The following is a 142,712-nucleotide window of genomic DNA, read 5'->3' as shown; positions in this document are numbered from 1 at the left end:
CAGTAACGTTTCATTTCCCGCCATTGTGATTTCACCGTAATTTTAACAATATTTGGCAACTTTGCTCGGTTTTGGCGTCATTTTTGGCGATAATTGGCGATGTCCCGTATTTTCCCGTATTTGGAATCTCAATGTCCCGTATTTCTCTCGAGAAAATATGGTCAGCCTAATTACAACTATAAATGAGATTAATCTCCCACATTTGTCTTGGTGAACGTTTTTTTCGTGAAATTCATTTTAATTCGCTGCAGTAACGCTTCATTTCCCGAAATTGTGATTTTTCTGTAATTTTAACAATATTTGGCAACTTTGCTCGGTTTTGGCGTCGTTTTTGGCAATGTCCCGTATTTGAAATCTCAATATCCCGTATTTCTCTCGAGGAAATATGGTCAGCCTACTTATAGCTCAGTGTTTCTAGCTCAGTGCATGGTGCCAGTCAAACAATTGAGCTATAAGGAAAGCTTTAGCTCAGTGAGTCAAAGCAAGACGGCAAATTCTCTGTCCATATTTTCATTGAAGCTGAAACGGGACATGACGCTAACCACTTTGCTAATCATATAATCACATGAATCAGGTGAAAAAAAGATCTATTGTCCATTATTAAGCTCTCTCACCAAGAACCTTTCATCGCGGAGCTGATCAGAGGCATACGCAAAAAATAGCTACAGGAGACATGACTAGGGCCGTCTTGAGAGCATCATGGGCCCACGGGCCAAGTGATTTTTCTGAGGATCAATCAGGAAAATTCTTGAAAATTTCAACGTGATCTCATTTTTGTGAGGCCCATGCCTTAAGACGCAACTGGACATAACCACATTTCATCGAAAAAAAACACAGGAAAGTGTCAGATATTGCCAACTCTCAACGCCAAACGTAAAAGTCGAAAACTGTTAGCTCCTTCGGTTTAAAAAAATATTCTCTAAAGCCGAGTTTTCATAGGAGCAGGTTTTTTGTGCCGCGTGCAACGTGAATCGCCCAGTGCGACATGCCGTCCACTCACCAATAAGAAAAGGGGTATGACTGTTTTCCTACAGAGCGCAATCAGCACCTCCTAGAGATGGGCCTCCGCATGTGTTGTCATAAACGTTATTGAATACCTAGCAAGTTTGCCACATTTTGAAACACAGCATCCCATTTCGTTTCTTATTTTGGCGTAGAATCTTCCTGACTGGCTCACAAATACCTCATAGTGATAGGATGTGGGGCATAGAAATCACATATTCTGAGCCTAATCATTTCTTTTTCATTTCATTTTCCCCCTTGAATTTTTTTGGGGGAAAATGGACAGACGTTACAAGCAACGTGCGCAGGCCTTCTATCTCCAGGAGGTGCTGTGCTGATACGGCTCACGACATCACTTTACGTCGAGCGTGAATGGTCAACTGTTTCTGGAGGAGTCAAGTGCGCCGAGCGTTTTGTCGATCTTCTTTTCACTTTTGTTGTGTTTTCTTTCCCTTCTCTTCAAACTGAAACAGGCAGAAGACAGAATAGCCGCCCTAGCTGATGCGCCAACCACAAACGCGATGCGTGGTTATGTAACACGTTTTTGCGACGCGAAGTGGTTCAATTCGGTTCAAGCGGTGCAAAAAAACCTTCGCCTAAAAGGGAATGTGCGTTAGGTGGGTAGTGAAATCATTGGACAAATATTAAGAAAAATATAATAATCTATTTCTCCTCTAAGGTAAACACAGAAAATGGCCACAGGAGGGAAAAGATCGTTTATAAATTACGTGACGTTGATAGTCCGCACCGGAAAAATAGGGTCCACCTCGTCTACTCTATTTCTCCTCTAAGAGTAAAATACGCAAATTGAAGTTTGTTGACATAATTTAAAAAGAAAAAAAAGTGTCCGCTAACTGGGAGTATCCATGAGGCTTTTTGGATCACGTGATATTTCCTTTTTTTTTTTGAGGGGCATACAAGCGTGGGCAGAGATACGGGGGGGGGGGCATCCCCCCCAGCGTCAAAGGTGGAATCGACTGATCTAATGTATATACATATATATGAATTGACATCATCATCATCAACGTGCCCCCCCCCCCCAGACTTCCAAGTCTATCTCCGCCTATGTATGCAAGGTAACCAATATGGCGATTTCCTGTGCGATTCATGAAAGAAACAAATCTAAATTGAAGAAAGAAATGAATCGTTTTTTCTTTTTAATGGAAGCTAGAAATTTCGATTTTTTTTTAACTTCAAGTTATCGATCTGAATGATTTTCATTCAAAAAATGCTTGATTAAAGCTGTGTAATTTCTTCAATGTAATTTATATGGGCCGTGATTAATTTAAAAACATTCTAAACCATATAGATTGATGCAATTGGATAATATAAGACAATACAGAGACATTCTAATTTTCCTGCTTGAGAAGATATAATTAAAAATTTGAAATCAATGTCTATTGCATGAATAACCACCTCAAAAGAGGGTCTGGCTCATTATTTTATATTTAATTTTCTAGGCTTCGTATCTCTAAGTGAGCTGAATATCTCGAAAACCAAAAATTAGATTCAATTTTTAAAATTATTGATGTGGCGGAAAACCCTACTAAATTTCTGCATTTCTATGCTGAAATAATCGGCAATTTTAACATTGATCTCCATGGGAATCATCCAGTGTATGTCCCTCAGGAGCAAAGCTGCATTAAGATCTTTCAAGCGGCTTTGCTCAGGAGCGATGCTGATAATTATAAGTACATTATAGTACAGTCGCCTTACATTTTATAAGTTCAAACTGAATTTTTCATTGCTTCAAATTTTCGGCCATCAAGGTTTTTCGCAATTTCATCAATAATTGGCAACTCTTCGTATATTCGACAGGGGCGTAGCCAAAAATTTCGTTCGGGGGGGGGGGCAGTGATAGAACTATAGATTTGGCCATCTTTTCCCGATCATTTTCTCACATTTCTGTGGGGACCCAGACCCTCCAAGTCCCCCTTCTTCGCTACGTCCTTGCTTCGGCTTGTTTGGGCACAACTTAGCACTATCCCGTATTTTTTTCCCCCTCCAATCCCAATTTCTTATTTTCTTGCTAGAGAAAATATGGTCAGCTCATAAAAGCAGAGGTTAAAAATCCATGTGCATTGTAGCTACCTAAAGTTTCGTGTAACAATAATAAAAACAATGTTTTGTAGTTTTTTTCTATGAGTCAGAGAGAAATAACTGCATGCTTCTGAAAGAGTGGAAAAAATAATCTAAGATATCATGAGTCTTCCTGTTGAAGTTAAAAATTTAGTAGCAAAGAAAAAAGAAAAGATCGTCAGTGAGTTGATAAGTTTACCGTGCATTCTCTCACTCGTAATTAGTAAAGAAATGAGATTTACATGAGTAAACAAACCTTTTCTTGATGAAGTTAGCCTATAAATGTTTACCTGTTAGTTTGACATTATCGAGTCAATCTGCTTATACTTTTAAATTGCTTATCTTATCTATAGGTGGAGCTTTTCTAGTTGGTGTCACAGCGATTTCCACGTTAGGTGGATTTGGTATGGCTTTGGCAATGGCCAAGAAAAGGGATCCTTCATTTTTTACCAAGGTATCTCGCACAGAGTTTTTTTTCTAAAACTGTATTCACCTATTTCTACCTGTTTCATTGTTTTGAGGGGTTGGATTTGTACTCTTCAATTAATTATTGAAATGACAGCTGTGGATGGGCTAAGGTATGTATTATAAGGTAGGTTGCCACCAAATCGGCGATTTCCGATTGCGCCAATGCACATTCACATCACATACAATACTATTAATTAATATGATCAATCAAGAGTAATGGGCCCAAAGTCAATTTGGATAAAAAGATCTCTGGTTAATAATAGAGGCAATTCCCAAAAATGTGAAAAATAAAAATCTGCCAATCACAGAAATTTATTTATAAGTAAACAAAAATCAAAATCTGATGGTAAATGAAGAATTATGTATTTTCAAATCACAAGTGTGATTAATTCACATGGGCGCGGTAGCCCAGGTCAATCAGATACTCGCCTAAAGTACTGAAGGATGTTTAGAGGTGCCAGTGCCACGAGTCAATACTCAGTTCATCCTTGTCAGAAAACTTTCCTGACACAGGGTACAACAGAAACAGCGACATGACTGCAGAAAAAATTGTTACTGCAAGGAGTCCCCCATTGAGGGGTTAGCGCACTAACCTCTCGATGAGTATAAAAAACAAGTCTGCCATTCAGAATCAGCTTTAAATTGTAGGTCCCAGTCTAATTGACCATTGTAGTAGGCACCTGATCTTGAATGTTCAGAGGTATTTAAGATAGGAGCTGTTCCTTTATTTTTAAAGAGGTTTGGACTCAAATTGCATCAGGCTTTTGTCAAGCTGTGAAGTAATCACAGAACATGGATAGGAGGAAAACTAAAAAACAGACTTGGTTAATGTAGAGGGGATCCTCTTTTTCATTAAAATTGTTTTAACAATTCATTTCCTACATAAATTCTTTAGTTTGTCATTTTATAACAGTCTTGTAATTTTTGTCTCATAATTATCATTTTAGTTGTATAGCGAGTAGGCATAAAAGAATGGTGAAATTTACTTACTTTAGTAAACTTGAATATATATTTTTTTCATTGATCAGGGAATGCTTAGCTCAAAGGAGATTCCAGAAAGTGGCACCGATCTTGCAATGAGAGCTCTAGGTTGGGGCACTTTTTATGCAGTATCTGGTTTCAGTGCATTTTGTTTTGGAATATGGAGCATGCTTGGTGTTAATAATGTAAGTATAATATTTTTTTTAAATTTCATCTTTCTGAAATACAATCATGATAGTGTAACCATAGTTCTGTGAGTAGCGGAATATATATTTTGAAAATATAATTATATCCAGTTGTATAGAAACTTTTTTCAAGCATAATTGCACTGGAGAACAATGCAATTACGTCTGACATGAAAATGTGAAATTCTGAATGGTTTTGACTTGCTGAATACAAATATGACCATGAAAAAGTTTTACTGGCTGTCATTTGGGATATTTTACCATGTTAAAAGTTAGAAAGTGCTGTATGGGCGGTATTCACCGACATGGTTTAAACTATTGTCACAATTTTTGGATAAGAGATCAATATAGATTGGTTAAAAACCTGAATTTAACCAATCCGTTTCAATCTCTTATCCAAAAATTGTAACTACAGTTTAAACCATGTCTGTGAATACGGCCCTAAGAGTGTTATTGTATGGTGAAAAAGGGGTAAGGACCATAGGACAACGTTACCAGGGAAAACGGTGAACTTCAATGCTGGCTGAATACTGTTAAACAGTTGTATGAGATGTTCCTTATGTCCAACAAGTGTAATGCGAAATGAAGTGTCAGATGCCGGTAAATGAACTATTATGGTGTAATAAATTTTTATCTCTATGCATTTGTGTTGTATTTCCATGCGTATTAATGTTGTGATTCTGTACACTTGTGTAGTTTTTCTTTTTGTGTATAATTTATTTTTTCTATATATTTATATTGTATATTAAATGTGTGATTTCAGAAAAAACTAGTCAATCATACTCTTTTATGGTCAGATTCGTGTTCAGCATGCCAAATTAAATAAGAAATGACTTTGTTTTGGACACAGAAAATTTGTCAAAATTTATTGTGAATTGCTATTTATGATGTACTCAAAAAATTAAAAAAAAAAATCAACTGATTAAAATCCTATGAGACTGAGGGTGCACACCCTTTTCAGTCTCATACCGAATTAGCTTTCACAGAAATGAAGAGAGAAAAAAAATGGCTATACATTATAATCTTAATGTTCACCATGCATGCATGAGGACAGACAGATCCAAGAGACTGATGAGAATCATTAATCATTAAAAAAAAAATTAACACTAATTTCATAATAGCTTCAACTTTAGGAGCCATAAACTGATATGTAAAAAAAATATTGTATTGGGTTTTTTTTAAGATATCACTTTTGCAGGGTAGAATTTAGACTGCAGACTGGAAGTTGTACATCCATCATGGTAAGATTTTAGTTAATGTGACTGCATTTAAAATTTTTTTTTTTTTTCATAGCTACAAGAATTTCGTATGAAAGTTGGAAGTATGCTGCCAAAAATTCCAAAAAGTGAGAATCCAGGACGATCAGACTTCAAGTCCTTAAGAGATCTCCTAAACTATATCATTGAAGAAAGTGATAAAAATAAAAAATCTTAATATTTTTTTCAGTTGTAGTAATTGGAAAAGAACTCTCTGCAATTCATTCGTTTTTATTTTTCAACACTCCATTTTATTTACTTGCAGCTAAAAAATTTCAAGAATGCACAGTTTAATTCCTTGGTTTTTTGTCCACATAAGCATACAGTAATTACATAATGACTAGTTTAAACTTTTTTAGGCCTACTACAAGAAATTTTCAAATAACTTGTTTTATTTTAAATACGATGAACTTGTATCACAAACTGAAATATGTTTAATATTTTGCACTAATATAGTGTATTTCTCGTGGTATGTGAAATTCAGTTGATTTTTGGTTTCCTAACAATTTCTTGATCCACTCATAAAGTCACAGTATAATAATGTCACACTTATGTTATGACATTCCGGTAAATTTTTACACTTTAAGAACAATCATGAAGAAAGCAAAAAAAAGTAAACTAAAATATGTAAATGATCCATTTGAAATATGGCTACCAAAGAGAAGTGAAAAATAAAAGATGCATGAACTTCTATGTTTTAACTTAATGTCTATTCTAATCAAATGACATCAGCTGCTACTCAAATTTATTTTTGGTCACACTTTTTACAGAACCCCTTAAAAAAAAACCCCTCACTTAGTAGAACAATGAAAAAAAAAAAGAATACTGTATGTTTAGGTGAAGTCAAAGTAATATACTACACATTCTAAACTGTAAGCATAATTAGAAGCAATTGTGAAAAAAAAGGCTAGTAAAAAATATCAAAATGCAATGCATATACACATGTGAACAAAAGTAAAGGACGGAGTACTTTTTTATACATGTTGAGAAAATCATACACCAATAATAATAAACCTGCAAGCATGTTTGCAACTATTTATTTCCTCAACATATGTAAAAAAAATTGCTCTGTGTTTAAATTTTGGACATGTATTATTTCTCCCATTCATTATACCTCCTCTAAAGCTTAAATAAATATGCATGCAAATATAGTTTTCATTACAAACCTTTTTAAATCTCATAAGATTCATCAAAAAACTACATAAATATAAATGATAGTTTGTGTTTAAATGATGAAAATAGGGATTTACACAATGCATCTTCTGGACAGAATTTTTAAAACAATTCAACAATTTTTAAATCTTTTTTCAAAGTTCATACATAAAATTTGACACTAAATCAATCCAACCCATACACACAAACATTGATTGTGTGACTACTAGTCAGCTCTGGAAAAAGGAAAAAGTTTTTATTTGCAGAAAACAATCAGGGCCTGAATATTGCCTTACCTCCTGTCAAAAGTTTTTCATTTTTATACAAATATATTGTGTACATACTGTATTTTTAACTATAGGACAATGTTTTATATCAAAATTTGAGTGGGGTGTCTTAATATGAGAGAAAAAAATGTCGACATTATTCTGATGCCCATCATACGTGAGACTGATGATGATCAATCATTATAAAAAATGGACACTAATTTCATAGAAGCTCCAAATTTAGTTGCTGCTTCCTATTTTCCAAATTGGAAATCAAAGTGGCAGATGCTTGAATGTTTGTGTTGTGTAAGTACCATATTATAGGTCTACCTGTTCTCAGTGGAAACACCAAAATGCATGCTTGCCTGGCTGGCAAAGTATCTAATTGCAGCCCTGAATGTGGAAATGAAACCCGGGCCCTTATGATGGTGAGGCGATTGCAATACCAACACTACTGCACAGCAGCCATAAAAGTATATCATGGGATGCATGAACTAGATCTTTGTCTTTTTCTGAAATTTTGGGTATTTCACAAACTGTAATGCAGCAGTAATTCCACTGATTATCATAAATACAAAGTCATCTAGTCAGATAAATATAGCAGGGTATGTCTGGTGGTCAAAGTCAGATAAATATGGCTTCTTTGTCATGGGCAATGTCTGCAGTCAGACTAGTTCCTGAAATTGCCAGCCACTTTATGTATTGACCGAGTTCAAAGTATACAAAAAGCTTTACTACAGTGTTTCCCCCAAAAATAAGACCCAGTCTTATATTAATTTTTTGCTCCAAAATATGCATTAGGGCTTATTTTTTATGCAAAAAAGAAATCTACATTTATTCAGCGATTCATTTATTTGCAGAGATAGGCTTGATAAACTTTCCAGACTGTGATTTCACTCCATCTAATTGTTATTGATTTCCATGTTCAAATTTTCTAAAAATTATAATATTAACATGATAACATGAATGCAACTGCTCTTAATAAGACAAGAGACAGAATTTAAAGAATAATACACAGATAGTAGTCAAATAATAAAATCCCTACATCAATTAATATTACTTCATCATTCAATTGATTAAATTTGCGTGTCCATCTGGCTAATGATTTCGACTAGGTCTTATCTTTCGGGTAGGGCTTATATCACAAGCATCCCAAAAAGTCTATCTAGTGCTTATTTTTCAGTCAGGTCTTATTTTTAAGGAAACCACAGTACTTGGAGGCTTGAAATTACTTTTATGAATTCGACCTAACAAGAAATTTACTGATAATATAAGTATTGTATAAATTTGGCCAGTAGGCTATGGGGCCATTCAAGTATTACGTAAGCAGATGTTCAGCCATTTTTGAGCCCCCCCCCCCCCCCCCGTCAGCAAAATTTCGTCAGCAGCTTAGAATATTTCTTATATTCAAAAAGGGGTGGTTGATGACGTAAGCAACCTTCAAACCCCCTTCGTCATCAAATCCGAAACCCCTTCTCCCCCCCCCTCGATGCTGACGTAATACTTGAATGACCCTTATATATAATAAAAATAAATGAAATTCAGAATAATAGTCACTCAGAATCGAGTAATATTACAAACCATATAAATTTGTGAAATATACCCTTTACATGCTACAGAAATTTACAAAATTTGATACATCATCCAATAAAGGAGAATTTTAAACATATTTAAAACTCAAGCTAAACAGTCGAAATCTGATAACACAACTCTTAATTCAGTATTAATCACCAGCAGACTGTGCCATGCTCAGCACATGTATATGACACAAAAAAGACACTGAATGAAATTGATGATTTAATATGGCCAAGTTTTTAAAACATAAAACATTGCAGTTCAACAATTACAATTGACTACACCTTTAAAGAGCAAAATTACCTCGCACATATTCACTATGAAGCAGCAGCACGACATGCAAGTGGAGAAGGCACATTTCTAGAATACTAGACCCTGAGAAACACAGGATGGAGATGACATCTCATAAAACGGTGCACGCTTTGGAAGACTGAAATAAAATTATGCTATAAAGCATCTCTAAACAAATTAACATGGTTTTTTTTACAAATTTTAGGTTTCGTTAAGAGGATTAAAAATAAGATTAATGATTAGTTTTCCCATTTATTTTATGTAAATTTTATTATTTTTTCTTTAAAAAAAAGAGACAAATATTTTTATAAAATGGATTGTGATAGTTTTGAATCCCATCACTTATACTAAAAACATTTCATTCATTCAAAAAAAAAAATTACCATAAAATTATTACCGGCTCACCTTACTCAGAGTAGATGATGATGACTTTTCAGAGGGAATATCTTTCTCTTCCTCATCATCATAAAAACGGCTTTTGTTTCCACCTCGCTAGCAATTTTAAAGTATATGAGCAATAATAAATTACAATGATCTAAAATCTAAAACAATGGTACATATTTTTTGCGTACCACAACTTTTCATAAAAGAGATGAAGCTTCTATTTCATACTACATGCTTTGGAAGATTAAAATAGTTCATCAACCAAATTCACATCATTCATCAAAGAAGTTACAAAACAATTAAGTACCAAGAATGTCAAATGAAAATTATTTTTAGTACATACATTTTCTGCACCGGGGTTATCTTTTGAGCTTTTCTTATAACTTCTGGGCAAATCTAAAAAATATATGTATAAATGAATGACAGATAATCTGTATTCTTATAACTGAAAAAAAAATATTGAGAATTTTCTTAAATGAACAAGCATATTAAACCAATAAAAAAGAGCTAACAAGTTATAGTTACTTAATTTTATCCATTATCTTTAGTCTACTCTAGTTTGTCTTTTCATTCTTTTTTTTCCAAACAGGAATTAATATATTTTTTGAAAAGAAAAAAAAACTTTTGAAATAATAATATGCAGTCACATGCAGCAGAAAGAATTACAATTGTCAGACCAAATTAGAATAACTGCAGTTTTGTGGACACAGATTTTTTTCTCAAAATTTCTATTATTAAGCTGTTTGATAATTCACCAAGAGTTTGAGAAATTATTAACATTTCATTGATATGATATCACAACTTGTAATACAGTGGAACCTCTCGGTAATGGTCACCATGGGGTTGAAGTTTTGTCCGCTAAAAGAGGGCATTAGTAAATTAAATTGAGACCCTTTTTTACACACTTCAACAGGGTCTGTTAACGGGGAGTGTCCATTATAGAGGTTCCACTGTACTGGAAGAAAGACGTATTTTTAAAGCTAAAAGTTTGTAAAATAGACATACTATGAGCTTCCAAGGCTCTTTGATTATTCACTTTTGACAAGGTATCATCTTCAGTCTTCACATTGTTATTGTGCTGGAGGAAACATGGAGAAACACTAAGCTTTTGTAAGAGTTATTTGCATTTACTTAGCATCATAATTAGGCATCACAAATATACAGTTATGAAATAAGATATTTTTTTTCCATATTGTACAATTGATTTTCAATAATATACTATGAAAACAGACATCAATATCAAATGAAAATCCGAACCCTATCATTGTTTTCTTTGTCTTCACATCACTGTATTAATATGATACACAACATAGCATGTTATACTCATATTTTCAATTTTTCAAAAATTTGTAGTGCATCTAAAGTTGAGTAAAAACTATGCATTGCCCTTGAGTGATTTGCTGAGCTCCTACATAATTCAGACAGAATACCATGTCATGAGACAAGCAACAAATCAGCTGCCAAAATCTTACATGCCTGGCAATGCAGCCGCAATTGGTATGTGTGTGTTTGGAAAGGGGGCAAATCCCAGTATATACCCTAGGGAACCCAAACATGTGTAGTGTAGACTCGCCTTTAAAAGTCATAAACGTCTTTATCTTACTTGTAAATCCTGTTGAGCAGAAACACCAGCCAAACAACCATCCTCTTTGTTGGGTATTGAAGGCTCATTGTCAGAAGGAATGACAGGTCTGATGATGGCAATTGTATTATCGATGCTTATCAATGTATGAGTCTTGGGCATAAAAAATAATAAAAATTCAGTACATTTAATTGCTATTTCAAAGGTGGTCCAAATATTGCCATTGAATTTTTGAATAATAATAAAATAATTCATCATTAGTATACCTACACATACAAATAAAAAATTAGAAACCACAACAGGCAAATTGCCTATACAAGGTGACTGGAAGCCCATAAAGTTATGGTTGTCATAGTCTAAATACCAAAAAATAACAAGCCAGAAAAAGTAAACAACTAAAATATCTGCACATAGAAATATGGCTGTCATTCTTTAAACATGGATAGCTTCTCGATTAATCCCATCCATCTTACCATATTTTTCTCTGGAAGGTGTCTATCATGGGTCTACCTGACATCAGAAGGTAAGCTATTCCATGCATTCACAACCCTTAGGAGAAAAACTCCCTGTGAAACAACAACCTAGAATTATCCATACATAATCAAAACTGGTGTCCTAAAGTCAAAGCACTTGAAAGACAGTGTAACAATATTTCATGATCCAATATACTGATTCCCTTGAGAATCTTATATATTTCAATCATATCTTCATGACACCAGTGCTATCTTAACGCATGGGCTTACCCTGGCATGGCCTGGGAGCATCAAGAGAAGAAAAACCTCACAAAAATAAGATCTGGTTGAGAAATTACCAGGTAGGAACTTAGAAAAATAACTTGGCCTAGGGGCTCACAATGGTCTTGAGCATAGGCAGAGATAGACTTGGAAGTCTGGGGAGGGGGGGCACGGTCATTATTGCTGGGGGGTGCGATGATGATGAAGTCAATTCATATATACATTAGATCAATCGACTCCAACCTCCCTCCCGTATTTTTGCCCAGGCTCTTGAGACGGTCCTGCACAACAATGCCTACGTTGTCCTACAGAAAACATGTTCAACAGATCATCTTTCTTCATACCCACCAGTACTCTAGAGAATCACATCAATAAGAAAAGCATTCAAAATAGATAAGTCGAAATTCTAGCAAAAAAACACAATGCAAGGATGCTAAGAAAAATTTTAACTTTCACTAATAGTTAAATTTTTGAAAAATATTTGGTGATATTCATCACATTTGCCAAACTTCCTCCACAAGATATATATACATTTTAAAATATATTTATCATATCACATTTTAAAACCAATCATAGTTTCTCTTTATTACACAAAAGGCAACATGGGAACCTCATCTTTAAAATTAGTTATTTGATTTGTTTTTTTGACAAGAACCAATAAGGTTAAGCTGCACCAAAATAAATTACAAAAATTAGTTTTTTTTAACGTTATTATATCACACTTCATTTATTTCATCTTATTTTTGATTGACAAATCATGCAAATGAAATACAGAAAAAGCGCTCTTTGGTTTTATTTTTTTTACCCCACAAGGAATTTTCTCACACATTTTTGAGATTTCTTGCAATTTTTGAGGGGGGTGGGGGAAAGAGTAGACATTCATTGAACAGATTTTTTTAAATTATGCACTGAAAAAGTGGTTAATGCACATATTTTTCCCATAAATATGAAATACATAATTTTTTTTTTCAACATTGGCATCAAATCTACACACACAAGTTATATCAACACTTGAGATATTCAGAAACACAAAAATCCATTCACTGTAGTCGCACGTATTCCAACATTGGCATGAAGTCTCTCAGTAGTGATGAATGCTGAGCTTTGCCATGGACCTCCCCCCTCCCCCACCATGACCACAGTCACAGTAGAATTGAAAATTAATAAGTCAAAAATTTGGTTTTTTAAATTTTAATTGAAATTTAATTCGAATACAGCACCCAATAAGCACTGGAACCTACGGGTTCAGGCCCCATGAGATCCTTCCCTTCCCCAAAAAACTTTCAGAGGTCGCCAAGGTCTTTAGTAATTCATAATTATTCAATGCGTATACGCAGACGGCTGGCAACCCTAGACCCCCCTTCTCTTTGTATCAGAGCTCCTACAGTACCTACCACAAATGTTTTTTTGGAACTTGTTTCGGAAAGAAACAGGTTCCATGGGCTGGACCGCATACTATCAATATGAATGAAGCCAAGTCCAGAATAGCAGTATTGCTCAAAAACCTAACTTTCGTCCACCACGCGGATGATTTTGATGGAGTAAAAGGTTTTTGCACATTTGAGCATGGAGTGGAGAGGCAGGTATGGACCTGGCTTAACAGATTGCCATCCGCACAGCGATAAAACACACCAGAGAAGATAAAATACACTGAAACCTATCATAGTGGACACCTCCCATTAACAGACACTCTTCCGAATTCCACAACAGGCTGCAATGTATTACACCAAGGTACAATCTATAAACACTCCCTGTAGCAAACAAAAGTTTCGGTCCCACAGGTGTCCACTACAAAAAAAAAAAAGATCTGTGTGAGAATCCTACGCGGTAGAAGTAAAATTAGTGTGTTCAAGTCTGATTTGGCATGATTAGATTCACCTCGCCTCACATCTATCTTTTACTGGTTACCGCAATGAGTGCAATCAACCATTCGAGGCTGCAGGGTATTGTAATATGGTAAGCCTTCTTATGGTGCTACTGGGTAAAGCAAATTCTACAAAAAGTCATTATACTGTTTGATCATTATTTGGCGCAGGATAACCTTGATACTCCTTGCACCAATAAAAAACAAACTCCAATCCAATCTGAAGGAACATATGCACCCTCAAATGGTTGATAGCATATATCGCAGCAGATCTGTCCTAAAAATATATTTTTTTCTGGTGAAGTGCTGTTGAGCACTCTCTAAAAACACCTTCCACTATCTTTGCTATTGCATTTTGACTGCACAATTTATGATCAAAAATGCTTGTTTAGGTGTCATATTCACCTCTCAAAGTTTGTCCCACGAAATTTAGAATTGCCCTGTATAACTCAGTCATATCGATTTGAGATATTAAAGATTGAATGCATATAAAGTACAAATTAGTTTGAATTTAGTTCATTTTTGAAATGCCCCCTCCCAACACATAAAAAAATTCAACAAAATATCATTTTCACTTAACAAATGATTTTCTTAATTATTTATCAAACTTTGTTAACAAGATTTTAATTTTGAAATAGATTATTATAATAAACAACATGTGCGCATGAATTACAAACATGCATATACCTTATTGAGATCAAACGTTTCTAATGTATCAGACTCCACATCGCTATCTACATGTCTGATGCTCTTATCTGTTTCTAATTCTTGGAGTAAAGAACATCTCTGCTCTAATTTACTCAGTACTTCATCTTCATCTGAATTTGCATCTCCACTTTCAACATCAACTTTTTCAAGAGGTACATACCAAACTGGACCTGTATTTAAAAAGTCCTCAAAAAGTTATTCATGTATGATGCTGCTGTCAAAGCATTGCATGAAATAAAAATAAATGAAAAAAAAAATAGCTTGTGTGTAAAAGCTACAACATGAGTATCGTAATTTATCTGTTCAAGATTTATTAAGACTTTTGATGATTACAATTAAAAAATTAAAAATATGTTAATTAGAAGCTGAGAAATGTAATGATGGTTTACAGTATGGCACAGAAAAAACATAGCAGGTTCAAAAATTCAATATTAAATAGTTGAATGAAATTCATTATGAATTTATGTATGACATCTTTTTGAATTCCTATGGTGAATAAAGATTATTTTAACAGAGGCAGAAAAGCCAGGATAAAAGAAGACAGATGCAGGATGATGGAACCAAACATGTATTCTAGTTTGCTCATGTATAAAGCAGAAGATATAATTAAAAACAAGGTTTGACCGAGCATGTTTTACCAAAATTTAAGTTAGTTGAGGTTTAATAAAAACCAGTTCACGTTAATTAGTTCTAGTGAATTGTTTGGAAGTTCAAAGAAAATTAATAACAAAAAAAACCAATTAAATTTAAAGAAAAGAAGCAAGGAATGTTAATGTTTTTAGCTATATGCAAAGCACTACAACACATAGGTAGAAATATGAACATCAATCAATTAAGTTTGAGAGAAGAGATTTCCAATTATGTATTACCTTATGAAGAAAAAAGCGGGAATGCAGATGCACAGACACAAATAGAATAGAACAAGCAATCAATAAGCATTTGCTGCAGGAAAAAGAGAGAGAGATTGTTATTATCAACAATACATTCAATAAAGATTGAATAGTTATTCTATTGAAAAAAAAAAAACCAATTTTTTTCTGTAATTTATACGAGGGTTGCCTGGAAAGTAAAAATATATTGTCTATAAGCAAGAAGGTAACGATTCATTGTGCACCTCAACAATGCTGCCTTCGATCATCAAAATTTTGTTTTCCTCCTTGTGGCTTTTGGTCATTGTTATGCTGAATTAGATTTGAGTAGCAGGTGTTAAAAGTGGCTGAAATCTAGCATCCCGCCAGTAATAAAATGTGCTCTGTCACGCATTTAGTCAGGGATATTTAAAAAAAAATTTCCATTCCACTAATTTTTTTCATTTTAAAAAGCCAAGAAATTTAAAGTCTCAGTTTAATTAAAGAAAAATATTGATTATAAAAATCATAGCTACTGTTTTCCAAGTAGAAAATCATTCTTCTGATTCACTCCATACCTCCTGGTATCACAATAATGTGTGATACCTCGCAATGCATTCAACGGGTCATTCGAAACAGAGGGAAATTTTTGACAAGCAGTTCCCCCCACTTTATGACAATGCTCATGCAGTGATTGTCATCAATGTTCTTTTGCAAAGTTGAAGGAGAAAGTTTATTACCATCCGCCATTAATAACACAAAAAAATTGAAATTAACCTTTTACCGGCCGAATTCAGATTCCAACTGATTTTCATTATTTTTTTTGTTAATTTCTCCTTCTGATTTTTTAGTTAAGAGATATCAATCGAGAAATTGAAGAAAAAAAATGTCCCTATGCGTTTTCTTGAATGTTCCCAATTGGGAACATTCTAACAACATTTTTAAAATAAGTTTATTAAATGATGACGAATTTTGCATCATCCTGTAAGATGGCTTCACTGCGAAAATTATGTTTAGTCAGATCCGGCCAGGATGATGCAAAATTCGTCATCATTTAATAAACTTATTTTAAAAATTAAAGAATATACATATAGAATTTTAAAAATGATGGAAATAAATTTCTCTCGAATACACTCAAAAGGCATGTATATCTGGATTATAATAAAGAGCTTATGATGAGCTGAAATGCTGGTCTAAAATTCACAAAAGAATACATACATATGGATTTATGTTTTTGTATGGATCCCTTGGTAAGTTAAAAGATATTATTTAAAAATATAAAGAGAGAGAAAATATTATTTACAACTCTGGTACCTAAAAGCACAGGCTCCGATGACTGCTCACAAGCATATACTTCCATTTTATATGGGAAACCACACTGTTTGAGCAAATCATCCAAATTTTAAATCCAAAGCGAATCGGTTTTCCCCATATAAACATCTTACTTGAATGATGAGCGTAATACGGTACTATTGATTCATCGACGCTTAGTTTATCATGGAACAACCCAAACCGAATGTGTGTAAATTTTTCATTTAATTCATCATAGATAGCCAACTTATCACCGGGTTGTAAGAAAGAGTTATCCATCAAATGGAAGTTATTTTTTATGTCTCTAAAGTTATTTCTCGGCATAACAGTGGGGACAATCGGTACTGCTGTGTCTACTGAAAGTACCCCAGTAATCATTTTCACTTGGTATTCTGTGATACCCACTTAGCAAAACCAATCCAAAAAACTTTGCGATTTTTTTCCACTCAATTTTTATATTCGATCCATGTTGTGCGACATAAATATTTGTCATCTCAGCCAAGTAACTGAGGTACTCTTGCGGTAAAAATTTGAAAAAAATATCAATCGAGTCGGCTTGCACTTAGCTCAGGAAACTTATGACTGATTGCTTCAGTAGGTTCACTTATATTTTTGTCGAATTTCCACTTCGGTTGCATGAATTTTAGTCTTCTGGCACTTGACACATGATGTTTTCTTATTTTTTGACTGGGTAATTATCTGATCTTTGAAAGGCAATTTTGATGTAGAAGGCATGTTGATAGGATTTACAAATTCACCCACAAATGAACTACGTGGTGATCTTAAAACACAGATATACACAAACATCTGCAGGAACGACCGGGCCAAGCATGTTGTCATCGATATCTTCCTCATCTGTAGCCCGCTCATTTTCATCAGGCAGTAGCTGGCACATTTCGAATTCTTCATCAGAGAGATGTGATATATCAGAATCTCTCAAACTCAGTCTAATAAGCTACTAGTATAACAAAAAAGATGGGAAAAAGAAGTGTAGAAAGTCACAAGACCAGATATCAACTGAGAACTGAAAGACCAGCGTACCAACAAAATTACTCAAAACGTAGAGGGAAGGTTGAAGGGGCGGGCGGGCGGGGGAGGGCAAAGTCAGTCACAGAAAAAAGGGGGTGCTGCATGTAAACATCGGAATGTGAAATTTGATACTTTTCCTTCCTTTTGAGACACACCAGAGAGAAGGAAAAAGCAATAAATTGTTTTTTCGGAATGCCACTCCTCTGCATTGCACTTTAGAATAGTCAGTAGTGGCCAATGTTCCCAATTGGGAACAATCGTAGGAAAAGTTCCCTGGAATTCAAACAAATTTTTTTTCTCTCTCATTGAGCATTTCTTATCATTCTTGGCAATATTCTACAATTGAAAAAAAATTGAGATACATGTATGTTTACAAAAATTATTTTAATAATTAAAACATAAACTTACAGATAATTTCCCTTGAAAATGGGTGATTTTAGAATAATAAATTGATATGATAAAAGCTGAATCGAATAACTTTTGTCTTTTCTAAATTAAGTTCAGAACCTTATATGTTCAGGGAAAAAAAATCAGCTATTTTCGTTAAAGAGAAATATTTTTTTTGAATTAATCAAAAGTATGTTCCCAATTGGGAACATTGGCCGTTAAAAGGTTAAAGAAAAGGAGCAAGGAGTGTTAACGCTTTGGCCCCAGACCTACACTTAACTACTTTACCTTGCTTCTCTTCTAGAAGAAACATCTTGGGACTTTTTTACGATGATAACAAGATGAAAACGAAATTACAGTAACCAAGCAGGATGATAAATGCTCCTATGAGCAGGAGCTAAGATTCCAGGATGAACCAGCTGCAACCCAGACTTAACAAGTACTTGGACGATGGCAGCAATTATATTAAAAATTATTACACGAATCAGTAAACAATTTGTAGCAAAATTTTTTTTTTTAATGTGTGAACACTAGTCCTTAAGATCTTTATTTTTCAGACATGCCATTAACATGGTACACTTGATGTCAAAGTATACTTCATGTGGACAAAGCATAATACCTTTATTAACATTAAAATTGCATTGCATTGAACATTACTTTAGATGATAAACCTGAATCATCACAAAGAAAATATGAATTTTGATGGAAGGATTTTGGGATTTCATGAATGAGCAGTAAATCACAGCCAAACAGCCTGGAATCCTTCCATCCTATGTAAAAAATGGCTTTGAAAGCTTTTACAGTCTGAATATATAAAAAATTCTTTTCATTTTAGAGGGAGACGTCTAATGAAATTTCATGCACAAGAGAAAACCAAATGATCCCAGAATTCTTAAAACCTTCATTATCAAATTTATTGACCCAAACAGCCACATGAACGAATAAAGCAATAATCAATTGAATACTGAGAAATATTCATTTCAAACTGACTTTTGGTTATACTCGGTAGCCTTGGCCGATGTGAATGCTTCAAGGATGTTACTGACCCAGTGTTCTTTTTAGTTTGAATACTGGAACTGCTATGTGATGTAAATATCGGTGGAAGTTTTGTCTGTGAAACAAAAAAAAAATTAATGTTGTATTAAAAAAATACTTAACAAAATAATGTTACAATGAAAATTATTTTAAATATTATTAAATTATCATTATTTTTCATACTGATATACTTCTACTGATTATAAGAAGGGTATTCCCACATTTGCTCTATGCAAAAAAAAAATTTCAGTTAATGTACACAACCTTTATGCTTATTTTATGTGGGTATTTCAAGGGAGCCAAATTCAATGTCATGATCTGATATTGATGCAAGGCTATGCTTTTGATATTCACTGGTATCCAAACATAAGGACAAAAGAAACTTTGTAGTATGTTGCAGCCATTGAACCTACCAAATAACTTGTAACAACCTGACTAAATTTTCTCAATTAAGAACAATAACTTTACCTTTTTTGGATAGCTTTTATTAGTTATTTGGTAACATTCACCCATGTATGATATTTATTTAAAGCCTAATATATTTTAGCTATTGTTCAGCAAAAAATTCATTGAATAAAATTTAAATTCTTACACTTCTGTTTCGTCTGTCTGGACAAACATCAGGTGATGATGGAATGACTTTCTTCTTTGTAGCCAATACCAACATATGACAACCCCCACAAGCAACCTGAAAAAAAAATCCTATGTTTCCGCATTCTGTTTAATTAAATTTCATAAAGTATAGCAGATTCCTAAGGAAGTCAAATTTTACCTTGTAGGAACATAAGGTTATTTTTTTATTCAATTCAGAAATCTCGTACAGTAAAGTTCTAAAGGACTTCCAACTTCAAAAGTAAAAGCATATTTAAAAAATTACAATAATAATTTTCCCAACAACATTTAGCCTAAACTTTTGAGTATAACGATCTCACAAATTTGCTATGCACCTTTTCTTTCTTTTGCAAATAACAACCTTATTACTCCATATTTAAAAAATTCGATATTATTCCCCCTCTCAAATATAAAAAATTAGTTTTACTAATGATTGTTAACAAATTAAGTATAACATGCTAGTAAATAAATATGTATGCAATATTTAGTAATAGGTATGGCATTATAAAAGTGTATATAAGAAGTGTTACCCCTCCCACTCCCGTCATTGAAAAAAAAGACAAAAAAAAATCTATTACTCCACTTAAGCATACACATGAACATATCAATTTAGTACAGTTATTGCTTGCTATAACAACACCCCATGCTATAGCAACCATTCCATTACAATGACCAGTGGGACAAGTCCCAAATGTTTTCATATAACGACTATCCTATATATTTTCTTTTGTATATAACAATCTCCCAATATTACATTTGCTTTCTGTGGAACGATGGGGTCATTATAACAAGCATCGACTGTAGTATGTAAAATTGTTGGGAAATGTTTAGCTTTGATAGATTTCCTATTTCACATCTAGCAACCATTTAAATTTTAAATTTCAGCACCTTGAGCGGAATCCGTGGACTTCAGAGAGAAAAAATCTTACATTTATACAACAATATATAGTATAAGTTGATTTGTTAGTGAAATAAACAAATTGTTCAAAAATAAAAACAGTTTGTATAGACATTTTTTTGATAAATTAAAATCCCAAATGATAAAATAAAACCTGATTCTTACTATAGTTTCGGAAGACTATGGGTTTCAAAATGATCGTAAGGATCAGGTTTTATCTTATCATTTGGATTTTGTTTGCCAAAAAAATGTTCATACAAACAGTTTTAATTCATCTTGTGACAAAGTATTTGCTGATTTTGGGTAGTTTGCTCAGAAACATTTTGTTCAATTAATAAGAACCAACCTGTTGTACTTGAAAATGCTGAAAGCGAGTCACTGGAGTAGGAAGAAATTGGCTACTGTGAATGATATTTTGATCTTCTATCAAGCCAAGCTTCCCATGTCTTCTATCGCCACATGTGTATAAATGACCAGCATCTGTTTAGTGCAAAGAAACTTAAATGACTATAAAAACGAGCAACAATTAATAGGCCTGTATCTTTCATAGGAATCCTAGATAGAAATTTTGTGCACATTATTTTTTTCTCTTTCATGCAAAACAACCAAAACTTTTGTTTTTTGCATATTATTATATTTCAAATTCATAAAATGGTTCAAATTTATATAAATATATGCAAACAAAATTCTCTTTCAAAAAAAAAAATTTTTTTTTGTTCTATATTTTACATTAAAAAAAGGAAAAAACAAAACAAAAAAATCTGGAAATAAGAAACATTAATGTGTCACAATAATTTCATACGAAAATTCCATTATGGAAAATATATGATAGATGCTAACTAAATCCATTGAATTTGTGAAATATCAGAGAATTGAACACATCATCAATTAATAATTTAATAGTGTGAAGATGTAGAATCAAATTTTTCAAGACATTCAATAAAGCAAATTACCACTTAGAAACCCAGTATGACACTCTCCACAACTGACCCGAGCTATTTTTTCACTGCTGAAAAATGTCACAAGATTGGGTTTGTAAGCCTCTACAATTCGATCACCAAGGCCCAGTTGACCACTGAATCCATTGCCAAAACTGTATGTCTTACCATCAGCTTCAAGAAGAAAAAAAAAACCCATTGTAAATTACTCTGAAAAATTAAGTATAAAATCAAGTATAATACATACACACAGATGTATTAAAAATAAATTTTGTTTAGGCAGCTAGGTTCCTTTAATTAGATAACAGAATCATCAGGCAAGATCATAGTCCCGTATTTCCTTTTTAGTACTTGTTTTTTATGGAGAGGTTTTCATTTCTAATTTTCTTTTCTGCCAAAAGTAAATGAGAGCTGAAAAGTGTGCAGTTGGCAGAAAACTTTGATGGGAAAGACTTAATGAATGTGTATAAATGTTTTGAAACTACATTGAATATTTTGATAAACTAGCATTTAAACTGCTTTGTAAATTTTAAATACAAACTATAATATTAACTAATGTGTAAGTAACATTTCTTAAATTTGTCTTTACAAAATAATAAATATTCCTATTATTTTTATGTCATCTCTCTTATTTTCACGCTCAAAAGTTTGTGATTTTCATCACTATTTTTATCCTAACACTGATGATATATAAGCTTCAAATAATAACAAAGTTGAGTTCAATACATAAGTAAATAGACACAGCTATCAAAAAATATGACAGGCAATTACCTGTGAGAGCAACTGTATGATTTCCACCACACGAAGCATATACAACTCTCCCAGGAATTCCAGTTACATGTCGTGGCACTGAAGATTTTCTCATATTTTTATCTGATACTCCTAGCTTCCCACATTCATTTTCACCACACGTGTATAATTTTCCATCAACTGGAAGTAAAATTTTATAGTTATTTTTATAAATCTATACGATCATCTCAAAGAATCACATAAAATAAGATAAAAAATAACTTGAACATAGGCATACATACACATCATATTTATCATCAGAATACTACGAAAAATGTTGCTAGTGATGAAGTGGAGTAGCTTTGTTATTAATGTTGTTTCCTTGCATGAAGGTAAGGGGGACAAAAATCCAGGTGTATTGGAATCAAATCAATCAAAATTCTTGATTCCCAATGGTAAATGGTCCAACATGATTTTTAATTAAGTCTGTATAAAAGTTATCATTTTCAGTTGCTTCTGCAAATTTTAATTTTAGCATTTCAAAAATTAGCTTAAATACAAATACAACGCCACAACAGGCAAAATGCCCAACAAGGTGGCTGATAAAAAGATGCCCATAAAAATATGGATGTCATATATTTAAAAAAAAAACAGCAACCCAATTAAAAATGCAATTAACACAAATTATAAACAATATATACACATGATAAAATATTATACAATGCCGATAAAGAATACTTATGGTTGTCTTATTCTAAGAATGGATAGCTTCTCGATTTACCCCAACATGTTTATCGTATTTCTTTTTAAACCTGGCTATACACATGGTGCTCTAATTAGGTAGACTTTTTGATAGTTTCAGGTAGTTTTTTTACTTCATTATCACACTATAATTAAAGCAACATTTTTATCTCTGAGTTAATTTCATACTGATTAAGAATTTTGCTTCAATTCGTGAACTAGAAATTTTTTACGAAATCTGTGCAACTTTGGAGTTATTGTGAAAATGGGGAAAAAACAAAACATCATTATATTAAAAAAAACACCATAAAGAAGCTTGCCTTTTCTTTTTAAAAAATCATTTCTTACCAGTTACGAAAGCTGAGTGGTAGTAGCCAGCAGAAATACACATGACATCATATTCAAATCTGACTTCGGTGGGAACAAGACATTGTTGTTTTTCAAGACCAAGTTGCCCTTCTGATCCACCTCCCCATATGTACACAATGCCCTTCTCTTAAAAAAAATTAATTGACAAATTTTCACATAGAGTTTCATAGCTCATTTAAAAACTTATTCACTAGAATAAGCATCATAGGAATAAGCAAGGGTGAATTGAAAATGAAAAATAACATAATTCTTACTATCTTTGAAAGCAATATGAAAAGAAAGATTTTTCACCTTAACACAGGGTTTTTTAATCGATGTGCTGTGAGAGGATCGTAGATGTACCGCAAAAATTTTCAGAGACAACTAAACAATTTTTTTTCTAAAGAAACTTCAAGTTCAATAGCCAAACAAAAATTTAAACACTTTATAATGGTGGTTCATTTACATTTTATAACATAATAATAAAAATGAGAAAAATCTGAAGAATTTTTCTATACACACTTTCCTACAAAAAGAAGTGTCAAAAGTACATGAATTGAAAAATAAATCCTAGATGATCTTATTAAATTTGCTGGAGGGAAATGGTAAAAATATTAAATACAATAGAAACATAAAGGTGTAAAGGCGATGAGGAAAATTTTTTTGAAAATTTTTATTTATTGCATAAAGTTTTGGAAAGGGTATTTTTATGCATCTACACTCTACAAATATCAGTATTTTCTCCTCCAGACTGGGTAAAAAATTCCATTGTTTGAGGCACCTGTGCTTCATTGAGCTCCATGATCACTCCAGTAAAATGAAATTAATCAGTAGATTTAGTGACCAAATGAAAAAAGATGGATAAGGGGCTCCTGCATAGAATTTCATTCTTAAAAAGAGCTCATCAAGTCAAAAAGTTTGGGAACCACCGGTTTAGTGTGAGAAGGGGTCCATGAATTAAAATATCACAGAAAAGGAGAAGTGGCTATAGTAAAATTAAATTGTGGGAGAAATGACAAAGGATCGCAATTAAGCCATTAAAATACAGTTACTAAATTTTGATTTAATTTGGTAAATAATAAATTTAAATTTTGAAATTGATTAATGGAACATTTTGAAATGTTGCAAAAAATAAAATACTTGTCTTAACAGTGTTTTTTTGTGAAACCAGTTTTTCAGTAATGAACAATATTAAAAATAAAAACCAATCATAGGTAAAATCTTTGGAGGAAGCTTTAAGATTGTTCCTGTCCCAAAAAAAAAAAAAATTTCACAAATTTACCACTGTTTTGTTTCAGGAATTTTAATTATTTTCATAATAAAAAAAATTATTTATTAATAATAATTGGCTTGATCGATAATCTTATTGTGTATAATTAAATCATTAAAACTCTATTTTTAAAACAAAATTTAATTTAAGTGTCTTGTGGAAGTTCAAGTGTGCAGCAGGATAAGAAAAGGTTGAAAAACACTGCCTTAACTCAAGGGCTAAAAAAAAGCAATCGAAACCCAGTGAAACAGCAAGCTTTCATAAAATACCTGTAAGTGCCACAGAATGGTCTGCTCCAGCTGCCAGCATTTTAATTGCAACATCTTCAAGACCTTGCACTCTAACAGGTGATGTATGGATAGTGTATTCATTAGGAGAACCAAGCTGACCCTCACTGTTTGTCCCAAAGCCATATACGTGACCTGTGTCTGAAAAGGGGGAACAGAATTTTTGTGTTTAGATACATAAAATTTTATGAAATTATAATCTGTATTAAGTGAGACATGTAAAAATACACAAGTTCAAGTGGTGTAGTTTTGAGATGATGTAATATATACCTAAGCTCAAAGTATTATTCAAAATAGATTTAAGAAAGCACATGTTCAATGATGGAACTGACTGATAAAAGTTAGGCCTATACATTTTAATATTAAGCTGCAAAAACAATAAGTTACATAAAAAACAATACATGCAAACACAGTAAAATACTAACCTGTCGCAACAAGGGTATGTGAACGACCACAAGCTATCAAAGTTGCTCTTTCATGTTTAAGACCTAAGAAAATTGAGAAGTTTTGAATGGAAAATTTTAATATCATTTGCAAAACATCCTCTGATTACAAAATAAAGCTGATTACAAGATTATAATGCTGCTATTAATAGTTTAAATCCACGGTTTTTTTTAATTGTTCATTCATACAAAAGAAGGGGGGAAAATTACATTTGACACATGATGGTCTTGTCAGGGTATTTGTATGACCATGTCCTAATTGGCCCCATTCATTACTTCCAAAGGTGAAAACTCTGCCAGATGCTAAAGAACAAGATATACACGTGTGTATAATTGAAAAAATTTACAAACAGTAATTTATGTATATTTCATATAAGGAATGTCCTCAGTTTATTGACATGACACCACATTAAATTAATCAAAGATTTTAAGAAATGAATGTATACCAGTTAAAAGTGCAGTATGTTCATCCCCACAAGCAACTTGTAAGATAGGGTCATTTCGAATCCAGAACTTTCCAGGCTCATCATTTGAAAATCGACTTTTCCCAAAAGTAAAAGCTGCACCAGTATCTATAAAAAAAAAAGTAAAACTGATCAGCTATACAATTCCAGTTATTTTCACATTATAATATCAGATTAATTTCAACAGACACACACTCTCCTTGTTTTAAACAAAATACTCAGAACAAAGCCAAATTCAAGAAAAAAAGAAAACTTGTATTAACATTTCAGAGACATACATAGTGAGAAGGCATAGGGTGCTCATGCACCTACAAGTGTTTTCCTGCTTACAACGGTTTTTTTTTTAAAGTTTTTGAAAAATGTTATAAGCAGGATCCACTGTAATTAAAAGTTAAAGTTAACATTTATATGTTTACTAATGAATCAATCTATAAATTCCCTTCTGATTGATTTTTCATTTCTTTAAAAAAATATTAGCTCTTTCAATAATATGTGCAAATTCATGTGCCATGTTTACATTTATTATTTGGAGGAATTTGGAAGATCAAAGCTGTTATTATCACAGTCAGAGACATTAAAATAAACTACATTTATCTTGGAGGGTTATGGATTCTTCCCAAAATACACTCCCACACACACATCTGTGTGCATGACCTATATTTACATTACACATATTACCATCAAGAGGGATTTTAAAGGGAGAGAGGTTGCATCAGGGAACATTTATAATTAAAGTACAAGCTCTTCCGATTGATTTTTCACATCTTCAAAAAATATTAGCTCTTTCAATAATATGTGCAAATTCATGTGCCATGTTTACATTTATTATTTGGAGGAATTCAGAAGATCAAAGCTGTTATTATCACAGTCAGAGACATGAAAATAAACTATGTTTATCTTGGAGGGTTATGGGTTCTTCCCAAATACACTCCCACACACACACATCTGTGCGCATGACCTATATTTACATTACACAAATTACCATCAAGAGGGATTTTAAAAGGGAGAGAGGTTGCATCAGGGAACATTTATAATTGAAATACAAGCTCAGGCATTGAATTTATCTATTGTTCACCCTCGACCAATAAAAATATGAAGAAATAATTCAGAGTCGCACTACTGATGTGCCGTTTGGCTGAAATGGCAAGTCACCAGTGACTCTGTCATGTAGTATATCTAGTCACAAACATAGATGCCAGAACCTAGGGGCTGAGGACATTTCAGCCCCTAGGACATTTCCCCAATAATTTCTGAAAAAAACAATGCAGTATACCTTCCCTCTCCTACGTATGTGCTTGAGTCCCGTATATATGGGACAACCAGCAAGCTTCAGCCGAATGTTTCTTTCATGTCTGCACCTCTGGTTACGAATATCCTTGTGTGAGGAGCAATATATATACAACACATAGGGTGGGATGCAATTTAGACAATCAATTTTTTTTTTTTTGAGAGAGAGAGAGAGAGGTAGGCAATTAACGAATGATTAATTTTCCCACAATGAAACTAACCAAATTGAATGTTTGAGCACGAATCATGTGATTGCTAAGGACATCTTGCTTTCTTTCAGTTTAATTTCAAGGATAAAACACCCTAGGTAACCACTACACCTTTTTATACAGCCTATTTTTATACAGCTACCTTTTATTAATGTCATGATTGCATTATATAAATATATTAGTTTATCATGTACAATATCCATTGAATAATTGTCAGCACTTCCAGGCAATTAAAACAAATCTAATTCCAACGGCCATGATCTTACTTTAATGAAAAGTAAGAATAATGAAATAAGATAGTAAAGAGCATTTTAAAATTAATGAAATACATGTATTTCAATATTAAAATTTTGAAATATTTTCAACATGAATCAAAATTCGTGGATACTTTCAACAAGTGACACATTTTATACGGGAAAAATTTGGAATGGGAAATTAAATCTACCCACCAGGCACATCGCTGTCAACGTCCGACATGATTTTCCCTCATTAACAATCTGCGAGAAACATTTCACAAATGATTTCATCAGTTTAAATTGCTTTAATTAGAAATAAACAAACACAGCAACACTAAACTCAAACGAGGAGGAAGTCATAAACATTGAACAACCATATTTTTAGTAAATTTTCCGAAAATGAAAATTTAGGGAATTTTAATCAGATAGTTACAACAAGATAATTAAAAAAGTCATTTTTTAGTTATAATTTTTGAATAAAAAAAGACAATTTAATAATTGTTAACATTTTATTTCAGTGGCCGGTATTTATTTGTTCAAACAGACAGACCAGTCAAGTCACGATTTGTTTACTTGAAAATGAATTTGAATGAAACTTGTTTTTGTTAAATATATATAATAATGTTTCTTATTTATTTTTTGAGAAATTATTTATAAAATTTGATCAAAACTTTATTATTGAGTGAAAATTCATTTTAATCGTTTTATTTCTTTATTTGATGTAACTTTGTTTCTCAATTTCAACTTGACCATATGAGATATGCGTGTTAGAATCATATAAAAAATACATGGTTCAGTCATATTAAGATACTGTGCGGATTAATTTTATTAACTAGGTATTACATGAGGAAGAAATGTTCTTTGATTTATTATTAGATTATGTGTCAGATATTTTGTAACTAATGTGGAAAGTTTGTACATATGTAGGTAGCGCTTTATTTGCAATTAAACAAATAAATTAATAAACATTCATAAAAAAATACTAATTGTCTAACAAGACTTATTGTCAGCAAACATGATGTAAATGTAGAATTTTTGCATCTGAAACTTGGTTTAAGGCCGGGATTACACTATAAAAGTTTGATAAAAGATCTTTTATAAAGTGTGAAAAATGGAACCAATAAGTGTATGTCGGTTTCATTCGAGCAAATGCAACCAACAAGATTATTGGGTTTTTTCTTCAGGTTTTGTGAAAGATATTTTATCAGCCTTTTATAGTGTAATCCTGGCATTAGAGTAAATTTATTGTCATATGATAAAAAAAAAATAGACTATTAGGTACACACACTCACACTTCCACTACAACTTATATGGGGATTGAAACATACATAAAAAACACTAGTTGGGGGGTTATACATAAAAAAAATTATAAGGGGGTTGAAATGCAGCTTTGTTTTGTTGTTGTCTCTGTCCCATCACGTGGGCATCATGTTGGACTGTCATTGTGAGGATCCAAGTTCGAACCCTTTTGACAGTACAGTAGTGGCCAGCTGAAATTGGTCTTCTGTGGTTTTCCAGCTTCGTTAGGGTATGGCCACTGTGGTGGTCGAGTGGTCATGGTGACGGACTCGCATTGCAAAGACCTGGGTTCGAACTCCACAGTGGTGGTCAGCAAAAGTTGGTTTTCTATAGTTCCTAACTTCAAGGTGTGAATGCAAGTCTATCTCCATGTTAAAAAGTCTCACCACATTCCAACCTGTACCGTTTCATTGTAAATTCAACAGGAATATGGACGAGATGCATGTGTGGTTTAGTAGCTTTAAGGAACGAATTTGAGCTGGCCACTGAAAAAAAGTCTTTCTGCAGAGACCAATCAGGCCTACAACATTTAAAAAAATTCATGCATGACTAGGGTAGTTTCTTGTTGTAAAGTACATTTAGGTGTATTTATTAGAACCACTGTTAAAAATTTAACATTAATTAGAAGCAGGATAAAGTTCTGCATTCATATCACATTTTTTCTTTGTCTCCCAGCATACGTAATAGAACAATTGCATTTCTATGAAGTTACAAATTTTAATAAAATAAAAAATCATTCTTTTTTCATAAACAGTCTTGTTTTTTTTTCCTCCTCTTTCAGATTTTGATGAACTCTACGAGTTATGTCTATAGTACGAGTTAATGAGCATTTATATATTGCTCCCGCAAGAGCAATAATCACAGAAGACCTTCTAAAGCACAATATCACATGTGTCATTAATGTAAGCTTATCAAAGCTTACAATCAACAGTCCAAGTATTCAATATATTCATTTGCCTGTAAGTAATGAAAGCCTCATGATTTTCAGTAACTATCTTTTAACCCTTAAATACATGGGTTTTTTTTGCGAGCTGATAATGTTTTTTCATAGTTACTGACATGTATATAGAAAACCGGAAAAATCATTTTTAAAAATTTATTTTGAATTATACTGCTTATACAGGACTTTAAAGAAGACGTACAGAGCACCTCAAAAGTCTCTTAAAATAAGTGTATTTGAATAATATTACTTTTGAAATATAATCACCTTTGTGACTGAAACTATAGTAATAAAAAAATTCAAGTTGCGAAATTCACGGAAATGAAAAAAGTAAAAAATTTTTTTTTAACAAATTAGTGAAATCATAGCCGCACATGCTTTGCAGCAAACAGAGTTGTTGCCATTAATTGCATGGATGGAGATACAGGAGGGAGGCATCAAAGGCAGAGCCGACTGATCTAATGTTACATGCCTTTTGATGTTTTTATGAACTGACATCATAAAAGGCCATTTAAGAGCATTGAGGGGCCCCTGGAAAAAGTGATATTTTATACAAATACAAAGCCACGACAGACAAAATGCCAACGAGGTGGCTGAGGAAAAGATGGCCATAACAAATATGGATGTCATATATTATTAAAATACAGCAACCCAATTAAAAATTCAATTACAAAAACTATAAACAATATATATATTTTGAAGTCCTACATGCCTAGAGATTCATTTACATGCTTACTCTCAAAAATTTTAACCAGATCTCACTTTTATTAGGCTTTCTCTGCCCTTTAGACCTCCAGGCTGTGCCCAGGTAGGCCCATGTGTTAAAACTGCTCTGACATCATTATCATCCCCCCTCCAGACTTTCAAGTCTATCTCCATCTGTTAATTGGGACATCTACCAGCGAATTCAAAATATAAAATGGAAATAATATGACCTCACCTTATGTGCAAAAGGGAATTTGAATTTTTATCTTTAAATTCATTCCAGTAATGAATGATTAAAGGACCCTTTGCACACATAGGGCCCATTGCATTAAAGGACCCATATGCAAAACATAGTGGAAAAAAATTGCAAGTATACAGGTTTTTAATTCACTGAAGGTGGCAACCACAATTCAAGATACAACTTTTTCGATTGCAAGTTCATTTCAATTATTTAAAATCTATATGAATTTGGTCAAAGTATCGCTAGTGGAAAGCACAAGCAATATCCTGATCCACTCTTAGAAGCATATGGTATTGCAAGTGGAAACCTAAAACAGTTTTAAATCAGCTATATTATACTTTTATGTGTCTAATGCATGCATTTCTTACTAACATAACTACATCAGCCAGGGCGACTAGAAAATAGGCATTAGCGCCTAAAATTTTAAATGCAACATTGCTAAACTGAGGTCTGAGTATGGCATAAAATTTTTTGATTTCTTAATGATGTGTCTTCCAACATGGGTGGGGGGGGGGGGGCATGAAGTCCTGGAAAAGGTAAAAAAATAACATTATTTAGGACTTTTTTTGGGGGAAACCATGCTTGGTACCCAAAAAAATTTTCTCGTGCCTAATTTTTTTTAATTTATCCAGCATGGCATTAGCTATAATAGAAATAACTTACGTTCGAAACATGATACCATATTGTGAAAACTATTTTAAGTTATGTCACTTTAGAAGTGAAGTGTAATATAGGGAAAGTTTTCTTGTTTTTTATTAAATTTTTTTCTGTGAATAGTTAAAGCAATGTGCTGTATACACCTATAGTGTATTTGATTTTTCTTTTGCCTGTTGAACATTTACTGGTGCTTCTTCATTTTGAAATGAATGACGTTTTATGTTATCTAACTTTTTTTCAATTCAAAACTCTGATATTAATGTTGTTTATAATAAACACAAATTTCTTCTATTAATGATATTTCTGTAATATTTGTATCGCGTAGCTGGAGGATAATGTTTCTGAAAACATTCTCATGCATTTTGATAAAATCACAGAAGATATCCATTGTGAAAGCCAAAGAAATGGGAGAACTCTTGTATGCTGTGTTGCTGGAATTAGTCGATCTGCATCATTCTGCTTAGGTATCAAAGCTGATTTTATTTACTCACTAACATCTATTTTCACGCATAAGGCTAATCAATACAGTAATATAACAATTTTTGCTACCCAGAGTTGCATGATTTTCTGTGAAAAGTACGCATTTTTGAAATGCAAGTGAGTTTGCAGAATTATTGCTGAGATGATAGAGTTTATACAAATACAAGTCCACAACAGGCAAAATGCTGTTAAAAGTTTTTTGTTATAGAAGGTGTTGGCTCTACTCAATACCCAAATGTGAAAAACCACCCTACGCTGTGGACTTAAAACAGGTTTTTCAATGGTTCAGCGTGGCAGGTCCGGATCCGGCTTCATTTGCATAGTGCATGGTTGAGCTAGTGGAGCTTGTGTCGGAAAGAATGTTTCGTCGTAGGGGTCTGATATGAAGAAAACAGGGATGGGAGGTCTAGGGTTATAGATGTCTATATACAGCCCACAAGGGCGTATGCAGGTGGGGGAGGGGGGTAAACAATTTCATCTATTCACAGTTCTATTAAAGAAGAAATCCCTGTGAGACACCACAACCTGGAGTTGTCCCTTACCAATCGATACTGGTGTCCCTTGTCAAAGCAGTCGTTTAACAGCATATTAACAATTCATGGATAAATAATAGTGATTATTGATCATTATAATTTTATCATCAATTACATTGGGGAATTTTTTATTGTTTTTTTGTTGCATCACAGTCCTTTTCCTTTAATTAGACTGGCACTTAATATTTGTTTCAGATTCAGAGAATTTTCGTACATGCATTCTTTTTCTCTGAGATTGATGAAATTTAAAAGAAAAACTGTCAATAAAGCGTATTACATTGTACTGATCATAGGTAAGCCTATACGCAAGGAAGAGCATATGAACTTGTGGACTCCCTCTGCAGCAATCTCAAATTAAAATATATTAAAAATTTTTTTTTTAAGGAAATATCTTTTGCTATTTCTATCAATTTGTTTTGATTTCACCCTTTTACGATTAATGGGAATAAATTCAATCAAGTTCTCTATGTTTTCTTTCTTTTCTCCTCACCATTGTGAATCTTTATTGTAAACCAATTGTAATAAAAACAGTCGAACGACGGCATATTAATAATTCATGGTCCATCCTATCCATCCCATTGAAAATTTTGACCACTTCAAATTTTGATTGTTTTCTTCGTTTTTCCCAATGTAATTATGAAGTGATAATGAAGTAAAAACTGTTTTATTTGATCAACCATATGTAATGAAATTATACTGATTTTTGTGAGGCTACAGTACATGAAGATGAAAACTGTTGTGATTTAGAAATAGGACTCCAAGTTGCGTATGTTATAAGCTATTTATGCACAGAAAGTCACAATTGAATCAGTCTCCTAAAGTCCAATATTATTGCTATTTAAAAAAAAGTTTGTGATGCTTTTTCATGACAATGCTCGTAGTTTGCAATTCCCAATTAATTTTGACCCACTAGTGAAAGTTCTTTTCTTGCCTCCAACCACAAGCAGCTCATTTCTTTCAATGGATCAAAACATCCAATGCATTTAACATGTATCTTTCATTTGTACAGATTTTTGAGAATAGTCTTTTTCAAGTGTTAAATTAAAGTTGCAGGGAAGTTAAATTTTATGCAGAATATGCCAAAATCTGCGACGTATGTCGCAGAACAATTAGTGATACTGTAGAACAATGTAGAAGAATTTTAAGGAAAAGTGCAGAAAACGCTATTATGGGGATTTTTACCACAGAAAATTTTCAGTCAGCCGAGGGCTCATTGGAGAACAATGCAAAACATTCTGCTTTGGGGCATAATAATATAGCTATAGTAAAAAGGAAAAAGACAGGCATTTTTGCAAAATTTTGGTTCCAATTAACTGATTATATGTAGGTGAAATTGTACCGGACTTACTCTGTTATTGTCAGTCCCACCTATTATGTTGCTTCAAGGTATCAAGGACTGTACTAAATTTTAATGGTACTATTCATAAAGTCTTAAGTCCCATTTACTCCAGTTAAATGATTTAGAATGTTAACTAAATTTTAAGTTGTCAAGTACTTTAATATCTGTCCCAATGTAAAGGTTCGTTTATACGGGTTATGTTATTTAGTAGATAAGTCGAATAGAATCCAGTTTATTTTTTCAATTTTATAGGCACCATGTGCCAATGGCCGTGGTCCTGTACTATGAAATGATCATTCTTTATTTGGTTATTGCCGTTGTTCGAAGTGAGTCTGGGCTCATATCTTCATTATTGCCATTTCTATTAGGAAAAGTGTAAAATCAAAAATGGGAATTTGCCCACTTGGCGATGGACAAACCATAGAAAGAAATGTTAAAAAGATAGAAATGTCCTTGGGTGAGAGTCTCAAGGATTTGACTTTATCCTTAATTTTTATCTCATTTTTCTCAACCTTTAGTGCCCCTAATCTTTAGATTTGGCAGATTGAAACAGAAAAGAAAGCATGGGTCACAGGAGCAAGGAAAATTTTTCAAAAGAAGGCATTTATCAGGGCATTTTTTTCATAGTTTTCTCACTAAATACCTTTACCCTATTTACCCCCATACTAGGGCATGGTATTGTATGGTTTGGAGCTATTTACGTTAGGACTGATTTTAAAGTATTTTACCACTTAAAATTTAGTAAACTACTAAGCCAATTGACACATGAAATGGGAATTTAGTTTCATCAGGAAAATTATTATCATGGTACACTCTTCTGTCATAATAAGGAGAAAAAAAGATAAATAAGAATATTAGGATTCAAGAATCTTTAATATGTGATGTGCACCAATTTTTTATTTAAAATGAATTGTTAAACTAAAACTGTTTTTTCCCCTAAAAAAAAACTCGCTGACTTTTTAAGACAAGAAAAATCTTCCTGTTCGAAAATCCACTCTTTATATTGGGTCTTTCATTGCTCCATTTACCGTTTCCTGACACAATTGATTTCATATAGGTCCACTTAAAGAATGCCATAGTAAAAATCACTTGACGCTCTGTAGTATGTCATATGATGAATATGGTCATAAAATCATGAAACATTTTTGATTTTCAGCAGGTTCAAGGTAGAGGGGATAAGGAAAAGCATTCTGTAGAGAAATCAGCCTTACAAAATACTGATTCCCCTGCATTAGCCAGCATGCTGAGAATACCTGTATTTTCCAGCATGCTGGGAGTCACAGATTATGGCAAATTCCTAAATAAAATATTTAATTTGAATAATCCATTAAATTGGCTGAATGCATACTGTGATCCTTATTAAACCTCACTTTTCCCGGCATGCCAGGAATATAGACCAGACCTCCAACATTCAAAAAACTACTACTACTTTATAGCAAGACCAACTGCAGTCATGCAGCAGTAATTTACTAACGAGCCAATCTCTTCGTTAAAAAGTCTCATCACTGAGAGCAACAGGCCTACAATGGTACAATTATTCAATCATTACACTTCACCCGTCGTGAAAAAAATTTGATGGCAGCACTACGCACATAACAAGAATTACACAGAAACAAACTTCACGTTGGGTTCATATTAAGTACACATGCATTCCAACATGTAACAATTCATTAGAAGTTCCGCAGAGGAATATGGACGAGGTGCTTGTGTGGCTTAGTAGCAATTTACTACCACTAAATTTGGGTCAAAAGTAAAGGCGCCAACTATCAATGGTTGCCTCAGGCTCACCAGGAAAGAACTTGCTATCTATGTTCTTTTGCCAGGATTGAACCTGCAGACCTGACAGAAACCTTTAGGTGATGAACATCTTACCACAGCATCACTCAGGTGCCTCATGCCAGTGCTTTACGTCAGATGTTATTGGTTGACATTCAAAAAGTTGGTAACTCTTGAGTTTTATGGCACGCTGGCTAATGCAGGGAATACGTTATCTGAGCTTGTTGTAGTCAAGATCTTGTCAATACTAGTGAGAGAGTTTGAAATGGATTGAGCCACTTAGGGCGGTATTCACCGACATGGTTTAAGCTATAGTCACAATTTTTTGATAAGAGATCAACACGGATTGGTTAAATTCAGGGTTTTAACCAATCTATGTTGATCGCTTATCCAAAAATTGTAACTACAGGTTTAAACCTTGTCGGTGAATACCGTCCTAATTCATCAGTGGAGTTACACTCATGTCCCTCCCCTCCCCTTAATTCTGTTTCAGCTTATTTGATGAGGTATCAGAAGATGAAACTAAGAGAAGCCTTTCTTTATCTTAAGAGTAAAAGAGGCCATGTGCATCCAAACAATGGATTCTTTATACAGCTAATTGAATATGAAAAGGAAATATTTGGTGAGACCTCAGTTGCAATGATTAATATCAGATCACCTGACTGTGAAGAAAATTTAATTCCTGATGTGTTTCAAGAAAGTTGTAAAGGACTTATCTGGCTCAAGTCTGCCAAGCATCTTCTTAAAAGAGATCAGCAAGGAACATAGCAATCATCATATCATTTTTTTGTACAAATCTTGACGTCTTTTTTTATCCTTATTTCATAAAACCAGAATTAAAATTGAGTATTTTAATGAGACATTTTTGTAAATAACAAAAATTGATTGCCAAATAAAATTAATGTTTTAATTAGACTTTCTTTAAATTTGATGTAATGAAGAGCATTATTATATATGCATTGGCATAGGTTTTCATGACTAATATTTGGAACTTTTGACAGTTTTGGTTGTGATGTTATTGTATTCTCTCCCCCAAGATCCTCTTCTAACAGAATAGTACAATGTTTTTACAGCAAACTATACATAAATGCCGCTAAAAGAATTACAGCTGGCTATATTGAAGAAATAGGTAAAAAAAGGCTTTAGAAAATATTCAAGGAAATTTCTCCAAGACACATTTCATTTTCTCTGAATAGGAAAGTTTAATTGATTCCCTCTTATCATAAATCCATTTTTTTCCACTAATTAGTTTCTGTGGTGTCCCTTGTTCTGTCCTTTTCTACCAGAGTACTAGAGACCACTTTTGTACAAATTTAGAAACCACAACAGGTGAATTGCCCAGCAAGGTGGTTGGGAAAAATAGAAAATAAAAATAAATAGTTCTAGGAAAAATGCCCATAAAATTATGGTTGTCGTAGGAGTAAATACAACTACCTAAAACTAATAAGCCAGAAAAAGTAACTATAATATAATAATAATATAATATAATATATAATAATAATAACTTAAAATATCTGCCCACAGAAATATGGTTGTCATTCTTTAAATATGGATAGCTTCTCAATTACTCCCACCTATCTTATCATATTTTCTCTTGAATGTGTCTATCGTAGAGGAATTCACAACATTAGAAGATAAGCTATTCCATGCATTTATAACCTTGCTGGAGAAAAACTCCATGTGACACAACCTAAAATTATCCCTAACTAATCAAAACTGATGTCCCAGAGTTTAAGCATTTGAAAGACAGCATAACAGTGTTTCATGGTCCATCATATTGAGTCCCTTGAAAATCTTAAATACTTCAATCATATCTCCACAATGCCTATGCTGTTCCAACGAAAACACATTCAATGGCTCTTCTTCGCACCCCATTCAATCAAGTTATATTCTTCTGAAGATAGGGTTTCCGAAACCATATGGTGTAGTCTAGGCCAGCAGAACAAACTACGCCTCAGAAAAGTTAAAGGATGACTCTGGGAGAGTGCGAAGAGACCTTTTCAAGAATCAAACTGCTCAGCATTCTATTAGCTTTTTTGACTACCTAGAACAATGTTCAGAAAACATTGTAATGAGAAAGTCGCTTGTAATGAGAATTTACAAATCGGTGAGTCGAGTTGCATACCATTCAACTCATAAGTGAAACAGGGGTCGTTAAAGCCAAAAATGAGTAACCATATGCAGGGCCATCTTAAGAGCATCATTAGATACTTGTCCTGCAAGTATCGAATCACTCGCGTCGTTCTCTATATGAAGACAACCATCAACTCGATGCAACGTACCAGCCATTTGACTAAAATGGATAGCTGAACCCAATGACTAAGGAGAAAAATTGCACATGCACCCAGTGGCACTTAAGGGCCCGAGAGTGCAGCCTGGAATTTCAAAAGAAGTGTGGAAAAAACTTGTGGGGTAAGTAAGAAGAAGTTGGCACGTTGAAGTGGGAGAGATTTGAGAATGGTCTAAATACACAAATGTATACAAAATATATATATAGCAGCTCCATTGTGACAGGAAAAAAAGAAACAAAGCCTCCATGTGTCCACAGTGCTGGGCAGTATTGTTTCCTTTTACGGAATACGCAATGCACACACAGAGCCTCCACTGTGACGGGAATAATCAAAGAGAGCCTCCGTTGACAGTGCTGATCATTCACATTTGAATTACTCACATATATTATTTACATTAAAAAATTTCCCTTTTTTATACTATTGGGAGTGCACATAAACATTATATGAAGGTAATACATATTAGGAACAAATATCACCATGAGCACATACAAATATTCAAGATTACTGCAAAAAGCCGTAAAAAATCCACTGCGGATCGGTAAGTTTCCCATAGGATATTCTTCCGCGATCAATGTATCCCCGTGGTGAGAGGGGTGCGAAGTTTTTCGCCACTGGTACCGCGGACCACCCCAATTTTTTTCTCATTGGTCCGATTGATTAATCAGTGGTCTCGGACCAGCGGACCACCAATGATTTCGAACGCTGCCATGTGTAGGGAGCTATTGAGTAGCTGCTGAAAAGGAAGAAATGTATCGTGCTGCTCGAGCAACGAGCGATTTTTGAGGAAGGTAAATGGAACAGTGAATAGCAGTGTTGATTGATGGAGGAATGGCATAGGAAGCAGTGGTATTGAGATCACGCAGTTTGAATGTACTAAGTTGAATAAAGTTAGTTTTATTATAATTTGAAAAAGCCCGGAATATAATGCTTGAAGCCGCGGCAATTTCTTGGAAGCTAACACATATTTTCAGAAGTGGGATTCGAGAACAGCACTGCGATTAAAGCCGAAGATGTTTCTAGTAAGAGGTAGAAAGACCTAGAAGTGCTTGCGCGGGAATTGGGAGAGAATCCGTCTCCAGACGACAGTCACCGACCTGAAGAATCTCGTCGCCAAGTCGGTGAATTATGTAGAAGACTTCGTGAAGGGACTCTTTGAGCAGATCAGGGCCGTCTTAAGAGTATCATTGGCCCCCGGGCCAACTGATTTTTCTGAGACCTTACCAACCAAATTCTGGAAAATTTCAACTAGATCTCATTTTTGTGAGGCCCCTCTTCGCATGATGCCTTAAGACGGCACTGGATCATCGAAACACGCGATGTGAAAGAGAAGTCGAGCGACAATGGCAGAAAGAAGAGGCTGAGCGACAGGAATGAGAAGCCAAGTGGCAGTTTGAACTTTTTCTTTCAAAATGAACACAACTCAGGTTTATCGCCATCTATGGGCAATTTACTACCAGTGCCGTCTTAATGCATGGGCCCACCCGGGCACCTCAAGAGAAGAGGGGCCTCACAAAAATGAGATCAGGTTCAAATTTTCTAGGATTTACCGGGTAGGGCTTCCGAAAAACCACTTGGCCCGGGGGCCCATGATACTCTTAAGACGGCCCTGTTTACTACTTAGTGAGTTGTGCCAGAAGTGTAAGTGTTGTACCTAACAGTCTGAGTGCGTATCTAATGGTTCTGATTTTTCAATGCTGTCATCTATATTTCAGAAGTGAAGTGAGTGAAGCGTGATGATTAAATTACATTTATACCTTTTGTAGGTCTGTTGCTCTCTGTGGCGAAACTTTTTAAAGGGGAGAATGGCTAAATTCGCTCCTCAAAGTTGGGAACCACAGAAAACTAACTTCAGTAGGCCTTCAACGGCAGTTTGAACTGGAGCCGCTGTGGTGGTCGAGTGGTCATAGTGACGGACTCGCATCGCGAGGTCCCGGGTTCGAACCCCACCGTCACCTCAGTGGTGGTCAGCTGAAATTGGTTTTCTGTGGTTCCCAACTTCGAGGCACGAATGCGAGCCGATGTCCCCTTCAAAAAGTCTCGCTACAGAGAGCAACAGACCTACAAACAGTACAAATGTAATTCAATCATAACACATCACTTCTGCAGTATACGTGGCAGCACTGAAAAGTCAAACACAACACTACATACTCACTCAGACGGGTAGGTACACACACAGTTACACTTCCGGCACAACTCACTAGGTAGTAAATTGCCCATGGCGATAGACCTGAGTTGTGCTCGGTTAAAAAAAAAAGTTTGAACTGGAGCGTCTCTGTAAAACGTGTGCATCGCAAAATAATGATGAGGATATCGAAAGCTGTCGCTTCGTTTCGTGCGATTGAAGAAGACGATACAGTAGTTTGACGCTGATAACGGAGATTTGAGTCTGTATCTACACGGTACTTCGAGTGAACTCGTGAAAATACCAGAAGGACAGTGGGTCACTATAACTTGTTGGTGTTGCTGCCTTACAAAATTTCGGAGATAGTTATTCGTGAACCCAAAGAGAGGGTTAATGACTACGCTTTCGTCAAAGGATTGTTGCTGAATCGATTAATTAACTCTGTCGTTAATCGAATTAACGATAGCCGAAAACCTGGGTTTCGAACCCGGCCTGATAGAGGGTCCGACCATAGTCGAGGGTCCTTTCACAGCCGATCCTAAATTAGACTTTCATCTCTTGTACGTGTACTGCAACCTGGTCGAACCTCAGGTCGTGGGTAACACCTACGCCCCGCTACTGAGAATCGTGAAAACTAGCGGTCAGGACGGGGATATCGTCAGCGTGTCTTTCGAACGCGCCCATTACGTGCCGCTGGCCAGAAAGAGTTTCGACATCGTTCACATGTATTTAAGGACGCACATGGGCAAGTTTTTCACATTTCAACGTGGAAAGGTGATAGTGAAACTACACTTTAGACTGCGACATGCATTATAAACCGTACCGGAGCTGTGCCCACAGCATCAACGATTATTATCTCGCTCAGGCTGGAAACGGACTCGGATATTATCAGGGTAGCGCTCTGCAAAGAGGTTATGGCCTCGGATCTATATTCAGCTCTCTCTTCAGATCGGCCGTGCCCCTGTTGAAACGCGGTGCCAAGGCAGTCGGTTCTCAACTGTTGCGCTCTGGTGTGGATTTCGCCAACGACATCGTTCAAGGAAAAGACGCAAAGATCGCAGCTCGCGATCGTGCCAAGGAAGCCGGAAGGTCTCTCACGGATAAGGGGGCCAATAAAATCAAATCCATGCTCGGAGGAAAGAATAAAAGGAAGAGACTCGTCAAGAAAACCGTCAGTAAGAAGAGAGCTAGAAAGCTGTCGACATCCGATATATTCAGCGATGGCTTTAATCCACGAAAATTCTCATGAATGTTTGAAAAGCGAAGCCGATCTGTTCACGGTGCCACCCACGGAAACCTCTATAGAATCAGCCGAATGGGTCCAGTACCATCCCATATCTCAAGTGCGTGATTCGGGGGCCCCCATCGAATTTCACGTGGCCGGTAGTGCCGAAGAATACATAGACCTTTCTGCCACTCAGCTGTATGTCAGAGTAAAGGTGACAAAACCAGAAACCGCCGAAGCCGTATCGACGGCGAATAATTTCTTGCATACCCTTTTCTCTCAGATTGACGTCACGTTGAATGGAAGAACGCTCACAAACTCATCACACACTTATCCGTATCGAGCTTACCTGGAAACACTGCTTAACTACGGATCGGATGCAAAGAGAGGACCCCTGACAGCCGAGGGCTACTACAAGGACACTGCAGGTCACATGTCTGACCTCACCAAGAACGAAGGGGCCAAGAAGAGAGCTAAACTCGCGGAAAATTCTTTTGAAATGATGGGCGTGCCTCACGTCGACATATTCTATCAACCGAAGCTGATGCTCTCTCTCGTGGACTTGAAGATGAGACTGGTTCGATCGAAACCCGAGTTCTTTCTGATCACTGCTGCTCAGGGTTGCGACGTGGTTATCGAGCAAGCGAGTATTTTTGTGCGTAAAGTAAGAATGAATCCTGCTGTGGCTGTAGCGCATGCCATGGCGCTCGAGAAAACAACAGCCAAATATTGCATTAACCGCGTGATATGCAAGGTCTATTCGATATCCATGGGAAGCATGAGTTTCGTGCAAGATAACGTATTTCTGGGTGTCATGCCTAAGCGATTGGTTATGGGCATGGTGGACACGGAAGCATTCAACGGAACGTTCGGTTTGAACCCCTTCGACTTCAAGCACAACAACGTCAACTTTGTTTCTGTTTCTATCGATGGAAGACCCGTCCCCCACACGTCGCTACAACCAGACTTTAGGAACAGACACGTCATCAGAGCCTACAACACACTCTTCGTGGGCACCGGAAGGCCCGGAGAAGATAAAGGATGTGACGTGAGCAGAGAAGAATATGAAGCCGGCGGTTACAGCCTCTTCGCCTTCAACCTGATACCCGACATGAGTGACTGCGGACACGTGCACCTACAAAAGCAGGGTAATCTGCGAGTGGAACTCAAGTTTTCCTCAGCCTTGACCAAGACCGTGTCGGTTATCATATTTGCCGAATTCGAATCGTTGGTGGAAATAACAAAGTCCAGAAGCGTCTTGTGTGACTTTGCGGGATGAACACTAAACAGATAGAGCACGCCCTCTCGACACACCCCCACACTCGAAAGGCTTTCCTAGGTGTTTTTGCGAGTGACAATTTACCCGAAAATGTGATCGCTTATCCCGCTGCACTGGTTGTGAACACGGACAGAGAGAATGAACCCGGAACGCACTGGTTGGCTATTTACATCGAAAACGAAGCGAGAGCTGATTTCTTCGACTCTTACGGGAACCCGCCCACCTATTTCAAGAAGGGACACATAAACAGATTTCTACGACGCTACTCGCGCGTCGACTATAATGACGTCATGTTACAATCAGATAAGACAACCGTGTGCGGTCACTATGTGATTTTTTTTATCTATTCTCGATGTATCGGCAAAAGTATGAATAATATTGTATCGCGTTTTAATATGCAAAACGATATGCGCGTAGCAAGCTTTGTAAAGAAAAATTTTTCTGTTAAATAAAAGAGAAAAAAAATTCATTCATTTGTCATTTACTATGGAACCTTTCAAGCTGACACATCCGAGCACCGTGCTCATTGCCGGACCCACCGGTTCGGGAAAAACATATTTTCTCAGAGAACTATTAAAACACAGAAACGAAATGTTTCGAGAGCCTCGTCCGAAACGAGTTATATGGTTTTACGGCGAATATCAGACTTTGTTCGAAGATATGGAAGACTACGTTGAGTTTCGAGAGGGGAGCAATTTCGAAAGCGTGGAAGAAGACAGCTTGGTGATTTTAGATGACCTCATGAACGAGCTATCGGGCGAGAAAAAATTAGCAAACCTTTTCACAAAGTACAGTCACCACAGAAAATTGACCGTGATTTTCATAGTGCAGAACGTGTTTCACCAGGGGCGGGAAATGAGAAACGTTTCTCTGAACGCGCAATATATGTTTCTATTCAAAAATAGAAGAGATGTCAGTCAGGTGACCCACCTGGGACGTCAGCTGTTTCCCAATAAAATCAAATTTTTCAACGAGGTGTTCGAGGATAGCACGAAAAAACCGTATTCGTATTTAATGGTTGATTTACGACCCGAGACGGAGGAGGAAATGCGCCTGCGCACTAACGTGTTACCTGGGCAGACGCAATATATCTATAAACCCAGGAAATGAAACTTTCCATTTTCGAACATGACGGCTGTGATAGAGGTCGAGGGTTTCCAGCTGTCGGATAGAACATTCATAATCAAGGAGTTGGCGTGGTGTTTCATGCATTCGAGAGAAAATTTTCACTATGTATATAAACCGCCCAAAAAGTTTTCGGAATTATCTCCTAGAGATAGACACCAATGTCTCTACGTCACCAACAACATACACGAAATATCGTGGTCGGCGGGTGATGTACCTTTTGAAATGCTGGAGCAACATTTGCAGCGATTATCAAAAGTCGTATTGTATACGAAAGGCCACGACAAGTGTCGGATGCTACTGCAGCAGTACGGGTTAAAAGTTTATAATCTAGATGCGATTCTCTGCCCCAACATTGTGGACTTGCCAGAAGTGAGCGCGAACTGTTTTCTCCACGAAAACATGATAAAGCACTGCGCGCTGAAGAAGGCTATAGCATATAGCATATGGTTGGAATAAAAACATCGTTATTTTAAAGTATGGCATTGGAGAAGCAACAAGTGCTTCGTCTACTCTCTGCCTGTCCGAGGAATAAACGTAAGGATTTGTTGAAGAAATTACCGAAATCAGCATTAAAGACAGTCTGCGAGTGCTCACTCAATATTTTGAAGGGTGTCATACCGTTATCCTCAAAACAGAAAAATAAACTGAAAAGGCACAGAAATACACTTCGCAAACTCGCCTGCAAAAAGACGCCGCTATACGAGAAAAAGCGCGTGCTGATTCAGAAAGGAGGTTTTTTGTTCCAGTTAATCCCAGCCGCCATACAAACCCTCGCCACTTTGTTCACGAGATAATGGAGCACGCACAGAAATTCGCTCTGGTTCCAGAACAATTGTTATCGCGTCATGTGACCACAAAAGAGCAGCTTTCTGAGTTGGACAACGAGATGTTGAAAATACTGCGAAGCAAGGAGCCCGAAGCTATAAAAATTAAACTCTATCAGAATCTGCTGAACAAGAGAATCAACGTCGCCGAGAACAATCCACCGCGGTTACCAGAACCGAAAATTCAAGAAGTAGAAAAAGAGAAGAAAAAGAAAGTTGACGAATTACCAATAGCTCTGATTTCTGTCCCGAAATCGCAAAGAGGGCACTCAGAAAAAATTATCACGCATATAAATAAGCATCCGAACATATTAAAAATTAATTCTAACGGCTCGATCGTTTATAAGAGCAGACTCATCAAAGGAAGCGACATTCGCGATTTGATATCAAGTGTGGTCGGTCGGAGAAAATCACCCGTGGTGGGTCAAGAAATTTTCCTGAAAGCGCTAGAAGAAACCGGAGCTCCGAGAGATTATATAAAAAACCCATTTTTGAAACATATTTGGTTAGAGCTTTGAAATGCCAACAACAGTGGAAGCCGTGATCTACGATCAAAACAATAGAAAGCAGGGTATCGCATGGAAAACGGATGTACCGTCATTCGATTTACCGAGCTGCTGGTCCTACGAATTGGAGAGTAATGGAGAACTGATAAGACACAAGAGAATGTTCGCCATATTCACGATACTGATTGTTATATTATTTACTCTTATAGCAACAACATATAAAAATCAAATGGACTTTGAAAGATGTAATTCCTCTCTTCCGCTGGGAGGAAATATTTTTCTCACGTATTGTAATAAAACCTACGATATACGCTATTTTAGCGGAAATGCGCCCACTACGAAAGCCGTTAATCTCACCAGTGCGCAAATGTATAAATTGATTCACGAGTCTGCTGATGTACAATTGAATAAAAAAATTTCTATTTGAATTCTTGTGTCGTTTTGAAATTGTTTCGCGACATGAAATTCCCAGATGTTTCGCAGCTCTACCATTAAATAAAGTTTAAATACCTTACATGAAATAAATTTAACTTGAAATAAATTTACGCCTGAGAAATTGTTTCGCGACATGAAATACAACTGAATAATTTTTTTTTCGATGAATGAAAATTTAACTCGCGACATAAATAAATTTGATTTGAAATTAAATTTAACTCGAAATAAAATTTAACTTGTAATGAAATTCCCAGATGTTTCGCAGCTCTACCATTAAATAAAGTTTAAATACCTTACATGAAATAAATTTAACTTGAAATAAATTTACGCCTGAGAAATTGTTTCGCGACATGAAATACAACTGAATAATTTTTTTTTCGATGAATGAAAATTTAACTCGCGACATAAATAAATTTGATTTGAAATTAAATTTAACTCGAAATAAAATTTAACTTGTAATGAAATTCCCAGATGTTTCGCAGCTCTACCATTAAATAAATGAGTTTAAATACCTTACATGAAATAAATTCAACTCGAAATAAAATTTACTCCTGAAAATTAATTTGGAATAAAATTTAACGCGCGATAATTTAAAAAAACAACTAACCTCTTTCTTCTTCTTCTCTGACGGAGCATATCCACTTGGTCCAGCTTCTACTGGCGCAGGACGCTTCAGGCATTGCTGGATGAAATTCTCCTCATCCTCAATCATTAATTTTATATCGCGATCACTAACTAAATCCTCGTTGAGACATTCATTGACGAAATTATCGTCATTTTCCAACAATCTAACTAATTCTTCTTTACTTATACCGAAATCGATAAAACTAGCCATTGCGCGAACGTACGAAGCGAAAGCTAAAAAACTTGATGCTGTCTGGACAAAACTCAAAAACGAAGTGAGAGGATCTGCAAAGAAGATGATACTTTTAATGAGATAAAGGGTTAGGAAGCGATAACGAGTCTCGTGTGCTATGCGTCATTACTCGGGCAGACAGTACTCATATAGTTATCAGTGTCGCGTGCAGAATAATCGAAGCAACGCGAGTGATGCATACTCACGTCAATATCATTATCAGTGATTTATGTAACATTGGATAGTGTATCGTTAGATATTGGTACTGTATCAGTGATGCATGCTCACATGAATATATTGTATCAGTGATTCACGTGAATGAGATAGTGATGCTACTCACATCATTATCAGTGATTCATGTAACATTGGATAGTGTATCATTAGATATTGGTACTGTATCAGTGATGCATGCTCACATGAATATATTGTATTAGTGATTCACGTGAATGAGATAGTGATGCTACTGGGTGCACTTTGAGATTCACAGTATATTCCTATACTTATGCTTATCAACTGCAACTGCAGTATATAAACTGCGGGACAGACACAATTCCTTAACTTAGTTCTCTCGCTCGCTTGGATACACTTCTCTCTCCGCAACTTGGTAAGATTTTTTTTTTTCTATGGCTTCTTGCGTGTTAGATTTTGAGGGATTCTTGCTTAAAAGTGGGATATATGTTGTTAAGGAAATGGCTTGCTTTGATTTAAGCACAGGGAGAGTATATCACTCTCTCTACAAGCCGCCATTCTCTAGCAAGGAGCTATCCGAAGAAGATTTCCCACAAATGCTCTGGGTTAGCAGAAATCTTCTTAATATTAGATGGGGGGAAGGGCTTTTCGATTATAATTTAATGAAAATTCATCTCACCACTGTTAATAACAGATATAGTTGCATTTATGTGAACTGCAGGCAAAAAAAAAAATTTCTAGAGCAACGATTCAACCTGGAGACAGTGAAAGTCTTAAACTTCCCAAAATCCTTGACTTCTTGCGGGTTTCACCCTCTGCAAAAAGGGCATTGCGCAAGAAGCAAGGTCGTAGCATGCGCTGAATGGTTAGATGCATAAAAATTTAATTTTGTAAAATAATAATAATAATAAAAATTTAAAAAACTTAAAAAAAAAAAAAACTTCTGTTAAAATATATATTTCGCAATTTTTTTTTTTTTTCATCTTGAGAGTTGCGGAGAGAGACTGTATGCGTTGTTTTCATTTAGACAGATGGAAAGCCTCCGCTATGAATACGCTCGGAACGTACTGGATACTTCCGTTGCGATACTACACCAGCTCGAATCTGAAATCGTGTACCGTCCAGCAGAGGAATGCGTCTTCAAGTTTGGCGACAAGACTTATCCGATGCCCAGACAGCATGCTGGGTATGGTGACGCTGGCCTACACTACACCTTTTCCGGAATGACCCTCCAGGCCCAACCGTGGACACCTCTCCTCTTGGATTTGAAAGCCGTGGTCGAGAGCATCTCAGGCCATGACTACAACTTTGTTGTCGTCAACCGATACTCTGATGGAACCAAGAGCATCTCCCCGCATTCCGATGACGAATCACAGCTCGTCAAAGATTACCCCATCGCTTGCCTCTCCCTGGGCGCTGAAAGAAAGCTCGTGTTCTCTCGACGGGGGCACCAATCCGTGGACCGAATCCTGGAACACAACAGCCTGCTGACGATGCTACCTCCAACCAACCAGCTGTGGCGTCACGCGATACCTAAAGACCCAAAAGTAAAAGACGTCCGACTCAGCCTGACGTTCCGGAAAATGGTTTCGAGTAACAAGCGCCCATCACCGAACACTCAACCACCATCGGCTAAGAGATCTCGCAGCAGTGGATTCAATAAGGAAGCGCCGCCTCCCAACATCTTTCACGTGAAGGAGAACTTTTTCGTCAGCGTCGTGATCTTCAGTGGTGAAGTGCGCGTACATATTCGAGAATTTTTCGAACGCGATGGACTCATGCACCCAGCTAAAAATGGAGTGACTCTTTCGCCGTACGTGTGGGAATGTTTGAGAACCGAATTCTCTCGTCGTACTATGCTGCAACGCGTTGATAGAACTTTCCTAGTGTCGGAGAACCTGATCGTGGACTACAGCGGTGATGATGTGCTAATTCAAACTCTACATCGCGGGGACAACAAAATTTTCAAGTGCTCCGAAAACCCCCTCAAAATGACTTTCCAGGCAATCGAGGCACTCTTCTGGAGCGAGGATGATAAACCACTTCATACCGTGATCAGTGAGCTCGTGCAGAAAACGCTCTGCTTGGACTATCTGAAAGTGTGTGTGCGCGAAAACCAAACTAAAGGAACGAGTTCTATGGATATCACCGACATTTTGGCTAAATTGGTGAGTGAAAAACTTTTTGCTAGCATCGAAAAAATTGTTGACTGCCATGGGTGTTCCATGGGATATGCTAATCAGTTGGGTCATGAATGTCTGCAGTTGAATGATAATTTAATGTTTTATAAATATTTTGATCATGCTTTAACCCTGATTGACTTTCGCGAAGTCGCTAAAACTCTGGCGGAAAATTACGATGTAGCGGAAAAATGTTTTAATGCGATTGATTTTGATGTTTTGAAATCTAAGATAGAAGAAATTTATTTGAAATAAATGAAAATCATATAAAATGACTTTGTATTTTATTGCTCCTTTGGTTTATTTTTACTTTTCAGCTTGGACATACAAAAGTTTATTTGTGACTTGAAAAAAATTTTATTTAAAAATTAATGAAACGATTCATCTTTGTTTAGTTTAGAAAATAAAGTTTAATTTAGGAATGAAAAAATCATCAGAAAATAAAGTTTAATGTAGGAAAGATCCCCAAGTTAGAAAAAAAAAAAAAGTCTGAAATTAAACGATAATTTGGGAAAGATCCTTCTCTTTGGTGATATCTTCGAAGTGACGTTATGGGAAAATCTTGGGATAGAAAAAAATTAAGTTAGAAAATGCATCCCTCCAAAAAATAACAAAGTCAGAAAATAAAGTTTAATTTAGGAATGACCCCTCTTTGAAATAATCTCATCACTTGGGAAGTCAGAAAATAAACGATAATTTGGGAAAGAGTTGAAAGAACGGTAATGAACTTTAAATTTCCCAGGGTGTTGAGAAAAAAAAAAAAAAAACCAAGTCAGAAAATAAAGTTTAATTTAGGAGCAAATTTTTTCTAAGTCAGAAAATGAATTCAAAAGTTTAATTTAGGAATGAAAAAAAAAAATCATTAGAAAAATAACTAAGTCAGTAAAAAAACAATAATTTGTGGAAGAAAAGATTAATTTAGGAATGACCCCTCTTTGAAATAATCTCATCACTTGGGATGGAAAAAAAAAATTTAGGAGCATCCCTCCAAAAAAAAAAAACAAGTCAGGAAATAAAGTTTAATTTAGGAGCAAATTTTTTCTAAGTCAGAAAATGAATTCAAAAGTTTAATTTAGGAATGTTCCCTGAAAAAAATCATCACTTGGGAAATAAAGTTTAATTTAGGAATGACCCCCCTGAAAAACGATAATTTGGGAATGACGTCATAGGCAAGAACGATAATTTAGGAATGACGTCATAGGAAGCGCCATCTAGCGAGCCTCAACAAGTGCGAAGCACCCATTTGTTTGATGCGCAGCAAGTGGGGAGCCCTATTGTTTGATGCGCAGCAAGTGGGGAGCCCTATTGTTTGATGCGCAGCAAATGCGCAGTCCTATTGTGCACCAAAACCGCTAAAATCACCCTACTCACAGAGATGAAATCATGGGTACCGACGAACGTTCGTGAGCATTTCATCGATCAATGGCCCAGGTTTGTAAACCCTGATGAATAGCTCGATGAATATACATATGAAAGCGTGAGGTCCGAGATCGAGGATGTGAAAAGTCTTAAGCGCGCCGGGACTGATGAACGAAGGTTCGTATTCTGGGATGATCAAGGAGTAGGTGTTCACCAAAGAACTGATGCTCAGTATCGTGTGCACGTAGATTCAAGGAGAGAAACAATGACGGAAAGGACTTCGAATAGGAACAATCGACCTCATTTGGGTGAAGGTGTGCGTGCCGCAGAGGGGGGGGGGGGGGGGCATGCCAGGCCAACGGTTCTGAGAGATAATAAGTGGCAGAATTTTTGAGCCCAGATTTTTTTCATGTGGTATGGCCAGACATATTCAGAAGCATTGGGATCAGACTGAAGTGAAGAAAGTGAATTTGGCAGCAAGTTGTGCTGATTATTATGAAAGGAACTGCATCAAAAATGCCAGGATCAATGACGAACGTCCATAGGCGGAATAGACTTGGAAGTCTGGGGGGGGGCACGATGATGATGTCAATTCATACATATATTAGATCAGTCTAAGGCGACTAGATAAGGATTATTATTACCCTTATTCTAGTGGCTATAGATCAGTCGATTCCACCTTTGACGCTGGGGGGGGCAATGCCCCTCCCCCAATGTATCTCCGCCCATGCGGACGTCTCAACTCATGTTTGATCGACGCTGGAAGTAGCGTGGCGTTCAAGAAATCTGGAGGAAAGGAGCTAAAGCTCAAGTATATATATTTCGCCGAAATCTGTAGAATTGTTCAGTTATGGAAATTTGGTGAAGCCATCACCAGAGTTGCACTTGGGAAGCTTAACGTGGATTAGGAAGAGGATGGTGCTAAGTCAACTGTGGATGTGTAGGTCGTCTATGGTAAGACGAGTAGATAAGGACTTATTCTAGTGGTCACAGTCTATGGCAGTGTTGCGCAAACTTTTTGAAGCGTGACCCTCTTTTGACCAAAATATTTATCGGTGACCCCTACATCTGCTGACCATATGGTCTGCGATCTCCACATAAGCTGGCCATATGTCCGGGTTTTCGGAGACATTGATTTTTTTTTGCTAGTAAACGTGCTGTCCCGAAAGCTTGTTTCGATTTTAATTAGGCGATATTGACTTCCAAAGGTATTCAATTTTTTTAATATATAAATATTTATTTTGTTGTTTGATGTGGCCCTTATGCAAGATGGAAGTGTAGCGAGGTGCATGGTCCTTGATTTTCGTATACAGGGTGATTAATTAAGAAAGAATTATCCAATTTCAAAATGATTCTACACTTAAAATCGAACATTAAGAAAAAGTTGTTCGTAAAACGTAGACAAATTCTCCCCCCCCCCCCGGTATATTCACATATCACTTATCTATCTATTCTGTGTTTTTAATTTTTAAGAAATGTACGATTTTGAAATCGAGTGTTTTCTCTCATTCAAACGTTTACTACGTTTTTTTTTTGCAAGAACATTGTACACTAGTGATTCTGGCATGACGGTGCCGGTAATATTGATTGTTGAACAAGTAGAATTTGTTAAAATTACATTGTTTGATACATGGTAATTAGCTCAGCTGAATAAAAGCATTCTTTAGTTTTGACATATTTTTAAATAAAAATGAATTTATTTGAAAATTTTTATTTCGGATAATCTCTTGCGACCCCGCTAATTCATTGACGCGACCCACTGTTTGCACACCACTGCTCTATATGGTAAGGCACAGTCCTATGAATTAATAGTAAGACGGAACAATCTGATGTCGCGGCAAACGCGTGTCGCACACAAGTGAGTTGCCATGTGTTCGAGATGTTGGAGTTGAGAAAAGGATAGAGCTGATGACCATGAATCCAGAAGAAATGGAGGTCATTGATGCCAGAACAGATGATGTGGAGGATGGATTGGTATTGATGAAAGGAAGCCAAGGAAATACAGATGTAGTGAAGGGGGGAAAACTCCAAAGTCATAAACACTTTTACGCGTGGTGAGCTGCCTAAGATTTTAGATGTTCCAGCGGATCAAGTAGTAAGATCTTCGACTAATTGATGCGTGAGTTCGTTATAGGATCAAGGGACATTGAAGTATCCTGTGAGGATGATACAGCTTCAATTGTGGCGTTGAAGGGTGAACTGCGTGATGAGTCGCAGTCTCGCAATAAGTTCGCCAATGTAAGTTCTACCGCATGTGAAGGACGAGAAATTCGTTTAGATAAGATAAAATTCAACGATTCACAACTGGGAAAGAAAAAAAAGAGTGGAGTTTGGACATTGGGTGAATGTGTATAGAGACGTTTTTGCATTGTCCATTGCGGAACTTGAATGTACATCATTGACTAAGATGGACATTAATAGAAACGATCCTTGAATATTTGAAGAAAAATAATTAATTCAATCCCTGACACACACAAAAACAAAGCAGTTAATAATTAAGTATGTACTGCGGACACACATTGGTAGTCCCTTACTCGTAACGGGTCGCACTGTGATGGCGAAAAATGTATGAGACCACTCAAACTTTAAATGACCACATGCGATCAGAAAAAAAAAAAAGCTGCAGGCTACTTACGCGGAGCAGAATTTGCCCTCACGTGTAGGGTCCATGTAAGACAGTTTCAGTACAGCACAGGATAGTTTTATTTATTCAGATTTTGCGCGCCGTCGCTGGGACCGGCCAAATGAGCTTCGCTTACATCAGTGAGGAACCTCCAGGTGGGGCCCCTCTGTGGTCTGCTTGTCTCGTTCGGTATTCCATTTATTTGAAGGCCCATTCATGAAGGGGCCCTCAGACGGCTCTGCTTGGTTTGTACTATATTCATATCAGTTCAGTACTTGCTATCCAGTACTGGACCTGACCAAAGGGACTTGGTTTCCATCCATGAGGGACCCTCAGGTGGGCCCTCTGCATAGGCGTAAACTTGTATTCGGCCCATGGGCTTGAGGCCCCCCCCCCAACATTTCTGAAGAATCGGCTCAGCCCCCCAAAAATTCGTATGAATATGGTTTCCTCATTTTGCAATTATGAAAAAAAAAAAATTTAACCAAAAGTTGTCCTAATTATGAATTAGTTAATGGAAACAATCTACTTAAAATTTTAGTTAAACTAACCCTCCTACGACTATGGCCTCTTTTATTCTCGTAAGACCGTCCACCAGAAGAAAGCTCAAGGTCACACTTCCTAGGGTGCACAAATTTCAACGAAAGGAAATTTGAGGAGAAAAAAGAATTAAAAAATAAATGAATAAGGATTAATAAAGAAAAAAATGAGGCAACCAGAATTATGTTTGCTTCACCCCCATGATGCCAGCTAACACTGCTTCATAACTTAGAGATAACTCCGAACATTTCTCTTCCAATTGACAACAGCAGTGAAAACCTTATTCACTTATCTGTGAACACTATGCAATAGATTTTAACAGACATGAATAGAAAGGTATTTTTCCCATCAGTTTTGTATCATTATTAACCAGAGGGGTCCATGGACACATACTTTATTAACTAATTTCACAATGTCAGTGGGATTGAGAATTTTTTTTTTTTCATTAAAATATAATGAATTATTTTTATATACAGAATTTAGTAGAACACTAAAAAGTTGCGAACCCTCTGTAGAACAATGTTATCCTTAAATAAACCTGAAAACATGTTCCAATTCAATGGGGACTGCATGCAAACTGAAACAATATACAGTAAAACCTATCTATAACGATATTGTAAGGACATTAAAAAAATATATTTATAGATAGGTTATCGATTTTCGAGCATTTGCGCTATTTCCTATTCAATAGGAATTCATGCTGGGACCAAAGAAAGTATTGTTATAATACTACATGGGCAGGTGTATTGGAATAGCTATAGTATAATCCCGAGTTGGCGATGTTTTTCGTTCGCAAGAAAAGCATACGAAAGCATGACGAGAAGCTGCCAAGAGTAAAGCTTGGTCATGCTCTTTTGGACATCTTTCTTTCCGAAGAAAGAAATCGGCAACACATTGCTAAAAGCACTATAGCTGTAAAAATGAAAAACAATTATAAACAATATCGCATTACACAGATTTCCCTGTGTAGAGGTCCGTGAACAAGTCATCAAATAATTTAAAATCGATGCCAATGTAAAGGCCCAATTATACGAGTAAAAGTAGGAAATAGAATCCAGTTTATTTTTTAATTAAGCTAGGTCCTATGCACATGCGCTAATGATTGTGGATTCTTGTTATCTAATATTTACTTACATTAGACAGATTTTAGATTACTTGACTATTTTAGATTACTTGACTATTTTAAATTTAGTTAACTACTAAATTACTTAAAGTGTATAAATAGGCCTTTAGTCGTCAAAACAATGTCAAGAAAATAAATTCAGCAGCTAGAATTAATGCTTATGTCAACTAAAACACATTCTCTCAATGCACAAAAACTATGATGTTAAACTCTTTTATGATGTTTAAACTCTTACGCATCAACACCTTTCACAACCTATTTAGTGTTCAGTGAAATACTCAATCAGCAAACATTTGCAGCTTACCATTAAGTAAACTAACGCAAATAAACAGTAGAAAACATGTTTCAAACAAATTATTGAGAAAATTATAATTTACACAACATAACTACCAAGTTCACAAGCATGTGTATACCAAGATTTTTTTTCTTTTCTACATTAACACCATATCGCACAATGAAAGCCATAAGCAAAAGCGAACGCTTTACTGAATCATCTGTTCCTCGATTTGCTGAGCCACCCACTCAGGTTCTTTCTGCACAATCTTTTCAATGATCCGATTGACCTGAAAAGAAAGATTTTGAATCTGCTTGTCCCAAGCTGGAAGATGTTCTTTGTCCTCAAAGTACACAATGGAGTCTATCTGGTCAATGTAACCATTCATGCGGCTTTCCGTTATCATCTGCGATGCAATTTTCTCCGCCTTTTCAGGTGAAATCTCGAGAAGCGCACCCAATTCCTCAAAAGTTATATTATTATACAACTTGCTGGCAGACAAAAGGTTATGCTCAACTACTGCACGGTCCATTATCGTAGATCCATCTTGTGTCATCGCCTTTTGATGAGGCTGCAAAAGGGCAGAAAATTCCTCCAATTCACTGTGACGAATGATGCGATCCAGATACATCTTCTCGAGAATAGCATAAGCGGGAAGTTGTTGACAACGCTCATCTTTGAACAAAGTCGCCAGCATCCTAGATCGCTGCTGCCCAGCAGATGCCAATATAGTACATATAAGTGCGTTTTTGAGAGACTGCATCCTCTCTGTTTCGTGAATTATGGAACGGTAGGAGAGTTCATTGTAGCGCTGTGCCGCTTCGATGAATTTCCTCCTGTAATCGAGAACTCTGGCATAGCAAACTTTGTAATAGATCTGTAACTGCTCATTTTTAGTCTCAGCTTGAAGTAAAGATGCTCTGTTTATGAATGCTTCAGCCTGAACAGGATCGTCATCCTCTAGATACAGTCTAGCGATTTTCAAGTATGTGTCCAGTTTGTAATCAACGGAATATTGCTTTTGACCGGTTTCTAACGGTATTCCCACCAGAACTGCGGCGGCGTCTCTCCATGTCCCCTCCTTCTCGTATATGTCAGCCAAGTGCTGCCTTATACTGGCAACTTGTTCTTCGAAAGACACGACTCGAGGTTGCACTTTATCCAGCGTGTAATGAGACACTTCTTTCGATGCCCGGTCGTCTAGTTTAGTGAGGTGGTTACCAACCTCCGTTAATAACTGCCTAGATATCACTAAACTTACATTCTCGTTCACGATCGCTTCGATGAATACCTTCAGTCCGTCTATTTTTTCTTCTTCATGGACACTAGACAGGATGGTATCTAGAACAACACGATACCGATCGGCTTGGTCTTTCGGAGTACCGCCTAGATTGCACAGCGTTGCTAGATGCGCCTTGACGTTGTTTGCCATGGCGTGAGCGTAATAAATACGAACAAATTCAGTTATTGAAAAAGGGAAAAATACCTTCGAATTCGTGGTATTTATTAATTATTGACAATGGTAGTGAAACACAAATGAGAGAGTGCCAGAATACCGAAATTTTTAGCCTTTGAAACAGCTGTCACTGGAAAGTGGTAGTAAACGAAATAGCACATTAAAAAAAAAAAAAGAAAGGAAACATATATATTTGATGCATGGTAGTCTGCATAAAATAAAAACAGTGGAGAAGATAATAAAATTGAGGTAATCATTGAATAAAACGATAGTTGAGTGACACAAGGTTACTGTGACCATATCTTTTCGAGAAAATACGGGGAATTGTCGAACACCGCCAAAGTACATGTCAAAGCCGAGGAAAACTGCCAATTGTGACAAATTACGAACAAACTGGGATAATTTAGCGGGAAATGAAGTGCTACGCTAATTCACAATGAATTACAATGTTATCATGAAACACTTGTGAAACAACAAATACGTGAAATAAATATTAAATCATAATTATCATTAAAATTATTGAGTCGGGAAAATAATTTGAATCCTAGATATCAGCAAGGAATAAAAATTCAAGTAAGCTCCTTAGAAAATGCGAGAAATGAAAAGATTTTATAAAAGAAGTGGAAATCGGCAAGGAAAAATATAGTCCCCCTGGAAATATGAGTGATATGGTCAAGTTTTACCAAATGTGAATAAGAATAAATTTGACTGACCATATATAATTTTTCAAGACGAGTATAAAACAGAAAATGATCACAAACACCTGAAATTTTTGAAAATAAAAATTGTTGAATATGAAAATAGCCGCCAAATCAAGCTGAAAGTTGCTTCAAAAATATTTATGGATGAGAAATAGAGGGCTGTTTGAAATCACAGTTTGTTTAGAAATTCATTTGAGAATTCGGATAAATTTTACAAGAATCTTGTATGGAGGTAAAAAAAGCCGTCAATATTATGGCGCAAGTTTTATGAAACTCCATCCCGTTGGCAACAGTCAAAAATCCTATTTATTTAAGATGAGAAAGAAAGATCTCCATAGCAAGTTCATCGTGAATGTTGTAAATTGTTTCTGGTGCATCATTTTGAACTTGACCATACATTGAGTTCAGCGGAACGGTCCTGCCATGGACACTGTTGAATATGATTTGGACACCTCCGGAGGGTTGATGCCGGTAAGATCTTGATCTCGTGTGAACGATCTTTGATCGAGAAAAAAAAATTCATCGTGTCCGTAATTACCTCTCTGATCAGCTCAAAAAAAAAAGTCCATTTCCTGCGAATTGATCTTCGATGTAAATTGAACTTGTGTGGATACTTATATCAGTCTTGCGTGTTTAAATTTAATTTCAATTTTTATTACTTTGAAGCAAATACAAGAACTCATCGCTCCACCATCTCTGGGAGAGAGTAACGTCACCCGAAAGAAGGATCGCAAGTATCATCGTTCTGGGAGGACGGTCAACCATGATTGCTGCGACAGTTGTAAAGAAGGAGGCGACTTGATTTGTTGTGATCGCTGTCCTGCGGCGTTCCACTTACAATGCCAGTAAGAATAACTGCTGTTGTTATTTTGTTCCTTAATTTTTTTCTTCCCGCTAATGAGATTCACCGATCTCTTTAGCGAGAGTTTCTCATCTTTCATGCTTCCAATGTGATTGAGAACTAAAAGAACATTAAATGTTGTTTTGTTTCAACTCGTATTACAAAAATATCATACAAGAAATCCCCATGATTTTCTGTTCAAAGTTCAGTATCAGTAACTCAAAGAAATTTGTAGTTTTTTTTTTGTGGTAGATAACATTAGAATCATCGAATGGATTAAAATTATTTATCCCTGTGATGTTTTTTTCAACTTTTGTTAGTTGACCCCCCCCCCCATGGAACTCTCCTAAGATCTCCCCCCTCCCATCCGCGGAGATCTAAGATCTCCCCTTCCATCCATGGAGATCTAGTATCATCTGTCTAGTGCTAGGATTTATTCCCAGTATATGTATATCTTTTTTGTCGCCAAGTATGCCAAAATAGTGATATGTCACCAGCACTATCCTTCTCTGGCACATTTTCAAGTGCTATTGGGTGTGCCTATCATGCCACCAGTAGTTCTAGCAAATTGAGCCGAATCGGGTCTGGCGGTGAAAAAATAGTTGCTAAGCAGAGGTTTACTGTATATTATGAATTTACCGGTTATAGTATTATCTGTCTCAGAAGACAATCAACCATGATTGCTATGACAGTTGTAAAGGAGGTGACTTGATTTGTTGAAATTGCTGTCCTACGCCGTTCCACTTACCATGCCAGTAAAAATAACTATTGTTGTTATTATGCTTATTCATTTTTTCTTCCCGATCGATAATGAGATTCGTCGATCTCATTATCCAAAGTAACCCATCTTTCACCCTTTCAACGTGATCGTGGATCAAAGGAACATTAAATATAGTTTTTTTTCCAACTCATTGTTATTGCAAAAGTATGATACAGGACATCCCCCATGAATTTCTATTCAAAGTTCTTTAGTTCATTATCAGTAACTGAAAAAATTTATTTTAAAAACAATTTTGCGGTAGATAGCATTAAAATTGTTAAATGGATTATAATTATTCGTCTCTGTGAGGCTTCTTTAACGTTGTAGCCCCCCCTTGGACAAGGGTGCTTAACCTTTAGGAGAGCGTGGGGCCACTTCATTGGTTTGGAAACATGTCAGGGGCCACTAAAGTGATCTTTAAAGATGTCTCAGGCTACTAAAGAGATCTGTAAGTATGACGCAGGTCACTTCAGTGATCTGGGGAATGTGCCGCAGGCCTTTTGAGTGATGGAGAACTGTACCATATATTGTTGAAGTGTTGTCTGAAACTGTGTCGCTGGTCACTTGAGTGATCTGGAAATGATGTGCTGCACACCATTTCAGGGATGTGGAACTGTACTATGAAGAGCTTAAGAGCTCTGGAACTATGTTGTGGGTCCCTTAAGTGATGTGGAACTGCACCGCAGTTCACTTAACAAATGTGAAACTGCACCTCGGGTCACTTAACCTTTTACGGTTCTAAGGCGAGATGGACTCAACACAGGACTGCATCAGTAAAAAATACTATTTGATTGCTACAACAGCCATCTTACGGTAATAGGAATGTCCCTGTGAATTCGGCTTCTTAATAAAACTCTATGCAAAAACTGCTCAAGGACAAACATCCGGGGGCCTTCTTCATTGAGGGTGATATAAAGTGTGAACTGCCGAAAAAACCTCTGGACTGCAAAGGGTTAAGGGATCTGTAAATACGTGCCAGTTAGTTCATTTTTACAAAATTAGGTTTTAGGTCGCAGACCATATCAGGTAACACCAAGGGTTATGGGTTGGGCATATGTGTTCTAGTGTCATCTGGGAGGACGATCAACCATGATTGCTGCGACAGTTGTAAAGAAAGAGGCAATTTGATTTGTTGTGATCACTGTTCTGTGACATTCCACTTTCAATGCCAGTAAGAATAATTATTGTTGTTATGTTCGTTGATTTTTTTTTTCCCTGCTAAAGATCGCCGAATCTCATTACCAAAAGTGGCTCATCTTTCACCCTTTCATCATGATCGGGGATCAAAGGAATATTGATTCTAGTTTTGTTTCAACCCTTATTGCAAAAATATGTTACATGAAACTCACACAAATTTCTATTCAAAGTTTACCATCAGTAACTCAAGAAAATTGATTAATTGGTTAATTAGTTGTTAATTTATTAATTAGTTGAATGGATCAAAATTATTCATCACTGTAGTGCTTTTCTAACTTTTGTTGCCTGTCGTGGAAATCGATCTTCATTACAATGTTTTGAAGAAGTTCTATAGTTGACTTTGTTTATCTCAATAACAATGAATTAATTCATGAGAGCTTAAAACTGATAAGATTGATACTATAAAAAAGAAAGATGAAACTTTGCAAAGATGAGGTTGTTTTTAACTTGATGTCTCTCTTAGTAGTTGGACCCACAACTGAGATATTGAATGATAGTTAAGAAAATTGATGAAGAAAATTTTCATTGTATTGTGCAGTAGACATAGATTAACCAAGCCTCAAACAACAGATCTCTATTGATCCAGGGCAGTGATTCCCAACGTGGTCGTTAATGTCCCCTGGGGGGGGGGGCGATGAAATGTTCCAGGGGGCGGTAGAAGCTATGGGTATAACATAGGATTCTATGGGTTAGATTGCGTTGGGGGGGATAGGATAAAAAAATTTCTGAAGAAGGTGGCGATGGAACAAAAAAGGTTGGGGAACCCCGATCCAGGGCATGCTAAAATTCTGAGTTGGGGATATGTAGAGTCTCAGGATGTATAGGTCAGACTAACGCAGGTTTGTCAGACAATATTAAATAAACTTGATAAATAATAAAATGAGTGCGTATTCACATACATGGAACAGACATTTATTTATGTTTGCATAGAGGGAAAATTATTGTTATAAAGAGTTTAGACTAATTTTATCCTTTATTAAGTCCAGGTTTAATAAAAACCATGATTTTTTTCAAAAAAATCAAATAAATTAGATTTTTTTACATTTGAAAATGAGATATTTAAATTCTATATTTACTCATTTTTAATTCCGAATTTGAAAAGCTAACTTATTGGGGTCTTAAATACTTTTCATAACACTAATAGCTCTCATCATTTTAACTTATAGATTATATTAAGACCTCGTGTTCTTGTTTATAAGAAAAACCCATTGACGTACTAAACTACTAAAAAACCCATTTATCATACCAATGTCATCTGAGAAAAAAATCAATCTACGTTTAAAACAGTATTGAAATTTGTACTTGATGAAAAAAAATCCGAAAGCACAGTCATATTATGCAACTAACATTCATTAATTTAATCAAGTATACTGGAGAAAAATTTTAATAAAATATTACTGCAATACCACATAAACTTCTTTGAAAAAGAACTACCACCTTATATGAAAAAAAAAATTTCATTACGAGCTATGAAAAATTTCTCTGTTGAGAATTAGAGTTGTGAAAATATTGTGTTTATTATTGCTTTTGAAAAGAAACATATCTTGTTTACCAACTTCTTTTCATACAAGGTGGTAGTTCTTTTTCAAAGAAGTTTATGTGGTATTGGAGTAATATTTTATTAAAATTGATTTATTAATTTATTAAAACGATAGGCTGATATTTTTTTTTAATTAAACAGTCGAGATTAAGCTGACAAGCATAAGTTTTTGTCTCCTTATAAAAACTTTAGTAGCAAAACCTGAGAATTCCACGTTTTTCTCGCAAATATGAAAATTCAAATTTCACTTTTAATAAAATTTTTCATAGCATTGTCAACGTATTTATAACCAAGTGAGATCTTGTGAGTTGTACTGAGAATTTCTTTCATATTTATCTCGACTATATCATAAAATCCAACACGTCACTGAAGAAGGTCCATCTCATCTGCCTACCATTGGATGTAATATAAAGGGTAAAAATGGTGCATCAGACTGCTATATCCAGTGATTAGATATAGATGAGATGACCTTCTCCAGTGATGTCACGAGCTTTGCCCAGAGGCCTTCTGATTAGATGGGTGTTAATAGAGCGAAGAATACCTGTATCGGGTATAACAAAGTTTTCAGCAAGAAATTTAATTTTTGTTTTCATTGGATTAAGTTTTACAAAATCAGAAATTCTCTTTCAGAAACAAAGTCTAAATGTACGAAGTATCATTGTACTATTTCAAGAAAGGCTGTGGGTGTGTGTTCTGTCAGCCATCATCCATACTTAGATGGCTATCCATAGCTATAGACAAATTCTTCCAGATTGTTCTTCGACACATGCCACAGATTTCGGCATATTCTGCTTTGGGGGGGGGGGGGCTATAGATAGCTCTCGTTTCAATCATTTGCAAAACTGCTCAAATAAAGAGGGATTGACATAACTGCAGTTTCATTTATGTCAGTGTCTTTGTGAATCCCAGAACCATTAATGCTGTAACAGTTTAAACAGACAACTTACAGTGGCACTTCAACTTTGTCACTCGCTACTTCCTTGCAGCAGTCATCAATGTTTACCTGCGGCTCCACAGAATAGTCTAGGGATGTGTAGTTCATGAACTAACTAGTTCAATGAACTAGTTCGTCATGAAACCCAAAAACAAATGAAATGGCAGTTAAAATTAGTTTAAGTTGTACCAGCACGTTGGAACTCGACTTATGAAATGTTAACGATTATTTAGTAATAACGACCCATATTATCCACTTTTGCACTGTTATAGTATGATGAACAACACTTTCGAGGAGTGATTGGATTGTTATTGAACATAGCATCAGTACTCTAGAAATTTTTAATGTAACCAAGGAATTGAGTGCTGCTAAAAGTGTAACTTTGCCTAAAACAATGCTTTTGTCCAAGAATTCGTATGATTTTCAGACATGTCAAAAACTCCCGTCAAATTTTCCTGTTGTATTAAATATGCAATAAGCTGCTATATATATAGAAGGAATCGGTGACAGGCTGATATCAAAGGAGCACAAATTAATCCCTGAATCAGTGTTTCTTGACAACCACTTTAGAAAAGTGTGTTTAAAAATACAAGGAAATTTGATGTAGATTTTTAGTCACAAAAATCGAAACATTAATCAGTATGGGCCAAAACTAAAATGACCCCCCTTTTCTGCTCAACTTCTAAGTTCCTTTGTCCTGGGTTCCCCAAGCTTGTCAAAAAGAATTGGACGAAATTCGATGAAGAAACAGCTCTAATGGCAACTGTTTTTAGAAATAGAAAGGGCCCCACACTGGGTTTATTCGCAAAGAGTGAAGACCATTTGGCTTTTTGTTGGCAATTAAATTTTGCTTTATGATTTATCAATTTTATGGGTTCTTATAGGTGCTCTGATTTATTGGTAGCTTCACATTCAAAATGAACTAGTTATAAAAAAAATCTATCTCAAAAGGAACGGTTCAGTAAAAAGAACGACTTTGCACATCTCTAGAATAGTCTAATAAAGATCCATTTCAAAGTACTAAACAGGCACACATCAATATGCATAGTTTACTTCTAACAAAGGCTTTGAACACCACTAGAAACCGTGACACATACTTTAATGATCAGTGGCTTACAGTATAGTAAAACCCTTCTTAATGGACAACCTTTAGATGCTGTCACCTCTCTTTTACAGCCAAATAATATAATATCCCCCTTGTATAATAAAAGTATGCATTTCAAACGCGACAGGCAATTTCCATCTGTTTAGTCCACTTAGCAGATGATGAAGAGGTTCAAGATGAAGTCCTAATGTGGCTGAGACAGCAATCCAAAGAATTTTATGCAGCCGGTATTGGGGCGCTGATGAAACAATGGGATGAATGCATAAATATTGGTGGAAATTATGTTGGGAAATAGAAATAGTTTTGAAGTGATTATCTCTGCAAGTTATTATTTTTTTAACTATCTTTTGTGACTTAATGACTCATCTATGTATATGGGATGTATTTACCAGGGCCGCAACTGGTCTAGCATGTATTTTGGCACCCCCTCCACCCTATAGCCTAACATTAAAAGAAGAGAAAGAAAGTTAAATTTGTGCCCCCCCCCCCCTCCTGGGCTAGCACCCCACCCAGTTACGGCCTTGATAACACTGTGAAAAGTATATAGGACCGGAGAGTAATTTGGTTATATGGGAGATTATTGTTGTAGAGGATACTGTTATATAGGATTTTCACAATATTAATAAATTGTAGGGGAATTAATTTATTCCAAATAAAATATAACTAATATTAAACATTTTCTTAACTCTATTTTTATTTTATTTCTAACTCAGTCTGTTTTGCTCGCTATAAATTAATTCATTGTTATCTTCAAGAATTTATCTGTTCAAATCAATTATGGCCTCTTACACACAGTCACATTCCATCTCCATAACAAAACCAGACAAACTTTTGCAACATTTTGAAAATCATGCAACTCGAATGGGGGGGGGGGGGGGCTTCCTTTATAGTAATTCTTTTTCGTTTTTGAAAAATTGTTTATGACCATGTTGACACATGCTTTTAAATCGCACTATAATGTAAGAACTTTGAATGCAGCTACTGAAAAAGTAAGATGTTCACATGTGCTTGGGTTGAGAGGATGGCTGAAAGTTGCAAGGGCTAGAGTGGGTTTAGAGATGTTGTAGAAGCTACCAGGTTTACCGAGCAACAGAGATAAAGATCGGCTGCTCACATATCTATTTTATTGTTGCAGCCCAGCAAGGCCGCAACTGGTCTAGCATGTATTTTGGCACCCCCTCCACCCTATAGCCTAACATTAAAAGAAGAGAAAGAAAGTTAAATTTGTGCCCCCCCCCCTTCCTGGGCTAGCACCCCACCCAGTTACGGCCTTGATAACACTGTGAAAAGTATATAGGACCGGAGAGTAATTTGGTTATATGGGAGATTATTGTTGTAGAGGATACTGTTATATAGGATTTTCACAATATTAATAAATTGTAGGGGAATTAATTTATTCCAAATAAAATATAACTAATATTAAACATTTTCTTAACTCTATTTTTATTTTATTTCTAACTCAGTCTGTTTTGCTCGCTATAAATTAATTCATTGTTATCTTCAAGAATTTATCTGTTCAAATCAATTATGGCCTCTTACACACAGTCACATTCCATCTCCATAACAAAACCAGACAAACTTTTGCAACATTTTGAAAATCATGCAACTCGAATGGGGGGGGGGGGGGCTTCCTTTATAGTAATTCTTTTTCGTTTTTGAAAAATTGTTTATGACCATGTTGACACATGCTTTTAAATCGCACTATAATGTAAGAACTTTGAATGCAGCTACTGAAAAAGTAAGATGTTCACATGTGCTTGGGTTGAGAGGATGGCTGAAAGTTGCAAGGGCTAGAGTGGGTTTAGAGATGTTGTAGAAGCTACCAGGTTTACCGAGCAACAGAGATAAAGATCGGCTGCTCACATATCTATTTTATTGTTGCAGCCCAGCAAGTTTCAGAACAAGCTAGTGAAAATGTGTCAATATGTTAAAAATAGCAGTAATTAAAATATTAAAACACTCAAAAATAGAGAATCTATCAAGGGATTTTCCAGGGAATATAGTGTGAAAGAAACAATGGTCAGAGAGTGGAAATGACAAGCAGAAATTTAAGTTTTTCTTGCCAAGGTAGATTAATAAAACACTTCAAAAAGAAGGCACGTGTTGAGAAAAGTCTAATTTGACAAATTTGATGAAGCAGTTTGGTTCAGACAGTAACAAGCTCGAGCTGTCTATCTCTGGTGAGATTTTCATGGGGGAAGTCCATGGTCTTTAATAAATGTATGGGTGCTGAAAAGTGTTATTTGGTAATGGCAAACCAAGCACTAAGCTTAGCTCTATAAATTTAATAAGCAGCATGGAATCAAAGAGCTGTTTCATCATTGGATAAAATGTTATCTGAGGTGACTTCAGATTAACTCCCTCTTGTTAATCAAGATTGTATTGTATATTGATAATGTATCATTAATCGTGACAATGAATCATTAAAAAAAAAAAGAGCTCCTTAGTTAATTTTTAAACAAATTTAAGTGGATTTTTTTAAAATGCATCACATATTTGCTGATAAGTATGTACAACAACTGATAAATTACTATAATTCCTGGAAGAAGTGTTGCAGTGTTTGGATGTTTAAAACTATTTCTCAAAGGCAAGCAGTGTTCCTGTCAATGGTGTTTACGGGTCTCTCTTTTTTTTTTTTTAAAGTTCTCACAACAAAGTTTTATATTAATGCTTTTTGGGGGAATTAATTTTGCAGAGTGATGTTGCATACAGTGACAGTTATTCAGCCAATGGTTCTGCATATCAATGCTCAAGTTTTGTCCTAACAACGGCAGATCATTACCTCGCTACTGCCATAAAATGGAAATGGTTTTTTCTTGTAAATAAATTTTTTGCAGGTAACCAAAGCCACAGTGTACACATTATCAACAGGTCATTAAGAGGGAATGTTTTGACTGATACTGAGTTTATTTTTTCAAATAATAGGCATGATTTTAAGCTGCTGTATCGTAAAAAAGAATCTTGCTACAGTGGCAGTCCTCCCATACTTCAAAAAAAAAAAAAATTACAAGTAGTTTATTTTCAGCACTTGTAGCTCGCCAGTGAATCCAGATATTGCAATGAAAATGTTGTCACTTCAGGATTTTTTTCTGTTCTTTCCAAATAGGTGGTCAGTTTGCATGTAAGTTTTTCGGAAACTTCACAAATCCAGTTTTTTTTCCAGACTTGACGCATTTCCCTTCCATGATCGATTATCTACCATAACTCAAAAATGGTTTGAGATAGGATAGCATTGGTAGAGTGTTTCATGTTCCATTTGGGCTCACGTATCATCCCTTTTTGTTTGGCACAACAGGTCACGCTGACCCTGTATACTACAGGACTCGACAAATTAGAAAAAAATTTAGGTGCCAGCCAAATTTCTTAGGAGCCAAGCATGGTTTTTAGGCAAGAAAAAGTCTTAATTTTTTTTTTCAACTTTTCTGGGACTTAAAAACTTCTTCCCATGTTGGTAGACACTTCATTATGAAATGGTAAAATTTTGCGCCATCTTGAGGCTATTTAGCAATCACCTAAAGAAAATTTTTTATGTCAAAACTGATTTTCTAGTCACTATGGTAACCTGGTGCACAGGAGTTGAGAAGTTCTGTGCTACCATCTTAGCAACAGACATGAACAACAGAACAAATTAGCAACAGACAGAAATAGAAATGTGTGTATTAGTAATTATCTTGTAAAGAAGAATTGAGAAAAGAAATTATTGCTGAAAGCATTACAAATACAAGGAGAAAACATTTAAAATGTCCAATGAGGTGGCTGAGAAAAAAGATGCTCGTAACAAATATGGATGCCATATATTTCTAAAATACAGCAACCTAATGAAAAATGCAATTATAAAAACTGTGTACATGATAAAATATACAACACCCGCATGAAAAATATTTATTGTTGTCTTATCCGAGTATGGAAATAATACAATATAATTGTTTAGAGGTGTAAATCAACTGAGTTAGTCAACGATTTTGGAAAATTCCAAGTTAATAATTAATTTTTGATGTACAGTCAAAGTCTTATGCAACAAGTATGGCTTACAATGAGAATCTAACTATCTGACAATCACTAATTATACTGAATGTTGAAGATTAAAAAAAAATAGTTGTAGTGAGTTGTGAAACTTATGAAGCTTTCACTACATCAAAAAAATTCTGAAGCCCTTTTTCTTTCTCCCTTCAAGAATGGGTTATTATCACTTTTTCTCATCGCTTATGCTCCTTGTAAACATTACTCTGAAGTAATTCTAACAAAGAACAGACATAGAAAAGTCACTTTTTTTTTATTCTCCCCCTTCATATTTTTAAGCTTTCACCCTATACAAACAGAGATTGTGAAAATTTTATTAGACTTCTGTATCTCCCTGTGACTTGGTCACTGCCAGGACTTATTGGACCGAAACTTGCTGTTTACAGTCTGTGACAAATACTAAGAAACATTGATATATATAGAAAAATACAAATACAAAAGCCACAACAGGCAAAATACCCAATGAGAAAGCTGAAAAGAAAGATGCAGATAAAAAATATATTTAAGAGGAGTTTATACAGCCATGGAATTGAGCAGTGATACAATAATTGAGAATTTTAATTGTTTGGTCAGTTTGCTAAATCATTTGCAGGAATTCCATGACTGGAGACCTGTTCATTCGCTAATATAAGGACAAATGATCTAAAAGAGTATTATAATGCACATATAGAAGGAATTTTCTACAGTTTATAATTTATAAACTGACAGAGGCAAAAAAAAGGAAATTTGCTTGTAACAAGAAGTCTGTTACAACGTTAAAATTTCCCTTATAATTTTTCCTGTGATTATGGAATTTTACTGTGTATGCTCTTTAGTTCAAATAGCATCTTGAGCATATAAATTTTTTGTTAATCTGATTAAAAATTTAGGTTTTTCCCTTCTTTTTACATGAATCAGTTGATTAATTATTTATATTTTTAGTGACCCACCTCTAACTGAAGATGATCTTCCTCCTGGGGAATGGCTATGTCATAGGTGTAAACATAACCCTGAGGTTGGTGACAATTTTTTTTTATTTGTATAAATATTCTGGACAGTGTTCTTCCCAGAAATTTTTTACAGCTAGTTGGTAGGGAATGCATATCTGGGTTGGGGCATGACATTATAAAATTTTAAGCCAATATCAAGCAATCTTTGTCATGCACTAGGATCCAGTGGAATGGCTCTGCGGAGAACACTGTTGGATATTGATGTCATGAAGTCATTTCTTCATTTATAAAAGTTATCTACGAATAAGTAGTAACAGTTATATATCCTTGTAATGTCTAGCATGAATTTCTCTGATTACACTAATAAAATTGAATTTAGTTTCAGGATTACGAAAATTGTTCATTCAAAAATGTTTTTTTCCTAATTGTGTTTATACCATAAATTGAATATTTTTCTTTTTAATAGAGAAATTGGTTTCTTTTGTGTATAGCCTGAAGTGAAACCTATAAGTGTTTCTCCTCCTCCTTCTGAAATTAAAAGGAGTCAGAAAGAAAATGAAGAAGATGAGGAGGATGAGTTAGAAGGAGAAGAGGAGGAAGGGGAAGAAGAAGAAGAGGACGAACCAGATGAAGAATCTGCTGAAGAAGAGAAAGATACAATAAAAGAAGAAAAAACAACAGAAGTAGACATGGTAATTGCAGAAGAGGACTCAAATGAAGATGATGAGCCACATCAGGAAAAGGAACAGGAGACACCGGATGAGACAATAAATATGAAGACTATGATAACTGACATGGAAGAAGGTTCTGGGGATGAGGAAGAAGAGTTTGAAGATGCTGAACCACCATCAGTTAAGTCGCAACCTATGTCAGCTGGAGAAGCATTGCACAGTCTCACAAAAGCTGTGTCAGTCATGAACCCAATGCAGTTTCAATTACCACCTGATATGGAACCCACCATTGTTGTTCCAGGTGATTATTAGATGTAAATTCTAAGAAATTTATCATTTTAAGGTTTATATTCTAATTGTGCTCATTTTCTTGTATACTTGGCACATCAGGCAACATTCTCTGCAGAAGTTAAATTTATGCTTTGATGATATTTCATATCTTTGAATTCTTCTGAATTTAAGATTTCAAACTTGGTTTTAAAAAAGGTGTGTGGAGATCTTTTAATTCAGTTTTTATAGCCTCACACATTTTTATATCTCATTGTACCTTAAAGGTGAAAAAGTTCATACATTTTTCATGTTGTAACCATAATTAAGTCATGTTTAGCATCAGATTTTTTTAATTTAATTTTCTTTTTATGTCTTTATATCTAAGGTTCTAGTAAAAGGCTTAGAATGAAAGATCCTACTCGTAACACGAAGAAAGTGGCTCATGAGTTGGACAATGGACTAGTGCCCTTGCCTGCCAAGCTCTGCTTCCAATGCAGCAGGTGAAGTTTTTTCATAAATCCGTAATTGCAGTAGTATTGCCATAACACAGAAAAATACATGTATAGATACCACATTCACTAAATATTAATTTCACAGAGTAAATATTAATTCAAATTTCATTAATCTGTGATAGTAAATATTAATTCAAATTTCATTAATCTGTGATAGTAAATATTAATTCAAATTTCATTAATCTATGATAGTAAATATTAATTCAAATTTCATTAATCTGTGATAGTAAATATTAATTCAAATTTCATTAATCTGTGATAGTAAATATTAATTCAAATTTCATTAATCTGTGATAGTAAATATTAATTCAAATTTCATTAATCTGTGATAGTAATTTCTTTCATGTAGGAGCTGTCAGTCCGCACCTTTAGTGCAATGCGACTATTGTCCTCTTTTGTTCCATGCAGACTGCTTAGATCCACCAATGACTACACTGCCGAATGGGAAGTGGATGTGTCCAAGCCATACTGAATTGATTGTTGTAAGAGTTTGTTCATATTATTTTGGTTTCTTTTACATCTCTCATGATGGCAGGGTTTAAGCTAGATAAAAAAATTCCTTTCACAAAAAAGCAAAAATGGGGAGAAAAGCTTTAGCAAAATGCTACAATAATGATTGATGGTTGGATGTCTACTCGTTCTGTACCTCCTGTATGTATTTTTGCAATAGTGGCTACCACTTCTTTCGCATTCTAAGATTTTCTTTCGTATTTTGCAAAAAATGTGACTGTAGCTTAAACCCTGCATAATGGTGATATGAAAAAATGTGTGAAAGAAAGAAACTGGGATTCAACATCTGAAGTAGACCTTCCTAATGTATTTTTTTCAATTTATATCAGAGATTTTTTTTACAGTGAAGAACAAATTAAAATCTACCTTCAGTGAATATTGTATCACAATTTTTAATGTCAGTTGGTACATATCATGTGAAACAGACTAGTAACATATGTTACATATAAGTCATTGGATGGATAATTATATCAATTTTGTTTTTAAAATTTTTTTCTGCAGGATCGTAAATTGCTTACAACTGTAAGTTACACAGAAAGAGTTAAACTATGGAGTGCATATTGTGGGCGTAGCGTTCCAGAGCGCATAAGGTATCAGTTTTTAAGAAAAGCTAACAAACCTCATCAAATGTTCCGAAGGAAGATTAAAGTGAACACACGATCTAAGATCAAAGTATGTATTTTTTTATTTGCTCGAAATTATTGTATGTGCAGTTTAATAAAGAAATAAATTTCACTCTAAACTAGAGCACTTGTTCTCAGTTGAAATCATTGATAAAATATAGATGGCGATGATATAAGCATATTGTTTTATATATCTCATAGATTTTTATGAAAATTAGTCATATATTTTGAACGTTTAACCAAATAGAGTTTTTTTTTCCATCTTATAGGTTCCCAAATATATCGTTGAACATTATAAGTATCCACCAGAACTCCCTCCTGCAATACCAAGAATGTTGGATAATGTGCAAGACATGTTTGAAGATGTTTCAGACAGGTATCCTACACCCATGGGAGATGAACTTTGTGATGTTAGTATCTCTAGAATTTTTTTTCACGCCCCCCTCCCACTTCCTGTTTAATTACTACAGAAGAACCTCTCAATAACGGATACTCATGGAAGCGTCTGCTAATAGTGAAATACATTGTGAACCCCTGTTCCACAGATATCATAAGTGTCCATTATGGGAGGTTCCACTGTATGAAGATTTTGTTTTTTTGATTGAAGAGTTATTTTTGTGCACAAATTTTCTTGTTCTGGGTCACTAAAAATAACGATGATTTTGAAAAAAAAAATTGTTTTGATAGCAGCAAAAAATAATCATTGAGTTGAGCATGTTCAAAAAAGTTAAGAAATACCAAAAATGTCTCTTATTAGAATTTTTATAAAACTAGGAGATAACTTTTGTTTTTTAATTGGAAAATTACCAACTTATTTAGTAAAGGGCAAATTTTTATATGTATTTGAAATAATAAAACTGGTATAAATAGTTTATATGTGCACACTGGATCCTGCTGAACACATTTTATCTCCAGAGTTCCCAGTTTAGAAACATTTTCTGTGCAAGAAGTTATTCTTGTAAGTATGTTTTTACTTGTTATGGTCTCGCTTATGACACCCTTGACGTCATGGGGGAGGGGACATATGCATCTTGAGTAGGATCCACTTTTTTATGTTTCAATGAAATAAAAGTTTGCTAAAAAATTTAAAACATTTTAACCAGCTTGTTATATATATGTTTTTGTTAAAACTTTTTTTTTTCATGTATAGTGGCTGCAACATACAGTTACGATGGAAGTAAACACAGCTGACTATATCATGAGGTTACCTGGTTCCGACTCTCAAAGGACATTTGTTGAACTCGACACGAAAACTGTGATAACTGAATCATTATCTTCAAACTCTGTAGTTACTGAAACGAAAGCCTCATTTTCCAGTGAACCTAGTGCTACATCATCAAAAGTGTTGTGTTCCAATCAAAACGGACCTCTTACCGAGGCTGTTGCATTGCCCAATGGTGAGCTACCTTCTCACTTACCTTCTTTGCAACTGAAGTTGGAGTGTGATGGAGATAGTAATTGTTCATTGCCACAGGTGACTGCTTCAGCCAGAACATGTTTTTCATCGCCATCTGGTCAATTTAAATCTTTAATTTTCCCAAGTAACTGCATACCCAAACCAAATAATATTGTTAAAAGTGCAACAAATTGTTCGGTTGTGTTTTCAAATTCTCATAATTCTGTGAATTCACGACCAGTGACACCTCCTGGATGTCCTAAATCTGTTATATCATCATCATCATCATCTGCAAAATCACCTATTGTATCTGCTACAGTAATAAATTCTTCCATTATGCAATGTAAGTAGCAAAACGATAGCAATATCCCAGTTTTTGATCAAGTTATTTTTATTTATTGTGTCTTTTTTTTTTATCCGATTAATGAATGAAAAAAAAAATTTGGTTTTACATTAAGAAATTAAGATTTTTTTTCAAATTTTTAAATAGGATCTATTGTTTATTGATTTTTATAAAATTAAGCAAATAGTCTAGGATATCTATATCATCTCAGAATATAGTCTATAGAGAACACAAATGTACTAAGTTGATTTTTGACATTTTCTTTAAATGTTTTTGCTATGGTTTGTTCATTTTTGGTATCATTTCATTTTTCCCTTGCACAGGTAAGATAGGTTCTTCAGAAACTCCAATAAAACTAGAAAATCCATCTTCGTTATCAACATCATTAAATGGTAATGCATCGGTACCTAGTATTGTGAGTATGGAAGGTATGTGAAATATTGCATCAATAGAACAATGCTCACATTTTTCATTTACACTTTTCATTTTATAAATGTTTGAGTTTTTTTTCCACTAAGAAAATGTATTTGCACTTAAATCTGTTTTTTAAAAATCATGCTTTGATATTATGGAAAGGGAATTGATAAATATATCATGATTAAATTTGATTAATTTTGCTTCACTAGTCATCCAAACTTATTTGTCTTACTGACCTGTACCTCAAAAATTTCTTTCTCAGTCTACCCTAAGCTGATCCATAGGGTCCTATATTATACTTGTAGCTTCTACCTCCCCACCACCAAAGAACGGTATTGCCTATTTTTTTGGGGGGGGGGAGCATTTAGTTTAGAGCAGGGCATGACAAATCAAAAACAATTCGACCGCAACTAATTTTCTTATTAAAGCTAAGGACATTTGTTTTCAAGAGAAACTGTCCAAAATTTTATTTTTTTTAACTTGCTGGAGTTTCAACCCTGTCTATATTGGTAGACAAGCTGAAATAAATTTCAAAACTTTTTTGTTGTCATCAGATACCAACCTGGATTTATCAAGCTCTAATTTAGAGTTCTTGATAACCCCCCTCCTGCTGAACTGTTTATTTCAAGAAATATGGTATGTGTATAAGAAGTGGCTCAATATTGTAAGCAAATTTTCTGAGAGAAAGATATAGAACATTAAATTTAACCATATTCATATAAAAAAAGCATAATTAGAAACATTTTCCAAAAGTGGTAAGTTTTTAGCTCTTATGTAGTAATGAAGACACATTGTGTTGAGTGTTTTCTTTCAAAAAAAAAAATAACTACTACTTTATATAGTGTTTGTTTCAAGATTTTAATGGAATTTTTAAGTTAAGCCATTTTAATTTTTTCTTTATTTTCGTAGATTTAGAGAAATTAGATGGCAAAACTTTGCGACTATTGGCATGGCAAGGTTTGCAGAATACTAAAGTAGGGAAGCTTTCTGAAGAATGCTCAATAAGAAGGAATGACTTTGTTCCCAGAAGTAAATAGTCATTATTATGATAAATTGATTGTATCATTAAAACAAGTTGAGGTTCTTAAGATGCATTTTTGAAATATATTATCAGATGCTGCTATTAAATGTTTATTTCATCCTAATATAAATAATGTTAAATTAAACCTGCAGCACAACGTAGAGATGATCTTTGTATGAAGAGATGCAGAACACGACTTTTCTTTCTTTTTTTTCAAAGTCTGAAATGGGGTGACCAAAATGAAAAGTATTGGGTTATTTAATCCCGAAATGATCCTTAGAATATATACTGAAGGGAATTCCAAAAACGCTTCAAGTAAACGACCAAGCTTAAAACAAAAACAAATGTACTAGGTTGATTCAAATCCCCAGAAAATTGTATCTTACCAAAGATACTAAAAAATGATAAATAGGAATGACTAATTCATGACTTTTGGAAACATCTGGAGGAAACCCCCCTTTCCTAAAAAAATGTGTTGCATCCAAGGCAGTTGAAATTTCTTTTTGACATTAACAGCCTGATGTTAAAAGATTTATCCCCCAAAGCAGAATGTTTTGCATTGTCCTGCAACGAGCCCTCAGCTGACTGGAAATGTTCTGCAGTTCCCATAATAGTGTTTTCTACATTTTTCTAAAATTTCCTCCAGAATGTTCTGCAGTAGCACTACATGCAGATAGTTCTACAATGTATGCTGCAGATTTTCGGATATTCTATTTTGCGGGATTTATCAACATTATTATTTGTGGAAATGGGCAAGCATACTGCTTATATATTGATATTATATCCAAGATGTCATGATAACAAGTCTTTATGAATGAATTTGGCTGAAGTTTTCTTTTTTATCACCAAAAAAAGGGTTTGATTTTCTTAGCCCAAGTGTAATAAAATGCAAGAAAAGTAAAATCAAAAAAAACTTTTTTGCTAATGAAATTTTTCAAAAATATGAGTCTGAAATTACATTTTCAATATAAATTTATATTTTTATGCTATTTATTTCAGCTAATCCTGATTTAAGAGCAAGAGCATTAATTTGTCCGCTTGGGAAAAGAGGGTTGTCTGTGCCAATGTGCTACAGGACGTTAAATATTGGAATTGGTATGTTACTTAATCTTTTGCTGCATCAATTTGTATTTAGGTTTCTTCTTGAATTTGCATATATTTTGTTCCTTGGATTCACAATTATGTATGATATGCTGAAAAAGTATTGATCTTTACAGCTATATTATTTTAAATGCAGGGTGATTCAAAACTCAATGTATAAACTTTTAGGGGAGGTAGAAAACAAAAAAACAAAACAATCACATAGGAATGTATGACCGGGAACCCCCAACCGGATCACAAACGAAGATGCAGAAATGACAAGCCAATAATGGGTGGAAAAATTCTTTATTTAGCAAAAAATACCTTACACAGTATGTGTAAGCGTTAAGTTTCACAACAAGTGCTCAAAATTCTTACCATCCACAGTTATGCACGCTTCGCAATAGTGACACATTGATTGTTTAACCCTTTCAAAAATACCCGTATTTCGTGATTCTTTTTTGATTTTGTGTTTTCTACCTCCTCTAAAAGTTTGTATGTTGAGTTTTGAATCACAGTGTTTGAGTGTTGAGTGTTTGTATCCCAGAATCACTGCTTCCCTTACTATGTAATGGCTTGAATACCAACAGCCAACGACATATACACCAAAATCTTTGAATATTTTGTTCTTGGTGAATAAGGAATCTTCATATTTTTCTGAAGAAGCAAATATAAATAAACGAATAAAATAAAAATATAAAATTCACTTAACATAAATGCAATGGACACTTGTATTATGTTAATTGTCCATTACATCAATTGGTATGATGTGTCTTAAATGTTTTCATATATCACATATGCTTTGCTTTCGATATGACACCCGTTTTCGGCAGAGCTAGGGTCGTTATAGCAAGCGTTGACTTCTATTAAAAACTTTTCGCATCTCAACAAAAAAATAAAACTTTTTTAAATTTGTATTTATTAAAATTAAAATCAATGAAATGTCACTATTTTAATATTTATTATAATCAAAGTCGTATGGCATGCTTTTTTTCATTTGTAGGTGCTGATATGGATGTCCAACTTCTAAATTATGGCCATTGCAACTTCGTTTCACCCAAGCATGCTTGCATATTTTATGATGAAGTAAGTTGGTCATTTTTATTGTACTCTTGTTTTACTGTTTTGCAAGGTGGTCGAATGTCAAAGATAAAGCATCTAAATTAGATATAATAGGTAAAATTTATCAATATTTTCATATGAATAAAACAGTTATCAATTGAGCAGATAAAATATAATAAATAAAATTTAAATGTAAAATGTTGTTAAAAAATTTAAAAAGTCAGGTGATTAAAATTGGTGAATGTTTTAGTGGAAAAGGAGGGAGTGGGCTTGTTTTTAGGGTCTGTTCCTCATAAGTTTGGACTCTCGCAAATATGAATTTTTGGAGCCCTTATACAGGGTGCATAGCTAACACATGGCAATGCATATTAATTGCTGGTGAACTGTTGATCCCCCCAGAGGCATACTTCCTATTAAAAAACTATCCAAATAACGCTTGGATATGCCATTATTTAAATAAAATAACTTTTTATAAGGACAGCCTGTCCTAAAATAAACTAATTAGAGAAGGTTGCCATGTCTCTTTTGAGACTAGCGAAAAAAATATCCCACATTTGTATGTGCAATATTTGTCGAGATATTTGAATTTAAAAATTGGAGAGAAGTTGGGGAAAAATGACATAAACTAATGGGAACCCCCTTTTTTCGTTTATGCTGTTTTTCCCCCGACTTTTCTCCCAATTTTTGAATTCAAATATCTCAAAAGAATGTTACACTTAGAAACGTGAATTTTTTTTGCTGATCTGAGCAGAGATGGGCAACAACTTTCTCTAATTGAGTGTTTTGGGACAGAGTGTCTGTATAAAAAGTAAATTTTTTAATTTTAATAACTTGCAATATGAGTGACATATCTGAGCGTGCGTATAGTCTTCTTTGAGGCAGAGGTATACACAAGAGAAGGGAGCATGTGGGCTATGTACAGGGCCGGAACTGGAAAGGGGCATGGGGCAACTGCCCCGAGTGGCAAAATTTAGGAGGCAGCAGTTTTAGGTGGGAACAAAGAACACTGTTATAAAATTATTGAATTTTAAAGTTGTGGGGGGTGAAAAATAATGTTTGCCCTAGGTGGCAAAAATCCTAGTTACAGCCCTGGCTGTGACTAAAATATACAACATTTGTATACAAAAGGCAGTCAAAAATTTCAGGAGTCCTGGGCATGTATGTTCCATTTGTCTATGCTAGAAACAGGCTCTGATTGCACTAAACTGCAAAGATTTTGTTACAACAACCTCCTACAATTCCAACATTTCAAGAGGGTGTCAGTATTAACCGAGAAATAAGAAATACCAGGAAAAAACACTGAAGGTAACCTTTTCTTTGCAATCAAGGTAGGTTGTGGTTGTAAGGACCCTCTTGGCCTTTCCTTTTTGAAGTGGAACTTCTTTAGCCACATTGGAGTGAATTTTTTTCTATGAAAAAATCTGTCACAAAAAGTGAAACTATTTCCTTTCTGTCAAATTGGTTCTGCAGATGGAGTTATGCTTGGGTGGTGGGGGGGGAGGGGTGTTTGTCTATATAGCCTGGGTCTTCTACCATTTCAAGGAGAAGAAAATTGGGTTGGCATCTCTGTTAAGGTTCTATCTATCATCTCGAGTGTACAAGTTTTCTTTTGCGATTTCTTCCGCTACCATCACCTATGTGAAATCATTCTTATGTTTTATACAAGAGGATTTATTGGAGTGGGGTATTGGTTAGTGACAATATCAAAATATACGGTCTTTCAAAAAAGAATCGCCCGATTACAAAAATCATAACTATTTAGCTTTTAATCCGTTTTAATCAAATCATGTACAGGTAAAAAGAGAGAAATCTCGAGTTTCATGCAGTTGACAACAGGTAGCGCTAATACTCTTGCTTTGTCCGCCATTCCAGTGTTTGTCAAGATAGCGACTGCACAGCAGAAATCGTTTTGTGTTCTAAGCTTCGCGAAGTATGAGTCCGTAACAACTGTTCATCGTGCTTTTCAATACCCTGGTGTTTAACTTCCTACCGCTCAGAGCATTAGGCAATGGTATAACAATTCAGAGACACAGGTTGTCTGTGTAAAGGTAAATTCTCTGGCCATCCTCGCATGTCAGACAAAAATGTGTTGCACATCCGACAGAGTTTCGCACGTAGTCCACAGAAATCCACTCGCAGTGGATGCAAAAATGCTCGCAAAGGTTTGGGGCGAATTTGACTACTGTATATATATATATGCCGTGCCTCCCAAGGTGAACATATTGAACACCTTTAATTTGGTTTGTAAAAAAAACTTTGATTAGCCATGCAATGTAAAGTTTATCTTAAGTGTTTATGTTCAATATTTTTTGTAATATACACATTTGAAATTGGGTGATTCTTTTTTAAACACCCTAAAGAATGAAATAACATATGTCACCAGATGGTGTGTTTGTTCCCACATTGCATTCCAGTTACGGGAATGCTGAGAAATATTTTTAGAAAGAACAAATGAAAAAATTTGAAATTTCAAAAAAATAACTTTAGAACTAATGAAAATTTTGACTGATTGAAATTAATAATTCAGAATTTACTAATTTTTCATCAATTTAAAATGTTTAGTAAGTTTTAATTTTTGTAAATTCTTAAATTCAAAATTAATTTAAAACCAGTTAATAAATGATATAATTGTAATTATTCATTTAATGCAATTAATAAAATAATTGAAAATTAGTAAGAGTAGTTCTGAAATTAAAAGAAGATAAGAATTTATGGAAGCCAAACTTTTCTTAGTATAAATGAAAACTTTTTCAAAATTTTGCCTTCCCCCATGTTTGACACATCTAATTTTAGCTAGCACTAACTAACTTTGTCATTTATTCTTAGACCATGAATCAATGTAAATACTCTGATTAAATGCTATACAGGGTGTCCTATAAGTGGTAGCACAGCCTTTATCTCTTATCAACCATCCATCATAGAGGTATGATTCCAATTTAAAAAATGCTCAAGAGGCATTCAAAAATTTCCCAGTACCAGTTTTAATAGTGAAAATACAGTGTGTAACAAAATAAAAAAAAATCTAAATTTTTATACGGCCCCCATGTACTTTAACTTCCAATTAGAAATTTGTTACCCTGTCCCTCCTGATGCCAGCAAAAAAATTTCCACATTTCTAAGTGCAATATCCACAGAGATATTCGAAAAATGGAGGAAATTTGGGAAAGAACAGCGTTAAATGCGGAAAAACTGTACCCGCATTTTCATGCTGTTCTTTCTCAAATTTCCCCCATTTTCCGAATTCAAATATCTCTGAATATTGCACTTAGAAACATGCAGGGCTCTCCCTCATCCTACTTTTTGGTGAAATGTCCTAGTTCCTCAGTTTTGTCCTACTTTCTAGTTTTGACTTACTCTTCCTACTTTTTTACCAAATCCTAACAACAAAATTTGCGCACATAATTGATTTTAATTGAGGAGGGAATCATCAATATATTGCTAAATATTACAAATGTTGTAGATTGCAATTAATGATCAGAAATTGTATCATTTTTAAGGTTATTTGGAGGGGGGGGGGCTATGCAGATCATTTGGTTTATTAACTTTTCATTTGCTTAGTTTGAGTTGAGGGCTCAACTCAAGTAGAGTAGTCATTAACAATTTTGGTCTGGATGGGAAAAATAATTTTGTGTTTACTACTTCATGGTCTTGGACATTAACTAACATTCATCATTCAAAATTATGGTCCACATTTTATGTATAAGTGAAACAACAGTTTGCATTACAAAGCAGTTGGATACATGGGCCTGTTTTAGGTTTACAACATTCAATTGTGTTCTGTACTTTTATGGCATGCAGAGACATAAATAATATTTACAATACTCTGCAAAGAGCTAGAAATGAAAAGGCTTCATTTGTCAAAGACTATTACACTGGCATTGAATAGTAAAATGTAAAAAATCCCTTGAAAGGAAAGGATCGAGAACGCAGCAAAACCATCCGGTTCACCTTGATTTATTTACATCAGACCTTGTAATTTACATATTTTTCACTGTGTTTTTGAAGTGGTCTCAAAAGAGCATTATTCTCAAAAAACGTACAGGCCTTCATAATTTGCTGTACATTGTCGAAGATAGTTGACAGACTGGAGGACTCCAAAAAGGAATTTAATTTATATTTTGAGTCGAGACAGAAAAGAATTATCTGTGTTTAGGCCAAAAATTCTTTTTGTAATCGTTATTTCTGTCACTTTGCTTTGGCTTGAGTCAATCGTGTGGGATACTGAAATAGTGCTGTGGGGGAGAAAAAAAAAATTTAATATATATATATTTTTTTAGTGATTTTTTTTATTATGATTATGGCGTCTAAAGGGCTGTCATACTTTTTCCTAGTTTTATAATTTTTTGAGTGGGAGCCCTGAACATGGATTTTTTTGTTGTTGTTGTTGGCGGCATCAGGAGAGACAGGGCAACAACTTTCTAATTGGAAGTTAGAGCACAGGGTGATCACATAAAAATTTAGATTTTTTATTTTGTTACACTGTGTATTTTCACTCTCAAAACTGGTACAGGGTAATTTTTGAAGGCCTTTTTGAGTATTTTTTAAACTGGAACCATATCTCTATGACGGATGGTTGATAAGATAAAGGACACCCTGTATATTTTATAATAACAAAGAATTTAAAATCCCTCAATACTTTGCCATTTATCCATGTTGTAAATTTCTGTGCAAGTTTCACTCGTGCGTAATTCTCACACATTTTTTCCATCTCCATTATCAAGCTAAACTAGTACACTTGATTTTATAATTTTTATTTAAAATTTCAAAATTATTGTCCACTAATTTGTGCAGTATTATGCGTGTGATTTCTGATTTTTTTTAACCAAAGAAAAACAATTGTTTGGTATTTTTTGTAATTTTTAGTCTTGTTTTAGGTTACGAAACATTATGAGTTGCTGAATTACAGTGAGTATGGAACTACAGTAGACAATATCCTGTATGGTTGTGATGTGTCAGAAAAGCAGAAGCCCCATACTTCTCCAGGCTCATTATCACATGCAGTAAGAAAACTGGCAAAGTCAACTTCACGTATGGCTGACTTACCAAAACCAGAGCCAATATATGATAGACCAACCATGAGCTCGGGAAAAGAAGTAAGTTCATTAAAACACTTCGATTTCTTATTTTTAATCTTATATTCTACGTCCATGTTTTTTTTTTATGCTCTAGGACAGACCAAGTGGGTCTCTAAGTGCTGCACAGTGTATGCATTGTTTTTTTGTGTTGTCTTTCATTTGTATTTTTATTTTGTATTGCATGGTACAGCGTCTGTTTTTAGAATAAATAAAAGAAGAATAAAAAAAGTTCTTTTGATAAGATTTGATAAGTGCATATCGTAATACTACTACCGTTTGATTGTATATTACACCCATTTTCTCTGTGTAGGAGATAAATCAGATAATATAGGTGGCTACGAATCTCATGGGCCATTTTTTTTCTTTAAAATGTGTGGTTTTGCTAAAAAATGGCTCTTGTAATGATTTCAGCACAGAAATTTATAGAAGGAGGAAGATCATTGGGGTATCTCTCGAATACCCTTGCAAATTGCATACTTTTTGGTTTAAATCAAGGAATTCTTCGCTCTCATACTTGATGGCACTCCCATAAAATAACACTCCTGTTGTTACTATATTGTAAATTTTGTTAACAATTGACTGCAACATATACTTTGCTATCGGTGTGGAGTGATACACTACCATCGCTTCCACTCAAACGAAACTAACATTTACCTGAGAACCTTATACCAAGATTTTTAAATGCAGTCTGGGAAGATGGATGAGCCCACATTTCAGAGGAAATAGTATTTTATCATTTCTGGGTCAATACTTTTGGAAATATATCCACCCATACTTATTATAGATCATGGAAAATTAAGAAAGAAATATGCTAAGTTTTATTATTCTTAAGTAGAATATAAAAGCTATTTGTGTATTGTGTGTGAATGGAAAACCAGTTGAATTAAAGTACTTTTTATTTTTTTATCATTTCTTTTCAGTACAAGGAGCGATGCAGCTGTCGAATCAGTCCACCTCATCTTACTGCTGGTAATACTCCTGGTTGGGAGGGCACTGCCATTGTCCAGCATGGCAGCTATTTAAAATTTGGGTGCCTGCAATTTGTTTTCAGTGTCACGGAATATGGTACACTCCCCATAAGCATAGAGGAAGTTAAGATTGAGGATGTACCTTCTCCAGCATCCTCCTCAACTATGTCAGTAGGAGATGAGTGAAATGTGTTTTTGTTTTCGTCATATGGAACAATTTTTTATTCCAGGAGCTTTGGGCTAGATCTTTTGTTTGAAGAGGGCTACATCTTTTCAAATGTTGAGTGGAAAGAAATCAAGAGAAACCACCTGTAATATTCATTTTCACCCAGTGAATAAACTATGAAACGTTAAATTTTATAGTTTCTAACTTTGTGAGAACAGGATCACAAGGTTAGATAGTATAAAGTTGTATGGAATCCAGTTGATGTGGATACTGCCAAGTGTATATGAAGATTGTTAATTTCTGTTATGCATTGTAACTTCTTATGCTGTTATATTTAATCATACGCAGTAAATCTGTTTCAAGGAAATCGTCAAATGCAAATCATATAGTTATCAAATCTTTTCCAATTGTATTATAAATTGTTTTCAAAGTATATCTTAATGTTCTTTGAAGTATTATTTAGATATTAAAGTATGAGTTTCTAATATTTAATATTTTTTTCATTTCAAATCGCACAATTCATAATTTTAAAGAAAGAGAGGATACAAATCTACTCTCCTAAGAATACTTTCCATTGGTAACTTGAAAGTAATTATGTGATGGTGATTTAAATGTGGATAAATCTGAAGCTATAACTTTTTTTAATCAAAAAAAAGTTCAAAGTTAAACTACATAAAGTCAAACAGCTTCAGCTAAGCAGCTAAGTTTTTTCCCCCATCATCTGTATACATGTTTATGCATTTCTAGTATTCCATCATAATCAATCTGTCATTGTCCGTGCTCTCTCATTCTGAGGTTTCCAATAATTTTGTTCACACACAGCTCTTGATTGCTATGACTCTTTCCTGCAACCAAAACAACATGAATATTTCTCCAAGACACATTTTTATTGTAATAACTAATGAATCACTTTACAGCTTTCGAAATTGCAGAATTCCAGAATCCTAGGGTTTTGTGGAACATCAGTTGGAAATTTATGCTCTAAATGAAGTTATAAAGCAATTTCATTGTTATTAATCAAAATGAATGTTCATGGGGGGGGGGGGGGAGAGTCAATAATAATAATTACAATATTTTTTTGTTATGATAGATTCATGCCTTTCATAGAAAAAAGTGGTGTTTGATAAAAATGTGAATTTCTTTTTATAATCAGCATTATATTAAATGTTAAACAATAAGATGCTGATGTTTAACATGTGTTTTGTAACTATGATGTAATTATTCAATTCATTTTTTTTTGTTTAACCTTGTTCAGAAAAGTGGTATGCATCATGATGTGCAGCATCTATACTACTTAATATTCTTTTTCTCAGAAAGCTTCTTGAAAGCTTTTAATTCAGAATACTGAACAATTTTTCATTGTATTGTTTGGAATACAAGGTAATATAAGGTAAAGAGAAAAAGGTAGGTAAATATAAGAAAATTAGTGTTTTTCTTCCTATATGAACAAAATTATAAAAAAAAAGGTGAAAAAATTATAATTTTGTAAACTGCAATGAAGTTGTTTAATTTGATTATTGGATCAAGTTAAATTTTTTTATAGGTCTATTTGATATACCCTCCCCCCCCCCCATAGAGGTGTGAAAGTACAGAATTTTCAAATATTTTGCCACACTCTTGCACAATCTCAAGATCAATAAAACTTTATTATAATTTTATCTCAAAAATATCTCACAGTACCCTAAAAAGCTGTGGCATAACATTCTGTAATTGCTGCTCTGAATGATGATAAACTTCAAAAGGACTGATGATCTTTTATGACTTGTAATCAAAATAATCCTTCAATATTCACAGCATTTACTTTCTATCACAATGGTTTTCAGATTATTTACACTGTATATGGTTGAAAAAAAAAATGATTGCCATAGTAAAATAAAAATAATGGCTTTTAGCATTTGTAGTTTTGGGGTTTTTTTTGGCTTATCCAACTATGTTAAGAGATGGGAACTGCTTTGTCGGATTAGCCTGTTTCAGCTCTCAACTCGGAACATCATTGTGATTATCAAGCACAAATATTACATTTTTTACTTTTCATCTATTTTGGTAGCTCATTTTCAACATGGCAAGCACTGACTGAATAAATTTTTTGTCAATTGCATTTTTATTTGTGTTTCTCGCTCTTTTTTCGTCAAGTTTATGGGGGACAACAGATTTCTAATTTGCCTTTGTTTGGCTAGAGCATGAGATGCACTCTCGTAGAAAGTCTTTAGGTGAAACATTACTGCAACCGAGAAATCTGAATTTTTTTATTTTTATCCTCCTAACTTATGATCAAACCTTCTACCTGGTTACCTAATGCCAGGAGAAAGACCTTTTTCTTGTTTTACAACACTGATAAAAAAAACTAAGCTTATGAAAAGATCTACTTTTCAGAAACAATAGATGTTCCGAACTGAAACCCAAAAAAAAAAAAAAAAAGAAGAAAAGAGAAAAAAAGAAAGAAATGGCCAGAAGGACATTTAACGGGAAATCCGTGAAAAACCAAAACCATTGTTTTTTCTTGTGCATTTCATTTATTGAACAGCATGAGAAGAGCAGGGTAACGCAGAGATATAAGGAAATGTAAAAGAAGGTGCTGCAATTGTTGGCGATGTTTTCTGAAAGAATATTGTGATTTCTGTTTGCCGTTTCTTCTTCATATCATCAAATATGCTGGAATATGATGACAAGGCTTCCTCTACCAATTTTTCTACATGTGAAGAGTGTACCATAGAGGGATCTATGTCATGAAAACAATTTATTGCTGATTTGAACGTGTGAAGCCTTTCCACTATGTTACTCATGGTGAACTTCAACTTCTTTATATCTTGGTCTTCTTCATCTGGTACTGCTTTAGTTTCAGGAGCAGTCAACCTGCATTAATTCCTCCTCAGTCAATACCTCTGAACAGCACCGTCTTAAGAGCATCATGGGCCCATATTCTGAGGTCCTACCTGACAAATTCTCAAAACATTCAACCACTTCTCATTTTTCTGAGGCCCCTCTTCTCTTGAGGTGCCTGGGTAGGCCCATGCGTTAAGATGGCACTGCCTCTGAATTGCTATTAATTAGCTGTTCGACTTCTATATCCATATCATTGAACCTTTCTCCGCCCACCTGTTTCACTAACGTGACAATGTCTTTTATAGTCTCTTCTCAGTTGGCGCACATTGTGGCCAAAGGTTAATCCAATCCAAGGTGACTGTTTCTCTCTTGGGAGCTGCCATGGCTCTAGTGATGACAGTAAATTCATTAGAGAGCCATCCTAAATATGCACAACTCAGATTTTGTAAAGAAAACACATAAATGACAATTTCTGAGTGTTGTAAAAAAAAAAAAAAATTCTAATACATAAAAAAACCCAAATAGGGGGGGGGGGGGTTCAAAAAATATATTTTTGTTTTAGGATAGAAAGTTATTTTTTAAAATTAGAAAAATGGGCTGGGGACGACCAGGAGAAGGACATTTCCTTAAAAAGTGAAAATCGTTCAAGTAAATTTTGAGAAAAGTAAAAAAATATTGTGGGGAAAGAGGGGGAGGGGTTGGTCATAAAAAAAAACAATTAAATTCAATTACCTCTTTTCTTCATTTCCTATGTGCAAAGCAAACAAAGGTTCTGGTTTTGGCAACTTTTGCTAGAACATCGTCCGAATTTGTGCCAAAAAATCTTAGTGAAGGGGTTAATCCATAATGGATCTAATGCTATGCTAGTGTATTTACTACTACTGAACCATACATGCACCTCGTCAATATTCCTCTATGGAACTTCTAATAAATTGGTACATGTTGGAGTGTACGTGTCTTGAACCTAACATGAAGTTTGTTTCTGTGTATTGCTTTTTATGTGTAGTGCTGCCATCAATCTAATGCATTTACTTAAACTCAGAGTAAGCAACAAAATTTATCAACCAATTGCTTATACTAAAAATAAAATACAATTAAACCTTGATATGATACTCTGCAAACCAAGAAAAAATATAGTTGTAGAGGAATTGCTATATTGAGAGGCAAAACATTATCACGTCTCATCAAACATTGAAATACAGGTTACAAAATTTGGAACATTGAAATACAGGTTATTCCAAACAAGATTTGAAAAAATATCGTTGTAGAGAGATTTATCATTATATAGACCAGCGGTTCTCAACTGGTGCTTCGCGGAGCCCCAAGGGTTCCACAGTGACTCGTGGGAAATAAAATGAATCAGTAGATTTGATAAGTAAATAAAAGAGGCCTACAACACAAAGGTTCTGCAATAAAAATTATGTACAAAAAAGGGCTCTTCGAGTCAAACAGAGCTCCGCCATAGAAATTATATACTGAAAAGGGCTCAGCAAGTCAAAAAAAGTTGAGAACCACTGATAAAGACTATTGTTGTAGCATGGTTTCACTGTACTTCTGATGCAGAATCCACTTTTTTTTCTAAACTACTTTCAAATTCTAACCAAGTTGTTAGCTTACAAAGTAATTTTTCAATCATTGCTAACACAAGGGGAATTTACATATTATATTCGCTTGTTGATTTTTAAATATGTATTTTTCAATATTATTAAATACAGGAATGCATGCTAAACAGAAAATTTCTTGAAGCAATAATTCTTAAAGCAGTACAATTAACTGCATTTGTCCTCGAAGCTGCAGTTTAATTAAAACATTTGTTCCAAGATACTTGATGCTAATTCTAGCAACTCATAGAAGTCTGTCTTACATGAAATAATAAATTTTTCATCAATTTTAATGAAAAAATTATACATGGACATATGTAGTGTTGAGAAAATAGATCAGATGTGAATGGGTATATCAAATAAATGTGCACTTTAGCCTTTCTCCAAGTCAAAAAAACTGTGAGGTCTTTATGGGATAGGTCTATTCCCCATTAGTTGTATCTATGCCAAGAGATAATGGGCATTATGTTCATTTTCGCCAATGTTGAGGTAACACTATTAATTTGCTGTACTTTCGTTACTACACACAGGTATAAGACACTAAATCCTATTTCAATGAATAACAGATGTTCACTTTATAAAACAAGCAAGCTCTATGGAAAATCAAAAAGCCATACTAAAAAAAAAAAAAAATCAACAGCTCTCCTGTAATATTTCCCTTTTATGACATGTTGCCTTTCACCTCCGACATACAGGTATATTTCTAGAAAATGCATGCTGTAATAGATTTTTTTTTAACCTATTGTTTTGTTATTTTGAATATAATTTAGATATCTCATACTTCCTATGATCATTTGCAAAGGTATGATGAAGATGTGATAAGCATATTACGATTTCATAACCCTTCCCATAAAGAGAATTTGTGCAGTTTAGTTTGAACCATTGGGATGGGGAGCGGCACATGTATTTTATAAACTTTGCTCAAGACTTTACGGGAATCGTTACTGAAAATGCAAGCGTGCCACATGCATTATATAAATGTAAAAGTTGTGTATAGAAATGATGATGTATATTATATTGTATTGTGATGGGGAAATTCTTTTTGCATGCTGGGATGCAAAATGAATGCTTTGGTTATTTTTGTAAATTGACAAGTTTCGATTTGTTACATATACATACATATATATTTAAAAAAAAAAAGGATATATCCAGTATTCTTTTGTAAATATAAGTAATTGTTACTTTTTCAAAAAATAAGGTAAAGCTGAATGTGGACTGAATAGTTTCATGGAAATCTTAAACATCTTTAAAACTGGGATGTGTATTTTTTGGTAATTTTTTTTATACCAGAACCTAATTGAAAACTTTGAATTTTTATCTCGCATTTCATTTTTCTTCACTGTATAATAACATGCTTTTGAATTAACAGGTCATCATGTAACAACTGCCATGTGCCATGTTTTTTTTTCCCCCTTTTGTATATATACTAATATATCCTTTCATTGAATGGTGTTAATAATGGATAGTTTCATATACATGTTTCTGAACTGTAAAATGAAGAAAAATATACATATGTAAGCATTTTCTCATTATTACATAACGAGTCTATTTAGTTGATTAGCACGTACAAAAGATTTCAAATGAATTTTATGAAATGTATCCGAGACATTTTTAAATGTATTTTTTAGAAATTTCAAAAAAAAAGAAAAAAAAGTGTGAAGTGATTCGTTCTATTGATTTGTCTGCAAGATTTATTAAATAGACTCGTTATGTGGCATTTTTATGAACCGCTTTTACTCTGTAAGTATGAAATGAATGTTTTACTTTTTAACTCTTGCACACTGTTTGAACTTTCAGTTATTAATTTTTTTTGCTTTGTTAAGAGGTTATCTTAGCATGATATTTTGTAAAGTTAAAAACTTATGTACATGTATTATTAATGAGTGCTATAGAAGGGGGAAATTTTTTTCCCCATTCAAATAAACTATTGACTTGGCAAAAATTTATTTCATTCGAGAAATTCATAAGAACTAACTAACAGTAGAATATTTTTAATCTGAGTCTCAAAAGTTCGGGGTAGTCTGGATAATTTGAGGCACTGGAAGTTTTCAAATTTTCTTCTAAAGACCTTTCTTTCTAAAAAAATGCCAATTGATTTTTTCTTCTGAAAATGAATTCTGGTCTTTTGAATAAGTCTTCAAAATCTCATATAGTGTGAAACCTGACTAAGACACATATTCTATAAGATGCATGGGTGCCAATGATTTACCCTGAAGCTCTCTGATTTTTCAGTCTTATTAAAATCTTCTGGTCAAAAACCAGATTTTTCAAATTTTTTGTATCTCCATAGAGAAATCCCTAAAAATCCTTAAGTGTGATGCTTTGCTTGAATGAAAAATCTCTTAAGAAAATACTCTTTCAGTCCTTTGTAATTCCAGGCTAGCCACGTTTTCTTAGGACAAATGTGGGAAATTAGGATTTGAAGTACAGGAAATTGGTGATATTGTCTCCAAATATGATGCTAATGCCTCGAAAGGAAGTGCTACTATGAATCATTGTATTAAAATTTTACAAGGGGGAAAAACCCCATTTAATATGGGAGATACAATATTCACATAGGCATCAAAAGTTGTATGCGATTGTGGGTGGCTTTAGCTCTATATTGCAAATTTCTGAAGGAGTTCTGGGGTACTAGTGATAGAGTACTGTGGGTGCTGGAGCATCCCTGGTGCCGCTAAATATTCATATTTATCGTCATAATTTTTGTTTATGTGTGGGCAAAATAATTGTAATCCTTGATTTCAGTGAATGATGAAGAATGCAATTAAGTTTTATTGAAAATATGGGGAAAACGAGACACATTTTTATAAAAAAATATATCAAGACGGGAAATTGGACATCTCAGGAAAACAGTTCATATAGTCAGAAATGCAGTCACGAAAAATCTCCCAGTTTTCTTTTTTATTTGTATGACGTTTTGTTCGGTGCAAAATATTTCACCATGTGATAAACTACAGATTTTTCAAGTTTGGGAATTGGCACCTACGGTGATGGAAACCAGTCTTGAATCGAAAGATAGTCCCATAGATGATTACTGCTTTGATCTTTTTTATTAAACAGAAAATTATAATTTCATTTTCCCTGAAGTTCCGTTTCACACAGGTTTCACTGTACAATAGCCAGCTGCTGTCTTGAAACATTGAGCATTACATTGCAAAAATTAATCCCAGTTTAAATCTTGTACATCTAAAAGATTACACCGTGCAAAAATCAATAGTTAATGGTATGTATGGTTTTGACTTATACAGACCTTTAACTTTTTTGTGTTTCCTCTATCGCAATTTCACTCTAGCCTGCTTGTTAAACATTTTATGAGTTTGACCATCAGAATAGTTGTACTATAACCATGTTGTTAAACCAGCAGTTTTCAATTTTCTTTGGTCGCAGTGTGGCAACCAGACATTTCAGAGTGGAAACTGATATTTTGCTCTAGTGGCCATCAATTTTCTTCCTTCATTTGTAGTTTCCTTAAAATTAGTTTCATTTTTATTTTTCGAATTCATGAGTGGCCACTGGATTTAGCAAGTTTAGTCGCTAGTAGGGAAATTTAATTTTCATTTTTATTCCACATACAATCCGAAACGTAATGTGTGGAAAATATTTTCTTCCCTTCATACTCCCAGGATTGATTTGTTGACATGCCCTGATCAAAAAAAGGGATTTGCTACCTTATGTTCCATTGCAAAAATTTTGATGTGTTTTATCACCCATCCTGTTTCGGCAGTACAAGTTCCAGGATATACCCCCCCCCCCCCCATAATCAGTTTTCAGTACTTTCAGGAAATCCTGGTCATCTTATATTGACTTCACTGTACTTTTTCACTTCTAATTGTGTCAAGCAAAGAATATTCTCAACAAAAAAAAAGAATGATTTCCAACAAATCAAATGGTTCAATACTCTTGAGGACAGATCAGGTGGACTTACTTTAAAATCCATGATCCAAAAAACATATTTTTTAGGAATATATAAATATATACATGGTGAAAATGACCTGTTCTGCTAAACAAAAAGGGGTGATAGATGAACGCAGGTGAAACACCCTACCAACCCTATCCTGAACTGTTTTCAAGTTATGGGGGATAATCAGTTACGGAAAAAAATATGTAGTCTGTAAATACCTGAATTTGTGAAGTTTCTAAAAGACGAACACGTAAGCAAAGCACATGTTTGGAAAAATCAAACAATACTATAAGACGACACCAATGTCATTAAAATATCTGTATTTAATGATCAGCTACAAGCATTAAAAGATTGGCAAAGTTCAAAATGTCTTCAAACACCCTTCTAGCTACAATCGGTCAAACTTACCAAAAACTTTTCCATTGCAGCAGCTTTCGAAAGAGCCTACAATAAAGCATATTGGTGATCCAATTTGACAGAAATTAGGTCTTTTGTGTGCATTACATTTCTGCAAAATCAAATTTTCATCAAAATCTGTAACTGCCAATTCCGAATTTTTTTCGAATATATACACTGCTCAAAACAATTAGGGGAGCACATGGTTTTAACAAAATTACGCAAAGATGCATACCGATAAGTAACATAAAATGAATCATCCGTAATTTAAAGCCTAGCAGGAAACGGAAGAAGAAAACTTCATATGCAAATCAAAGTTCATGACGTCAAAAACCAGAAAAAGGAGATAAGGGCAGAAATCGGGATGTTGCAGAAACGTCTGTTTTACTGCCGTAACTGTGAAATTCGATTGTGCAGTATTTTTTTTTGAGACAAGGTGACTTGAGGATGTCTCAACAACGTGATTTACCGGAATCCATGGCATGGCATGTTATAGGCAGACTGGAATCCGGGCAAACACAACGTAGTGTCGCGGACGCTGTTGCAGTCGCCAGAAGTGTTGTTACAAGGCTGTGGAATCGATTCCAAGAAACAGGAAATGTTAGACGTTGACCAGGGCAAGGTCGGCCACGCGCCACTACAGCAACTGATGACCGATATATATGGTTAACAGCCCGTCGAAACAGAACAGAGAATGCTAACCCAGCTGCAAAGACGGTTGCTCTTGGCAACAGAACTAAGGGTGTCCAGCCAAACAATACGTAATCGGCTTCATGAGGGAGGGCTCTATGCACGTAGGCCAATGGTCTGCATTCCGTTCACCCCACGCCACCGTGCGGCCCGAAGAAGATGGGCTGCTGAACATTGAGATTGGGAGCAACATGATTGGAGCCAAGTGCTGTTTACAGACGAGTCCCGATTCAGTCTAGAGTGTGACACCCGACGTGTTCTGGTATGGAGGGACAGGGGCACTTGAAATAACCCCGCATTCGTTCATGAAAGGTCACAATACAGACGAGCTGGTTGGATGGTATGGGGTGGAATCAGCATAGGCGGACGTACGGACCTGCATATCATTCGGAATGACACTTTGACGGCCCGAAGGTATGCAGACGAGATACTGCGACCTCATGTCATCCCTTACGCTGGAGCCATTGGAGATTCCTTTGTTTTCCAGGATGATAATGCCCGACCGCATAGAGCTCGTCTGGTGGAGAACATGCTTGAAGCTGAAACAATACAGCGTATGGAATGGCCAGCGTGCTCTCCTGACCTGAATCCAATCGAGCATGTTTGGGACATGCTCGGGCGACGCATTGCTGCGCGACCAAGGCCGCCTGTTACTGTCCGAGACTTGCAGATTGCACTTCTTGAGGAGTGGAACAGTATTCCCCAAAGTCTGATCGATAACCTCATCGGATCCATGGCAAACAGGTGTGCAGCAGTCTTAGCTGTTCGAGGAGACCACACGCCCTATTAAAACTCATGCATCATGTCTAAACAGTACTTTTTTTTATCGTTTACATGTAACCAAATTGTTGCCCTAAATCATCTTTTCATGTTTTTTCCATATTTTCAAAGAATTAAAGCTTAATTCCAAATTTTTTTACGTCTTTTTTTTGTATTGCACATTGATACGTGTGCACTATCCATTGTATGCCAATACGTGGCTGTCTCGCACGGTTTTCTTCACTTTTTTGCTTGCTCCCGTAATTGTTTTGAGCAGTGTACTTCGACAAACAGTAATTTTAGTGTATTGCAAACAAAAGGGTAAATTTCTGCTGAACCAGAACACCAATATGGATTATAGGCTTTCAAAAGCTGTTGCAATAGACAATTTTTGATCAATTTGACTAATTATAGCTACACGGGTGTTAGTAAAATTGGCGATTAAACATTTTGACAATTAAATTTCGAACTTCGCCAATCTTTCACCCCAGGTAGCTTGCCATTAAATTCAGATTTTTCTGTTCTTTCCAAATATGAGCTTAATTTGTGTGTAGATCTCTCAGAAACGTAACAAATTATGGTTTTTCCATAATCCATCTACCATAAATTGAAAACGATTTGATGCAGTAAAGCTTGGTATAGTGTTTCATGTTCTATTTGGGTTTGTCTATTATTCCCTTTTGTTTGGCCGAACAGGTAAAGTTCACCCTGTATATACAGGGTTCATATGTAACAGCATGCACAGCATTTTATTGGCAAACCATTGATTCTATGGACGTACTTCCAATTAGAAAAAGTACCCAAATAATGTGTACTCAGATAAGTCATTCATGTTACAAAGGGGTTGTAAAGTTATTAAAATAAAAAAATACTTTCTATAAGGACACCTTGCGCCCTAAAACTCAATTACTGTCTCTCTTGATGTAGGAAATTTTGAAGAATTTTTATTTGGCCATAAAACAGGAATGACTGCTAAGAGAAGTTTTACTACTGTACTCGTAGGGAAACTTCATGGAGTATAGAACCAGTAATTGTTTTTGATCTTTGGTATTAAAATAATTTTTTTTTCAGTACAGCCGAGTGATTGGTATGGAGTTATGGTGTTTTTTTTCGATACTTGTATATAATGAAACGCAAATAGATTAGACATATGATCATTCTTTTTGTCACACAAACATATATTTTATCACAAAAACTATTTCACATTGATCTATATATATTTACAACATATTATTTAGAGAGATCAGTATTTTTCTTAGGTTTTGCTGCGATAGGAGGCTTCTTGGTGCCACCCTGAGATGCATTCTTGGTTCGAGATGACCTTTTGCTTCCAGTGGACTTGGAAGCTTGTTCTGCCATATTCGATAGCATCGTGAAGATGGCTGATGATGAAATGTCCATCTTTAAAAGTTCCACAAGTATTCTGAAAAGAAAATTAACTATATGAAGCACATTTGAATTTAAAAACTTCATGTTTTCCATTTAGAAATCATTGAAAGTATTACTCAGTTCATTCTACTCTAATAATTATATAAAAAATTTGTCATCGCCAGTGGTTTCCAACCTGCTTCAAGTACTCCCAGCTGGAAGTGCTAGTTTGACTTAGGTACAGCTCTCCCCGCTAATATTGTAATACAGTGGAACCCTGTTATAGCCTTCCCAGATGTCATGGAAACCTAGCTTAATGCGTGAAATTTTCAGCAGAAAAAAAAGAAAACTTTCATACATAATGGGTTACACAGGTTGAACCATGAATCAATATAATGCCAAACTTGTAGTAGTGTCAGAATTCTAAAAATTAATTTTGGTGTTAAATTAGGGTTTGACTAGCGGTATCATATCTATATTCAAGTAACAACTGTTGGTGAGAATGTTTGCGTGAGTAATTGTTTGGGCAGCATCAATTTGTGGGGCTTGACAAATTTGAAAAAAAAAAAATTTAACACATTAAATTTCTTAGCAGCCAAACATAATTCTTTGTTTCCTATGTTGGCTGTGATATGCTAACAAAAATTTCCAAAATTTATGTTGTCCTTCGACTCCAATTTAGAAATCTCAAATAGAAATTTTTTTGGTGCCAATACCTATTTCATAGTCGTCATAGTGACTTGGCACACAGAATTTGATCAACACAATTGGTATGCATACCAATAGTGTTGATTGAGAAAATAACATGTGATAACATTATTCAGCGATTGTTTCCATATTAAATTTTGAGCTCTATTGACAGATAAGTGCCAAAGGATCTATGAGCTAAATCTACCATTAAATTCTAAAGGTTTGCATATATAAATGCTTACTCGCTTTGATCATGGGGTAATAAATAACTACACATGAATATTGTTCTTTCTCCCCCTGACACAAATCACATTAGCCTCATAATCGCATAAGCCCTCACTATACAAAAGCCAAGAGAGGCATTAATGCAAAAAATCTGATGTACCTACATCAGATCATCACAATGGAATCAGAAGCTCCCAAATGGATCATCACAAGTGCTATTTTATTGTGTCTTATAAATCTTTCATAGCATTCATATACAAGAACTCAGTGAATCACTCAAGGACAGCACATAGTGTAGCAGATGTACCTTCGGTTGTTTCCACAAGTTTGTTAGCTTCCAGCACCAGTGTTCATGCTACAGGCACTGGTTCAATGCAGTAAATAGTTTTTCACTGCGCAGATCACTTTGCAATACATATAAGTGAATGTACCAGGGAACAGATACAGTATGGTCCGCCACGACTTTGGCGACTTTCTTCTCACGATAAGTATTTCTTTTTATTATTAAAAAAATGGGCCAGGTGTAATTTTTTTTTAACTGATATTTTTTTATATTTTTATGCTTGGTGGTTTCTATTATGTTTTGCACGCTAATGTTTTTTTTTTCGGCGTCCGTAGTGTCTGACGGCCTTGGCGACTCAGACATGTGTGGCGCCAAAAAGTCGCCAAGTGGCGGACCATACGACAGCTGTTCCGTGAATGTTACCATCTGAATTCATTGGAATTTTTTTTTGCTGTAACCTAATCATGAGAACTACGAGTGTTTTGTTTTTCTCTTCATTCTTGAGAGCATACTCTGAAACAATATCTCACATTTTATTTACCTTCATTGATTTTTATGGCCTTTGGGGGGGGGGGGGACTTATATACTTATATATTAATAGGGTTATATTTTAAGGGCACTCCGAATGTGTATTACATGTACTGAAATTTTTGTGGCTTTTAAGTCTAGCAGAACAAGCGCAGTATAATCCAGATCACAAAGGGTACTACTATAAGTCGCTCGCGTAATGGCGGTGGGTTGCCGTTTCTTCTCCTTGCTTCTAGAAGCTCCCATTGCAGATGTTCTAGAGCCATCCGTTATAGATGGTGCTCAAAGTGCAGGCGATTCAAACTGATAACAATGTTTCCCCCCCCCCTTTGTCCAGTGGCATTTATTTCGTTTCCAACGCGCATTGTCTCGTCAATAAGATTACCCCTGATTATTTTACCGACACATTTCTTTTCTGTAATGATATTTTCATTTGGCATGCCTTCTGCCTTCAGTGTCATATCTCTGCTCACATCCCCCCCCCCCCCAACCAAATCAAGACAAGATCTTGTACGAACCCATGGCTGCTACTGCCCTCCTCCCTGCCTGGGGGGAGGGGGGGGGTGTTCCCACTGTGGGAACACAGCTCTAAAGAAGACAAATATAGAATACGAACACAATGTCGAGAAAAACTGAGCTTCCCTAAAAAAAATAAAAGGACAGACCATTGATCATTTTTGTTGCACTGTGGTCGTTTCCTGCACGTGAGAACTAATTAGACCGGGACCCAGTGGTGGATTATAGTCGGTTGAGGGCCCCTTAAATTAGAAAAAGTGTGAAGTTTGGGGCTCTTTAGAACGCGGGGCCCTGGGCGCGCACAGTTAAATCCGCCTCTGCCGGGACCTACAATTTATTGAAGATTACGAACGGCAGCCTTTTTTATACTCACCGAGCGGTTGGTGCTAACCCCTCGGTGTTGGATTCCCTACGGTAGCAATATTTTTCTGTGGTCATGCCACCGTTTCAGTTGTACCCCTGCGTCAGGAAAGTTCCTGACAAGGACGAACCGGGTATCGAACTCGCGACACTTGACAGGACATTGAGAGGTAGAAATAAAATGCAATAATAAATCATCAAATTTATTTGTGCGAATAAAATTTATAAAAAAAATAAATAAATAAATAAACAGGATTTAGAAATCAGCGTACTTGAATGTGTTTGGCTCTATTTGAATGCCACATAGCTTGGCAAACTCATACAGTTCACAATCTTGGGAAGATAAAATAGACTGTAAATGATTGTCACCCGGATGGGTACTCTTAGATACCTCTCCATTCATTTCTTTGGATGAAATGAATAATTCTTCTCGAATTCGTTCACATATAGCTTTGCCTCCTTGGGTATTTTTGAAAAACAAATTATGTAAACGCACGTTGTGCTGTTGCCCAAACAGCATACCGAAATAAATAGTAGAGTGCAATGATATGACCATAATTTAGCGTCAGGAAAACGGTAAACTTAGTTACTGAATGAATAATGACCATGGCTAAATATTTCAGCTTTTGCTGCCATCTATCTGAAAACCTAAGAACTCCATAACAATCAATCACAAAAGGAAAAGGTAAGATCTATACTTGAGCTTGGTTGGCCTGAGTCTGGTCCGGCCGTCCATGTACGGTCCCTTTCAATGTACACGAGCTCCAAGGAAAGATTGAGAGATTTGGTGCCTCTGTAGTCTAGTGGTCTAGGGCGTTCACCCGGAAAGTGAAAGGACGTGGGTTCGATTCCCCGCAGGGGCAGTTGAATTTTCTCTCTTTCCGAAATATATCTTCGCAACAGCCAGTTGTTAAAAACCCTCGTAAGATCTATACTGCTCTCTATTAATCAGAATGCGAACGAAAAACTGTCAACTAGTACTATTGCTGAGCAATAGATGGCACCAAAGCCAATTGATATTCCGATACTTTTTAATACTGGTCAGAGCCGTTACAATATGTCAACAAACATGGCAGCCCGTTTATATAATTTGCAGCCAGTGTCTGATGAATGATCCTGATGATAAATCAATACTATATATATAGTACTATACTATATATATAGTTGGCACGAAACCCGATTACGGAAATATAGCCGTACAGGCTACCATCGTTGTTTCAAATTCTCTTTAAGAAGAACCGGGAAAAAAAACCGTGCCGATGGTTGTCCAGATGACCGATAATCACAAAATAATAAACAACAAATTTATGTCCGTTTCTGATGTAAACATGGTCGGTCTTAACTTCCGATAGTTTCATAGTAAGAAAAATATTTCTTTGATGAAAGGTTTACTGCCATCTAGTTTTCAAGGATGACAAAGATTTGAGGTTTATTTTTTTTTTGTAAATAAATATCAGATGACAGCAGCTGCTCTATAATGCCTTTCATCATTCCAATGATGTTTTCCAGTCTGTCGATAGATGACACTAAAGTTCCCAATATTTAGACTTGAAATAAACATTCAAACACTGAGTGAGAAAAACTGAGGTGCACAGGGCTCCTTAAGTTAGTGACCTCAAATTTAAACAGCATACAGTGAAACCTCACTACAACGATACTCGATATAACGATAAATCCCTCTGCAGCGATATTTTTTTCTCGGCTGACTCACGGCCGACTCCACCCTACTGAGAATTTTTTTCATTCTTGTCTGATTCTGACGATCACTCAGCCGTTGCAAAGGCAAGATGTATGCTGTTCATTGATATGTTCAATGACGATTTTTCACGCGAATTTTTCATGGGCCCTTTATAATGTTCGTGATCGTCGTCGATATTGAGAGAAAAAAGCCATTGGTCATAAATGTGTCGTGATTGACGTTATTTCAGAAAGCGAAGCTTTGTTGCATGATTGGCGGTAATAATTTGACATCGTGGGAATAAATCAATACTATATATATAATCTGGTGTTTCTTTTGTCCGTTAGTGGTAAAGCTTATGTGCTGCTGTATCGGTGGGTTGGAATTTAAAGGCAAGTCTGAATATACATTGATTCCCGTGAATATCGAGCGTCTTGATTGGAAACTAAATGCCTTGTATTGAAAGTTTTGTTTTTATTTTGAGCCGTGGATGTAGTATTGAAATAGATGAGGGGCGGTAATTGATAAATGTTTCAGTGTAGATGGCGTGTATACAAATTTGTTGAATTTCAAAAGCTATTTGATATGGGAAAATAGTTATTTATTGAGTCATTTGTAAAGAATGAAATGTTGATTACTAATGGTTTTTTTTTAATAATCAAGGCCTTGTGTTTTCATTGATTCCATACTGTGCAGTTAGATTGATGTTGCAAAAAAATTGGGATGCAGGTGACCTCTACTACTTAAGCACACACCTAGTCCATGTTCCTCCGCAGAATATCTAACTAATGGACTCTTTACATGTCAGCAGGGTATGTAACTAGGGGAAGCTGGCAGATCTGGGGTGATGGACTAGGAGCACCAAATTCACCTTGTAACAACTGTTCCTTGTATCTTGTATGGGGGGGGGGGGGTAACGCTGAAATGTGTGCTTGCTGTTATATGCATTGCCTTAACATATTTATGTTGCCAAAGTTGAAGGTTGTTTAGTGTTGTTGCTGGTGCTGCCACCTGTCTTTCATATTTTGAAGCAAAAGTGGCAAATGCTCAAATTTGCATGTTAACTTAGTATAATGTGTTGAAGGTCTGGCGGAACAGCTTTAGTATAAGAGGCAACTTGGCGATTTTCAGCAACAAACATGTCCGATGACCTGACGAAAAGTCGCGAAGAAGGCTGTCAGACACTAAAAAGAAAATATCCCAAAAAAATCGCTGGCATTAAAAAACAACTGAAGCCAATGCACATGATTAGTAAATGCAATAATAATTAAAACAAGGCATCCAGACACAAATAAACAACAGCCCTTCCTGTTTTGAAATAAAACTGGATAAAAATGAACTGATCAGGCTATATAAATAAAACTGGTCACTGTTTATATAATAAATCGATCAGGGTATAAATGAAACCTAGACTCGTGTACTCTTGTTTAAATAAAGGAAAATATTAAAGGTATAACCTAAGAGAGGATAGAAAAATCCGATTATATCTAATAAGTAATACGATCCATGCACTGCATTGTGAAATTCAAGCTATATATAGGGAAGGAAGAGGAAAAAAAAATTTGTCTCCTAACGGTTTTCCAAATCACTAAAAACGCAGCGGCTATGGGGTGACATAATTTGGAATAATATAGAGAGATAGAATGGTGTCAAAAAAAAGACAGTTTGAAAACATTTAGCGCCACCTGCACAACAGATGATAGCAACGAAAAACGATGATCTGAAAAGACGAGGATATATTGCAACCCAGTGCCATTATGTTGATGACTTATCGTTGGGAAAAAGTTGCCAACTTGACGTGTCCCTTATATCAAAGCTGTTCTGGTCTGGCTGCTCTCTGCAGAAAACTTTTTCAAATGGGGGAAATCGGCTCTTGTTCTCACATTGAAGCTACCACTACTACTAAACTACACATGTACCTCGTCCATATTCCTCAACGGAACTTCCAACGAATTGGTGCATGTTGGAATGTGTGTGTCTGTGTTGTGAATCTAACATAAAGCTTGTTATAGTGCTGCCATCTACCATATATTTTTCAAACTATGAGTGATGTGTAATGTTTGATGATTTTATCGTTGTATGCCACATTGAAGCTAGAAAACTGAAAAAAAGACCCCTAGCTCTTTCAGTTGTAGCTACAATTCTTGGTCAGTTCGTATGCCGACAGTCGTCCCCAAAACGGATGGGAATCGGCTCCAAATTCAATTCTGGTCTGGTTAGTTGTAGCTACAATGAAAAAAAATGTAAATAGCAACGTATCCATTTTTATGCATTGCAGTGTATCAAAACGTAAATGTGGCATTGTGGAACAGTACCTGTAGCGCCATGATGTAGATGCTTACAAAGAAAGATCTCATCAAGGGGTGGGTGAGTGAGACACTGTCAGGGAATTTCTTTAAATCTGCGGAAATCCCTGACCGAGCATCTATAGTTCGTTTCAGGTTAACTTTGCAGTGAAGGGGAAGCTACGAGGGACCCGCATCACACGTTGCTATGACAACCAAAGCCTTTCAACCAATGTATCGATGCGCGATAAGGTATGGCTGATTCTCGCCAATCTCACTGAGAAAATTTTTTTTTTTTTTTACATATAATGGTAACTAATATTTTTCCAATTTAAAATTCTTAAACGAATAAAGATCGATTCACAACAATATTTTTTTCAGTATTTTTTTTCAATCATTTAAAAATTGAAATATTCTGCATAAATTATCATTGTAAGCCTCCGATATATGTGAACTATATTTTGCGGCGAAGGAATACACTCTCTACCTTTCTCTGCACTGCAAAGTTGACCTGAAATGGACTATAGCTCACCAACCCCTTCGTGAGATCGTTCTGTGTCTGCATCCTGCTCCCACGTTTATGGTACTGTAGATATATCATTCTGATGTCATTTGTGGTTCTTCATTGCACTGATCACTGCATGGCTGAAGGCTGTGGCTCCCGAAGCAGAATGTATTGCATTGTTCTGCAATGAGACCTCGACTGACTGGAAATGTCCTACTGTGAAAATTCTCATAATATTTTCTCTACACTTTTTTTAAAATTCTTCCATCTTGGTCAGCAGTAGCACTGATTGTGCTGTGACATATGTCTCAGATTTTGGCATATTTGGCTTTGGGAGCTGTGGCAATGTGGTTGCAATCAGTTTGCATGAGGGTGGAATAGAAGAAAGAGAACTAAAAACCCTTTGCGTGTTAATTTACTAGTCCCCGAAGGACCTGTGCAGTGTGTATGGGGACCTTAATGATTCCTCTCTATATTGTGTTGTTGAAGTCATTTGGTACATTTACAGATCGTATCTTGAATTACAGTGAATGTAATAGTTCTATATATTATGTGATATAGGGGCCTACAATATAGTCGAATTAACTGGGATTGTAACCAACTCTGAATCGCATTTCCATCATAGAATGAGTACATCAATTCATAATCAGTACAGAATAAATACAAAGATATAAGATGCATAGACTATTTTTAAGTACAAAGATATAAGATGCATAGACTATTTTTAAGTCAAGACAAAACTCAGCTCAAAAAATAGCAGAACTAGAAATATTTTTCTCTGCCACCTATTTTTTCATTCATGAAAACAATGCATGTCAAAACATTTATATAGGCCTAGATGTATTTTTATATTGCTCTTTCATTATTTTTTCTTTTTTTCAAACTTTTCAGATGTCTTCTATCAACTCAGATGTTGATTTAGATGATGAAAGTGACGATGATGGGTATGCAGACTATTACAACAGTTGCGAGGACATCGAAGTTGATCAGAATGACCCTTGTAAAGTTGATCCTGAGTATTTCGAATTTAGATGTTTGACTGTGGAAGATGTCAAGAGTCTATTAGAAGAATGCATAAAGACTTTATGTGATAATTTGAATGTAATTATATTTTTGCATAGTCATTTCCGATTTGACATGTGTGATTTCTTTTCTTTATTCATAGTGTTAAAATTGAGAATCTTTCATTAAAAATGGTAAAAAATTACGTTTTTTTTAATCCGTTCGCAGATAAAGCCAGCTCTCGCCAAAGTTCTCATTTTGACAAATCGGTGGGCGATGGGAGAGATAGTTTTGAAATATAATGAGGATCCTGACAAGTTTCTCGCTGATTCCCAGATACGACCTGCTTGGCCTCCTGAGTCTGATTATCAGGTATGATGTCATTCATTTATTTTTATTACAATATTTATTCATTTCATTTATTGTGATCCCCTTCTAAATATCTCTTTGAGGACTGAATACACTTATCCCACTAGTTCTGCCACCAATTGAAGACATTACGGTAAGAGTGTGTAATGTAATATTTTTGCTGTCATGAATGTCTTTAACACTAGAAAAGACAGATGAGTCTGGGTGACCCTGTATGCTCTTCCTGCTCTCGTATCTCAAGACTAAACCAAAAGCTTAAAAACTTTTTACTTTCCCTGAATTATGTTCTTATTGTACATCAAAGTTTCTTCATTATATTTCTTGGGCGGGGATTACACTATAAAAGTTTTATCAATGTTCTTTTATTGGTTGTTTTTTCAAGTTTTGTAAAAGATATTTTATCAAACTTTTCATAGTGTAATCCCAGCCTTAGCAACAGAGATATAAACCAATATAGCGAGAAAGATGGAAGGGAGTCACACTGACCCTATATATTTTAGAGCGCATTCACCTTATAACAGAGCTCGACAATAAAAAAAAAATTAAGCACCAGCAAAATTTTGTAGGTGTCAGGCATTCCTCCCTCTAGAAAATTGGTCCAAAATAGTGTTTTTTTCACTTATGGGTCCCTTTCCGTGCTAGCAGACAGGCTGGCATAATTTCCGATATTTTTGTGCTGTCTTCAGACTTTAAATCAGTTATCATAGGTGAAAAAAATTAGGCACCAATATCAATTTTCTAGTCTCCATTGAGACCGGGGATTTGACAAGCCCTACCTTATAATAATTGTAGCATTGTCGCAATTTAATTTTGTATGGCCAAAATTCTGATGATTTCTATGTGCATCTAATACAGTAATCCCCCATTTTCGTGAGACTTTTTAAAAAAAATATTCACTCTTATATGCAGATGTTGGTCAGCAAGTGTGTCCGATTTTGCTGCCAAGTATTTTTGTCGTTTTGTCTGATAAATTGTTTGTTTCACAAAATAGAGCTATCCATGTGCTTGTGATTGTTGCAGAAATGGCAAGAGGCAGATTCACTGAAGAGGAAATTTTAAGAAGTTGCCAAAAATTGTGTGAGAAAAACCCAGAAGCAGTGAATGGAGCAAAAAGAATGGAAACTATATAGCCCAAGCAAAACATTTTGTGAAGCACACAGCAGTATTGATGATGGACGTTTGAATGAGAATTAAAAAATGAAGTTAAATTATTCTCCAATGGTGTTGCAGCTGATGTGAAATAAAATACTGCTGGAAACAATAAACGCAAACCACATTGAAGCCACAAAAACAACCTAGAACTACACCCAAATGCGGCCCATCGATTGCCATACATATGAGATCTCAAACAACATATTTTGTCTACTAGTTTTGAAGAAACTGCTGCTGATAGATGTATATGGGATATCACAAGACCTTCCTTGTGAATAGAATGTCAAGGATTTCAAAATATTTTATGAGAAAATCATGATTTATTTTTATCAAATATGAATTGACAAGCTTGGTTCAAACGCTTTGGAAAAATCATCATCCCACTTCGAAAAAAATAAAGCAAGATCGAAGTTGTTAATCCTACTCAAAACCTAGAAACAATGTTTCACTTGAATCCTGTTGGTGATAAAATAATAATCTTCCAGTCCAAAGTTCCTTCCACACTGAGACACGTCAAAAGAGGTCGTTTGCACTGAATGTTTCAACCCTCACCATGCTCCCATCATCCAGGGATGATCAGTGAAGTAGCGCGCTTAACAGGGTTTAAGCTAGATAAAAAATTCCTTTAGCAAAAAAAGCAAAAACGGGGGGAAAAGCTTCAGCAAAATGCTACAATTGATTGATGGTTGGATGTCTACTCGTTTCGTACCTGCTGTACACATTTTTGCGAAAGTGGCTACTACTACTTTTGCATTCTAAGATTTTCTTTCACATTTTGCAAAGAATGCAACCGTACCTTAAACCCTGTGGCTTAATCATCCAGGGATGATTACAATTGTTTCTTTTATGATGAAATTCTTTAAGTGATGCATAGATGGGGGTATGCATGTATAAATTCAAGTTTTTTTTAGTATTATTTCCTCTATTTTCTGACAAGTTTGCTTGTACCTCATTGGACGAGTGTACATTGTTGAGCAGTGGTAGAGTGCTTGCCTACTCTACTCATTATTTTTTGTGATTGTGGGTTCAAATCCAGATTCTCTGATTGAACCACACCTTTTTTGTATTGTATTCAATTTTGCAAGTCTGAGTTTGATTGCCATCTATTTTTCACAAAAGTCAACTGGAAAAAAGGATATTTTTTTTACTTGGCTGCACTGAGTGTAGCTTTTCTGTGGCTATTCCCGTAGCGTGAGGGTTAAAAACAAATTAATAATGAAAATAGATTAATATATTAATCGTTTCAACCTTAATTATTTGTGGTAAGATAGTTTTTTAAATATATCATGCTTTACTGTATTGAAATGTTAAAAAATTGTCAGGAAAAGCTATGGGGATCACACATACTCCTGCCATTTTTCTTGGTATATTCCTTCCACCCCTCTTTCCATTGTTAATGAAGCTCTTGCATTTTCCCATTGAGCTATAGGACAGAACCATTTGAGGAAATGGCAAGGTCACAAGTGGCAGAATCAGGTAAATAGGAAGGATGAGAAATGTTTGTGAATAAAGTTTCTTTAAAGCATTGGTTTCAAACTTTTTGAAGCACAACCCCTCCCCCTTTTGACCAAAAACTTATAAACCTACATAGGCTGACCATATCTCCCAGTTTGCAGGACATTCCGATTTTTTGCCAGTAAATGTGCTGTCCTGAAATCCCTTTTCATTACTCTTGTTTGTTTGGTTTTAATTAAGCGATATTGACTTTTAATGATATTGAATATTTTTTTGAATATTATATAAATATTTATTTTGTTTCTGATGTACTTAGTGTTCCTTATGCAAGATGGAAGTACAGCGAGGTGTATGCTCCTTGATTTTCATATATAGGATGATTATGAAAGAGTCGTCATATTTTTCAAAATGATTCTACACAGTTAACAAAAATTGTTCATAAAATGTAGACATTTTCCCCCCTGTATTCACATATATTAATTATCATTCTGTGTTTTTAATGTTTAAGAAATATGCAATTTTGAAGTCAGGGGATTCTTTCTCTGAGTCACCCTGTATAAGTATTAACTTGATGTATTGATTATTGTGCAACTAGAATTTGATGAAATTTCATTGTATGTTACATGGTAATCAGCTCAGCTGAGTAAAGGCATTTTGGAACAGCCGTAGACCAATCTCATAGGCAATCCAGAGGATATGTCATTCATTTGTTAATTGCTTAGATAGATGCAAAATTGTTCTCTGACCTCTTTGTGGACAACTTTTTTTTTTTAAACTTCCTCTGCATTTCCTGGGATTGTGCTTGTTCTCTGAGATTCTTCAATCATGTTTAAAACAAACATCTCATTTAGGAACTTGAGTTTCTGTTACAGTTCTGGTCTCTTTTGTTTATAAATTAAACTGCATTATTAACTCTAGAATACTAACTAAAAAAAAGCTGATGAAAACTGCATGCTAACTACCTATATGTTTCTGAGACAGAGTTAGAGGGTTAAATTTGTTTTTTTTATTTGCTATATTGAAAAAATGTGTTTACGCAGAGAGCATGTATAATGCTTTCAATTCTGAGAATTTTTTTTTTTATTTTCATGTTTTCATCTTTTCACAATAGTCAGTATGTACAAGCAAGTCAGTTACATGCTCTATATGCCTACAGACATTTCCTGGTGAAAGTTTTCGAATACTGTCTTGTGGCCATTACTTTTGCCAAGAGTGTTGGAACACTCATTTTGAGATTCAGATATCACAAGGAATCACTACGGGTGAGTTATATCTAGCTAATCATTCTTTTTTGTACAGACAACCAGACCTCAGTATAATATCTGACACTTTTAACTTCTCTCTGCTTATAACCTTGGTTTTTGAAAGTCCCTGACATAATTAAATTAGCAATTTGGGCTTGCTCATTATTAAACTATCACACTTATGAAGTCATTTTTATTCAGTCCGCAAGGATAATGGTATATAGAAGTCTGACTTTAAAAAAAGGAGGGGGTGGGGTTAGCACGAATTGCAAAATTGGTAGGTTTTTTTTTGTTGATATTTTTAACGATTGAATAAATTTTTAAGTCAGGTTTGTCCAGCCAAAATTTGGATTCGTTTTCCGGATCCTTCACATAGTTCCGTACCTAAAAAAATGGGCCCTCCACAAAATTTAGGACTTGAAAAACAGATCTTTCACAAAATAAAAAATAATCCATAAAATTTGGAATTTCATTTCTTTTGTGATAGATTAACTAGATTTCTATGCTTCCCACAAAATTACTTGTTTTTCTCAAAATTACTTGTTTTTCTCAAAATTAATCTTTTTCACAAAAATAAGGAAACTTTCACAAAAACAGGACCCTATAAAAATAGTCTGGACAGAGACCCCTGTTTTAAGTGGACCTATCATCTAAAGCCTGTTCTTTCTGATATATAAACAACAGATCTGTCAGAAATTGTAGATTTGTATTGAGAACATATGGCATGAAAATAAGAAATTTGTAAGTTTTTGCTTTTAGATTAGATTAAATGAAAATTTGCATACGAGTAGGAGTATCACTGTAAATATATTACCCAATTTTTGTTACACACTGCCATTTTACACCAGTAGTAATACTAGCAGTAGTGTGGTCTTTTGGGCATCATGCTTGACTCTCATCATGGGGGAATCCAAGTTCGAACCCCCTGTTGATGGCACAGTGGTAGATGGCTAAAGTTGGTTTTCTACAATTTCTCAACTTCAAGGCATGAATGAAAAAGTCTCTTTGCAGAAGACAGGCAGACCTTCAACACGATATTTACATAGCAGGAAAATTCAAGTGTTCACTATTTTCACTTCAAAATATGGAAGACAGATAGTAGCACCAGCAAGAATATGAAAGAAACATAGCTCTTATGACATACTTTCATTAGGGGCTGCACATATTCCCACGCACATACAGAACTTTCTGTCATGTATCGATTCATTAGAAATCCTGCAGAAATTGTATGGTTAATTGTATGATGCATGTATGGTTGAATACAGTGAAACCTGTCTAAAACAAACACTGTATGAGATGTAAACCTGTCTTAAACGAAATCAAAATATAGTCTGTTCAATGATTAGTGCTTTTATTTGCACCTTTATAAACTGGAATATTATTATTTCAGTCTATTGACATTCCGTTTCATACAGGTTTCATTGTAGTAGTAATGCTAATAGAAGTCCATATTTCACCAGCTATCATGCATTTGCGATTTAAGTGCATCTATCTTTAATGAGGTAGACAAAGGTCCTTCAAAGGCTGTGTAGTAAGATGTGATTGTATTTTTCCATGTACAATTTTTTTTTCAGTTTGATCATTTCACTATGGCTTTCTATTGGTATCATTTTTGAGTATTTCAATTACAAGTCTGTACAAGGATTTTTTTTCTGTCCTGATTGGTGTAGGTATTGAGTGCATGGGCCAAGGCTGCCCCGTTTTAGTGCCAGAAGACTTTGTTGTCAGTTTGTTAAGCAAATCCTGTTTCCTTGAAAAATATGTCCAGTTTTCTTTTGCAGACTATGTAAAAGTAAGTGTTGAAAATAATAACTTTTGATTACTATTCTACTTATGAATGTTTAAAAAGTAAAAAATAAATAAATAAATAAAAGTATGTCACATGCAAAGAAAAGGGACATAGTAATTGAAAAAAATTGATTCACTATCTGATTGCATGTGTCCCATGGTGTGAATGGTTGTAAGTTGGAAGATGGTTTTTTTCGTGACACAGTGGCTGTGTTATCTCATGTTTCCCATATTAATGAACCTTTTTTATGTTGAAAAAAATGTTCGCTCATATTGTGTATTCTGAATAATTTTTTTTTCTTCAAAAGTTTCATTATCTTTTGTTTATTTTAGAGCAATCCTCTGCTGAGGTACTGTCCTGGACCAAACTGTGATACTATAATACATGCCAAAGAGGCACACAGCAAAAGAGTTATTTGTAAAGTTTGTAAATCTACTTTTTGGTGAGTTTTTTTAAGTATCTCATTACTTTAAAAAAAAAAACCTTATTGCTAAAAATTATATTTATTAAAATGTCAAACCTATCAGATCAGTAAAGAACTATAAGATAAGTTAATGAAATATTTGGTTTAGATCATTGTTATCCCACATTGTCATGGACCGTGTCATGATATATTTATTTTTAAATTAAATAATTAAATTAAAATTACATAATAAATAAACGCTGTTGTGTTATGAAGCACAAGAACTTTTAATATTAAAGTGTTAATCAATCAGAACAATACATTTCACACTTCATCATTCTTGTCACTCATCCCCAATCAATTATTATAACAAAATAAAACATAATCACTCACCACTATTGTATTTAATAAAATTCACATACAGACTCACACATCAAGACTGACCATACCCTAAGTGCCTTAGCTCTCTCAACTATAACTTCAATGGTACATGCTTTGTAAACGTGCGTGTGTGTGCATCGTGCCATAGCACTCCTAAATCAACTTCGCTAATTTATATCTACTGAGTGAGTGTTTGTGTTCTCACTCTTGATCATGTTATCTGAATACTTTTGTTCTTTTGTTCAGATGAAAACTCCTCAGATTAGTTGAACAAAACACTTCATTTTTAAGGGGGGGGGGGAATTGCACTCACGACAACATTGGTTCCTAAAATTGAAAGGTATTTCTTACAAAGGACTTCTTGCTAAGTTGCCTTTAGTATGTGGACTATTTTCGATTTTTCCATGCCTCCCTCCCATCACATTATAGCAAGGGTGGGCCAACCTTTTTTCAAGCCGAGCCACAATCAAGAATATTTTTGATGCTGTGCCACTCTATGAATTTTAATATGCAGACCATACTCCAAACTGTTTTTATTTTTGAGTCATAAATTTGATTATCGGAATGCAGATTGTTTATGTACAAGTATTAGTAGAAGTTCATCTAATTTACACCATATTGGGCACAGACACCAGAACCTGAGGACTCGGAGTGCTTACCCCCCACTCCCCCAATAAGTTTTGTAAGTGGACCCCCAAAAAAAGAATTCTTGGATATATAATGTAATTGTATATTATATATTACCGTCTTTTAATGTGTATAAGGGACCCCCAATTTTTTGGCTAAAAATTTGGAGAAAAAGTGGAAAATATATATCTATAATACTGTACATGTATGAGACCCCTCCTATATTTTTAGGACCCAATTTTGCAAAAAAGGTGTCTTATACACGTTAAAATATGGTATATTATACAGTGCGTGTCCCCCATGCGGAGAATCCTGAATCTCGTGCACATGGGACGTCCAGCAACTATGCTTAATGATGAAAAAATGAACAGAAACACATTGAATAGAAAGCCATCACATGATTATTATTTAAAGAATGCCTACCGTACTAAGTATAGGTTTGGCAGCCTACAAGACCATCATTTTTAAGAAAGGGATTGTTCAAAAGTTAGAGACAATTTCTGTCATTGAAAAATGGATAGAGAATTTATTTTAATTTTTGAAAAGCTTTCGCATGCCACTAATGATATAGCGTGCTGTGGGTTGGCCCACTCCTGCGTTAAGAGCATGCTCAGCATGACAATGATTTGTTCAGTCTGAAGCATGTCACAAGTGTTAATATAATAATAGAAAGGTGTGTCTATGTAGCAAGGTATTATGTTAGTTTTTTTCATTGTGTTCTTTTTTAAATTTATGTAAGTATTTTGATTGTAAGATGATGCTGAAAAATTAAACCATGGAGTCATCGAAGGTACTCCACTTAATTGTCATGAAATTTTGTTAACAAACAAAATGAACACCTTTTGTTGTTGGATTATATGCAGGAGTGGAAAATCTCCTACAATTGCTGCAAACTGCTACAATTTCCAACATCTGCTACATTCTGCTACAATTTTGACAATTTCCCCCTCGTTTGCTACATTCTGCTACAAAAACGCCAAAAATTTTAAATTCTGTGCCATCTTGCACCAAAAACAAAATTTTCCCTTAAGAAACTTTGACGTTGCGTCACAATAGAAGCTGACTTACAATGACGTCATTTGTCCTTCCACAATTTTATTTCTTGGGGCCACAAATGGAATTAGCTTAAGGCCCCCCTCCCTAGGATTTGGCACCTAGACTTCCGACAACATATAAAATGGGGTCAAACTATGCGAATTGGCATTCATCCAAAGAACAATAAAAAAAACCTTTCAATCATTGTTTCCAGCTATTTTTTTTCCAAAAAAAAAAAAGCTCCTTTGATTCATTTTCAAAAGATTCAATCCAAGTACATCTGTTTTCACTCCCTATTTTTAACTGGTTTGTTATTGCTCCACATGTTTTATTTTCCAGCATCTTTAACAGATTTTCAGTCTCTATTTTTGCTTCCAAGTTTTCTATTATTCATTTTCTACTATTTTTTCTGTTGTTATGTCATTGTCTCTCACGCCATTCACCAGCATACTTAGTGTTCAATCGTAAATGGTTTCCAGCTGCGCATGAATTAAAATTACTTTGTCTGGACCATGGTCGTGGTTGGTTTGAAAGGTATTTGATATAAGATTATTTAGGCAGATAAGCAGAGGTCAACAAAATTCACAAAACTTTTCTTTGTGTATGTGGTAGACACTCTGGTAATGAAAATAATATGGTAACAAGCTAGCATCCCTTACAGCTACAGTGACCATTTTTGTCACATTATCATATTCTGCATACTAGGGCTAATTATATTGGGATCTACAGTTTATAGCTGATTCCAAAACAGATACAGTTCCAGAGGACAGTGATCACCCCTTCCAAGATCAGAATACTATGAGAAACATTGGTCTGTATCATAAAATACGAGCTGATCTTACAAATCTATGAAATAAATCGCCCTGCACCTGTCCTTTTTTTTAACGGTTATCCCACTCAGGCTACAGTGCTTTAGAATAGAGCAGTTATACAGACAGCTAGGGGCTTCCACATCTGGGAATGTGCTTTGCCTAGGTCGTTATTTTCTATGGACACCCGGGTAAATTTTTCATGTTTCTCTTTATTAAAAAATATATTATAGCCCCTGTGCAGTCACGTGAAGGAGCAGGGAAGGCTTGCGACAAAATTCTCGCCTGTGCTAGACATCATTTTGGTGCCTCTCTGGCATATAAGCTGCATGAGTAAAATTATCTGGGGAAACACAGATATTTGTATATGCCATGAGTAATATGGTGAGAGATAACATAGGCAGTTTAGTCATCAAAGCTCTTATCCTGGGCTTCATATTCACTTACTTCATAAACTTACACATATTTATTATATACTATCTTGAGTTGTGTTCCAGCTAGATGAAATGAATGATAAATTACAATTGTTTCTGCAAATTATTCTATCCAATACAGTCATAGTTTGAAATTTGCAGAAAAAATTTTCATTCTCATTTTTGATTTCGAAGATAGATGGCAAAACTTTTGAACACATAACAAATGCAACACTTACATGAATTATCTTTTCGTTCCTTTGAAACCAACCACAATCATGGTCTAGACAGAGTAATTTTAATTAATGCTCATCTGGAAACCATTTTCCATTGAACACTAAACATGCTGGTGAATAATGTAAAAAGAAATGGAGTATCAAGAGAATGAATAGTAGAAAATGAATAATAGAAAACTTGGAAGTAAAACGAGGGACTGAAAATCTGTTAAAGATGCTGGAAAATAAATATATGGAGCAATCACAAATCAGTTAAAAATAGGGAGTGAAAATAGATGTACTCTGATTAAATTTTTTGTGAAAATTAAATCATTCTCTTGAATTTCTAATAGTTTAATCATTATTCTATAGTTTTAATCACTTTATTAAATTTCTGAGAATTTCGAATAAGTATTCTAAGAATGACCCAGCAAAAGAAGTCATCTCAAAGTATGGTGAATCAAACTGAGATGATGATCAAGAGTGAACTCAAAAGCAACACTTATCGCTTTAAATATGAAATGGGTGAATTCTGGTAAAAGAAGCAAGATCAAACATATATTCAATACTTGAAACTGAAGAGAAGAGCAGAACTTAGACTTGCATCAGTGGCAAAAACAAGAAAAATAGTTACTTTTCTAATAAGGGTTTCAAGCCTCTGATTTAGTGGTTTTTAATTAGTGATTACCAAGTCTACAAGCTAAATCTGAAAACACTCATTTTCAAATTGTTTTTGAAATCTGAAATACCATATGGTAGCCTCTCATTTGTTGATATTGTAGAGAATGTAGAAATATAAATATCAAGAAGTCTCAAAACATTTTTATGATCTAAAAATTTAAAAATACATAAAAATATTTCTTCTAGAGCACCGGTTGAGAACCGTGGAGTCCAGCTCTGTTGTACTTCATATATATTTAAGGAAAAATTATGAGCAGCACAAAAAAAAGAACTTTAGTTTAATAAGAGGTTGTTTCAAATATGAACCATAATAAGAGTCACTGTCTTGATGATTTAGTTTTGAAAATAGAAGTGATAAAAGAAATTTAACACTTTGAAGTTACTTTTGTGATTATATACCATTACTTTCTTTCACAGTTTTAAATGTGGCAGTGACTATCACGCTCCAACTGACTGTGAAACTATAAAAAAGTGGCTTACAAAATGTGCAGATGACTCAGAGACAGCAAACTATATTTCGGCCCATACGAAAGATGTGAGTAAATTTTAAACAAATATTTGCAAGGTACAGAAGATTAAACTCCAATTCACTACCCATTAACACCAATCTATATTCACAAATGTACATCTACATCCATAGGCATACGCAGAATTTTCTGGGGGGGGGGGGTTAGAACCCCCCAAAACCCTTCCCCCCCCCCCTGCATACGCCAATGTCTACATCTTTTATACATGAAAATGTTACAAAAAAATTTCCTGTTTGATAAGCTTGAACTCACATAAGTTTTACTGAATAATCCTGATAATGATACCGTGAACAGAATCTGCTTTATTAGTTTTTCAAAAACTTTTTTGCTTCATTTCCCACAAAATACAATTAAGACTTGTTATAAAGACCATGTGTTATACCAACCATTTCATTACAACAACCAGTAGGAAAAGTCCTAAATTTTTTTATATGAAGACTATTTTATGTGTTTTTCTTTTGATATAATGACCACCGGATATAACGTCTGTTTTTAACGGGACGATTGGAGTTCTTATAACGATTTTTGATTGTATTTTCAACTCTATTTTGTGCAATTGTATTGACAATTTATCCTCTTTAAACCTGTTTTTATGGTAAAATAACTATGTTAATAAGTTGGTCTGCATGAAAATGGTCTTATGTTTTATATAAAGAAATTTGGTTACTGAGATGCTACAATTCCATTACTCATATTTACTTTTTTCCTAGACTTGTTTTATGTCTCAAGCTGTCCAATGATACAAAAATTTTCTGATAAATTTTATTCAGTATCCAAAAGGTTGATAGTCATGGATAAAATTGCCAATAGTTATTATTCTTTCTTTAAAACCCTTTTCCCCCTCTCTTTTGCAGTGTCCAAAGTGTAATATATGCATAGAAAAAAATGGAGGCTGTAATCATATGGCAAGTAACCAGAATCTTCTCATTTATTTACATTGAAATAATGTAGTACACTTCACACATAAATTATATTTTTGCAAAAAAAATTTTTTGCTTTCAAGGAAATATTTTTTAATTTTTTGATGACTTTTTTATTTGGTGAATTGAAGAAATATTTCTTTGATAATTTGTTGATGGTTTTGAATGAGCAGTAAATAATAATTTTTTCTCTAGCATTTACGTTAGCTGGTATAAATTTTTAGCTGGGTAATTATTGTAACTTATTGTTGAACAACATTTTTGGATTATGGAAGTGAATTTCATATACAAAACTCTGTTTTTTGGCAATTAATTATTTCCCTAGGAAGAAGTTTCTGTGATATTTCAATATTTTATTTGCCATGCAAATTATATGTGTAAAATTTGGAAGTTATACTGTTAAATTTTTTTTAAATGTAGAATAATTCTGTACTTTCATGCAATAGTTTGTTTTTAATATTTTTTTACAGCAATGTTACGGTTGCAAGTTCGATTTCTGCTGGATGTGTCGTGGAGGTAAGTTGTTTAATAAAAATTTCATATGTTTGGAAATGAGTCAATGTTTTATACAGTTGAAACTTGGCTAAACAAAGACAATTTATTCTGGAATCATGAAAAATTATTAGTCGGAATCTTCGCTAGCCAAAACATAATTTCCCATAGGTTTCCATGTGAAAAATCATTCCAATGGCCCAAAATTTGAAGATAAATTTTATAAAATACTGAAGGAGCACTGTGTTAAAGAGACAAAAATTGATCGAAGGCTGAAATGAACAGCTTCAAAATTAGATAAATGAGAATTTACTGGAAGAGATGAGATGCTGAAAACCTTTTTATTTAGCTTTTTATCCGGCTTTAGTATACTAAAAGTGGTTTTAACACAACCCAGTCAAGTTCGTAAATGTTCTCATCCATTTGTGATTTGGTCAACTCATTTCTGGGTTGAATACAGTCTGGGAGAAGCTCTTAGAATGTCCTTACTGTTTAGTTTGATGCTGAGAGTCTCACACTGAACAAACATGTGCTCTGAAGATATGTATTTTTCATTGTGTATTTTCTATTAGCCGAATATTTATATGAAATGGTTCAAAAAAACTTGCAGGAAGAGAAGTGGGTGTACATCCAGGAAAAAGATTCTGAGATTAACATCAATTAATCAGTTCCAAGGGACAGTAACATCTTTTTCCCCCTGTACAATCTGCGAATTTTCTGTTAAAAATGTGGTTAAGCATTAGAAAATGTGTCACGGTGGGAAAAGTAGGACACTTTCCCTCCTTTGACAAATAAGCCTGACATAATTTCAACCCAGAATTGTCATATCAAATAAGTGAAATTTGCTAAATGTAAATATAATTGTGTTTGTCGCGTGGAAAATATTGAGCTTCTGTCTTCATTTTAATGTGGAAAGCTGAACCGAATTTCGTGGTTGTCTAGTTCCTTTCCTCTTGTGTTATCATTCATGTGTGTTATGAATATCATTCCGTCTGATATTCATAAAATGCCCGAGATCTGAACCACAGATCGTTTGTATAGAGTGGACACACACTCTTTATGCATCACACTGTATGTGTTTGTCGGAAAATTCTAAATATTAAATGCTTTGCTTTGACATCTCAATCATTTGAGCTCAACAACAAATTCCTTGAATTTTTCTGATTCTTCCTGTGAAATTTTGAGAAATTCCGAGTTAAATTGAACGAGAAAATGTGTGTTCTTTTGAATAATATATTCTTTCTTTTGTGAGAGAGACACACCTAATGATCCACTGATAATCAAAGATATTATCGCCATCTTGATGAGTCAGTTTTCTTGTTCCCACACGAACGCGTTCGTTCGTTCGCGTTCGTTCGGTACGTGTAAAAGGAAGATAAGATTCCTTTTTCTTTTTCCCTCTCACTGTTCGTAATCTGTTGTATATTTTTTTTTATACGTGAAAATCCGATTTTTCGCTTTTTGCATATTCTGAGTCTGGTTTTTTTTTTATTAAATAAGGGAAACAAACATTTTTGTTAACCGGGAGTTAAATAATTTTGAGACCGTGTGAGTTTTTCAATTTTAAAAATTTATATATATTTTTTTCTTTTTCTCTCCACTGTTTCCAATGCTTTGAAGAAAAAAAAAAAGGCTTGTGTTGTAAAATATTTTGAGGGAGAGAAACTTTTGAAATAATGTTATATGCTTGAAATTATTCTCTGTTATCGAGAAAGTGTTGAATTTGAATTTTTTTAAGAATTTCCTTTGTTTGGATTTAAATTTTTCGGCATGTCGCGAAACAAGAATATTTATATATGATGTCGCATATCGTTGGAAAGCTAATTTTTTTCCCCACACAATGATGTTAATGTTTTTTGATTTTGATGAATATTTGTGTATTTAATTCGGAAATCTTATATTGAAAATTATTGTTGTAATTATAAACTTTGCTGAAAGCCGTTCATTTTCTTAAATCGACCCCGTATTGAGAGAAGATGTTTTTCTTTTGGTTTCGTGTTTGTGTTCGCGCCTCTTGATACAATTGGATAAAATTTTGGATGACGCAGTTTGCGCGACGAATTAGAGGATGCGCTTTCTCAAGCCCCGCCCATCACTCAATTTACATATTACCACTGAAAAACTTTGGAGGCGTGCAGTTCATCGGGACCAGTTGCACGAGAAAGCGTGGTCCCGCCGTTGAAGAATCCCCCCCCCCCCACACGTAACTTGAAGAGCCCCTGAAACTCAAATCCCAAGTCAAGTCACTCAAACCCCTATTTAGTTCTGAACTGCCAAAAGTCGTAACATTTTACTTGAAGATGTAAGCTCAAGAAAAACAGTATGAAGCATCGTCTCGTCATATCAGTTGCTCCCAACTGATCCGTGAAGGAAGGCTTACTGTCATGCCAGAAAGATGAAGCCCAGCAGCTGTCTCTTGCAGTCCAGTCCAAGGTTGGTACTTCGACCACACTACCCCGAGTGGTAGTACAGATGGAGAACTTTGATGCTCCGACATCGTAAAGTATGAGCACGGACCGTCGCTTCAACAGATACAGAGGACATTAATCGTTCAATTCGCCAAGCAGATTCGCCAGTCAAAGGATGACTTATGAGAAAACGAACTGTCCGTACTGAGTGTTCAAGTTAAAGAGAACTGTTCATCGAAATCCGGTTGTCAAGAATGAAGTGACCTTAATATGGGAGATAGTGAGTAAATTTTCTCTTTCAAATTTTGTTGAGTGGTCAGGAAAAACCAAACTGCAGCGATATTTAAATTTTTTAATTTTTCGATAAGTAAAGTAAGGTATTTCAGCATCGTTGTTTTTTTTTTTATTTATATATATTGTTTTGGTTATATGAATTAAGAATTAAAGAACCTAATGCGTATTTAGACCTCTGTGTGTTGACATATTATTTTTTTTTCTCTTTGTGACTTAATTGTTTCGGTTAAAAATGCTGTAGTACATATTTATTCAGGAGAATTACTCACCGACACACAAAGGGTTATTGCGGACACGGTAACAACTCAAAAATGGTACCCCACTAATATGATCACCAGGCCAAAAGTTTTCTTTCTTCGAGTACTGTCAACTTAAATAGTACTCAACAATTTTCCCCACACAACATAAATGGTGCCGTGAAAAACTCGAATCTGAGTAATTTTCTTTTCTCCTGAAGCTATTCTAAGAAATGCATTTGTGTTGCATGAAAATATAAAATATTCTGCTCTCTTGTCAAGTAAAATACTAATTAAATGTCACACACACACAAATTTTATTTTGGGGGTTAGCTATGAAATATGTGAATATTTGGTGTGCCTAAGATTGAAAAATTTCATGTTGGTATAGAGTGGATACAATTTAAGTATATAGTGGTGTATATATTTATATGTACAGGTTATGTTGATCGAATTCTTTAGGGGTGACCTCTCATTTGATGCACAAATAATTGTTTTGGTTCTACTGCTAGTTGTTTTTCCTTTGGTAAACAGACATACACACACAGTGACTATGGCACAAGCACAGGATCCACAAACCCTGTGGCCTATTTTGATGGGTGCATATAACAATTTGCCCATATTTTCAGGCACAGCTGAACCCTCAACTCGTGAGTTATTTCGTTGCATTGTCAATGCAACTGCAATTGGCAGTGTGGAATGCACCACAGAAAAAACATTGTACTACAGAAGTGTGCAAGGAAGGTGGCTTCGCAAAAAAAAAAAAAAAAAAAAAAATCTGTTACCAGAAGAGTGAACACCTATGTTCTCCGTAGTTTTCATGTTCACACTAGGCATGATTTGTGATTGTAAGAATTCCATGCAATTTCTTTTCTCTTTTGTGTGTGTGTATAATCGAAAAACAGAATTTGACAATGTATGCTCAGGGTTGATCTCATGAATATTCGCTCAGTATTCTTTTTCTTTCATACACAAAAAGCAATGTAAGTGCTGTGTCTCTTTGGGAAATATTGATTGATAAGTTGCCTAAAAATTCCTTTTCAAAATGGAAAAAGACCATAAAGTCTGTGTATAAAATGAAAACAAAAAAAAAATTTGAGTCAAATCCTTCATAAGGATAGACGAAGTAAAATTTTTTCCCTTGTCCTGTCAAATGGACGTGTGGTCAATCAGAACTCTCACTCTCTAGTACAAACTTTCATGTAACGTGAACATTCATTGATCGTTTGTATATCATGAAACGGCATGTCTAGACATGACAAATGTCGTAATGAGAATACAAATCATTGAAGTGTTGTATAAGAATGAAATGTTTGTTTCAACTCTAATTTGCTATTTGCTCTGTTGTATCATAAGCTGATGCTGCGACCATGGTAACCATAATCAATTTCAACCAGTTCACCGAATCACAGCATCCCTTAAAGACTGACATTGTAAAAAAAAAAAAAAATTTTTTTTTTCTACATTCTGTGTGTATCATAACATATAAGTCAATATAACAATTTGCATTTGCCTGACCACCGAGACAAAATCGAAGTGGAAATTGACTCACAAATGTATAATTTGTCACAATGTAACATTGAAAAACATGTTTATTTTGTTTCCATAACAAATATCATTTGTTTATAATATCAGCAATCGAATATTAATCATGTGTTGTTGCTTGAGTATTCCAGGAAAAAAGAGAATTTTGTGATGACTCGTAAACATAAGCAAGTATGTCCGAGTATGATTGAGGACAATCAAATGAATCTCAGAAGAAGTCGGTTTGTAGATTTAAAGATTTTGTTCGTTTGTTGTATCTGTGAAACACCAGATCTCTTTTTGTTGTATCTGTGAAACACCAGATCCTTTTTGTTGTATCTGTGAAACACCAGATCTCTTTTGTTGTATCTGTGAAACACCAGATCTCTTTTGTTGTATCTGTGAAACACCAGATCCCTTTTTGTTGTATCTGTGAAACACCAGATCTCGTTTGTTGTATCTGTGAAACACCAGATCATTGTTGTGTATTGATGATTTCAGTATTTGTACGTTGAGAAGTAGTAGTTTTGTTTTCATTGATGTTGTCCTTTCTTTTACGTAAGTTTCATTTTCATGGTGCGTTGGTTTCGTTTTCATGATGCGTGTGTAGAGTCCGAAGCATGGACAAATTCGTTGAATCAGTGTCATATTTTTATCGTATGAGAAGCAGTATAGAGGTAACACATTGGAATAACTCAGGTGACACACTTTGTATTTTGTTCGTCTGTGTAGACATTGTCTTCATTTCTTTGTCCCCAAATGTCAAATGAGTCATGGTAACTGTTGCGATTGTTCTTTCTTTTGAAACACTTTGAACAACCAGGCAACTAAATCACTCAATCATTTTCTTTCTTTTCATCAAGTACTGTGTAACATCATTGAGAGTAGATCTTGACATCTGTTGTCTTTTGTGGAGTGTGTTCTCTAAAAATTTTCCTTGCGGTAAAATTTTTTTCCCGAAACCGTCGGTGATGTCACGGTGGGAAAAGTAGGACACTTTCCCTCCTTTGACAAATAAGCCTGACATAATTTCAACCCAGAATTGTCATATCAAATAAGTGAAATTTGCTAAATGTAAATATAATTGTGTTTGTCGCGTGGAAAATATTGAGCTTCTGTCTTCATTTTAATGTGGAAAGCTGAACCGAATTTCGTGGTTGTCTAGTTCCTTTCCTCTTGTGTTATCATTCATGTGTGTTATGAATATCATTCCGTCTGATATTCATAAAATGCCCGAGATCTGAACCACAGATCGTTTGTATAGAGTGGACACACACTCTTTATGCATCACACTGTATGTGTTTGTCGGAAAATTCTAAATATTAAATGCTTTGCTTTGACATCTCAATCATTTGAGCTCAACAACAAATTCCTTGAATTTTTCTGATTCTTCCTGTGAAATTTTGAGAAATTCCGAGTTAAATTGAACGAGAAAATGTGTGTTCTTTTGAATAATATATTCTTTCTTTTGTGAGAGAGACACACCTAATGATCCACTGATAATCAAAGATATTATCGCCATCTTGATGAGTCAGTTTTCTTGTTCCCACACGAACGCGTTCGTTCGTTCGCGTTCGTTCGGTACGTGTAAAAGGAAGATAAGATTCCTTTTTCTTTTTCCCTCTCACTGTTCGTAATCTGTTGTATATTTTTTTTTATACGTGAAAATCCGATTTTTCGCTTTTTGCATATTCTGAGTCTGGTTTTTTTTTTATTAAATAAGGGAAACAAACATTTTTGTTAACCGGGAGTTAAATAATTTTGAGACCGTGTGAGTTTTTCAATTTTAAAAATTTATATATATTTTTTTCTTTTTCTCTCCACTGTTTCCAATGCTTTGAAGAAAAAAAAAAAGGCTTGTGTTGTAAAATATTTTGAGGGAGAGAAACTTTTGAAATAATGTTATATGCTTGAAATTATTCTCTGTTATCGAGAAAGTGTTGAATTTGAATTTTTTTAAGAATTTCCTTTGTTTGGATTTAAATTTTTCGGCATGTCGCGAAACAAGAATATTTATATATGATGTCGCATATCGTTGGAAAGCTAATTTTTTTCCCCACACAATGATGTTAATGTTTTTTGATTTTGATGAATATTTGTGTATTTAATCCGGAAATCTTATATTGAAAATTATTGTTGTAATTATAAACTTTGCTGAAAGCCGTTCATTTTCTTAAATCGACCCCGTATTGAGAGAAGATGTTTTTCTTTTGGTTTCGTGTTTGTGTTCGCGCCTCTTGATACAATTGGATAAAATTTTGGATGACGCAGTTTGCGCGACGAATTAGAGGATGCGCTTTCTCAAGCCCCGCCCATCACTCAATTTACATATTACCACTGAAAAACTTTGGAGGCGTGCAGTTCATCGGGACCAGTTGCACGAGAAAGCGTGGTCCCGCCGTTGAAGAATCCCCCCCCCCCACACGTAACTTGAAGAGCCCCTGAAACTCAAATCCCAAGTCAAGTCACTCAAACCCCTACTTAGTTCTGAACTGCCAAAAGTCGTAACATTTTACTTGAAGATGTAAGCTCAAGAAAAACAGTATGAAGCATCGTCTCGTCATATCAGTTGCTCCCAACTGATCCGTGAAGGAAGGCTTACTGTCATGCCAGAAAGATGAAGCCCAGCAGCTGTCTCTTGCAGTCCAGTCCAAGGTTGGTACTTCGACCACACTACCCCGAGTGGTAGTACAGATGGAGAACTTTGATGCTCCGACATCGTAAAGTATGAGCACGGACCGTCGCTTCAACAGATACAGAGGACATTAATCGTTCAATTCGCCAAGCAGATTCGCCAGTCAAAGGATGACTTATGAGAAAACGAACTGTCCGTACTGAGTGTTCAAGTTAAAGAGAACTGTTCATCGAAATCCGGTTGTCAAGAATGAAGTGACCTTAATATGGGAGATAGTGAGTAAATTTTCTCTTTCAAATTTTGTTGAGTGGTCAGGAAAAACCAAACTGCAGCGATATTTAAATTTTTTAATTTTTCGATAAGTAAAGTAAGGTATTTCAGCATCGTTGTTTTTTTTTTTATTTATATATATTGTTTTGGTTATATGAATTAAGAATTAAAGAACCTAATGCGTATTTAGACCTCTGTGTGTTGACATATTATTTTTTTTTCTCTTTGTGACTTAATTGTTTCGGTTAAAAATGCTGTAGTACATATTTATTCAGGAGAATTACTCACCGACACACAAAGGGTTATTGCGGACACGGTAACAACTCAAAAATGGTACCCCACTAATATGATCACCAGGCCAAAAGTTTTCTTTCTTCGAGTACTGTCAACTTAAATAGTACTCAACAATTTAGCACCACAACAAATGCAGACTATCTACTGCTGCGTACAGAAAATGATGTTATCAGCCTGATGAGTCTGAATTTGAAGGTTTTTGATTGAACTGTAAATTTTGATTTGTGTGTAAATAATGCTATTGTTTCGTAAATAAATTTCATTAATTATGGTACCAATAGATTGGTTATTGAAATACAAGAAAAGTTTTTATTGTTTTTAAAAATTCTGCAGATAATATGCCACCACAAATTATATATATATTTTTTCTTTAAATTTCTCATTCGTATTATATGCCACCGCTGATTATATGTAGGAAAATATGGTAATTCTGATGATGATTGTTGCTGAAATTCAGCTCATGAGGCAAATCGGTATTTGTAAGCCGAGGCAGAGAAATCACAAAAAAAACCCTTTGCTAGATGAAAAAGCTATAATCCAAGATGTTTGTTAGTCGAGGTATCACTATACTGTTATTTATAGAAATGCTGTGTTTTTATAGTTTGCTGTTTAAAAAATTTATCCTGGAATTTTGGGCCATACCTGGAACGAATTAACGTAATGTTCATAAAAACCTATAGAAAATCATGTTTCTTCTAACAAATATGATTTCAGAACAAATTATCTTTGTTAGCCGAGGTTTGACTGTATTTCTAATTCCCCAGTGGTTGGTATTCGTAGGATCCTTTTAGGCTACTTTAAAATGGCCATTTTTTTTTCAGATTGATAACTGAAATGCACTCAACTGAGTAAAGTGAATTAAAATAGAACTTCCAAGGGTTTTAAGTAAAGTTAATTCCTGATGAATATTTTTTTACCAAAGGTTTTTCCTGAAAATTCTCTGAAACCCCGATATTGTTCCGAAGTTTTCTTACTTAAAAGGTTTTGATCACATGTGCAACAGTTAGAAAGCAACGTAACTCAAAATTTTTTTTTTCAGACTGGAAAACACATGGCAGTGAATACTATGAATGTAGTAGGTATAAGGAAAATCCAAACATCGCAAATGAATCTGTGCATGCTCAAGCAAGAGAAGCTTTGAAAAAATACTTATTCTATTTTGAGAGAGTAAGTTTATAAGGATTTGACTTTAATTTTTTTTTCAGATCAATTTCATTTTTTTTAATTTGTAAAAATTGTCTAGAAGCATCAGGACCTCACTTTTTCAAGTGGTTCCAGCACAGAACAGTACAGGGTTTTGAGCTCAGTAATGCAATTATTATAGAAGAAGAGAGGATGCTGTAATCAGTGGGATGTTTGGTATTAGTGCCTTTTTATTAACCAACCGTGGTCTATCACCATTCAAAATTTTCCATGTTTAGTTACACAAGACAGCATAAAATAAACAATGAGAAATTTATTCTTACGAAAGAAGGTACAACAACCTTGTTGAGTGTAGGTGGAATGGCAACTGATTTCCTTTCTTCCTCCCCGGAAGCGCGCACGCTTTCTGTTAACGACCGCAGAGCCACAGTACCCCCTTCCAGTGCGGATCGCATGAACTAATTGTTGACAACAAAACAAAAAAATATATACACATATAAGTAATAAATTATACATGCACTTATAAAATGAGACGATTCAGGGGACTACTTGCCATGCTGTAACAAGCCACAATGGACGAGTCACTGTCTGTGGCAATGTGCTGGTTTCACTTGTGTAATGTTCACACACATGTTTCTTCCTTTGCATCTGATGGTGATAGTGTTATTTCGCCATGCGACCACTTCATAGGGGCCATCATATGGGCATTACAACGGCTTCTTGACAGCATCATTGCGAAGGAAAACGTGTTGAATGATCAAGTTCTTTATGGGTGTACTTTTCTTTTTCGAAAAGTGTTGTCGTAACTTGGTGAGCAACTGTTTCACAGTGACATCTGTGTTGGAAGCTGAGAAAAACTCATCAGGGAGTTTGATTCACCATATATCAGTTCAGATGTGGAGCATTCCAGGTCTGGCTTGTATGCCGCTCTTAGACTGAGAAGAACGATTGGCAATATGCCCACCCAATCTGTTGAGGAATTTCACTTGATTGCTGCTTTAAGGACGTGATGCCACCTTTCATCAGCACCATTCTCTTCTGGATGGTATGATTTTGTTTGATCATCAATAATTTTCCATTTCCCAAATAGAAACTACATGGTTGCGCGCGCACACACACATAGGATCCAAATTCATGATGATACCAGCAGAGATTGTTTCGAAACCTTGCAGTGAGAGGGAATTTGCACCTTTATGGTGGTTTTGATTGTGCTGACGTTGTACGTTTCCGCATTGTTTCTGAGATCGGTGAAGCGCGTCAACTTGCAATGTTAATGTCTCTATTTTTGCTGTCAGCTGTTGCATGTCAAGTTGCTGTGGGTGGTCGAGATTTGGTGAAATATTCCGTACTTCTGCCTTCCTGCTAATGCTGATGATCTTGTCAGTCATCTCAGATAACCTTTCCAAAGTTTCTGAACTTGTGGAGAGGATTGCTTGAACTTGATATGGTAAGCATTATATCCATCATATTGACTCCGAAGTAATTCATCGCTGAGGGGGCCACTGTGTGTGTGGATAAATCCCGCATTTCTCGGAGTAATGCAGAAGGTCAACGATCGCCCAGCTCGACTTCATACATCAAACGTTGCAAACGTTGTTCGGCTTGGAGGCATCTTTTTAGTATGTCATACATGTTTTCTGCCAATGGATTCATGACGAAGTCACTCATATGTGCCAAAACACTTGTATCCATAGCTGCAACGGCTGTGTAGTATTTAGTGGCATCAGCAGTGATTCCATTCGCCATGAACTGAGAATCAAATAGTTTGAACCATAGATGCGGTTGTTTGGCCCAGAATAGAGGGGCTTTGACCAGCAACCAAAAGCATATCCATTGGTTGCTCGGTTGGATTGGAAATGCCTTAGTTTCTGGGTCACCAACTTTAGTTACACAAGACAGCATACAATAAACAATGAGAAATTCATTCATACAAAAGAAGGTATGACCTTGTTGAGTGTGGGCAGAATGACAAATAATTTCTTTTCTTCCTCCCCGGAAGCGTGCGCTTTCTATTAATGACCGCAGCTCCACACGTTTATATAGTGTGACCTTTTTTTTCATCTGTTAGCATAAGGCTAAATGTAATTTCTTGTGTATTTCCAGTGGGATAATCATGCTAAAAGTCTGCGGCTTGAAGAACAAACTTTACAAAAAATTAGAGACAGAATTAATGATAAAGTCATGGCAAATGAGGGAACGTGGATTGATTGGCAATATCTGCTGAATGCTGCTACATTACTGGCTAAGGTATCGTATCTTACAGTAGTTGATGCTTGTTGTTGGTGATTTATTAACTAATTGTATTTCATAAATACTGAATTATCAATTTTTTTTCTAAAGTAATTTATAAATCAAGGGATTAATTTTTTACTGATAATCATATAGTAATTATTGTAAAGGGCTCATTAATAAATGACATAGTTAAAGCGATTGGTTCACCACCTTCCTATTTGACAGATTTGTGTTTGAGTTACCAGAAATGTCTTGGAAGCAGAGCTGTTTAGAATCAGCTTTGAACTGCTGGTCTTGGTCTTATTAGACCTGCAATGACTGGTTTCGACAAAATGATCAAAAGATTGCTGCTAATGAGAATTGCTGCCATTACATTTCCTTGAGGAACCAACCCCTCAGGGTTCAAGTACCACATTTTGTGAAAAATAAGATATACGGAAGTACCTATAGTGTGTGTTATTTCTATGTTCTCTAAGGGCGCAAGGGAAAAAAACGCTCCTTCGAAACAAAAATTGGCGCTATTTTTTATGTGATAAAATGCATCATTTTTCTTTCATTTTAATTTCCAAAAGTGGCAGTTATTCCATTTTTTAATCCAATGGGATGCATTCTGTTCGAAGAAAATGTGGTTGTTGTTCAGTCTTCTGTTGTTCAGAAGTGACCATTATGATAGGTTTTACTGTATTGTATGATCTGATGATAAATTTTTTTCTTACATTTGAATTAGCTGTCTCCTCTGTTGTCATGTAAATGAATAATTGCCTTTGTTTTCTTTTCTTTGAATATAGTGTCGATACACATTACAATATACGTATCCTTATGCTTATTATATGGAAATTGGGTCCAGAAAAGAATTGGTAAGCTTTATTTTTTTTACTGTTTCCTTATACCAGTTGTAACTCTGAAATTATGTATACTCTCATTGTGAAAGTTGATACCTGAGTGTAAGAAGCAGCTCTGAAAAATCAAATTGAATTAATTTTTGAAATTATTATTCAATGTTAGCCACAATAAAAATAATTGCAGTTTATTACAAGGTATGTTAATACCCCAATTTTTTTCCTGTTTGAGGAGCTTTCTTTATGATTACCAAAGTTATTTGATATAACTAAAGGATTTCATCTAGGACAAGGCTTCAGACATTCATGACATTCATATTTTTACATTTTATAAATTTGACACATTTATTAATTAAACTTGCATTTTTTTTGTTTCCTAGACAATTTTTTTGAATGTAATGAATTGCATGCCATTGCACCTTTGAAAGTTACTTTTGTGTGATTCACTCATGGTTTTCCTTCATATATGATAATTTCTCTTCTGATTGCAGTTTGAATATCAGCAAGCTCAGTTAGAAGCAGAGATAGAGAACCTTTCTTGGAAGATTGAAAGAGCAGAGACAACAGATAGGGGTGTAAGTATGATATTATATCTTATTGAACATCACTCTCTGTTGGCAAGAATCATCTTATGAAAAGTTTAAAGCTCATTACATAGAAAGTTGGAGTTGAACCCAAATTTAGGTGTAATTAATTATTTTAACACTGTCTTATGAATTCTGAAGAGAACAAAAAATGCAATGTCTTCATTCTCATCATTACCCAATAGTTAATTCCTAAAACCATTTGTCTTAGGTGTAACTTGTAATTGCAAAAAATAAGTTTCGGATGTCAAACATTATCTTCTGAAGCTGGTGAAGTAGAAAAATAAAATTTCTGGATAGTGTTTCAAATGTTTATATTCCCTGAAGCAGAATATTATGTATTGTTCTGTAACAAGCTCTCAGTTGACTGCAGTGTTTTCCTCCATTGAATTGGCTGCATGCATACTGTGATCATTATTAAACTTCACTTCTCCTGGCATGCTTAGAACAGACCAGGCTTCAACATTCAAAAATCTGGTGTCCCACAAGTTTGTTGCCATGCTGGATCATATAGGGGAATACAGTATTTGAAACATGGTGATCTAGGACTATGTATAAGATTATCTTTGTAGATTCTCTCTATCCTATAAGTATGGAAGAATTTTGAAGGATATGCAGACCATCCAACTCTCCCGATTTTTCATCCCTCCTCCTGCTCTCTGGATTTGTTAAAATTTCTCTGGATTTTGGCAGAAAATTAGATTTTATGCGAGCTTTCACGGCCTCGTTAGGGAAAACAGCCATAGAGAACAGCCGTAGTCATTTCCATCGAGCAGCCGTAAAAAAAAGTCTCTGTGACTGCATTTAAGCAACTGGCAAAGACGCGACTTCGTTTTCGTAGCGTTTATCGGCAATCATTTATCAGGGGCATGATTTTGGTTGCCGAAATTCCTGTATAATCGTTATTGTATTCCATTAACAGCGGTGCGGTAAACGGGTTTTTTTCGTCTGCAGCTTTGTAATTTGAATTTTTTTTAATAGTTCCGATTAAACATCTTCGGAAAGAAAATATAAAACTTTAAGCTATATACAGATAAGTATAAAGCTTTTAAGAATTCATATACCCAAGATTATCAATCACTGATAGCATCCACGAAAGGAAACACTTTTACTTCATGAACATTATGTAGATGTGATTTGTCTATTCTGCATTGAAAGACTGACATGTAATTAAATTCTTCTCTTGGGGGGGCGGGGAAGAATGTAACTTTTTCTTAATTTATTAAATTTATTTTTGATCGAGACTATGAGTGTCAGAGTGGGAAGGGGGGGGGGTACCCCCCCCTCGTGAGACTCTCCGGATTTCTGGATTTCGAAAGTTGGCACGTTTGGATATGTGACTAGTGTGAGAAAAGTTGTTGAGAGAATTTAAATATCCCTGTGATAAACATCAAAATTTTTCTAAAACCTAAGAACATGATGTGAAAATTGTATTATAATATCCATCCAGTAGATATATCTGTATGGTAGCCATTTTATCATTTACATGCTTGTATTTTAATTTTAGGAGCTAGAAAATCAGATGGATGTGGCTGAAAAAAGACGGACGACTCTCCTAAAAGACTTTTTAGCTGTTTGATATATAACTTGCCTTAAATTTCCACATTATTAGATGTGAAAGGTGTACATAAGCTGTTTGAAATTTCAGGGAGAAAAAAAATAACGAATGCAAACGATTGGAAAAATATAAAATGAACGAAAGCTAAGGGAAATATAGTTATTGAACATTGTGAAAGGTCTGGAACTTGCGACACACTGGTTTGAGTGTGTTTGGTTAGAAATTGGTATATATAGGCTTTGTGTTATTGTGTGACATTAGTGAGGAAGAGAAGGTATCCAGTGTGATTCTGCCTTTGGCTTTAACATTTGCATCTTACTAAAAGCTACAAGTTGACAGATTTTTTTGCATTTGTTTGAATTTTTAAAATAACGTTCATTACATTGTTTCTTCTATCATTTAATCATGGCATATATGTTGTTATCCTCGTACATACCCTGCAGACTTCTTATTTGGTGTATTTTATTAGAATTTCTTTGGTATCATAGAAGAGTTTTATTTCATGCTACTGCCAAGTTTTGAGGCATCAAATCTGTTTAGCAAAATCATTTCTATTTATGTATTTTTCTGGGATAAATTTATAATCCAGTTGGATCGACTAAATTTAACTTCATTAATGACATTAATGAGATTTATTTAGTTTTTTTTTTTGATGGAACAAAATTATGTAAAGTCACTTTTTAAGTTTCATTATTCCAGTATTTTAGTTTTTGTTTGGATGTCTGGAAATTTTTTTTTTAATTACTGGGTAATCATTTTACATTGTAGTACGGCTCAGTATGATTGTAGCATATATGTGTGAAATAATGAGTATAATTACATTGAGGCTGGAAGCAAAAAAGTTATAAACTTTTAATGAGAAAATTATATACAGGGTGTCCCCCGTAAGTCCTAATTAGGCATTTATCTCATCAACCGTTTATCAGAGGTATGCTTCCATATCCCTATTTAAGAAATGTTCAAAATGTGGTCAAGGATCACCCTGGCAAGAGTGAAAATACTGTGTCATAAAATAAATCAAAATTATATGGAACCTGTCCTCTTATTTCCCATTAGAAAGTTGTTGCCCTGAATCTCCTAAGGCCCAAAAAAAAATCTGTGTGTTTAAGTGCCATATCCGCTGAGATTTTTGAATTGAGAAAATTTGGGAAAGAACAGCATAAATGGGGGGGGGGGGGGAAGGCATTGTCCATTAGTTTATGCCGGGTGTGTCCAACTTCTTTCTGTTCGAGGGCCTACATGTAGTCAGCTGCAGTGTCACACCTTCCGGCAGATAAGCCACACCAGTGAAATGACCCGGAAAATTCGAGATTTGTATACACCTTAAATAATATGGAGAAACATAAGCAATTTAGTCGTTAAACTTTTATCCTAGGCTTCGTACTCCTCCACTTCATAAACTGACGCTTACTCAGTGTTTATCTGGCTAGCTTCTAGCTAGATGCAATGCATTAAAAATTACTGCTTCTTCACAAATTGTTCTAACCAATACATTCATAGTTTAAATTTTACAGACAAAACATCATGTTCCATTTTTTTAAATTATTTTTTCCCTACTGATTTGGCAACCCTTTCTATAGCGATACCCATGTAGCCTCACAGGTTATTACATTTAATCAATTTACGCACCAGAGGAGTTTTATTAACGGTATAAAAAGTGTGCTAAAAAGCCATTCATGTGGCTCATATTTACCATCAGCTCTGAAGGCCTCTCGAATGCTACCGACATAAGATGGACCAGGCAGACTACCTGTAGATGTGAAAAGATATGCATGTGCAATACTACTGGATACTCATATACGTCCATAAAATTACAAAGCCAGATTTGCAATGCACATATTCTTATTACATGAACTACCTTCAACCTGAATATAGGTGGTTTGGTTAGAAGAAGTGCCAGTCTGGTTCAATCTTAGAGGAGGTTTAAGGGTAGAGAGAGGGAAACACTATATTTTTTTCTCTGCCAACATTGTCACATGACTGTCATTCTTGTGCTGGTAAATTTCCTATGGTGAGCAGGATGAGCGGTGTGAAAGTAGTTTGAAATCTTCATAAAAATGGTATCTGCATATTGCGCCTTCGGCTGTTCTGAAACACAAGTCAAAGGGGGACTCTTAACGTTTCACATTTTTCTATTATCATTATATATTTTCATTTTTTTGAATAAATATAAGGTATTAAAGCTTGCGATTGTGAAGAAAGATCATCAAAGCACATGTTTTTCAAAAGCATGATAATTCTTAAGATCTTGCATATTTTTCAATAATATTTGTCTTGACTTATAAGGCTATTAGTAATTAATCAAATTACTATGCATTTTTTAAGTTATATCTGAAATTAAATTAGTTGCAATTTAATTCTTTTGTTTGAATGCAGTCTAAATATGTTTACATGTTTCTCTTTGTGACTGCATTTTTTGCCAAATGAGATTAATGTTTCGATGATTGAAGCAGCCAAATTTTTGTATGCAATTGAAATTTTTGGAAATATAAAGTAATGAATAAATATAAACTAATGAACCCCCCCCCCCCACGCACAGTATTTTTTAAAAATTTGTCTACAAAAAGAAATTTATTTTATTATTATTTTGACTTTTTGGAAATTTACTTAGATTTTTTATCTGAAATTTTTCTTCTGGTCAAAAATGGGTCAAAATTTTCATTTAACCCAAAAAAACAGCAAAGATAAATGAGGATTCCTAGAACAGCCAAATTTCAGTTGTAGGATATTGTTTAAGTGATATTTTAAGTATTTTAATTCTTAGTCATTCTATTTTAGTTTCCATAATGTTAATATTTAATGAAGTAAAATAGTATATTAATAGTAAATTAAATAACATAATTAATATAAATTTCGGGAAGATAATAGAAATATGGTGCAGTAGACAAGGCACACTGAACCACCTCTTCAAAATTTGTTTGGTTTATGCATTTTGACCCACAGCTTTTTGCTTATGATTATGTCATTTACATAAGATAATGTTAAATTTGAAAAGCATGTGATTAAAGCCTGACTTTCACGGCCCACTGTATCCCATCATTCCATAAATTTTTCACAGAAATCATCCGCAGAATTTTATAACAATTTTTAAAAAATTTTGGTTGAAAATTTTTTTTAAGACAATTTTTTTTTCAAAGTTGATGATCGCCTGATGAACAAAAACTAGACGTAATGAAAACACAAAATTTGAATTTCCTAGATGGAAAGGGGAAATAAAGCTTATATCTAATTTTACATTCATTGAATTTTTCTTGTAGGCTCCAACTTCAAACTTGAATTTAAATTGTTATTTAAAAAAATTATCAATTTTTCTGCAACTCGTCACGGAGCTCCTCAGAGAACACTTTAAAAACCATTAAACTGAAAAGAGTAGAAGAGGGAAAATAACATGCATCTGCAAATTAGAGATAGTAGCCAACCACTGCAATTCTACCAACGACAGTCACGTGGTGTCATGTTGGTGTGTGCTGCACGAAAGAAATGAATAGAATTTTCTTCTCTATTATATATCTTCTCTGACATCCAAAATGCCACCAACTTGCCATCTTGAAATTTAGAGATGACCGCTTCTCAGTTAGAGGAGAAACCTTTCTCTCTTTCAGGGCAAAGTAATCGTGTCGGGTGTGGAGCTTGCTTGATGAAAGGCACAAGATGAACCCAACTATCCAATATGACACATTTTTGCTCTTTACAATTATTTGGGTGGCCATATCATAGTCAGTAAAAGTTTCAAGGTGCTGCACTGAGCAAAACCCCAAATATGAATTCAGCTACAAATACATGTTGTGTAAATTCATAACTTACATAGTAGGTAAATTTTCCAATGAGGTGACAGAAAAAAATCTCGGCAAACTTTAGCAATTTGTGTGCTCAAAATGGCAGTATGGTGGGAATATGGTGAATTATTTTCATCGTGTTTGTTGATTAGGAAGTCTGTTATTAGAACCACCAGCTCAAATAGTGATCATGCATTGAATGTATTACAGTATTTTTACCTTGTTGAGAATTCCCTCTGGTTTATGCTGCTGTTTCCCAACTTTTCTCCGATTTTTGAATTCAAATATCTCAGTAAATATTGCACTTGGAATTTTTGTTGGCCTTAGGAGAGAGGGCAACAACACTAGAACATTTGAATTAGGAAGGGGAACCATATAATTCAGATTTTTATTTTTATATGACACTATTTTTACTGAAAACTGGTACAGGGTGATTTTGAACGCACTATGGACATTTTTTAAAATAGAGCCATACTCCTATGACAAATGGTTGACGAGATAAGACTGAATTAGGACACCCTGTATATAGTTACAACTGCGAGCACAGCAAATTTTTAGTGATCAAAGTTTTTCCCCCATGAATTATTGCAGCGTGCTAAGTGAAAATGTTAAAGTGATGCTTATGCTGACGTATTTTATCCTATCTCAAACAGGGTCTCGATTAGAACATTTTTTTCTTTTAATTTTTCCAAAAGTATATGTGGCTTGTGTATTTCTGTTTTTTTTTTATTCAGAAGGTATGTTCTTCAAAATAGGGATTGCAGAGCTGTTATCAGAAGAATCAACATAATTTTAAAGATGCTTATACCAGATGTTGTTCTCAAAACGGAAATACTCTGAATTACTATCAACCAAAAGCAGTAAAACCTCCCTTTTCTGAAATAAAGAGTGCTTAACTCTCATCTTGAGTGAGGAAAATTTGGGATGATGGTAAATGCTCCTGTAAAACAGCTGAAATTATGAGGTTGAAGGTTAATGAAAGGCTAAATTTGTTAGAAAAATGTATTTGCTTTATTCATGTAGTTTTACATAATTCATACAAAGTTAGATTAATTATTTGCATGGTTTTGTTGGTATACACCTACCTTTTCAACCTGCATGTACCTTTGAATATGCAAGTGTAAAAAATTATTTTTGTTTGTATGGAAGGTTTTCTTGTAGTAATAGAGCAAAATAGTGAGCAAAAAAATATGAAAAACTGCTGAAAGAAATATTTGAAGAGCACAAATGTTGGGGGGCTATTTGCCAATTTTTTTTTGTTATAGTTAATAAGACTTATGAAATTTAAAAGTGCAATCAATATTTGCAGAATAAGCATTATGCTCTGTGTGAATAAATTATTTTTCATATTGTATTATTTTTAATTCACATAAGTTTATGAATGATTCCTGGAAGCGCTGTTGCAACGATTTGTTGATTAGCCAAGCCATGCAATTGTCTTCCAAAAATGAACTGACAGGAAATTCAGAGAGAAATAGACTTCTTCTTGGATATTATGCAGAGGTGAACTCTAAAGCAGGCATCTTCAACCCATTGCTCGTGAGCAACATGGTGCTCCCTGAAATATTCAGAGTGCTCTATATGCGTGTCCTATTTCGTACTCGCGATCAACCATTTCAATTAAACACCTTGTACAAATTGAATTCAAGGATTGAAATCATCTTGATTTCATGCATTCATATGTCAAACTTGCCATATGGGTGCTCTTTCTTTTATGGTGAGTACAGGCAATGCTCACTACTGGAAAAAGGTTGAAGATGTCTGCTGTAAAGGAAGTCAAATGTCTCTGCCAAGAATCGAACCCAGGCCCCCTTGCAAATCAGGCAAGTGTGTTAGCATATACAGTCAAACCTCGTTTGTGCACCACCCGGTTAACACGTCACTCCGCTTACCGGATCACTTTTTTGGAAGTCTCAATTGTCCTCAGGCAGGATTTGGCAAGCTATGGCTTACTCCGTTTAACGAGTCACTCAGCTTACTAAGACATATTTTTTTCTCTCCCAAGAGTGACTCATTAATGAGGTTTGACTGTACACCACTGGAGACACAATTCTTCCTTCCTTATTTCACACACTTTAGCATGGGATACTGAAGTAGAGGCATTAGTCCCCCCCCCCCCCCTAACAAATGACACCCTAAAGGGATCCAAGTTCAATTCCCAACGGAGACTAGGTGATTTTTCTCTCGGAGTTCATCTTGGCATAATATCTAGAAACGGTCTGTTTCGTTGATGCATTGGGCTGAGATAAAGCAGTCTCACTTTCTTTACTGACAGGAAATTGTTTTTAAAAGTGTGAATAGATAAACTATACAGAAACAATGTTGATAAAAAATTATATGGAAAAGTTCTAAATAATTTCATTGATTACAAATTTCAGCATTTTCTCAACCCGAAGCTAATGGATACTGTATGTTAATGGGTCGCTCTCAAATTTTTGATTCAAATATCAATTTTACTATGCATGCTATGGGACAGATAATGGGGGAGAAATTTTAGTAAAAGGAGTTTTTATTTCAACAACCTGTGATATAATTAAATGGATTATGTCAATAAAACTTCCCCCAACCCTTCTCGTGATTTGTTTGTAACCTTGCAGGTCTGTTATTGTCGCCTTAAAAAAAGGAAATGAAATGAATATACAGGATTATGTGTGTAGCATGTTGAAGCTTGTAAAGAAAAGTTTTTGAAGAGAGTTTCTGTAAATATGCTGTAAATTTTTCTTTTTTAATAAATCAAGTTACCATTGCATTCATTGTTATATTTTATTATAGAAATATAAATCCTTCTAATACAGTAGTTTTTGAGATTTAAAATCTGTTGAAAACCACTAAAACACATTATCAATCAAAATGGGATCTTTCTAGGTTTTTATTAAAATTGATATCCCCCCCCCCCATATCTAGGCAAGCAAGCCTTCTCTGCTATGGCGACAATAAAATACAAAGCAAGAAATAGACTATACTACTAACTACTCAACCGTACATGCACCTTTTACACATTCCTCTACGGAATCTCTAACGAATTGGTAAATGCTGGAATGTGAGTGTATATTTTGTGAATCTAACGTATAGTTTATTTCTGTGAAATGCTTGTTATGTGTAGTGCTACCATCTGTCAAAAAATATACTGCGAAAGACCTTGAGGACAATGTGCGTGTTTCGTTGCCAACTGTAAGGCCGGATTTCAAGTATCTGTGCTCTAAGCAATAATCACAAGTTTCATATGATTAATCGAACGAAATTTTATTGATGTATTTTTACGCGGTGATTGTTGTAGTAAACTGTATTGTGTATTCAAGGAAAGGGTGCTCTAAGTTTTTAATGTTATTCCCAAGGGTGCCGCGAGTTGCGAAAGGTTGAGAAACGCTGAGTGTCAGATCATAAATAATTGAAAAGGGAGTCAACCTTGTCAAAATTATAAAATTAAAAATTATTTTTTAGTGTTCATCTGTACTAATACTATGCGTTTTTATATGTATATTATAAATAAGGTTTTTTCAATACGAGATGGAGTTTTAAATTAGTTTTATAAGTTTTAAATTAATCTTACTCATGGAAAAATTGTAATTGATGTTACGGGCGTCGAATGGTACTTTGAAGTACCTTCAAAGTTGACAGGGTTAAGTATATATTCAAAGATAATCACACTTGAAAAAGTAAGAAAACCAGTGCAATTATATAAATTCTTTTTCATCTCTCTCTGAAAAGCAGAGAAATGAAATAATTAAAATGTTAATGTTATTCATTCACTCAATATTCAATGTAGTCGAAATATTGCGGCAAATGGCAGCTGCCAGAAAAAATTTAAGCAAATTTCTACTTCAGAGTAACAGGGTCAATGTATGCCGCGATTTATAGAAAGAATAAGAACTCCGTGTTTGTATTTGTATACAAGTCAAAACGGATTCTATTATACAGTGTGTCCTGTAAGTCCTAATTCTGCTGTTATCTTATAAACCATTCGTCGTAGGTCCCTATTTAAGAAATGCTCAAAATGGGTTCAACAATCATCCTCTACTAGTTTTGAGAGTGAAAATACAGTGTGTCAAAAAAAAAGAAGTTATATTTGTATACGGTCCCCCGTACTTTAGTTTACAATCGAAAAGTGGTCGCCCTATCTATGCTGAAGCCAACAAAACATCAAGTTTTTGAGTGGAATAGGGTGACATTCGTTGAGATATTTGTATTAAAAAATAGAAGAAAAATTATGGAAGAACAGCGTAAACTAACAGACAACACGCTTCGTTCCCAAATTCTCCGATTTTTAACTCGAATATCTCAGCAAATATTGCATTTGGAAACGTGGAATTTTTTCAAGGAAACAGTTATTTTCCGGATACTTTTGCTGAGGCGAACTCGGAAGAAAAAATCATCACGTCTCCGTCGGTACTCGAACCCAGACCCTCTCGCATACCGGACAAGCATGCTACCATCTACACCACTGGAGACATGATCCCGCCTTCCTTTTTTCATAGTACGTGAAAAAAGGAACACGCCACACATGAAAAAAAACTTCGCCACAGTGCGTGTAAAAGGAAGGCAGGGTCATGTCTTCAGTGGTGTAGATAGAATTTTTTTGTTGTACTCTTTTTTTGGGGACCATATAAAAATTTAGCCTTTATATTTGGTGACGCTGCGCTGTCACTGAAAACTGTATAATCGGTATTTCTTACGTTTCTTTGAGTACGCGTGTTTCTGTATATTCGTCTAAAAATCCATTTTGTGTTTACTAAATGTAACTCAGGCTTCTGATCTACTTTCGATTCCTTCCACACACACACACAATTTTTTTTTTTTGCATCTGAAGAGAAATTATTTCAAACGAAGCGTCACCCGAAAATAAGCCTCGCTCAAGTATCACCTTAGGAAAATTCAATTTTACTCAAAAATGATTCTTCCCCTCCCGTATTAATTTAAATTACATTACATAATTTGCTTGTTAATATGTTGTTATTATATTTATATATACTCTTACGATTTAAAAATAAAGTTTTAAGAATCATCTTCAGAGAAAATTTTTTTTTTGCACCTAACATCGTTCCCTCCTCCAAACCGCCCGAATTCTATAATAAATGATTTGTAATTAATCAACTAGTATTAAGAATGAAATGACTAGATATGCTCTGCCTTTTTATGTTTCCAATAATGTAGCCAGTTATTTGTTGTAATAGTTCGCATTTACCGAGCATTGTTATATGATCGTCATACAACACATAGGCGTACGCAGAATTTTCTCAGTTTAAATATTTTTTTTCTTCTCGGGGGGGGGGGGGGCTTACGTTTTTTCCTGCAAAGTAACGCTATAATCTCGGTTTGAGGAGGGCTAAGTATCATTGTTGCACGATGGTGAAAAAATCTTCAAGTTTAATGATGTTGACGAGATTTTGATGTTTGATCTGAATAAGCTACTCGTCTCCGAGTTAACGAGGAAACACAAATCTGTTCAGTTCACGAGATGAAAATATAATTCTATGAAACAATATTTAAACAATAAAGTTTGAGAAATCTTCGATATAAAAAAAGGAAAACATCAACCTATCTGCTGTTTCCGATATGATATAGTAAAACCTCTCTTGATGGACACCCCTCAGATGCGGTCACCTCTCTCTTACGGCCAAATAATGATATTCCGGCAAAAAGCCTATTTAAGTAATGTATTTCGAACCCCTGCTTAACGGTCACCTTCAGATACAATCACGTATCCGATACGGTGAAATATTGTTAAGAAATTGGCGAAATTGAAATCAGTCATCGGAAGAAGACGACGATAGGGAAGAAGGGGAGCGCGAGGAGCAAGACAGCTGTGTCAAAAACTATTTGGACGTTTTCAAAAGTACTGGACGGGTTGAATACATTTTCCTGTAAACACAATGATGGAAAGGCATTGGATTTAGTGTAACAGCTAAAAATACATTTTGAAGGAGGTCAGAATACTCGGCAAAACCCCCAAACATCGTTTGATCAGTTTTTCCAAAAGATGTAAATTCAGTAGCCTATGTCATTTTTGATTAATATTTCTTTTGTAATTTTAATTGGGTATCTGCGCCATGATTATGTACTTTCATGACTTTAAAACATCTTATATTGCCAGAATTTCGTTCATTTGCGAACAAAAAATTCATTTCAGTTATTGTTAATACAATATTTCACAGTTTCAATAGGAACTCCCTCTGATACGGTCACCTTTCTTTTAGGGACGAATTTTTTTTATTCCACGAGTGTCTGTAACAGAGGGGGGGGGGGACTGTATTACGTTCAATAGCAGTTGTGAAGTTACGATACTTCTCTCTCCACAAAGAGCAATTAGGCCTACAAGGTTTAAATTCACGCATAAAAACAACAGGCAAAATAGTCAGCCAACTTTTTACTTCCACAATCGGAAGACCGATGATAGCACTTCTTAAACACATAGCAAGCATCCCTCCACGAAGCAAACTTCGCCTCCCTGCAGCCTTATGGGCTTCGCTAGGACCCCGGGTTCGAACACCACTGGTGGCACATAGTAATGGTCGGCTAAAATCGGTTCTCTAACTTTCTCTAACTTAAGGACTACGCCCGAGGGAAGATATTCATTCTTGTACTACTGCCATTTTGTATCATCCACCACTTAGGTTTTAGATTGTTATAGATTTTAGCTACCGAGTTTCGGAAAAATCACCAAGGCGTTTCTTTTCCCTGGAATTACCGTCACATACCATCGATCACATATCACTGATCAAACTACTGAAGTAACTCATCTGAAACGATATAGATTCTACATGACATGAACGTGAGAACTCTGCCACCATACCCATCTCACTGCCGAAATTTCGACGTGGAATAAAAAAAAATCACGTTTATTAACTATTTATTTCCTCAAAAGTATGACTAGATTGCCATGATAAATTCAACTAGATTGCAGCGGTATGTATCGAACCCCACCGTCAGCATCTTCATAGTGGTGGTTGACTGAAGTTGGTTTTTTTGCGGTTCCAAACCTCGGGGCACAAATGTTAGCCGATTTCCCTATTAAAAAGTCTCGCCACCAAGAGCAATAGGCCCACACAACGATGCAATTATTCAATCATTACATTTCGCTCCTCACACTTGGAAAAAATTGATGGCAACACTATACATAAGAAACTGAAGTTTGTTTCAAAGAAACGGACTTCATGTTAGGTTCACAGCACATACACGCACATTTCGGCATGCTCACGTTCGTTAGAAATTCCGTAGAAAAATGTGTACGAGGTGGTGCATGTACGTTTAAGGAGCCGTTCAAGTATTACGTCATCATCGATGGAGGGGGGGGGCGGAATTTCCGATTTGTTGACTTTTGATGACAAGGGGGGGGGGGAAGGTGTTTGGATAATGTTTACGTCATCAACCACCCCCTTATGAAAATATGAGTTAGGATTCAGAGGGGCAGAGCTGATGACGAAATTTTGCTGACAAGGGGGGGGGGGGGACAAAAATGGCTAAAAATTTGCTTACGTAATACTTGAACGGCTCCTAAGCAGTAGTAGTAGTAGCCGTCTCTGAGAATCGAAGCCGGGTCCTATTGCAAACCGGCACTATTTGTTATTGAGCTTGCCTGGTTTGCAAGAGGACGCGTGCTTGATTGCAGGAGGATAGGCAGCTATTTTCCTTTACTCTGCATATTGTGTAGAAAGTTTTTTTACATACGGTCACAAGGTGGGTCTGCTGCTGGACCAGAGGGGCCGCGTATTCAACTTTTAACTGCTCCTTCCACATTACATGGCACGCCAGAATGTTTGCTTGCCCCGGCTGACAAAGTGTATCTAGGCTCGGGGCAATGTTCTTACATAGATGCAGTTGATGCGTTGTAGTCTAGAAAAAATATCTCTCTTTGCACCTAAGTATAATTCTGCATATAGTAAGTACAAGAAAATCAGCCCGAAATTTGGACGCAGGCAAAACTCTTTCTTTTCAATGCGACCTATTCTAGAGACGATTTAACGGATTGCAGATTTTCCTACAGCCAATATCCTTTACGCAATGCGCATTCAGCTTACCTGATTGATAGTAATTCAGTCATTTGACAGGAAACAGTTTTCGGAAGTAATTGCTTTTCCGTAGATACTGTCATGCGTCACACCTTTCTTTTTTTTTCAACGCGTTTGAGTGGGTGCGACCAAATCATTGCCTCTTTTCTGTTTTATTTATTCTCATTAAAAAAAAGTTGACAACATAAAAGTCAGTTTTACACGTGAGACCTCGACCTTGTTAACCCCTTATCGTAGACAGACACCGAGGAGAAACTCGCTCTCTCTTGACTGTAAACAAACACACAATCTTCCTTTCACTTCTTTCTTCGCCGTTTTATGCAAGGTTTCTTTAGTTACAAGCTAAAAAATCACTAGAGACTTTTTTTTTCTTCTTTTCAGAAAGTCTTTTCTCTTTCATTTCCGATTCTTGGTCAAGGAATTACTGGTTTCACAGGCCCTATTTGGGTTATCTTAGTGACTACTCAACTGTGGAAAGAATCAAGGAAAGAGCCACACAAAACCCACGACGCTACGGAAACAAAAAGATAGCTGTGAAAAGTCACGTTTTCATACTCACGGGACTGTGAAAAAATTACGCGTCATTACTTATATGCTCTAATGATTTATGTAATTAGAACTCTAGGAATTCATAAATTCAAATCGTCCGTGTTTATTGGATATTTATACCTACAGCGACATCTTGGGGAAAATATCAAGTTTTTTCACGCGATTTTCTTATTATACAGGTGGACGAGAAGTCCTGAATGAATGAACGCCAGAACTTTGCCACTGGACTTATCCCGTTGCCGAGATCTCTTCCAGCCCAGCTTCGTGGCAGAGTCTGGAACACTTTATTTAGTGTCAAAAAAAAAACAAAACATAAAAACCTTTTTACAACATATTTTCCCCGGACAATTGGGTACGAGAAGTCCTGGACACATTTTAAAAGTTAATAACACAAATCAACCAATTGAAATAAAAAGGTACCGTTTACACTAAAACGCTTATTATAGCGTAAAAATATTTATATTTGTTTATTTAATTTTATTTTTTGATAAATTGGAAGAAGTTGAAATTTCACTCACAGATGGCTTTATAAAACGAAAAACTCGACATCACATAAAATGCAACACAAACAGTGCATAATTAATGTTTACAAAATTTGCCTTACATAAAACTACCATATTTCAACAGGAGCACCCTTTCACCAATTTAGACGTAGCCGGAGTTAAAAAGGGCTCTCGCATTGAAACATAGTAGTTTTATGTAAAGCCAATTGTCATAAACATTAATTATGCACTGTTTGTGTTGCATTTTTTGTGTTGTCGAGTTTTTCGTTTTACAGTGCCATCTGTGAGTGAAATTTGAACCTTTTCCAATTTATCAAAAAGTAAAATAAATAAAAAACTACATGAAAGCGTCTCAGTGCACAAAACCGCATTTTTTTATGCCAATTGGTGGATTTGTTATTAATTTTTAAATTGGGTTCAGGACTTTCCGTCTATATAGAAAATCGTCTATTTCAAAGAAAAAGCACTGACTTCACTCCCGGGGCTAGTTATTTGCGGCCAGGTGCGAAAAAAATTTTTTTAGCTGCTCTCCATAATATTTATCATACTATTTCTCGGAATAAACACTGCATTTTTCTGGACAAAATTTAACTTCCAAGTGATTACCATTTTCATGTATTCTACAAACAAATAATTGTTGGAAAATGCTTGCTAATTATTCTGAACCGATTTTGAAGAGCTGAAATGCAATTAAATTAGTCGATATTAGAATTTTACACAATGATGTCCATGGTCGATTTTTTAAGAATCCGTTCTTCCAAACAAAAACCAATGTAAGAGCCACATGTTTTGAAAATGCTTTTTTGAAAATTTAAGCTCTGTAGTAGATGTTACAAAAATGTGGAAATAGTGTGGAGTTAGTGCGATATGTTTCCTCATAAGAGACGTGAGACTCATATTTTTTGATATGACATATCGAAATTTAAGCTAGGGCTTTATGAGACTGAAAATCTGCATAAGTGAAAATGAAATACAATGAAAATAAAATAAGTGGAAATGAGAGAAGTACAATGAAAAAACGAAATAAATGAAAATGAAATAAGTGGAAATGAAGTACAATGAAAAAGAAATACATGAAAATGCAATAAGTGAAAATATATACGATCAATGTAAATTACAGTAAAAAGCTCGTTTTACGGTACTTTAAATGTTTTGCGTCTACACCCATCCGGCTCTGACAGCTTAGAGTCTAGTAAGGGGCACCCTAAAAAGTGAAGTTTGTTCGTACTTAATAATTCAAAGGGAATTGATAAAGTTCTCTCGTTCATCACAAGTGCTGTAAATGTACAAAGTAGTTTTTATAAATTATGTATATGCTACGGTAAATGTGATAAATTGGTGAGAGAGAGAGAGAGATTATGCAAAATCGTCAGGTTTATCACATATATTTACCGCAACATATACGGTATATTACTGTTTTTTAAAATGTAAATTGAATTAGGGATTTTGATCGTTAAAGTATATATTCAGTGTATATATTTCGAATATAAAAACAAAAATTCAAGAAATGTTAAACGTGTAAGAACCTAAATTATTAACATCGAATGAAGGAAAATAATAAAAGAAATAGGAATATATATATATATATATAGAGAGAGAAAAAAAAGATATGTGTGGAT

At 35.0% G+C, this 142,712-nt stretch overlaps 9 protein-coding genes and 1 non-coding gene across 10 annotated transcripts; 7 read left to right on the top strand and 3 right to left on the bottom strand.

Moving 5' to 3' along the window:
- The first annotated feature begins 3,091 nt into the window (after positions 1-3,091).
- Positions 3,092-6,154, top strand: LOC149076451 (transmembrane protein 242). The gene is made up of 4 exons (XM_089244016.1): positions 3,092-3,262; positions 3,435-3,535; positions 4,578-4,715; positions 6,009-6,154. Exons 1-4 carry the CDS (start codon positions 3,205-3,207, stop codon positions 6,147-6,149), a joined length of 438 nt encoding a protein of 145 aa, XP_089100142.1. The 5' UTR covers positions 3,092-3,204; the 3' UTR covers positions 6,150-6,154.
- Positions 6,155-8,907: 2,753 nt separating this feature from the next.
- LOC149076450 (X-linked retinitis pigmentosa GTPase regulator-like) lies at positions 8,908-27,962 on the bottom strand. The gene is made up of 17 exons (XM_089244014.1): positions 27,813-27,962; positions 25,850-25,975; positions 25,614-25,706; positions 25,386-25,448; positions 24,943-25,101; positions 23,404-23,550; positions 22,357-22,515; positions 21,601-21,759; positions 20,994-21,127; positions 19,730-19,825; positions 19,093-19,213; positions 14,507-14,697; positions 11,243-11,374; positions 10,645-10,717; positions 9,983-10,035; positions 9,661-9,747; positions 8,908-9,394 (listed from the first exon to the last, which is right to left on the bottom strand). The coding sequence occupies exons 1-17, from the start codon at positions 27,838-27,840 to the stop codon at positions 9,368-9,370; spliced, it is 1,848 nt and encodes a 615-aa protein (XP_089100140.1). The 5' UTR covers positions 27,841-27,962; the 3' UTR covers positions 8,908-9,367.
- Positions 27,963-28,159: 197 nt separating this feature from the next.
- On the top strand, positions 28,160-36,484 carry LOC149076449 (dual specificity protein phosphatase 14-like). Its single transcript, XM_089244013.1, has 4 exons — positions 28,160-28,435; positions 29,680-29,857; positions 31,767-31,905; positions 36,063-36,484. The coding sequence occupies exons 2-4, from the start codon at positions 29,702-29,704 to the stop codon at positions 36,335-36,337; spliced, it is 570 nt and encodes a 189-aa protein (XP_089100139.1). The 5' UTR covers positions 28,160-28,435; positions 29,680-29,701; the 3' UTR covers positions 36,338-36,484.
- Positions 36,485-41,202: 4,718 nt separating this feature from the next.
- LOC149076448 (uncharacterized protein F54H12.2-like) lies at positions 41,203-42,486 on the top strand. Its single transcript, XM_089242244.1, has one exon. It carries the CDS (start codon positions 41,203-41,205, stop codon positions 42,484-42,486), a length of 1,284 nt encoding a protein of 427 aa, XP_089098370.1.
- Positions 42,487-45,798: 3,312 nt separating this feature from the next.
- LOC149076447 (uncharacterized) lies at positions 45,799-48,928 on the top strand. The gene is made up of 2 exons (XM_089244012.1): positions 45,799-46,839; positions 47,452-48,928. Exon 2 carries the CDS (start codon positions 47,456-47,458, stop codon positions 48,857-48,859), a length of 1,404 nt encoding a protein of 467 aa, XP_089100138.1. The 5' UTR covers positions 45,799-46,839; positions 47,452-47,455; the 3' UTR covers positions 48,860-48,928.
- A 5,662-nt stretch (positions 48,929-54,590) lies between these two features.
- CSN4 (COP9 signalosome subunit 4) lies at positions 54,591-56,087 on the bottom strand. The gene has a single exon (XM_089244011.1). It carries the CDS (start codon positions 55,953-55,955, stop codon positions 54,732-54,734), a length of 1,224 nt encoding a protein of 407 aa, XP_089100137.1. The 5' UTR covers positions 55,956-56,087; the 3' UTR covers positions 54,591-54,731.
- A 901-nt stretch (positions 56,088-56,988) lies between these two features.
- Positions 56,989-82,603, top strand: LOC149076445 (PHD finger protein 12). The gene is made up of 15 exons (XM_089244010.1): positions 56,989-57,151; positions 57,347-57,525; positions 67,999-68,071; positions 68,498-68,978; positions 69,333-69,447; positions 69,809-69,941; positions 70,471-70,641; positions 70,862-71,002; positions 71,743-72,331; positions 72,655-72,759; positions 73,658-73,777; positions 74,769-74,864; positions 75,853-75,935; positions 80,786-81,004; positions 81,907-82,603. Exons 1-15 carry the CDS (start codon positions 57,104-57,106, stop codon positions 82,138-82,140), a joined length of 2,787 nt encoding a protein of 928 aa, XP_089100136.1. The 5' UTR covers positions 56,989-57,103; the 3' UTR covers positions 82,141-82,603.
- A 10,850-nt stretch (positions 82,604-93,453) lies between these two features.
- LOC149076444 (uncharacterized) lies at positions 93,454-96,767 on the bottom strand. Its single transcript, XM_089245548.1, has 2 exons — positions 96,533-96,767; positions 93,454-93,713 (listed from the first exon to the last, which is right to left on the bottom strand). Exons 1-2 carry the CDS (start codon positions 96,661-96,663, stop codon positions 93,521-93,523), a joined length of 324 nt encoding a protein of 107 aa, XP_089101674.1. The 5' UTR covers positions 96,664-96,767; the 3' UTR covers positions 93,454-93,520.
- A 282-nt stretch (positions 96,768-97,049) lies between these two features.
- On the top strand, positions 97,050-97,123 carry TRNAS-GGA (transfer RNA serine (anticodon GGA)). The gene has a single exon. It is a non-coding gene; the product is annotated as a tRNA-Ser (tRNA).
- A 930-nt stretch (positions 97,124-98,053) lies between these two features.
- ari-2 (E3 ubiquitin-protein ligase ari-2) lies at positions 98,054-129,345 on the top strand. The gene is made up of 14 exons (XM_089244009.1): positions 98,054-98,330; positions 101,620-101,829; positions 101,959-102,102; positions 105,818-105,968; positions 107,621-107,742; positions 108,072-108,181; positions 112,721-112,838; positions 113,685-113,735; positions 114,221-114,266; positions 122,943-123,070; positions 125,150-125,293; positions 126,067-126,135; positions 126,609-126,692; positions 128,209-129,345. Exons 2-14 carry the CDS (start codon positions 101,620-101,622, stop codon positions 128,278-128,280), a joined length of 1,449 nt encoding a protein of 482 aa, XP_089100135.1. The 5' UTR covers positions 98,054-98,330; the 3' UTR covers positions 128,281-129,345.
- Positions 129,346-142,712: the final 13,367 nt, after the last annotated feature.

Source organism: Pholcus phalangioides, unplaced genomic scaffold, assembly GCF_987345545.1.
Source record: "Pholcus phalangioides strain wild (caught in Gottingen) unplaced genomic scaffold, Ppha-v1.0 ptg000015l_1, whole genome shotgun sequence".
Lineage (NCBI taxonomy): Eukaryota > Metazoa > Arthropoda > Arachnida > Araneae > Pholcidae > Pholcus > Pholcus phalangioides.
Note: the sequence above shows the minus strand (reverse complement) of the source record. Positions and strands in the feature narration are given on the sequence as shown.

Bases quoted from the DNA above. Each gene is read 5' to 3' on its own strand.
- LOC149076444 (XM_089245548.1), bottom strand. From the start codon at position 96,663: ATGAATGGAGAGGTATCTAAGAGTACCCATCCGGGTGACAATCATTTA. The intron at 93,714-96,532 runs GTACGCTGATTT...TTTTCTTTTCAG, and splicing joins ATAGAGCCAAACACATTCAA to AATACTTGTGGAACTTTTAA.
- LOC149076449 (XM_089244013.1), top strand. From the start codon at position 29,702: ATGTCTATAGTACGAGTTAATGAGCATTTATATATTGCTCCCGCAAGA. The intron at 29,858-31,766 runs GTAAGTAATGAA...TGTATCGCGTAG, and splicing joins TTCAATATATTCATTTGCCT to CTGGAGGATAATGTTTCTGA. The intron at 31,906-36,062 runs GTATCAAAGCTG...ATTCTGTTTCAG, and splicing joins ATCTGCATCATTCTGCTTAG to CTTATTTGATGAGGTATCAG.
- LOC149076448 (XM_089242244.1), top strand. From the start codon at position 41,203: ATGGCTTTAATCCACGAAAATTCTCATGAATGTTTGAAAAGCGAAGCC.
- LOC149076447 (XM_089244012.1), top strand. From the start codon at position 47,456: ATGGAAAGCCTCCGCTATGAATACGCTCGGAACGTACTGGATACTTCC.
- LOC149076445 (XM_089244010.1), top strand. From the start codon at position 57,104: ATGGACACTGTTGAATATGATTTGGACACCTCCGGAGGGTTGATGCCG. The intron at 74,865-75,852 runs GTATGTTACTTA...TTTCATTTGTAG, and splicing joins GACGTTAAATATTGGAATTG to GTGCTGATATGGATGTCCAA. The intron at 81,005-81,906 runs GTAAGTTCATTA...ATTTCTTTTCAG, and splicing joins CCATGAGCTCGGGAAAAGAA to TACAAGGAGCGATGCAGCTG.
- LOC149076451 (XM_089244016.1), top strand. From the start codon at position 3,205: ATGAGTCTTCCTGTTGAAGTTAAAAATTTAGTAGCAAAGAAAAAAGAA. The intron at 3,536-4,577 runs GTATCTCGCACA...TTCATTGATCAG, and splicing joins ATCCTTCATTTTTTACCAAG to GGAATGCTTAGCTCAAAGGA. The intron at 4,716-6,008 runs GTAAGTATAATA...TTTTTTTCATAG, and splicing joins GCATGCTTGGTGTTAATAAT to CTACAAGAATTTCGTATGAA.
- LOC149076450 (XM_089244014.1), bottom strand. From the start codon at position 27,840: ATGTCGGACGTTGACAGCGATGTGCCTG. The intron at 25,102-25,385 runs GTTAGTATTTTA...CCCCCTTTTCAG, and splicing joins ACATACCCTTGTTGCGACAG to ACACAGGTCACGTATATGGC. The intron at 10,718-11,242 runs GTAAGATAAAGA...TGTTTCCTCCAG, and splicing joins CTGCTCAACAGGATTTACAA to CACAATAACAATGTGAAGAC.
- ari-2 (XM_089244009.1), top strand. From the start codon at position 101,620: ATGTCTTCTATCAACTCAGATGTTGATTTAGATGATGAAAGTGACGAT. The intron at 112,839-113,684 runs GTGAGTAAATTT...TCTCTTTTGCAG, and splicing joins TTTCGGCCCATACGAAAGAT to TGTCCAAAGTGTAATATATG. The intron at 123,071-125,149 runs GTAAGTTTATAA...GTGTATTTCCAG, and splicing joins ACTTATTCTATTTTGAGAGA to TGGGATAATCATGCTAAAAG.
- CSN4 (XM_089244011.1), bottom strand. From the start codon at position 55,955: ATGGCAAACAACGTCAAGGCGCATCTAGCAACGCTGTGCAATCTAGGC.